Source organism: Calidris pugnax, unplaced genomic scaffold (genome assembly GCF_001431845.1).
Source record: "Calidris pugnax isolate Ruff unplaced genomic scaffold, ASM143184v1 scaffold8, whole genome shotgun sequence".
NCBI classification, from domain to species: Eukaryota; Metazoa; Chordata; class Aves; order Charadriiformes; family Scolopacidae; genus Calidris; species Calidris pugnax.
In genome coordinates this window covers 9,914,047-10,058,225 of record NW_015090830.1, presented here as the reverse complement: position 1 = coordinate 10,058,225, position 144,179 = coordinate 9,914,047, and the positions used below count along the sequence as shown (strand labels likewise).

Below are 144,179 nucleotides of genomic sequence, written 5' to 3'. Positions count from 1 at the left end.
GAATCCAAATTTTCATGAGTGGCTTCTCTCTCGTGTGTTCATGTATACTCCCAGTTTTGTATTGAGAGAAAGTATACCACAGCAACAGCGGGTGCTGTTTAGCAGTTAGCCAAGAGGAAATAACAGTTGCATTGTATACTTTCCTAAAATATTCACACATACTGAGCTGCAGAACATGGAAAGATGTAATGGAGATACCTACGTTCCAAATGCCTCTAAGATTTGGCATGTGGAAATGAATGACGTGTATGTCTTCAGTAACAGCTTTGGCTGCCTATAATAAAGACCCTTGCTTAAATCTGAGCAGAACTGTTATTCAGTGAGGTGACAAAAGGACATTTAACCCTACTTGTTTAGTAAAAACTAGTCAAAGTCTTGGGCTCCTGTTTCACTGCAAACGTCATTTTTATTGGTATTTTTCTCATTTGTGGTGAATGAAAGGCTTGTAGAGCTCTCACTGATGACATGAGCATTTTTTTCTGTTCTAAAGCAAAATGTCTATTTCATTAAACTCTAGGTAAAGGGTTGTAGATCTTCATTTGCTAATACGCCAGAAATGTTTCAGAGGCCTCCATAAGCGTTACAAAAAAAAGTCACCAGGTGCAAAACATGGCAGATAGAAGATTACAAGCTTAATAGACTCACATTGTTTGAACCAAATGTTGTTCCGGTGAATAATTTAGTCATCTCTATTCTTTGAAGACTGAACATCTCAGCCATTACAGACTTAATTTATTTGAAAAAAACCCAACAACTCCCCCCCAAACCCCCCCCCAAAACCCCCATCTTATTGAAGAAGTATTGAATGTAGAAATTTTATGTCATTTTTGTATGATATTTTTCTTGAGACCTTAAAGTAGACACAGTATTCACATGGGATCTCAAAAGTGCCAAGCAGAGGACAATAATTCCTCCCTTTGATGTCCTGTCTGTGCTACTGTGAATATCTCTCAGGGTGCTTGCTGTTTCTGCAATACCTGCTGGCTGTTTCAGGACACACTGCTGGCTTATGATGAGTTTATTTCTGCCAAGGCTCCCAGGTCCCTTCCTGCAGAGCTGGTCCCATCCAGGCAGTCCCCAGCCTGTGCCCATACACCAGTGCTTCCTGCCCAGAGGCAGCATTTGACTGCAATTTATATTTTAACTACAATATAATAATATGTATGCTAATAATAAATTATCATATACTATATATTAGATATATAATTATAATAAATAGTTTACAAAGATAAAATTAAATAAGAATTTTTCTTTTCATAGAAATTCAACTTGGATATTTCCTCAATGGAATATACGCGGTTCCTCTTGGGCTCTTCCTCCAGCCTGTCTAGGTCCCTTTGGATGGCAGCACTGCCTTTGTGTGTCTCCTCTCCACTTGAGTGTCATCTCCAAACTTCATTAGGGTGCTCTCCCTCACCTTCTTCTCTGGACTATTGCTAAAGATGCTAAACCGAACAGGTCCCAGACAGAGTCTTGCAATAGAGGCTCGCCACAGACCTCCAGGCAGAGTAAGAACAGTTAACAACTACTCTCTCAGCCTGACCATCCAACCCATCATTTAGCTCTATAGTTGTCTACTCACCCAGAACACAAAATCCCAACTTGGATACAAGAATTTTGTGAAACAGGTTTCCTTTCAGCTATTCATGGGTGGAGACCATTTCATGCTATTTACCTTGACTTCAGTAAATCTTTCAGTGCTATTTCATGCTCTGGGCTTAGGGAATTTTGGAGTTAACCAACAAGAAATTCAGGTTTATTTAAACAGTACTCCTTAATCTCTTTGGAAACAAAACTTCAAAGCAAGCTTGCATTGTATCTGTTTCAGTGACACCTCAGCTTAGGAGTAAGATCTCATCAAAGAGTTTTCAAGATCCTTATTTAATATGTGACTGAGTAAGAGCATTGCTTGTATCAGTTACTAACTTTTCTAGAATTTATTGGTTTTAAACACTCGAAGTTTAATGAATTTAAATGACAAACCCTTATTCCCTCTCTTTTTGTCCATGTATTATGATGCCATATTTATGAGAGGATCACGGACTATTTTTTTCTATAGGCAGCTTCTTTACCTCATTCAAAAGGCTTGTTCACAAGCTATTTGATACTGCTTCACATAGATCATTATGTGGCCCTAGTTCTGTTTGCTAATCAAACCATGCTGGAAGAAATCTCCACGTCTTTCTGATGTTCATCACAAGAGTTAAATAAGAGCTTTCCAAGCACAAATAAATTTATTTTCTTGTGACTCCAGCCAGATTACTCATTTTGCAAACAGAAAACTGAAAGATAAAGGCCAAATGCAGTTTTTCATTAAAAGCACCCAATCTGAGACGGTTACATCAAGCTTCTCAGGGCAGGTAGAACAATACAATATTTTATATGTTATTACTGACTTTAGCTGCTGTTAGAAGAGTTCTGCTTTTTTGCATACCAGACTAGAAGGTCTTAAGGATGACATCTAGAGAAAAAGGGTGCCTTGCAACTTCTCAAAACAGTTTGATTTAAATCACTGGTGCGGCCTAACATATAATCAAAACTGCACAGATTAAAACAGAGGGGGTTTTAATGGTGATTTACATTTACCTGTTCTTTGAGAAAGTGGTTTTTTAACCTCATTCAACATGCATCTTACATATTAAAAACATGCAAATATGTGAACACACGAAAAAGGCAAATTTGTGTAGTAGTATCAGATATGAACCATTTGGACTCTGTTTTTAATCTACTCTACTCAGCAGTATCATTTCTCTCCTCCTGCTACAGTGGCTCATCATATTCGTCTCACAAACTCCTCTTCCTTTTTTTTTTGCTTCCACTGGCTCATTCTGTTTTTTCCCTGGCAGCTTGTGGTATTCCCCACTCAGCTTGTATTGGGTCCCTACTTTATTTTCTTCATTCCTTTTTTCAGTCACAGTCCTGCTCTGCTTTAAAACCTTCATGGACAGTTACAGTGCTTCCTTCCCTTTCTGATGAACCTCCAGTCAATATAATTTATTTTTATCTCCTCAGGCTTTTTCCTGAAATGTAGCTCAATTTTCTCTGCACTTTTCTAAGACTGGTCTTTTTCCTTCATTTGCTTTAGTGGTGGTGCATTTAACCATAGGAAATACAGTTTTCCTGTCATCACTGAGAGCCTACATCTCATCAGACAAAAAAACCTGAGGCATAGGTGCTAAGGAGAACAAGCATGCCTATTGAAAGGATGGTTGAGCTTCTACTTAAGATATATCTTTTCCACCTCCTAAAGAGAATATTATGGCCCTGAAGGAAGAAGTTGATCCAAGAAACCAATGGACAGTTGGCAATCAGAAGACCATGTTATTTGTCAAATGATTAAGACAGGATAGGTAAATCACGCTTTAGAAATGCTTTCATATCTGTACTAGTTTTACAGGAGCATCTAAGTGACTACACTGACAACATTTACCTGAGAGATGAATCTTCCCTGTAAGGTCATTCTTAGCTCTGGAGAAATGTCTGTATGACTATATTAGTATGAGGCTATGTTACTTTTAACCCTGGGAAGACATGGCATAATCAAACCTTCCTTTGTGTCTTATGCTTTGAGGAGATTTATTTAGAAGATGTGAGTCAGCTTAAGTATTTTCCATATTTAAGTTAACAACATATGCCACTGTGACCTCAACGCTTGTTTATTACATTTTCTTTTCCATTGAAGTATTAAAGAGACTCATCTACTTCTTGAAGCTTGTTCAGGATATAGCATCTTGATTGTCTATGAGCTTGCAACACTGTGATAATATTGTCAACCTTGAAACAAGTAATTTTATGAACATTGGAACTAATGTATAAAATTTATGTTTTGAAGTTAATGGACTTTGGTGTCTGAGTTGCAAGGCTTGGTTGAAGCTTTTCCTACTGCTGAAGTGAGCAGAAATATTCACTGTAATAGATATTAAAAATATGTATAGAACATGTGAAAAATTGGAAAATCATGTTTTAAAATTCCCTTTTTGAATCTCTAGCTATGTCAGCTGCATTGTCTTTCTATTTAATTTCCTCAAGGATTCACATAAGTTATTTTTTCCTTCAAAGGTCTGATGGGATGCTGCACTTGTTTTGAAAGTAACACTGTGACACTGATTTATGAAGTTTTTTTAAGGCTTCCCAAATACTTATGCTTATAATTTATTTCTGCTTCACTTGAATTAATGATATTAAGAATACCACTATTTTAAAAGCAAAAGAAAGCAAACAAAAGAAAGCAAAGTTACCTTTTAACAATTAATTTAATTAATTTAATTATTTATTTGTTTGTTTGCTGGTTTTTATGTGGGCTCCGAATCTGGTTGTGATGGAAGCAACTTTCTTCATAGCAGACTGTACGGTCCTGTGTTTTAGATCTATGAGTAAAATAGTGTTGATAGAACACCTATGTTTTAGCTGTCGCTGAACAGTCTTTGCACAGCATCAAAGCCGCCTCTGTTTCCTGCTCTGCCCCCACACTAAGTAGACTGGGGTTTGGTAAGAGTTTAGGAGGGGACACAGATGGGATCTAAACTGACCAAAGGTATATATCATATACCATATAACATTATGCTCACTAATAAAACTTGTGGAGGGGTTTTTCCAAGGTAGCCACTGCTCAGAGACTTGGGTGAAATGTGGTGTGTAATTACCTTTGCATCACTTCTTGGGTTTCTGTGTTGGTTTTTTTTCATTCACTTATTAAACTGTTTTTATCTCAGCCTGTGAGTTTTTCTTGTATTTGCCCTTCTGATGCTCTCCCCTGTCCTGCTGGCAGTAGGGAATGAGCAAGTGGCTGGTGGGTTCTCAGTTGCCAGCAGGGCTAAATCATCTATGTTGGGACTGAACAACTTCTGATTCTGTAAGATGAGATGCATACACAAACCAGAAGATATTGTCATTCCACACACAAATATTTTTATAATACAGATAGCTTGGCTTGTTCTGGATAATTTTTAAAATTGTTTCATTTTTCAGATATAGTCTCTTCTTTTTTTTCCATAGTCAAAGAGAATATCTTTTTTGTTTGTTTCCTAAGGTATCTATGTATTAGTTTCAGCCACATATGTAGTCAGAAAAAGTGTACTCCTGACGTCACAAGAACCACAGTGATTCCTGCAAATAGGAGTTACAATTCAATATCTTGTAGGTGTTTTAAAAACTACTCCAACTATATAGACAATGAATCAATATATCCAAGTCTTGATTATGAACTTCTTCCAACTTCTGGAGAATGGAATTAATGTTTAAAGATAAGACTAGACTTGAAGCCAGAGATGTTTTATTGTTTAATGGTCATTTAAATTGAAAAAGAGACATATTTCTTTTCTAGTTTGGAAAGGGTATCTCATGAGAACATGTGCATTTATAAATGTTCTTAACTTTAGAGGTTTGAAAAGTCATAAAATAATGGCTCCCACAAGTTTTCCACCAGTGGAGAAAATAAGTCTTATGATATCTATTGACATGGGATCTAGCTGTCAGGCAAAGTCTGATAAGAACAATTCTCCACATATAAGTCTTAATCTTGCTTTTCATTTAGGTTCAAATTTTCTCTGAAGTTTCACATCCCTGACCACAGTGACATGACTGAAATTTAATCATAGGTTAAATTATAGAGCTTTCAAAATGAGATTTGAAAAATCTCGTAGAACAGTCAAAACATTTTTTGAATGTTTTCCAAGGCTATTGATTACACAAAAGGTGATGGATCCCTCTAATATATTTTCAGATCAACCACATTTTGTAAAACAGCTTGACCTTTTCTTCAGCAATACAGAAGTACAGTACAGAAGCTATATGGTAATCTTGTTCATCTTTCTTACCAATCAGATGCCCATTTAATCTAGCAAAATGCGGGCTAATTTATTCCTCTGTAAACTCAATATGCAAAAAATTACATATATATATCTATGTCTTCAGACTAGGTTCTTGCCTGGTTAAATTTTGTTCTACTTGAATGCTCATTGAGATAATTTGCACAAATTTTGAAATTTCAGTGAATCACCCTGTCTACTTAACACCATCCGCCAGAGATGTTCCATGGGAAGAAGAATTTTCTTCAAAATCATACTTTAACATTTAACAACTTCAGATATGAATCAGTAAATTGCATTGTTTATTATGAAAATATGTAGCTTTATGAATTAAACAATAACTACCACAAAGCCAAATCAATAGAAGAATTTAAATAACACAGGCTAAAAAAAAAAAGCAAAATTCATCATCCATCTTTTCATGCATATGGCCAAAATTCCAACCTTATTGAAAGCCAAAATTGATCTGTCCTTCAACTGACTCAAGTATGATGCAGAAATATACATTTACAGGAAAAACAAGAAAACAAAGAAATAAATAAATCGGTCATTATTGCATTTTATCATAACAATGTGTCTACAGGCTTATGGAATTTTTATATGTATGTGTGAGGTTTACATGCACATCTGTACAACTGCAGTGAAATCATCGACACTGAATGCCCTAGAGCTAGAAACACAAAGGAGAGGAAAGACACAGTATTTTAGCTAGAATCAAAATCAGTTGGTGCATCTAAGGATGGCAATTGTGGCTTGGAATTCATTGTTAACTTTAGTGAGGTTCACAAAAACAAAGCTAGCTTCTGGAAGAATGGCTGGAATTCCTCCCAATTCCTCCCTGTTTTTCTATATTCAGAGATTTTGCTGATAGCACCTGACAAAGAAATAATGTTTCTAAGTGAGAAGTATTACGTTTAAAAGACCATAAATATCAGCAACAGACTTTCAGGGTGATATTGGGAAGTCTTCTTTTCTGAAAGAGGATATTTTCGTAATAACAAAAACAGTTTAAAGGAAGGAGATGTCATGGGCTGAAAGTACTGTATTAGAAGGCTTCACTTCCCTGCTAGCACACCTTATTGTGGGTTTCAGAGAGGGCTGCTACTTCTGAAGATACCCAGGTAAGTTCCTGAAAATAATCCTCAGTGACATTTAGAACTCAAAAGATAAAACTGTAAAGCAGTAATAAGCTGGAGTGTGGGGAAAGCTCCTATTGATAAAAAGAAATAAATACTGCAGCAGAGTTATATAATAGATAGATCATCCAGAATAGATAGATAGTCCAGAAGTTGTGAGAGAGCAGAGTCCAGAAGGTAGTTCACAGGAGGCCTTATTAACAAAGACACAAATAGTACCCTACCAAAGAAAATCACAGCTGTCATGTTTTTACAGAAAAACATTGTACTGAGCTTCCTGAAAATAGTCTAGAAGAATAAAGAAATAATAAAAAAAAAAGAGGCAAATGGCATGTAAGAACATTTTTGGTTTTGTGTCAAGACAATAGACTGATGTAAAGATTGCATCACAAATGAGAGTCAAATAAAGCCTAAAGTTTTGGAACCTTTCACCTTCTCCATGCAGAAGGGACTATTTTTTGCCCTCTCCTCAGTTGAAGAAAAGATACTGGATTAGATGAACTTTTGGTCTGACCTGTTATGGCTGTTCTTAGGTTCTTGTTCTAGGAACTAAAATCCCTGGTGTTTTGACTTTCTAACAGGTTGGCTACCATAAAGGTCCATGAAGGCTATCAGTGAGTACACTATTTCTTTTTGCAGAAAAAATATCTTTGATTTCTGTTCACTGTTTATAATTGCTTAAGCTACTTTAAAGTCACAATTCTGAACCAGCATCAAGGGAGGCACTGCTGCACTGGTATAAAATAATTAAAAACTTGTGTACCACACAACTTACACTCCAGTTATAAAAGAAGAAGAATTAGATGAATAAGGCAAAATCAGGGATATGTGTTGCCCTGGCAAGCAGTGATTTTGAAACATTAACAGCCTAAATACTGTCAAATTTCCAGTAGAAATGTTTGACAAATGAAAGAAAAAGAGAGTTTTGACAAGTAACTCGGACTCCTACATCTCTTAAGTTAGAGAACTATCTTTATAAAGAATTATGAAACTGTTTATTTGAATGTTTAGCAAAATAACAATCTAATCAGGGGTTCCAAGTAACTTTTTGGTAGAGAATAAAGAATGATAAGCAGAGTGAAAAATTATGATTGCCTTAAAACTGCCTTGAAAGCAACTCCTTTTTAGAAAAGATATAGAAAGATAAGCCAGAGAAAGGAGAAAAAAAGATGGAAACATTTATGGACTTAATAAAAGAGAAAATAAATAAGCTTTAAAGCAGGATTTTACGAACCCCAGAAAAAAACGGGTTTGTTTATTTATATATGTATTTATCAAGGGTAGGTAGTATGATGTTGTAATTGCTGAGATGGGAGCTTAGTCTTGCGGGCAGCCATCAAAGGACTTGTCTTAAAGGAAATGTACAGAACAAATCAAAGTATTTAATACCTACTAAATTTCTGAATTAATGATGATACCCAGATGGAACTGAGTGCCAATCAGGATGATGATGTCATCAGCAAAATATAAGAATACTGTTGGTAGATAAGAAGAGTTCAGGGAAACATGCTGGGTAAAGAAGAATGTGAGAAGATAAGCTCTGTAAAATACTGTGTATCCACTGACTTTAATAGCGGAAGAGCAAACAGAGATGAGGTGGTTATTGTAAAAGCAAAATGGTCACTGGAAGAGTTTTTGAGAGGGAAGAATGCATGCTTTTATCACAAAGAAAAAGAGTCAGAAAAGATCTAATAATCAAGAAGATTTAGAGAGTAAAACAGAATCATTGTGAGAGAGATCAGAGAAGAAAGAGGATGAGGTAAGAGGAGAAAATGAAGGAATGAGAGGGAAGAACAATTGAGTAGAATATGGTTCGATGAAACAGGCTGGGCAAGCATTGCAGCAAGATATAAAGGTGGAAAAAAAAAAAAGGAAAAAAACATGAAATGTGTAAGAGGGTAACTCAATGGAAGAATTAGCATTCTTCAAGTGAAAATCTTTCCCAAAACACCCTCTAATTCATTCTATACAAATATGCAAGACAAAAACCCCTATTCAATTTTGAAATCTTTCGGAATTATCTAACTTGTGATCTTTGAAATCGTGTGTTGGGCAATGCTGCCCAATTAATCACTTCCCACAGTACCAAGACATTCCTTTGGCGACTCTGCATAGCTGACCAAACCCTTACTTTTAAGTTCATTTTAATAGAGTGGAATTGCTGCTGTAGAGAAGTAAAATGAAAATGCTGGAGGCCAAAGTCCAGGTACAATGAGACTTTAATTTATCAGGTTCATAGCCAAGGCTTACTTAGTTTTCACTGAAGCCAAGTGAACACCTGCTACTGATTATAGTGGAATTGGATCAAAGGTGCATGACAAGATGAAGATTCTGTGAGAATTCTTCGTCCTGCACTCTTTGTAATAGAGAGGTCAAAAATCATAATTTTTCTTTGAAGGATATATTAAGGTTTGGACTTATTTTCCTATATTTTGTAAAGAAAAAAATAAAAGTAAAATGCAAAATGGTTTGATTTTCTTTCCTTTGCTTTGTCAGTTATTTCGTTCTTGTTTTTCCACTAAATAATAAAAGGTAGAAGGAAAATAATTTAGAAAAATCTTCAGCAAAGTGATACTTAAATGCTCTTTTAAAAAAAAAAGTTTCTCTCTCCCATTTAACTGTCTCTCCCTCCAGCGAATATTTAACTGGTTTATTGCTTTCTGGGAGATTAGTTTAAACTGTTTTAGTACTTTCCCTGCATGTGAGGAACCAGGGATGTTGTGACCTTCCTGCCCTCCCTGTTGGGCTAAGGAAAAGGAGAAGTCCTCTGTTCTCTGCCTATTACTGTTTCCTGAAACACCCTGCTTCTCTAGGTAATTGGATATAAATGAGCAACCTTTTCAATAAACTACTGTTATTCAGAAAATTAACAGTCAGAACTGCTGGCTAGAAAATTTGCCATTTAGAGAGATACGCTGCTGGTTCTGCTATATTGATCTCACAAGCTCACAAACCAGTCATATATAGCTATGGACAGATTTAAATACAGCTAGAGAGAGATGAAATTTAAAGGCTGACACAATAATTTATATGTGTGAAGAAATCACAGCTATGCTACAATGCCTACACATATCTCTAAGGAAATAATTATCAAAAAAATATCCAATATTTATCAAATAAAACTTATCCTTTAGTAATACACAATTTACATTTTTGAACATTTGAATGAAATTAGACAGGAAAAATTTTTCCACTTCATAATAAATGAATGATGGTTCATATTTTAAAAAAAAAATCAGCTTAAGGTTTGAGAAGTATTTTAAAAATTTATTTTTTATACTGATAAACCTTTTATTTAATTTTTTTTCTTTAACTCACCACAAAAAAAAAAGGATTTTTTTTTTTTCACTTTACAAAATGTTTAGTTTGAGATCAACAATTTAATAATGATTTTTGTTTTAATGGAACTTCAAATTTCAGTCAAAAGGAAAAATATTATTCACTCATTAAAAATATTTTTAATCATTACAGTGGGATCATTTTGAGCAACTTGTAAAAATATCTTTGTTTCTTTAAAATGGGAAATTGATTTACACTATCCCTTTTACCTATAAATTTCAGTTTCTACAATAATCACTGTGTAAAAAAAATTAAAATAACAAAAAAATTGAACTCTAAAAATCGACTAATTTTATGAGTCATAAGTTTGTCAGATGATCAGTCATATCTGTATAGCTTTCTGTCACTTTGTTTTAACATTCCAAAATTTGTTTAACATATTCCTTGAATTTATTCCTGGAAACCTGATCTTTTACTTATCAAATTGAAGAGAATCTTCTGACAACATCTTTGCTGTCAACAAAGGATGAAGTAAGAATCACAGTCACCTGAAAGAGAAACACTTTTTAGGAATTACTATGCAAAATCATTAGTAATATGAGGCATATGTAAGCTCTAACACACAGGGAAGTGACCTTTAGAGAAATCCACGAGTGAGTGACAACTTTTTTTTAACAGTTTAATAAATAGTCATAAGCAGGCATAGAAAAAGTAAGCACTTGCAGTGCCTTTCAGCATTACCTTATAAAAAAAATTAAAAATAAAGTAACAAGAGAGTGAACAATAGTACCATATTTCCACCATTGACACATATGTAGAAAATGAGTATTCCAATAAGATACCAACCAGTGTGAAAGCATCCATCATTGGAGAAAAAAATCTAAGTAAGGAGGTGGAGAATTTCATCAAACTGGTTAATATTTTCAAATATACATGGTGGATTTTTTTCCAGATTTCACAATCTCAAAACCAAAACAAAACAAATAACAAAAACTCACTCTCACTCTGCAAAAAACACACTTCACCCAGCTGCACCATTGTAAATTGTTCATTTATTGTATAACCATGATATAAGGACTTAAAAATATATAGGCATGAAGCATTTAAGCAAGTTCAAAATAACACCTGCCAGTAAGACCAAGCAAAACAAGACCTTCCAGACGACTTCCTTGCCTAGTATCTGTCGTTATTAATTTCAAACTCTGGAACTAAGGAAACAGAGATGTAGTTAAGACAGTGGTGAGCAATATAAGAAGTTCATTGTAGAGTCTTACAGCACTATTGACAAACTGATCTGTCAGTCTCACACTATTTACCCTGGAGTTCTTGGGAAGTCCTTAGAATTCACCTGTTACTGAAAAAAGCTTCTTAGGTGGAAATTGAACTTTGCCCTTAAAACATAAAAAGCAATCATTGACGAAATATTAGCCTGAGAATCAAATTCAGAATGTTTCAATTCCACTGAAATTATGTATGTAAAATTTTTTGCAAGTTTTATTTATTTTTAAATGAAGAAAAGAGGCTTTCAAGAGTCTGAAGATGGTCTGAGTACTGGAAATGTTATCTTGGTTACTGAAAATGTTGTTTTTTTCTTCTTGGTTCAGGTTCTGCCTGACCAACTTAAAAAAAAAAATATCAAAAGGAAAAAAGAGCATCAAGTGTTTTCTTGGATTGTTCCTATCTCTTACTCCTTAACTGTCTAGGGACCTAATGCTTCATTCTCCTTGAAAGCCAAAGACACTAGAAGAAAACTCAGTTGGAAAACCATGCGGTCAATTTGTTGCAATCACTTCTTCTAGATCAAATAAAGCTCACAAAGCTATTAAATACACACTCAGGATCTGTAGGATGAACTGAGCATAATTACAGAAGCACAGGCATCTCAAAATGCTAAACCTAAAAAATCCTTCCTTACACTCCAGCAAGCTTGCTATTGGCTGTATCAGTCTTTCTAGAGCTCACGAGCAGCATTTTTTAGCAAAACCCCTGTTATTTCACTAAATTATTTTCAAATGAGGATAAAGTGTAATGTGAAGAATGATTGGACCTTACTGTATTTCTGCTTGCCTTCCAGCAAGCACTATGTGGTGGCTTCACTAAAGGGTTTAACTAATGTGAGGACAAGACAAGCTAACTTCTAATTCTCACATAAGTAAGCGTGTCAAAGTAAACTCATCTCCTTCAAGACTTTAACTTGCACTAGTAACTCAGATTAAAACAACAAACCACTTTGTTTTCACTTAAATTTTGTTGTAACTGGATTCCTTCAAACTAAAAAAGAAAGTCTTTTTATATCAGTTATATGAAGGTTAGATTAAGTCTGAATGGAGAGCTCCAACACTGTCTTAAAGAGAAGAAAGCGTTCCTGAGTCACTAGTTTCTTGACTTTTATTGTTCTTCCAGCCTATATTTATTTCCTCTCAAAAAAATTAGTGTCATTTACTGCCAGCCAAACAATAATAACCCTAGGTTAAGCACTACACCTTAGCTGAAGTTAAGCACTACATATTAGCTGAAATGAGAAGAAAATTCTACTATAAAGTACATTCACTTATAAATGGTGCTTTGCAGAGGGCGGCTTGTCCACTCTGTCCCTTAGCCACAATTGAATTTGAAGAGAACGCAAGCAGAAGAAATGAGAAGGACAAGAGAAAAGTAGGTTAAGATAGGAACATATAGAATGCAATACAGTATTATATTTAAGATTTCTTTTCTAATAGATATAAAATATTTTAGCATGGAGTAGGTTTTTTTAAGCCTTTTTTCAAGTGACAGTAAAGTCTTAAACCCCGGCAATACAGATAAAAATAATGTCCCATACTTATTTAAATAAATAGGATTCTTTCTGTAATCATCCTGACCCAAGACAACTAATAGCAGTAAATCCTTCTAATTACTTCCTAGAATAGGATTACTTTCACCTGGCTGAGTAAACTGACATTTTAAATTCCTTTTTATAATATAACAGCATGTGTTCTGTTCAATGCTGCATTTCTAATGTCCCAGTGTCTAGCAGAAGCATATTGTGAATTTCATTCAAAATACCAAGGCAGGTGTTCAAATAGATATCCCAAGCTCCACAGAAATCACAACAAAAGCCAGCATTTAACTGTCAATGATGAAGGGAACATGTCAATTTGTGCAATCCATAAGAAACAGGGTAACACAGAAGCTGTTCAGACTTGCATCAAATTCATCTACCTGGTATGGAAACCTTGTCCCAAAGTTATTTTGTTTCTTTAGAATCACATTTTGTATGAAAAATCACACACTGAGTGTAGGGATTGGCAGTTCTGAACGAACATGTTCCGATGCAAATCTTGATGTTACTGAAGTGGTAACAGTTAAAATCAAGAGAAAATAGAGGGACCAGACTTGGTGACATATGCAACAGTTGCTTATATCTGGATATGATGTAGGTGAGAAATACAGAAAACGTTTCACACATTATTCATCAATGCAACTCAATTACAGTAATTGAAAGTACCCTTGAAATTTAGAATTTGGTCTGGTTACTGGAATATGTAAAAATAATTACTTTATCTATTAAATTCTTAGTGAAGAATGAATGGAACCTACTGAAGAATGTGGAATATAAATTAGAGAAAAAGACTTCGAGGATATCAATTTGGCAAGGACACATGTGACTAACTTTATACATCTGAGTCATCTCACAAAGTCAAAGGAACAACTTAACTTAGCAGTCTAACATTTGAGATTAAAAAAGTTAGTCATATGTAATTTAGCCAACTTCCCTCCTATGCTTTCTCATCCATTATTTCAAAATATTTTCTGAAAGACCTTTTATAGAAACTCTTCTTCCACTGTAACCAATTGGCTACGTAAGATCAACTCCAGAGAAAAAAAACAGAAGGAAAGAAAAAATTATGTGAAAAAAAAATTAAAATTCTCTTCAGATGGGAATAGGCTATGCTAAATATATTCCCAAACCCAGAGAACATGTCCTGTGGTGACACATGATACAAATGTTTAAAGTGTTAAAATTAGTCTAAAGAAGTGATCAGTAATCTGGGATCTAAGTGAAAAAAACCCACCAAAACTTCCTTAAAAACTGGTGGCTAATACAGCACAAAGAAATGCAACAAGCTTGGTTTTGTAGTAGTCATTATATGATTTGTCATGAGCTCCAAAGGACGCAGGATTTCAGTGAGAACATTGAATGAACTTCAGAAGACTTTCTCAATTAAATGTTATCTTAAAAAAAAATGAAACACATTATTACATAAAAATGTATAATCAAGGCCACTAAACAACTTTTTTTTTTTTCCAAAATTCTACAACAGGAAACATAATTAGGAGTAACGAATAAGTTTGTTGGGGTATTTTCATGAGACATTCACTACAATTTTTGCCCTCTAGCATCATTGCAAAAGTGAGTTTTGATAGTTTTATAGTCTTGATTTGTATATTTTAATACCAGTTTTTATTTCTTTTAAAGTAAATCTTAGCAATACATTTTCTGAATGTGTAGTGTTTGATTTTGTGATAATTATATCAATATAATAATTTATGCTCTGGTAGTATTAATATGTACTTGTAATTTTTCCTACCTTTCTTTGAGAACCTCCCATGAAAATGTTTTAATGATAGACAGAAACAAATCAAAGACATTCTGGAAGAAAATGTTATAAAATGTTTATGACAATTTAAGGATTTGTATTATAAAACTTGAAGGTAAATTGAATATCAAAAAGACTTTCTAGCCTTTGGCTTTTAATTACCTGTATTATTTGGATCTTTTGTTTAACTCAGAATAATGGACAACAATGAGAATATGCTGTATTAAAATACATTTACAGTGGATTTAGATTTTCAAGTGTATCTGCCAGTTCAAGGCTACAAGTTCAATCTGTATTCCTTCAAGCAATTAAGATTGCATTATATGGCTTTTATAAGGTGACTTACATTACAACCATGGGTAGCAGGGAACACCTCCCTTTGTTTATCTAAAATCTGGGATATTACATATAATTTAGACAAAGAGATGGTCTCATCTGCATAACATTAAGTCCTGTGAGTTCATCAATGCCGTCCCAGTTAAGAGCAATTTTTTCGTGAAGTAGATGAGGTTTTCCATAGAGACAATATCAGCTGGTTTCCAAATTGATTACAGGGAGGCTGGGCTAATGAAATGGTAGCTAAAGACAGTGTCACAGATGCCGGGAAAGGAGTAGAAGAGAAAAAAATGGTTTGCTAGTGAGATGGGAACATACATGCCTCTTGTATCACAGATAATTGGATTAATCAGCATTCTATTGCCAGCAGAGCTCCATATCCCTATCTGTTGATTCAACTGTCAAAGACACTGGTAATCAGTGGCCCATGGGGATGTCACACCAGAGGGAAGGGCAGCATCAGTGTAAAGGCATTGTGGCATTTGATAGCATGTTAGGGAATCAGACTTCTGTGTAAACAAGATATTTATATCTTTCTGAAAAGGTTAACTGTTGAATTGTCAGATAACTGTCCTGGTTTCAGCTGGAACAAAGATAATTTTCTTTCTAGTGTCTGCTGTGTTTCAGATTTGGTACAAAAAGAATGGCAGTAATGTATATAGTTTTAGTTGCTGCTGGGTGATGTTTATATTAGTCAAGCTCTTTTTTTCAGCTTCCCATAGAAGCTGAGAGGGAGCATAGACAGAACAAGCTGGCCAGCGAAATATTCCACACCATAGACGTCTCACTCAGTATATAAATGGGGCTTGGCCAGGGGGCAGGAATCCTTGATCACCACCTGGGACAGGCTGGGCAATCAATTCACAGGGTGGAGAGACTGAATTGTGTTGTATTACTTCATCTTGTATATTCTTTTACCATTATTATTATTGTTATTTTCCTTTGCCATTATTGTTCTATTAAACTGTCCTCATCTCAACTCATGAGTTTTTTTTTCCTTTCCTCTCCTTTTCTCCCTCTTCTCCCTACCCTTCTAAGTTGTGGGGGGGGAAGGGAGGGGAAGAAAGGGAAGAGGGAGAATTGAGTGATGAGGTGAATGGGCCTAGCTGGGGTTATACTATGATGTTCTAACACTCAGTTTAGATTCTGGGATGTCATCTTGCTATAGACAATTGAAACTTTTCTATTAGTTTTGCCTGGCATACAAAATTTGTTTTGAATCACAAGTAGTTTCCATGGACAGTTTATGCCTTCTGGATTCTTAGTTTAGTTTTAGTGTAAAGAAATTAAAAACCTAGGAAATAAAAAGGACCTTCAGAAAAAAAGAAACAAACAAACAAAAAAAACCCCACAGGATTGTTTTTTTTAATTTGTTTTCAAATTTTAGTATGAAGGAAAAAGTTCTTGTTGGGTTTGTCACTTAAATCTTCCATCAAAACATAAGTAATTTTCAGACTACTTTTTCATGGTGCTATTTTTCACTCAAAAAGACTTATTAAGCTACCTTTTTGTAAAAAGGAGTAATACAAGTTCTCCTACCTAAATGAATAAGATTCCAATATTTTCATTTATGATTAAGGAACTGTGTTGTCTAATGCATATGCTGCACAACCAGCTCACACACATACAGCATAACCTGTGCAAGTGATACACACAATCTGTATTGAGACATGCAATTCACCATACATCAGCGGTTCAAATTCATCTGGAAAGCCTTAGAACCAGTATGCACACATACTGTACTTTCGATCTACTTGTGAAGAATAAGACTGAAACATCCAACCAAGCTATAGCAGGCATGTTAACGCCAACCAGCTTCAGGATGTCAAGAAACCATGGACAAGTGACTAAACCTCTCAAATTTTGTGTGTTTTTAATAGCCTAAAACACAGACAAACCCTGCTATACTACACTCCTGCATGAAATTTTCCTACTGTATCCATTAAATAAGAGAAAACTTGCATCACTTTATTCAGAAACAGAATTGTAAGATGTGAAATCCAATCACTTACAATGGATCATATGCATATATTTTGTTCTGAAGCAGTTAAGGTTGTTATATGCATAGTTTAATTCAGAAAGCAAGAGTTAAAGGGAAAAAAAGTTAAATAAAAGAAATATAGATATCTGTCTCTCTTCCACAAAGAGGCATCCAATTTTCCATTATCACAAATATCATGCACTCTAGACCAGTCATTGACATTTCAACAGCTATCAGTATGGTTTACTAGGCTTTACATTCCTAACATTAGGAATATTATAGATTAATTGCTCCAGTGCTTGGTAAAAAGAATGAGTGATTTGAACAAGGATTCTGTACAGGAACGTGATTACAGATGGAAAGAGCAGGCTGCAACACTGGTATTTCAAGGAATCTGGAACTGTTCTGCACGTTGCAGAGTATATATCAAAGTGTTAGAGAAAATTTTCAGCTGTTGAATGCACTTCTTGTATCACCCGATGATCCCATACAATGTTACCAGGTGCTAATGTGCTTAGACAGGAAAGCATTAACCAGTGAGCATTTAAGAAAGAATTGGGTGTCAAGTCGCCTCCTTAAATTATAGCAAATAAGTATTAGGTTTTCACTAATTCATAAATAAATTCATGGTTTTTGAAGAGCATTGGCTGCTTTCTTTGCTCATTGCAAAAGATGGCTTCTTCTGACACCTCACTGCTCTTTGTTTGCTGTACCTGCATTGTGACCTTGCTGAGCTGCTTGGATTCCTTCTGTTTTTAATAAAGATTTGCCATCCTTGAGGGGTGTTCTCACCATGAGCATCCTGAAAACCAAATCATGAGCACAATACATCACAAGATGGTATCTCCAGACCCCTTCCCAGTTGAAATGTGTCACCTGATTTGCTGAAGTACTAGGTGACTGAAGAAAATACATAACACAAAAAAGCAAATCCCCCTACATTGCAAAACTTCTGAATTTTCTCACTGAGAGATATGAAAGTATGATGTGCTTGTTCACCACACGATACACTGCTCAGTCCATATTCACTATCACGTGTGTAAAAAGGCAAGGATTCATAATATATTTGTATGTGAGAACATGGTTTTATTATTATCTTAAACAAGTATTTAAATAGAGAGCAATGATAATATTAAGCTGATAACACTAGTAGGTATGGAAAGGAGAGTGAGCTAATCTTTTAGTAACAAAGAAAAATCTGTTATTGTATTGCTGAATCCAATTGTATTAAATAACATCACCATCATGACATGAAATATATGTTCAATTCTAAACATTTACTTTACTCAAAATAACATATTAATTTAGTATGAATATACTTACTCTTTTTTCCATGCTACTTTGAAAAATATTCTATAATATTCTGCCATACATCAGTTTCAAAGAGTCGGAAGGATATCTTAATTTATAGCCTGAAGCTATACAAATCTGATCTTATCAGTACAGCTATCAAGAAACAACTTTCCTTTCCTTTGAGAATTTTTGATATACCAAAAATTTTCCCATCTAAAATGAGGGCAGAAAAGTCAATATCTCCAAAATAAAACCAATCCTTCAGTACATACCCAGTTCAGCTTCATATGTTGTGTTTTGCTTAGGGAACAAGGACAAAAAATCCCCACTGGTTGCTTTAAAACACATTGTATTACTTCGCTAATTTTCTTTTAAGTTATTCATTGGCTTTTAATTATGTTTTTTTTTTTGATTAAAAAAAATATATATATTAGGGTCAGCTCTATTAGAGTCATCTTTATTTACAAGATCCCCAAATCTACACAGAGGACAGCCATGGCAAACTGATTTCTCCTCAGTAAGATGAGAAGCCTACATCTCTGTATGTGCTTAAAGGCAATTATTGAACTTAAGAAACATCACACACAAACTAAAGATACAAGTCTTCCCCAGGAAACCAAGGAAAAAAAAGAAAATTAGAAAGTTAGTAAATTCTTATCTAATTATTTAAAATCTACTTTGACTCTATACTTTTTTGAAACTCAACTCATATTTGTATACTTGGGTGTGTAATTCTAAAAAATGCATTCATTCTGAGAAAGGTGGGAGAAACAACATTCAGTACATGGCAAACGTTAATCATGGTAATAATAATAAACACTAAACAAACAGTTCCTTAAGTGTATCTTAGACAAACAAAATTATGTTATTTTTTAAAAAATGTGGACATCTGTTGATAGTTATTTGTGTATTTACCCCATGTTTATTATTTACATTTTGTACATTAAAAATCTAATTGTTTATTAAAAATGAATTAATGAAAGCAAACCTTATGGCAATAGAGGAACACACCAGAATGAGACAGAAACCGTCAGAATAAAGCAAATTTGCCCAGAAGCCCTATTAATCTGAGGCTTTATGATTGCCTGCTGTTTGTGCTAAAATGTCAACAACTGAAGTGTTGTAGGGCTGGGATATTTTTGATCTCTAAATGCAACAACCATGAGTCAGAGAAGAAACTACATTTGAGTAAATGAGTATGACTCTCCTTTGGGGTAAAGGGAAATGTGTCAGAATTATCACAGCAAGGCTGGCATAGCGTCTGGGCTGAATTAATCTATCAAGGAGGTCTTTAATGTCTCCAGAACAGTAGCGCACACAGAAAGCATTCTTCTAATGACATATCAAGTGATTTCCCAGGAGACCTCCCTTTGGTCTACAGTACCACAAACAGTTTTAGGCAACTTGACACAGACTGAGTTTCAGCAGTGGTCTAATTTTTCTGGGATTTACATTCCTCTTAGTGCAAACAACAGTATTTGTCCTTAGGGAAAGATGCATATAGGCGGATTTTATATTTTTTTCCCTTTTTTCCTTAGGATTATGAATGACACTGTGGTTAAAAAAGGTGGTAATAAATTGTTTAAAGCTAATCAGTGACAAGTAGAATATCATCAAATTCTTTTCTCACTCTCATTACATCACTAACTTGAAAGGGGAGCAGATTCAGTTTAATCTTTTAAGAAGCTTGGCAGAAGGTACATAAACTGAAAGGTAACAAAACAAATAATTTAGAACTTAGAGTCTTGAAAAAAATCCCAGAGAGTAGTTTTAAAAGAATGTAACTTACACTTGAAGAAATCCAGCAGCCACTAGTAAGCTACTCCCTGTACTGATTCTGACCACGGGTCTGAGGAATAAAAGATCATTGCATCTTCCCTGACATGAAGGACCCTTTGGCTGCACTGGGTTTGTAGCTTAGCAGGAGAGAATTAATTTTACAATACAAGCTCTTCAGAGCCATACTGCAGAGGAAATTCTTTTAATTCAGAGCCCCCTTTTTAACAGACCTCCAACAGTTTGTTTTTGTGTGCTAAAAACTATCCAGTTTTAAGCTAAAGGGAAGCAAAGTGGTGCTTAGGGCTCAGACACTGGGAAGGAGCGTGAAAGTCCTGTCATTATTTCTTAGATGAAGGAGGAAAAGAGCACAGCAGTAACAGGAAAGGAAGTGTTGAGGCGGAATCATACCAGGGCTCCAGTTTGAAAGGGCCAACAAAAGGGTGGTTACTCCTTTTCAGTCTTCCCAGCAAGCCCCTGAAAAGAAGAATTGTGATTGACAATATGAACAGATCAGGTCAGTGACTGAATCTGCATATTTTATACCAAGAAAATTGTTAATCACAGAATCATGGAATTGTTGGAGTTGGAGATCATCTAGTCCAACTCCCCTGCTAAAGCAAGATGGCCTATACCACATTACTCAGGACTGCATCCAGGTGGGGCTTGAAGATCTCCAGAGAAGGAAACTGCACAACCCCCCTGGGCAGCCTGTTCCAGTGCTCTGTCACCCTGACCATAAAGAAGTTCTTCCTTATATTTGAGCAGAACTTCCTATGTTCCAGCTTGTGCCCCTTGCCCCTCGTCCTGTCACTGGGAACCCCTGAAGAATCCGACTCCAACCTCCCTCATACCGCCCTTTAGATACTTATAAGCATTAATAAGGTCTCCTCTCAGCCTTCTCTTCTCCAGGCTAAAGAGTCCCAGCTCTCTCAGCCTTTCCTCATAAGGGAGATGCTCCAATCCCTTAATCATCTTTGTTGCCCTATGCTGGACTCTTTCCAGTAGTTCCTTGTCTCTCTTGAACTGGGGAGGCCAGAACTGGACGCAGTATTTCAGTTGTGGTGTCACCAGTGCAGAGTAGGGGGGAAGAATGACCTCCTTTGATCACACTCTTCCCTATGCATCCCAGGATTCCATTGACCCTCTTGGCGACAAGGGCACATTGCTGGCTCGTGGATAGTTTACTATCCACCAGGGCCCCCAGATTCTTTTCCTCAGAAGTGCTTTCCAGCAGGTCCATCCCTAACCTATATTGGTATCTGGCATTCTTCCTCCCCAGGTGCAGGACCCTACACTTGCCTTTATTGAACCTCATTAGGTTCTTCTCTGCCCAGTAATGGTACGCTGTAGCTGAAGCTGAATGCACTGAGATTAAACCATAGGCATTTCTACTGTTCTCCTGAGTTCTTACTCTCAAACCAAGTATCACTCAGAGTCACTTTTCTAAACAACTGGGTAAGCTTGCAAAATTACATTTGCAGTATAAAAGTCAGCAAACCCTATGTTAAAAAAGTAAAACAACACCATTATAGTAAAGACATTTATTCTTTGCTATCTATTCGATCAGCTATGAGGGCCTCTAACCTGAAGATTTCCTTACTACTTTCCTTCCTTAGAGTGGCCTTAGCTCTCTACTTGACATCACTTGAGAGAATAGAATTCACTGTTAACAACACATACACTAAGTTCAAGTGTCGCTGTGTGCCCACTTGCAGAATACGGTTATGGGTTTTCCATTAACCTCCTGCTAATATCCAGGAATCAGTATCATCTAAGCAGTATTACTTCTGATATTTATAATGAATGGTTGATCTTACACATAGTCCCTCATACGGTGCTCTCCTTTGAAATTATCCTGCTGTGGTTAGGTTAACATATACCAAAAATGCATGCTGTTTAGAGAAAACTGATTACATGGCACTTCAGAACTTCCATCATAGACATTTCAGAACTCCAGGAACTGGAATTTGAGGACAGGATTAATCTCACCTATGATCAGCAGCTGAAAGTTAGGCAGTAGTTGAGCTTCTCATCAGGGTTCCCTCCACAGTCAGCTGGGAGAAAAAAAAAAATTCAGGTGAGGTTGCTTAGCAACTCCGATTTTCTTCAAATATCTTAGACAACAGTCTTAAAATGGGATGAATCTTCCTTTGGAGACATCTTTCTCCTTCCAATGATTATAGATGAAATAACTTAAAGTGGCTGCCTAACTTTTGGACCAGTAAAATAGGTGAAATTAATTCCATCTCAATTGTAGCATAATTACAGACTTTGGTTGTTCTCCAAAGACTACAGTGGAAGGGAACTGGAGTATTACCACACAGAAGGTGAAGAAGTTCATCTAAATAACCTGATGTAAACAGAGTAGGCATTTGCCAACCTGATGGAGGCCAGCAATGGCATGTGTTGTGAAAATTATGCATTTATGCATTGTTTTACATCCATAAGCAAAGAGCAACATTGGAGAAGTCTGGAAATAGTCTACATGGATAGAATAAGATCCCTGTTAATGGTCTTATTTATTCATGTATATTTATCCCGATGTAGAAAGAGTGAAAGTAAATTTATTCAGTTTTGGGATCGCTCTTTACCTTTGTCATATCAAGGAACAAAACATCATCTGACAGACCTTTGTTTCTTTTTTTAAAAAGCTAGTTCTGTTATTTTCTTTATTCTAAATTAGCTGCTTCTTCAATGTTAGAGGAAACCAACTCTCCTCCCATGATTTTCTTTCCTGTAACTCTTCATAACTGCCATATATCACACACCGTAAGTAAACAATTTAGGCATCAAACTTATGAAGCAATGGCAACTGAAGGGTTAAATTTTTCAATGCACATACAAAGCTTGCATGAACTCCAGTTATGGAATTAAGGATGAAAATTTTCCTTGAAGCTAAAGTACATTTTAGATGTTCCTTAGCAAGGTGGAAATATCACATTATTTATTTTGATTTCCAGAAAATAAAGTGTGTTTTTTTTAAAAAAAATAACTGAATTTACTGATATTATAAAATTCCATTCAAGTTAATTATTTTACTTTTTTTTTAATATTATCATTTCTATGGGTCATACTTTGAAATAAATTTTAATAATTTCATATATACCTCTACAAAAAAGTACCAGTCCAAATACCATAGATACACACATCTGCACTGCCTAAGGTTCATTGTTTCTCTAGCGAGCAGGTGACATTCAGACTACTTGTTTGTGTCTCGTCTGAACAAACAGTGCCATTGTTGCCCTGAAAAAGTTAGGTAGGTAGTTAATCAGTCAGTTTCTCTGTGTGTGTGTACACATGAATGAGGGTGGGAGCAGTGTCAGATCAATGGGTCTGATCAAAGATGAGGGCTTTGCTGTGGCTCACCAGAGTGATGTTTCTATAACACGAAAATGAGGTTGGATTGTGTCTGCCCATGGGAGTGGAACAGTTTTTAAAAAGAATGACTTTTTTTTTATATATATATAGTTATTTTCTCTAGAAGGTACTTAAATACCATTGTAGATATGGTCTATTGTTCTGTAAGTAGTGTATGTGGAGGTCCACCCTGTGCTGGAGTGTATGCTCTGTTGAGCTGGTCAGGAGTCTTGCATATGTTTATTAATATTTAAGAAGCCCTATTTTCTTAATGTTTGGAGGTAAGGATGATGCTGTTTTGAGTAGAAGGTGGATTCAGGATAACCAAATCAAATTATTGCCTTAACTTTATTTCTTGTACCAAAAAATATTTAATTTGATTATTTCACTTCTTCAGCTGAAGATAATTTTTTCAAAAGTACACTCATAGAAGTGCATTACTATTACAATTAATCGGATAATCACTGAAAGGAGGTCAAAAAATTTCTCACTCAATGTGATTTGTCAAATTTCTGAGAAATAAGAAGTCTTATCTCCAAGTAAAGCAGCTTCAAAATATTTTGCAGGCCAAGATGCAAAAAAACCAAAAAACCAAACCGAAAAAACATAAAACCAAAAAACCTCCAGAAAATCTACTTGGACTAGGTCAATCAAAACAATGCATTTAGATATTTCTGAAAGGTTTTGTTTCATGCATGAATCATATGCACACAATTTTCTTTCCAAATAATTGATAAAGGAAATAAACAAAAAACAACTTGTCAATAGTTTCAATAAACCAATATTTCCAAGACAAATACCCATGTTAAAGATTGTGACCAGGTCTAATTATCCATGTAAAAATTGTTTATGTAAGACTGAAAAATAAAGTGTTAGACAAGTCAGCTTATAAAAGAGTTATGACTTGAAATTAAGCTTGGCACTCATGCTTTCATGTACATGGACAAGGAAAGTAACAACAAAAGCCAGCAGATCAATACCTGGCTCCAAGCCTGGTGTCAGAGGCACAACTTTGGGTTTTTCGAGCACAGGAAGGTTTATGTGACATCATACTGGAGACAGACGGGATACACCCATCTCAGAAGGGGAAGAGGCTCTTTGTGTGGGAGTTGGCAGGGCTCATCAAATGGTCTTTAAATTAAGTTTGCAGGGGGAAGGGAAGGAATACATGAGCAGAGATGTAAGGGTCATCGATGGGTTAGAAACTATGGCTATGCCTGAGAATGGTCAGGTAGAAGTTAGGCCTTCCTACACCAAAATGGTGGTGGGACTGGTAGCCCAGCTGAAGTGCTTTTATACTAGTTGGCAGGGCTCATCAAATGGTCTTTAAATTAAGTTTGCAGGGGGAAGGGAAGGAATACATGAGCAGAGATGTAAGGGTCATCGATGGGTTAGAAACTATGGCTATGCCTGAGAATGGTCAGGTAGAAGTTAGGCCTTCCTACACCAAAATGGTGGTGGGACTGGTAGCCCAGCTGAAGTGCTTTTATACTAATGCATGCAGCATGGGCAGCAAACAGGAGGAGCTGGAAGCCATTGTGCAGCAGGAAAGCTGTGATGTAGTCACCATTATGGAAATGTGGTGGGATGACTCACATGACTGGAGCACTGCATTACATGGCTACAAACTCTTCAGAAGGTACAGGCAAGGAAGGAGAGAAGGTGGGGTGGCCCTGTAAGTTAGGGAGGGTTATGAATGTCAAGAGCTAATTGAGTGCAACAGTAGGGTTGAGTGCTAATGGGTTAGAATCAGGAGGAGGCCCAACAAGGCTGATATCGTCATGAGAGTCTGCTACAGACCGCCCAACTAGAATTTAGAGATAGATGAAATGTTCTATAAGCAGCTGGGAGAGGAGAAGGTGTGCATGCATGTAAACATGCATACGCATGTGTGTGTTTGGGTGTATGCAAATAACTCCAACCATTTTCTGCTAACTACCTAAGACAAAATAGTCACTGGGTTTTTACCAAGCTGTAAACAAAGTATACAGATTAAGCTATGAAACTGATTATTGCATATATTTTTAACTAAAGCTTTTAAAACTGTATTTCTCAAAAGAGAAACACAAATGAGTCTGGAGACATGTTAGCCTAATCCAACGATCTGTGTGGCACAGGATTTTCTTATTATATATGTGTTTTAAATTTGCTTGATTTTTTAACAGCTCAAAGTTCAGCAATGTCTTATTGTTCTTACCATGTTTTGGTCTTGCTACATGTTCTTCTCCCCTCCCATGTACACATCTTCCTTCCTCTCATGTCTTTTTTGGGAACTTCGAGCTATATACAGAAATGTAATTCTCCTTCAGACAAGACAAAGTAGCTCTTCCTTGCATAATCGTACCAAAGGAAGAGGTTCAAAATTGGGAAAGGAGTAGCAGATTTCTTATTCTCTCTCTTATGCCCTATCCTATGTATATCAAAGGGTGGAAGCCAAAATCAAGTGCTTGTCAGGTCTGATTTAGTAATGTTCTGACAACCTTTCAAAGTCATACACTTCATCATATTCTTTAACAAACGAATCATTTAAAGTCTTTTACAGAAGGAGAGAAGAAAACTTGGAGAAAATCTGGAATAGAAGCTAATAGCATTCTTTTGAAATGATTGAATAAGTGAGAATACAGATGTGTTTAGAACTAGTTTTTCAACTAGTGATAATTATTTGATCCAATTTCTTTATATTTTAGAATCTTAAAGGGGCCAGTGAAATTGAACAGAGCTCAAGTTGCACAACTGTTAGCTTTGTTCTTGTGAATCTCAGGGAGTTTTTCTTATTTATGTGCTTCTTGATTGTTCCATTCTGTTCAGCTCTGTTCTTTTTTGGTATCACATAGAGTCTCTTATTTGAAAAAAGATTAAATACATATTTAAGATTTCTGACAATAGAAAAGGCTTGTGTAAGCGGCATATTGAAAGAAAGTTCTTACTACCAAACCCCTGATCAATTTTTCCTTACAGATCCTAGGACATCTGTGGGAACACAGATTTGTGAGAACTCCAGCCTGCTTTGGCTTATCAGAACTATGGGAAGAGATTGCATGAAATATCAAAATCCCACTGGTATATTTCTAGGCATTGTATGTTGACTGGATATAGGTGGAAAAACCTAGGGATAAAAATAGATTTTTCCTTTCCTCTTCTGAAGTTTTATTTCCATTGAGTTTTGCCTAAACAAGTTAAGTGTAAACATGTCAGGAAAAGAAAAAATGATGAGAAACAGTGATTGAACTCAGAATGATTTAACATGGCAACCAGCCATGCACTGCGAAGTGATCTTAGCCTCTTTGAAATAAGGAAATGTTCAGAACTTCAATGAAGATTAGGTATGTAATCACTGCCTCCCATGGACGCAAGCAGACACATCTCTAGGAAGGTAAAGGAAGGAAGATGAATAGGGGTCAAAAAAGAAAAGACCCAATTTCAAAAATTACTTCATAAAATGTAAAACTGAAGTACAGCCTGTCTTGCAATAAAAACAGTCCCGCCTTACTCTTTTGGTGCACTTTCTACTTTTCCATATATCTTTCCACTTCCCACTCTTTTTCAGAAGGAGCATTTTTTTTTTCCTCCACTATATGGAGTAGCTTTCTGTGTGTTAGAGCACAGCCTCAGATATCCACCCATCTCTCCCTATTTGCTGTCACACCTATGCTTTTTCCTTTTTGGCCTACTTTTGATGAATATTTCATTTGCAGTGTATATTGCAAAACTTTTTGCCCCATCATGCAACAATGTTTGCATTGGAAAAGCCTCTTGTTTGTGAATGTATAATGTGTAAGTTCATTTTTTTTCCCCCTGTAGTAGTTACTGTGCCGTATTTACCACACCATGAAGAATACATGTGCATTATTCAAGCATTATGCTGTCTAATATAAATAATATGGCTTGTTTTACTACAGACTTATAGATGGCATCAACAGAAGCAGGTCTGTTCCCGTTTATCTGAGTGTCTTCTGCCTGGTGTTGAACAGATCTATGCCTGCCTTTAAAGCAGAGGCCAGTCCTCCAGCTGCCACTAAATAATGATTTCTAAAGCTCGAGGAAGTATTGTGCAAAGACACTTTGTACATCTCTCCAGTTTCAGGGATTGCTCTGTACCTGGATGGTCTCCCAATATTGATTAGAATAGCCATAATGTTCCCAAAAAGCAGCCAAAAGAGTGAAAAAAAGTAGAGCCATTTCTCATGCTTATTTATCATCCAGACATCTTCCTATTAAGAAAATATCTTTTAGAATCCCCAAGATACAAAGCTGCACTGGGACCATAAGACATCAGAGACAAACACTTGTCTGTAGCTTTTCTTTTTAATCTCCGAGGTAATTACTGAGACAAAAATGATACTAAATATTTGTTTCCAGTAGTTCCATGCTAAAGTGGAGGGACTGTGGGATGAAAATACTGATTAAAATGTGGCTTTCTACGTTTTGGCTGAGGTACAGTAAATGATTTTGTTCTGGGTTTGGATTTTGCTTTTCGATTTTCAAAATATTAGACCAAATTCTGCACTCTGTTACACATATGCAAATATTGTTTTAAGGGATGTGTGGCATTCTTAGAGAAGACTTAGTTCATTCAGGGCCCAATATAACTGCTACTGAAATCAATGGAAAGGCTCTGACTGATGTCTATACGAATTGCATCAATTCCTTAATCATTTTAAATGGGATCTAATGGTGAAATGGTTCTCATTAGAAACACTGTACTGTGAATATGAGCCTGCTGAGCTCATCAATGGTAGTATTAAAGCAATAAGAGCATAAAGAAAAAGGATTAATTTACTCGTTTTCTCAAATGGTTATTTGATGTAATGTGCTTGTTCACCACACGATACACTGCTCAGTCCATATTCACTATCACGTGTGTAAAAAGGCAAGGATTCATAATATATTTGTATGTGAGAACATGGTTTTATTATTATCTTAAACAAGTATTTAAATAGAGAGCAATGATAATATTAAGCTGATAACACTAGTAGGTATGGAAAGGAGAGTGAGCTAATCTTTTAGTAACAAAGAAAAATCTGTTATTGTATTGCTGAATCCAATTGTATTAAATAACATCACCATCATGACATGAAATATATGTTCAATTCTAAACATTTACTTTACTCAAAATAACATATTAATTTAGTATGAATATACTTACTCTTTTTTCCATGCTACTTTGAAAAATATTCTATAATATTCTGCCATACATCAGTTTCAAAGAGTCGGAAGGATATCTTAATTTATAGCCTGAAGCTATACAAATCTGATCTTATCAGTACAGCTATCAAGAAACAACTTTCCTTTCCTTTGAGAATTTTTGATATACCAAAAATTTTCCCATCTAAAATGAGGGCAGAAAAGTCAATATCTCCAAAATAAAACCAATCCTTCAGTACATACCCAGTTCAGCTTCATATGTTGTGTTTTGCTTAGGGAACAAGGACAAAAAATCCCCACTGGTTGCTTTAAAACACATTGTATTACTTCGCTAATTTTCTTTTAAGTTATTCATTGGCTTTTAATTATGTTTTTTTTTTTGATTAAAAAAAATATATATATTAGGGTCAGCTCTATTAGAGTCATCTTTATTTACAAGATCCCCAAATCTACACAGAGGACAGCCATGGCAAACTGATTTCTCCTCAGTAAGATGAGAAGCCTACATCTCTGTATGTGCTTAAAGGCAATTATTGAACTTAAGAAACATCACACACAAACTAAAGATACAAGTCTTCCCCAGGAAACCAAGGAAAAAAAAGAAAATTAGAAAGTTAGTAAATTCTTATCTAATTATTTAAAATCTACTTTGACTCTATACTTTTTTGAAACTCAACTCATATTTGTATACTTGGGTGTGTAATTCTAAAAAATGCATTCATTCTGAGAAAGGTGGGAGAAACAACATTCAGTACATGGCAAACGTTAATCATGGTAATAATAATAAACACTAAACAAACAGTTCCTTAAGTGTATCTTAGACAAACAAAATTATGTTATTTTTTAAAAAATGTGGACATCTGTTGATAGTTATTTGTGTATTTACCCCATGTTTATTATTTACATTTTGTACATTAAAAATCTAATTGTTTATTAAAAATGAATTAATGAAAGCAAACCTTATGGCAATAGAGGAACACACCAGAATGAGACAGAAACCGTCAGAATAAAGCAAATTTGCCCAGAAGCCCTATTAATCTGAGGCTTTATGATTGCCTGCTGTTTGTGCTAAAATGTCAACAACTGAAGTGTTGTAGGGCTGGGATATTTTTGATCTCTAAATGCAACAACCATGAGTCAGAGAAGAAACTACATTTGAGTAAATGAGTATGACTCTCCTTTGGGGTAAAGGGAAATGTGTCAGAATTATCACAGCAAGGCTGGCATAGCGTCTGGGCTGAATTAATCTATCAAGGAGGTCTTTAATGTCTCCAGAACAGTAGCGCACACAGAAAGCATTCTTCTAATGACATATCAAGTGATTTCCCAGGAGACCTCCCTTTGGTCTACAGTACCACAAACAGTTTTAGGCAACTTGACACAGACTGAGTTTCAGCAGTGGTCTAATTTTTCTGGGATTTACATTCCTCTTAGTGCAAACAACAGTATTTGTCCTTAGGGAAAGATGCATATAGGCGGATTTTATATTTTTTTCCCTTTTTTCCTTAGGATTATGAATGACACTGTGGTTAAAAAAGGTGGTAATAAATTGTTTAAAGCTAATCAGTGACAAGTAGAATATCATCAAATTCTTTTCTCACTCTCATTACATCACTAACTTGAAAGGGGAGCAGATTCAGTTTAATCTTTTAAGAAGCTTGGCAGAAGGTACATAAACTGAAAGGTAACAAAACAAATAATTTAGAACTTAGAGTCTTGAAAAAAATCCCAGAGAGTAGTTTTAAAAGAATGTAACTTACACTTGAAGAAATCCAGCAGCCACTAGTAAGCTACTGCCTGTACTGATTCTGACCACGGGTCTGAGGAATAAAAGATCATTGCATCTTCCCTGACATGAAGGACCCTTTGGCTGCACTGGGTTTGTAGCTTAGCAGGAGAGAATTAATTTTACAATACAAGCTCTTCAGAGCCATACTGCAGAGGAAATTCTTTTAATTCAGAGCCCCCTTTTTAACAGACCTCCAACAGTTTGTTTTTGTGTGCTAAAAACTATCCAGTTTTAAGCTAAAGGGAAGCAAAGTGGTGCTTAGGGCTCAGACACTGGGAAGGAGCGTGAAAGTCCTGTCATTATTTCTTAGATGAAGGAGGAAAAGAGCACAGCAGTAACAGGAAAGGAAGTGTTGAGGCGGAATCATACCAGGGCTCCAGTTTGAAAGGGCCAACAAAAGGGTGGTTACTCCTTTTCAGTCTTCCCAGCAAGCCCCTGAAAAGAAGAATTGTGATTGACAATATGAACAGATCAGGTCAGTGACTGAATCTGCATATTTTATACCAAGAAAATTGTTAATCACAGAATCATGGAATTGTTGGAGTTGGAGATCATCTAGTCCAACTCCCCTGCTAAAGCAAGATGGCCTATACCACATTACTCAGGACTGCATCCAGGTGGGGCTTGAAGATCTCCAGAGAAGGAAACTCCACAACCCCCCTGGGCAGCCTGTTCCAGTGCTCTGTCACCCTGACCATAAAGAAGTTCTTCCTTATATTTGAGCAGAACTTCCTATGTTCCAGCTTGTGCCCCTTGCCCCTCGTCCTGTCACTGGGAACCCCTGAAGAATCCGACTCCAACCTCCCTCATACCGCCCTTTAGATACTTATAAGCATTAATAAGGTCTCCTCTCAGCCTTCTCTTCTCCAGGCTAAAGAGTCCCAGCTCTCTCAGCCTTTCCTCATAAGGGAGATGCTCCAATCCCTTAATCATCTTTGTTGCCCTATGCTGGACTCTTTCCAGTAGTTCCTTGTCTCTCTTGAACTGGGGAGGCCAGAACTGGACGCAGTATTTCAGTTGTGGTGTCACCAGTGCAGAGTAGGGGGGAAGAATGACCTCCTTTGATCACACTCTTCCCTATGCATCCCAGGATTCCATTGACCCTCTTGGCGACAAGGGCACATTGCTGGCTCGTGGATAGTTTACTATCCACCAGGGCCCCCAGATTCTTTTCCTCAGAAGTGCTTTCCAGCAGGTCCATCCCTAACCTATATTGGTATCTGGCATTCTTCCTCCCCAGGTGCAGGACCCTACACTTGCCTTTATTGAACCTCATTAGGTTCTTCTCTGCCCAGTAATGGTACGCTGTAGCTGAAGCTGAATGCACTGAGATTAAACCATAGGCATTTCTACTGTTCTCCTGAGTTCTTACTCTCAAACCAAGTATCACTCAGAGTCACTTTTCTAAACAACTGGGTAAGCTTGCAAAATTACATTTGCAGTATAAAAGTCAGCAAACCCTATGTTAAAAAAGTAAAACAACACCATTATAGTAAAGACATTTATTCTTTGCTATCTATTCGATCAGCTATGAGGGCCTCTAACCTGAAGATTTCCTTACTACTTTCCTTCCTTAGAGTGGCCTTAGCTCTCTACTTGACATCACTTGAGAGAATAGAATTCACTGTTAACAACACATACACTAAGTTCAAGTGTCGCTGTGTGCCCACTTGCAGAATACGGTTATGGGTTTTCCATTAACCTCCTGCTAATATCCAGGAATCAGTATCATCTAAGCAGTATTACTTCTGATATTTATAATGAATGGTTGATCTTACACATAGTCCCTCATACGGTGCTCTCCTTTGAAATTATCCTGCTGTGGTTAGGTTAACATATACCAAAAATGCATGCTGTTTAGAGAAAACTGATTACATGGCACTTCAGAACTTCCATCATAGACATTTCAGAACTCCAGGAACTGGAATTTGAGGACAGGATTAATCTCACCTATGATCAGCAGCTGAAAGTTAGGCAGTAGTTGAGCTTCTCATCAGGGTTCCCTCCACAGTCAGCTGGGAGAAAAAAAAAAATTCAGGTGAGGTTGCTTAGCAACTCCGATTTTCTTCAAATATCTTAGACAACAGTCTTAAAATGGGATGAATCTTCCTTTGGAGACATCTTTCTCCTTCCAATGATTATAGATGAAATAACTTAAAGTGGCTGCCTAACTTTTGGACCAGTAAAATAGGTGAAATTAATTCCATCTCAATTGTAGCATAATTACAGACTTTGGTTGTTCTCCAAAGACTACAGTGGAAGGGAACTGGAGTATTACCACACAGAAGGTGAAGAAGTTCATCTAAATAACCTGATGTAAACAGAGTAGGCATTTGCCAACCTGATGGAGGCCAGCAATGGCATGTGTTGTGAAAATTATGCATTTATGCATTGTTTTACATCCATAAGCAAAGAGCAACATTGGAGAAGTCTGGAAATAGTCTACATGGATAGAATAAGATCCCTGTTAATGGTCTTATTTATTCATGTATATTTATCCCGATGTAGAAAGAGTGAAAGTAAATTTATTCAGTTTTGGGATCGCTCTTTACCTTTGTCATATCAAGGAACAAAACATCATCTGACAGACCTTTGTTTCTTTTTTTAAAAAGCTAGTTCTGTTATTTTCTTTATTCTAAATTAGCTGCTTCTTCAATGTTAGAGGAAACCAACTCTCCTCCCATGATTTTCTTTCCTGTAACTCTTCATAACTGCCATATATCACACACCGTAAGTAAACAATTTAGGCATCAAGCTTATGAAGCAATGGTAACTGAAGGGTTAAATTTTTCAATGCACATACAAAGCTTGCATGAACTCCAGTTATGGAATTAAGGATGAAAATTTTCCTTGAAGCTAAAGTACATTTTAGATGTTCCTTAGCAAGGTGGAAATATCACATTATTTATTTTGATTTCCAGAAAATAAAGTGTGTTTTTTTTAAAAAAAATAACTGAATTTACTGATATTATAAAATTCCATTCAAGTTAATTATTTTACTTTTTTTTTAATATTATCATTTCTATGGGTCATACTTTGAAATAAATTTTAATAATTTCATATATACCTCTACAAAAAAGTACCAGTCCAAATACCATAGATACACACATCTGCACTGCCTAAGGTTCATTGTTTCTCTAGCGAGCAGGTGACATTCAGACTACTTGTTTGTGTCTCGTCTGAACAAACAGTGCCATTGTTGCCCTGAAAAAGTTAGGTAGGTAGTTAATCAGTCAGTTTCTCTGTGTGTGTGTACACATGAATGAGGGTGGGAGCAGTGTCAGATCAATGGGTCTGATCAAAGATGAGGGCTTTGCTGTGGCTCACCAGAGTGATGTTTCTATAACACGAAAATGAGGTTGGATTGTGTCTGCCCATGGGAGTGGAACAGTTTTTAAAAAGAATGACTTTTTTTTTATATATATATAGTTATTTTCTCTAGAAGGTACTTAAATACCATTGTAGATATGGTCTATTGTTCTGTAAGTAGTGTATGTGGAGGTCCACCCTGTGCTGGAGTGTATGCTCTGTTGAGCTGGTCAGGAGTCTTGCATATGTTTATTAATATTTAAGAAGCCCTATTTTCTTAATGTTTGGAGGTAAGGATGATGCTGTTTTGAGTAGAAGGTGGATTCAGGATAACCAAATCAAATTATTGCCTTAACTTTATTTCTTGTACCAAAAAATATTTAATTTGATTATTTCACTTCTTCAGCTGAAGATAATTTTTTCAAAAGTACACTCATAGAAGTGCATTACTATTACAATTAATCGGATAATCACTGAAAGGAGGTCAAAAAATTTCCCACTCAATGTGATTTGTCAAATTTCTGAGAAATAAGAAGTCTTATCTCCAAGTAAAGCAGCTTCAAAATATTTTGCAGGCCAAGATGCAAAAAAAACAAAAAACCAAACCGAAAAAACATAAAACCAAAAAACCTCCAGAAAATCTACTTGGACTAGGTCAATCAAAACAATGCATTTAGATATTTCTGAAAGGTTTTGTTTCATGCATGAATCATATGCACACAATTTTCTTTCCAAATAATTGATAAAGGAAATAAACAAAAAACAACTTGTCAATAGTTTCAATAAACCAATATTTCCAAGACAAATACCCATGTTAAAGATTGTGACCAGGTCTAATTATCCATGTAAAAATTGTTTATGTAAGACTGAAAAATAAAGTGTTAGACAAGTCAGCTTATAAAAGAGTTATGACTTGAAATTAAGCTTGGCACTCATGCTTTCATGTACATGGACAAGGAAAGTAACAACAAAAGCCAGCAGATCAATACCTGGCTCCAAGCCTGGTGTCAGAGGCACAACTTTGGGTTTTTCGAGCACAGGAAGGTTTATGTGACATCATACTGGAGACAGACGGGATACACCCATCTCAGAAGGGGAAGAGGCTCTTTGTGTGGGAGTTGGCAGGGCTCATCAAATGGTCTTTAAATTAAGTTTGCAGGGGGAAGGGAAGGAATACATGAGCAGAGATGTAAGGGTCATCCATGGGTTAGAAACTATGGCTATGCCTGAGAATGGTCAGGTAGAAGTTAGGCCTTCCTACACCAAAATGGTGGTGGGACTGGTAGCCCAGCTGAAGTGCTTTTATACTAATGCATGCAGCATGGGCAGCAAACAGGAGGAGCTGGAAGCCATTGTGCAGCAGGAAAGCTGTGATGTAGTCACCATTATGGAAATGTGGTGGGATGACTCACATGACTGGAGCACTGCATTACATGGCTACAAACTCTTCAGAAGGTACAGGCAAGGAAGGAGAGAAGGTGGGGTGGCCCTGTAAGTTAGGGAGGGTTATGAATGTCAAGAGCTAATTGAGTGCAACAGTAGGGTTGAGTGCTAATGGGTTAGAATCAGGAGGAGGCCCAACAAGGCTGATATCGTCATGAGAGTCTGCTACAGACCGCCCAACTAGAATTTAGAGATAGATGAAATGTTCTATAAGCAGCTGGGAGAGGAGAAGGTGTGCATGCATGTAAACATGCATACGCATGTGTGTGTTTGGGTGTATGCAAATAACTCCAACCATTTTCTGCTAACTACCTAAGACAAAATAGTCACTGGGTTTTTACCAAGCTGTAAACAAAGTATACAGATTAAGCTATGAAACTGATTATTGCATATATTTTTAACTAAAGCTTTTAAAACTGTATTTCTCAAAAGAGAAACACAAATGAGTCTGGAGACATGTTAGCCTAATCCAACGATCTGTGTGGCACAGGATTTTCTTATTATATATGTGTTTTAAATTTGCTTGATTTTTTAACAGCTCAAAGTTCAGCAATGTCTTATTGTTCTTACCATGTTTTGGTCTTGCTACATGTTCTTCTCCCCTCCCATGTACACATCTTCCTTCCTCTCATGTCTTTTTTGGGAACTTCGAGCTATATACAGAAATGTAATTCTCCTTCAGACAAGACAAAGTAGCTCTTCCTTGCATAATCGTACCAAAGGAAGAGGTTCAAAATTGGGAAAGGAGTAGCAGATTTCTTATTCTCTCTCTTATGCCCTATCCTATGTATATCAAAGGGTGGAAGCCAAAATCAAGTGCTTGTCAGGTCTGATTTAGTAATGTTCTGACAACCTTTCAAAGTCATACACTTCATCATATTCTTTAACAAACGAATCATTTAAAGTCTTTTACAGAAGGAGAGAAGAAAACTTGGAGAAAATCTGGAATAGAAGCTAATAGCATTCTTTTGAAATGATTGAATAAGTGAGAATACAGATGTGTTTAGAACTAGTTTTTCAACTAGTGATAATTATTTGATCCAATTTCTTTATATTTTAGAATCTTAAAGGGGCCAGTGAAATTGAACAGAGCTCAAGTTGCACAACTGTTAGCTTTGTTCTTGTGAATCTCAGGGAGTTTTTCTTATTTATGTGCTTCTTGATTGTTCCATTCTGTTCAGCTCTGTTCTTTTTTGGTATCACATAGAGTCTCTTATTTGAAAAAAGATTAAATACATATTTAAGATTTCTGACAATAGAAAAGGCTTGTGTAAGCGGCATATTGAAAGAAAGTTCTTACTACCAAACCCCTGATCAATTTTTCCTTACAGATCCTAGGACATCTGTGGGAACACAGATTTGTGAGAACTCCAGCCTGCTTTGGCTTATCAGAACTATGGGAAGAGATTGCATGAAATATCAAAATCCCACTGGTATATTTCTAGGCATTGTATGTTGACTGGATATAGGTGGAAAAACCTAGGGATAAAAATAGATTTTTCCTTTCCTCTTCTGAAGTTTTATTTCCATTGAGTTTTGCCTAAACAAGTTAAGTGTAAACATGTCAGGAAAAGAAAAAATTATGAGAAACAGTGATTGAACTCAGAATGATTTAACATGGCAACCAGCCATGCACTGCGAAGTGATCTTAGCCTCTTTGAAATAAGGAAATGTTCAGAACTTCAATGAAGATTAGGTATGTAATCACTGCCTCCCATGGACGCAAGCAGACACATCTCTAGGAAGGTAAAGGAAGGAAGATGAATAGGGGTCAAAAAAGAAAAGACCCAATTTCAAAAATTACTTCATAAAATGTAAAACTGAAGTACAGCCTGTCTTGCAATAAAAACAGTCCCGCCTTACTCTTTTGGTGCACTTTCTACTTTTCCATATATCTTTCCACTTCCCACTCTTTTTCAGAAGGAGCATTTTTTTTTTCCTCCACTATATGGAGTAGCTTTCTGTGTGTTAGAGCACAGCCTCAGATATCCACCCATCTCTCCCTATTTGCTGTCACACCTATGCTTTTTCCTTTTTGGCCTACTTTTGATGAATATTTCATTTGCAGTGTATATTGCAAAACTTTTTGCCCCATCATGCAACAATGTTTGCATTGGAAAAGCCTCTTGTTTGTGAATGTATAATGTGTAAGTTCATTTTTTTTCCCCCTGTAGTAGTTACTGTGCCGTATTTACCACACCATGAAGAATACATGTGCATTATTCAAGCATTATGCTGTCTAATATAAATAATATGGCTTGTTTTACTACAGACTTATAGATGGCATCAACAGAAGCAGGTCTGTTCCCGTTTATCTGAGTGTCTTCTGCCTGGTGTTGAACAGATCTATGCCTGCCTTTAAAGCAGAGGCCAGTCCTCCAGCTGCCACTAAATAATGATTTCTAAAGCTCGAGGAAGTATTGTGCAAAGACACTTTGTACATCTCTCCAGTTTCAGGGATTGCTCTGTACCTGGATGGTCTCCCAATATTGATTAGAATAACCATAATGTTCCCAAAAAGCAGCCAAAAGAGTGAAAAAAAGTAGAGCCATTTCTCATGCTTATTTATCATCCAGACATCTTCCTATTAAGAAAATATCTTTTAGAATCCCCAAGATACAAAGCTGCACTGGGACCATAAGACATCAGAGACAAACACTTGTCTGTAGCTTTTCTTTTTAATCTCCGAGGTAATTACTGAGACAAAAATGATACTAAATATTTGTTTCCAGTAGTTCCATGCTAAAGTGGAGGGACTGTGGGATGAAAATACTGATTAAAATGTGGCTTTCTACGTTTTGGCTGAGGTACAGTAAATGATTTTGTTCTGGGTTTGGATTTTGCTTTTCGATTTTCAAAATATTAGACCAAATTCTGCACTCTGTTACACATATGCAAATATTGTTTTAAGGGATGTGTGGCATTCTTAGAGAAGACTTAGTTCATTCAGGGCCCAATATAACTGCTACTGAAATCAATGGAAAGGCTCTGACTGATGTCTATACGAATTGCATCAATTCCTTAATCATTTTAAATGGGATCTAATGGTGAAATGGTTCTCATTAGAAACACTGTACTGTGAATATGAGCCTGCTGAGCTCATCAATGGTAGTATTAAAGCAATAAGAGCATAAAGAAAAAGGATTAATTTACTCGTTTTCTCAAATGGTTATTTGATGTAAACATTCTTTTTGTTACAGCAAAATTTCTCCACCAGAATAAACAGATTTCTCCTTTCACCCTAATTACTGAACCCATAGCCCTAATGATATTTTATAATTAGAAACTAGCCTCACTATCCATCTTTCTAAGGGGAAATTTTTGTACTAAATTAATTATGCTACAAGTCCAGAGAACTACCCTTTGCAGCATTTCATGTTACTGTATTGGTGCCCACAACAGACATCTGATGAGATCTGTCTTCAGTGTTTGTTGACACAGAAAGTGATCGCAAAGTACCAGTTCTGAGAAGTCCAGTTGCAATTGTTTATCTTACATCCGTGGCTGAAACAGTCATTAGTATCCAGAAACCCACAAAAATGCACAAAAAGCAGATCCAAAACCAGAACTTGTGATACTCCAGTTCTCCCATTTTAATAGGCAACATCTTATGCTTCAGTTGAAGACAGTATTTCAAGCAGACCACAATAGTCTATAATACTGAACATTTAGTGACATATTAGGGAGCAGTGGTTACTTGTACCCAAACAGGCTGCACCAAGAAACAGGAAATTCATTACTGGAAAAACCATACATTTCTGTGAATTAATTGAACATTATTATCCACAACTCTTGAAACTTTGCAACTTTGTATTATGGCCAGGTTCAGGTACAGTGATGAGCCTATCATTATCAACAGCTGCGAGCAACATTAGTGCTGTAAACCTCTTGTGTACAGGGGGAAATCTCCCACACCTTGCCTCCTTTCAACTTAAAATCATTTGTCACTGTAGTGTTACAGAGTAATTTTGCATTCTTCAATGAGTGTGTGCACAGAAATGACACTGTATTGCTAGTGCAGATAATTAGAGTAGATTTTTTTCCACATAATTCACAGGTTACGGGCATGCCTTCCCCCTTCTTATGAAAACTGAAAACAGATTAAACTGAACTCACAGCATGAGTCTCTGTATTTAAGCCTCAGTTAACAAGAGGGTCCTTAACAAAGCCCTCCTCTCTGAACCCTCCCACTGCATTCACTTGCAAATCACCGTATGGCTGGCGAAGCTGTCGTTCCATCCCCGCACCAGCCCCAAACCTTCTCATGTTGAGCACTGCGGCTCTATCAGCAGCAACATCTCTCTCTGTGAGGGACATTTCTTATTAATCAGGGGCACTGAATGGAAACCAATCAGACAGAGAGTCCCTTTGGCTTCAGCTCCCTGCCTGCCTGACTTAAAAGTGATGCTGGGAGAGGGGGAGCCCTAGTTAGATGCAAGTACACACAGCGCTGGAGATACAGTTACAGGCGGAGGGGAGGAAGCAGGTAGAGGAGCAGCACTGGACGGACAGAGCTAGGCTCACACTGATAGGCACGGTGAGTAGATTCGCTTTCTTTAGCACTGAATTTGCTGTTAGCAGAAGAGCAGACGCTTTCTTAAGAAGTGCCTAAAACATTAAAGATGCCTTACAGATACTTGTTAGGGAAGGGGGTTAGGGGCAGGGTCAGAAGAGAACTTTGGGGAGATTTCTTTTATGCAGTTCAGAAAGAAAATAATTGTACTAAATTGCTGATATTTAAACTTTGGTTGCTGTATATGTGACAACTGCTTATGCATATTAGAAAGCTAGCAATGTGTATGCTATTTGGCAATACTATTAGACATTATTCAGTTTTTACTGCAATATAGCAGAAACAATATAGCCTAACTTGTGTGCAGGATGCTTTTTCACCTGTCCACATAGAAACTGTCTTCCTTTTCTTTCTTTCACGTTTGTTTTTATTGGAAACATCTAATCCAAACAAACCCAGTAAAGAAGGATGAAAAAGGAGGAGGTGTTTACTACTAATAAGAATGAAGTACCGATGATTTGTTTTGTTTTTCTTCAGTGGAAGTAGAAAAATTAGTATTTTTTAATATGTGTTACAAGGGAAAGTGGCAGCTCAGGTTTCAGAAAGACTGAGAGCTGAGGGAAATGTCCCTTTGGATATTCACAGCAGTAAGTCAAAGTCAACAGGCTGAAAGTGCAAGGCTGTTTTCCAGAGGTGCTACCAAACTACCTTTTCAGCCTAATATGTATAATCAGTGACTAGCATAGAAAGCAGGTCAGAAAGCATAAAATGTTGAACTGACCACTTGATATTGAAGTAACCAGCAGAAATCAATTGCCCAATGAATGACATTTTGCTTTTTCTTTTCACATGCAAGAAACATGTAGTCACATCCACTCAATTTCACTGTATGAGCTTCAAACAAAGAAAGATGCATATGAAATACAAAGAAATCGATATCCCTTGCAGTTGTATGACAATATGCATACAGTAACCACTCATCTTCTCACAGATTTAAGTAGCAGGTCAGAAAATAGAGTGGTATTTTCTTCGCATAATTTCCATTTTCAGTACATAAATTTTCAAGCAAGGTATCAGTCCTGCTCTGATTAAAGTCAGTGACAAAACTTATATTTTACTTAAATCAGAGCAGTATTATATTTCGTTGATGAGTGTGACACTAGTTTCTCATGCTAAGGACAAATATAGATAAAAAGACGTGTAATAGTTGCAATAGTTTCTCAAATGGAATCAAAAGCTTGTTTATTAGTAATATTGGTGGTAACGATAGGAATTCCTGATGTCAGATCTTCAAAAATATTTTTTTCTGAGTCATTTCCCACATTTAAAATGTTGATTTCTATTCCAAAAGTTGAGAATGTTATATTTTTTTATGATTATTAAGAACTCCATAGAACTATGTCAGTTTTAAAAAAGGCGTATTGTTATCTATACGTCAATTTTACAGGTAAAATACATTTTCTTTTCATTTGTCCTTTGCTATATAATAATATAAATTCAATATAGAATTAAATATGTTTACAGCTAATGTGATCTTTTATTAGCAAAAATATAGAACTTTTACAAGTTTATGTTGTACAACCAAATTCCTATGAAAGAAATAATTCTTGTTGTTTGTTTGGTTGGTTTTTTAATTTAGATAAACAAGATTAATTTTAAATGAGGAAATATAACTGTATCAGCACTGCATACTAAACTTGTACCTAAAATAGTTGTCAAGTCTTTTTAAACTTGATAAGGTGATTTCCACAATACAAAAAAAATCATATATTAAATAATGTTAAACAAATATGTGAACAAAGTAGAGTATTTCACTTCAGAGGCTGTTTTGCAGCCATTATTGTGAAAAATTATGTTGTATAAGTAACCAGTAGAACTCACCTAAACACAAAAAAGCAGTTTGGAGACAAAATGTGGAAAGAAACAGTTCTGCCATATGCTTTGTACAGCTCCATCATGAAAGTGCTTTGGACTTTCAGCATTTTCACACTTGTCTGAAGAAGTCACCACCCTAAAAAGGTTGTTCTCCCCTCCGGACAGCAGCCAATTCACACGGATCTGTGCTCTCCCCTCACCTGACTGCTGCTCTACAAGGATGTTGACCTCAGTGGCAGTTCCATGGTGTTGGCATCATTGGATCAGCCAATGAGCATGATTTCATTCCCCGACTTATCTGCCAAACAAAATGCAATAACCTAAATCCAGTAGTTTAAATGTTATCACCCACAATGATGCAGAAAGAACTGTACAACTTAATTCTGACATTCATTTGTGCTCTGGTATCAGAACATGGTTTCTGAAGATGCACAACAAGGATTGCAGGGAATCCACTGACAGAAGCATTGAGAAGTAGAGCTAGAAGGTAACAAGACTGACAATTTCCTCTGAGGATGAGTTTGTTCCAGAGATAAAACAAGGTAGACTGATGTCTCCTGCTGTCTGGCCGAAGCCTGACGATAACAGGACACACGAGGGAACAATTATTGCTTCAGAATTTTTGTTTATTTTAGTCTAATACACAAATGCATAACCTTGCACTTATTTTTGGAGATATACAGAAACACAGAACTGTTCTCATTTTCTTCCTCCTCTCCTTCTTTTCTCAATTTTGCAAACTGTTCTGGACATACAGTAAGATATTACTGAAAACCAAAACTCCTGCACATATCTTGTGTTGATAAGAAAACTGGGCTTTATAGACCTGGATAGAAGACAATATAAATATATAATTTTATATGTTTTTTCCTTGTAGTCTGTGTTATTTAACTGCAGAATGCAACTGGAGAAAAAGCCTAGACAAAAATGCATCTCCCACTCATATCAGAATCCCTTCTGAATTTCTAAGGCTTGCAGCAGGTGTTACATGCAAATGCTATTCGCAGAAGCACAAATATTTGAACATGAATAGGGATTTCTGAGTGAAAGCTAACTGCATTCTGCATGTGAGTGAGAGAGTTTATGAAAAGTCATTTGTAGGAATAAATATAAAATTTTGCTAAAAGGGGATAGGAGGAGAAGGAAAATAAACAAAGGGAAATGAACAAAAAGAATCTTTGTAAAAGCAGTGAAGCATTATTTTAATAACTTTCTCCTTTTGCCTTTCAAACAAATAGGAAATTGCTGAATGGCAAAAGAAAACTTACCATCCTGATTTTCAGCGGCTACACATGATAAAAAAAACCAAAAAACAACAGTGGCATTGAGGCCTACCTGCCAAGCATGACTGAACAGGAGAGACATATCTTGATCAGATCATACTATGTTCTTGCAATGCTAAATGCTAGCGAAACTGGGCTTTGGTTAGTTCAAGGAAAATGTTGTTACTAACTTCAGGGAAAAAGGAAAAATTCTGGATGTATACTACAGCTTATGAGAAAGCTCCAAAAATGTGATATTTTAGAAATAATTTTTTAATGCGTAGAATGTAATACAATTAAAGAAAAGATAGGAAATTAAGTGTATTATAGTCTTCATTCCACAATCTCAGAAAGACTACAAAAGGAGATGGGTGGTATTGTCTTGATCCCATACACAGACATTATTGCACAGTTGAATTGACTTGGTCTCAGTTACTAAGTTGCTCAATATCAGAGGCAGGGATAGAACAAAGTTTCCACTTTCCCAGACCTCCAATTTCTTTGTACGAATGCACCAATGTTCATAAAAATAGATGTGCCTTGAATACTTAAATAACACCATAATCAGCCATGAAAGTTTCTCTGGAAATATATTTCTGCAGAATAGAATGCCTCAGGTGATGGCAGGTGCATTTCTTTGCCAGTTAAATGCAGATTTCTATATTTAAATTTCACACCTTTTAGTAGTAAGAGTAATAGCAACATCAAGACAACATCATATTAGATTCAGTTTTCTCTGTCTCATACAAATGTATTAGAATCTCCTGATATGAAAAGGCAAATGTCAGATAAGTTTATGTAAGTACATATTTTCTGGGTGCTAAATGGTGTTCAGGTTGCTTTTCCCTCACAACCCTATTCAAGGGAAATAACCACCAGCTTCATGGAAATTCTGTCTGGAAGAATATTAGAGTGTTGGGCCATGCATATCATTGCTTAGACTTTCCAATTTTTAAAAAAAAATACTGAAAGCATTTTAAGTATGTAAGCATTATAAGTACATTGAGAAAGAGCTCCCAAATTACTTGTCCAAATTCAAAACATGCATTTTATAAATGATACCCAACAAAAGATGCTGTGAAATAGAGAAAATTGTGGATAATGCTTTTATATTTCATGATGGAAACAGAAAGCCTTTCCACCATTTCAGATAAGCTACACAACAACTCTCATAAGGAGATTATTTCAATTCGCGTATTTTTAATAATTCCATTTAAGGCAATTAATAATGTATACAAGCCTATCCAGCAATATATACAGACCTTATTAGATTTAGCCATTAATTTAAGAAAATTCTGATCAACTACGTGCATAATCAGTGGTGTAGAACTTGACATTTATGCTTTGTCACCTCTTAAAAAAATTCAATAAAACATCAGGTTGTGTAAGAGTGTTCAATAAAGGAAATTTTAAAAGCATAACAATCTAACATCCTCATCACTAACCAAAATGATTGTTCTTATTTCCTCTATATTCCATTATTCAATATTTGCTCCTGAGTAGATGACGAAGATGTAAAGTGAAAAAGGTTTGAGTTGGGGATAAGAGTGAAGTTAATCCCATTACTTACGTTTTGAAAGAAAAAGTAGGCATAATACAAACGAAAATTAACATTTTGAAATCCAGCAGTTATTGGTTATATAAGATTAGAAGGTACCTGAATTTAATAAATCAAATAACCCAAGTTCATCAACAGAAATCATATATATACAAATACATTCATACATATCTATGTATACAGATATAAAGCCTAGAATAATTCTTGCAAATTATAAGAAAAATGATAAAATATTTTCAAAGGAACAGAATGATATGGATTTGCTTAAGTTTGCAGTGGTACTTTCTGCCTGAATTTGTTTACCTGCTTGCTTTGTCGTTTATCACAATACTTTTGTGTGGTTTGCATTATTCTTTACCATAGTACTTTATAATAATGGACTCAAATATCAGGTTTTGTAGTGGAAACTACTGTAAACAAGTCTTCTGATTTTGAAGGCATAGGTGCTGCTTGCGGGAAATCTTATGGAAATGATTCTGCCTCTCTAGTAACAGAAAAAAAATAATCAGGAAAACCTAGTTATTTCAAAAGGAAATTTTTGCAGTTGTTTAAATTATTTGTCAGGAGAGCTCTTTGTGCTTGTGTCACATTCTCAAACCCTTATTTAGAATGAATTACATTTTGCAATAAGACTAGTCCCACTGAAGCCAGTGAAATTGCTTTTGTGCATTTCCCTTACTCAGAGTAAAAGTGAGTGCTGAATCTGTGGTTTTATAATGATTTTATATGATAAAAATATTTTTTTTCCTCAGAATAAAAATATAAGCATTATATTATAGAAAAAAATTTCTCATTTCCTCCAAGATTTGCAAGAAACCTTACATTTGTTTCCCAAATGTAAATGGAAATTTCACCTCTAATGAGAATTCGAACTTCTTGAAAAATGGAAATATATTTTAAAATTATTGTGGACTCTTCATTCCTTGCTGTTATCAGCTTCCCATAGACTACCAGCAATTGAGCTAGATCTTGCTCCTACTATTTTAAAATTTATGCCTTCTTTCCTGATCAAGATACATTTTTGGATTGCACTTACATCTTTTCTAGGGGTAAAATACTAAGTAAACCCCCTTATATTCTGAAGAAAATTAATTAATCTCTTAATTTTCCATCATGGAGCTAAAAATTCTTTACCTAGACACTGAAGATGTGGTTCTCTGCTTAGTAGTAGGAGTAGTAGGAGGAGGAGGAGGAGTAGCAAGGCTGAGAACTCACATATAACTTCAAGTAAGGGTTTTGTAATGTTTTAATAGCATTTGTCACATTTTATGAAAATCCAGGCTTCTGGTGCTGCCTGGTCTCCCATTCAGTCCTACTGAAAAATCCTTACTGCCCATGATGGCAAACTGTCCCTGAAGCATACAACAGGACTTTCAAAATACAAAAGTGTGTCATGTATTTAATGTACTTCTAACTACTTTTTAAGACAATCAAAGAGAAGAAACTCTCCAAAAAGTTGTTACAGCTGCTCTGCTGCTCTCAGCTACAAGTGGCCAAACAAACTACTAGTTGAGAAACTTTCCCTGAAGCTTTCATTCAGGAAAGAGGAAAAAAGCACTAGGGAAGTAAAAAAAGGGAGTAAATTACGAAGTGGCTAGACTGCGCCATAGATTGATATCAGTTTTTGGCAAACAGAAGAAACAAAAAATAAAATGAAAGATAACGTTTTCATACTGTCTAACATAGATCTGAAAAGGTTGAATCTAATACATAATGGGTTAGGAACGTACCTAGCGTTGCACAGAGTAGGTGGAATAGATACATTTTTTAAACTACTGTATTCTAAGTATTATATTTAGCAAACATTTGTTTGTTTAAATAGTGAACTGCACTGCTACACACAGAAACAGGACCCTAGTTACTTTTGATTACTCAAGACATCTATTTAGTAATGGCAAATTCAAAGAAAACATACATCTGAAAATTTCCTAACAATTGTGTATGAGACCAGATAGTTCCTGTGTAGTTTGCGTACAGATCTGTGTGTATAACACACTAGAACTTGCATAAACTCACAGTGCTGAACACGACTAAAATGGGTTTCAAGAATTAATCAGCATAGAATTAAAGTTTATGGTCTCATGACATAAAGAGGATCTCAACTTCTATTCAAAAAAGAACTTCACTACTTGTTAACTGACAGAAAAAAAAAAATGGAAGGAAGGAAGGAAGGAAGGAAGGAAGGAAGGAAGGAAGGAAGGAAGGAAGGCAGGCAGGCAGGCTTCCTCTCCAAAGCTTCAAGAGTGGATGCACAAAGCTGAAACAGCATAAAGATTTCTATAAACCAGCATGCAATTCCAGATTACTTGATTTGAGCTCTTTTTAAGTACAGTATTGTGGGCAGCTATAATACAAATGGAACTAAAATGAATATTGTAGTTTTCTTATATCCTTCCTATGCAAATAGCATCAGAATAATTAATTTTTCCAGAACAAAAGCTGAAATCTAACAAAAAACCCCATGCTTTAAAGGAACATATATAGGCGGACTGCTGTAGAATGGAAAATAAATTAGTCACACTAATTTTCTGCTTCCTTCACCTCAAGTTGATTAGCACTAATTAAATTTTATGCTAGTCAGCCTGTGAGTTCAGTAGGTAATAAAAAAATCCCAAAATTTCATTGCTTGTGGTGAATACATACACATGCATATGTGCATACATGTCTATATCTGTATTTGTATTGACACATATAATTTTAGATACAGAGATGAGATAAAGACACCTAGAGAACTTGAAATATCTATGTAAATATATCTCTATCTCTACATTTATAATGGTATCAATATAGGTATACGAATATATATATTTTTATGTGCACAGCATCAGTGTTATGAAAACCATGCGTGTACTTACATTGTAAGGTGTATGTGGTAGCCAGTATCAGGTAAAATAAGGTGCTTATGTGGTCAGAGTTGAGGAGAACTGTGCAGGGCATTTCCAGTTTCTATTCTTTAACAGCAAACCCAGACCGGTAAATATTAGAGGAAAATACAACAAAAGAGCTGCTGTGCTTACCCCGTCAGCCCAGAATCACAGAATCAGAAAATGGTTTGGATCAGAAGGGACCATTAAAGATCATCTAGTTGAACCCCTCAGTAGGGGCGGGGACATCTTCCACTAGATCAGTTTGCTCAAAGCCTCGTCCAACCTGACCTTAAACACTTCCAATGACAGAGCATTTACAACTTCTCTCGGCAACCTGTTCCAGTGTCTCACCATGTTCACTGTAAAATATTTCTTCCTGACCTTAAACACTTCCAACGACAGAGCATTTACAACTTCTCTGGGCAACCTGTTATTTCTACTTTACTTAATTGCCCCTGAAGTTTAGCTTTATCCTGATAATCGACAGGTCAAGTGATGTAAGCATGCTCTTTTTAAACAGAAATTTCCATCCCAGTGGCCACTATCAGTTATCTGAAAGACAGGAAGGACAAGAAAGATATAGACATGTTCTCTTTCCTTTCCAGGTAGTCTGTAGTGCTCAATTCTAAGACACACTGTATGAAGTACAATATTTTCAGAATTGTAGATCTAAATAAAAAGGTAGTCATAGGACAAAATTACCACCTCTATTTACAAGCAGTTTTTTTTTTTCCCAAGTGTGGGAGACAACAGCACCTATCCCATTCAAAAGACGAAGAACTGTTATTTACCCTGAAATATAATGGTGTTCATCTTTGGAGGCAGCATGTATTGTAATATGGGTGGTTTTTTTCCTCAAGAAATTGAATGTTACCATATGGTGTGCTAAACTGTTGTGTCTGAGAATTAATATATCTTAGTACTTTGCCAGCCATATTCATTAGTGCTACAAATAGGTGTTAAAACTTGCTATTTATCTCACTGAGAATTTAATAAGAATTATTAACAACATAGACATTATCATTATCATAGACATTGACATTGTCAACAACATAGACAGAGGGATCGAGAGCACCACCAGCAAGTTTGCAGATAACAACAAGCTGTGTGGTGTTGTTGATACACCAGAGGGATGGGATGTCATTCAGAAGGACCTGGACAGGCTGGAGAGGTGGGCCCAGGTGAACCTCATGAGGTTCAACAAAAACAAGTGCAGGGTTCTGTACCTGGGCCGGAAAAATCCTGAGTATCAATACAGACTAGGGGATGAGGTATTAGAAAGCAGCCCTGAGGAAAAGGACTTGGGGGTGCTGATGAATGAGAAGCTGGACATGAGCAGGCAGTGTGCAGCTGCAGCCCAGAAGGCCAATCGCATCCTGGGATGCATCAAAAGAAATGTTACTATCAGATCCAGAGAGGTGGTTCTGCCACTTTGCTCTGGTGAGACCTCACCTGGAGTATTGTGTGCAGGTCTAGAGCCCTCAATATAGGAAGGACATGGACCTCCAGAGGAGGGCCACTAAAATGATCAGGGGATTGGACCACCTATGCTACGAGGACAGGCTGAGAGAGCTGGGGTTGTTCAGCCTGGAGAAGAGGAGGCTCTGGGGAGACCTAATAGTGGCCTTCCAGTACCTGACGGGGGCCTACAGGAAGGATGAGGAGATTCTGTTTACAAAGGCCTGTAGTGACAGGAGAAGGGGCAATGGCTTTAAGCTGGAAAGAGCAGATTTAGATTGGATATTAGAAACAAGTTCTTTACTATGAGGGTGGTAGGACACTGGAACAGGTTGCCCAGGGAGGTGGTTGAGGCCCCTTCCCTGGAGATATTCAAGGTGAGGCTCGACGAGGCCCTGGGCAACCTGGTCTAGTTGGGGGTGTCCCTGCTGACTGCAGGAGGCTGGACTAGGTGACCTTTGGAGGTCCCTTCCGGCCCGAACCGTTCTATGAATCTATGATTCTATGATTTGTCAGTCTTCTTCTGGTTTATTGTCGAAAGTTCTATGAAATACATGTGAAAAATATAAACATAATCAGTGTAAAAAACCCCAATATTTAAATGCAAGCATATAAATATATATATGTATTTATGGACATAAATAAGTGTAACTAAAAAGTTGGAGTTGATTTACTAGTGAGAGTCAGGTGCATTATAATTTCATAGAGTGCATCTGCTAGTGGGCAGGAATACCTCAAGATCTCAGCAGAATCCTAACTTACATGATGCCAATTACCAAGAATTATTATCTGCCAGAATGACAGCAGTATCATAACATTTCCAACATTTATCTCTTCTCATACTCTTCACCCCATCTTAGGGCTTGGCTTCACTGCCTTCTGGAGCAACTGGCCTTGCTGTGTGCTGGCTGTGATTTGAGCTGGAGGACTATTGAGTTTCACGGGGTTGGAGATACTTGCCGGTTTGAAGAGGGGACAGTGAAGGGGACAGAGGTTTCTGGGTGGTCGTCATTCTGAGGGAATCAAGGAAAAAGAGGGTGGCACCCTCCACCATAGGATTGTGTGTCAGTGAAAAAGTCCTTTCCTTTTGCTCTGAAGATCAAACTGGTTTAACAAGTGGAGGAAACGATCTTTCCCTTCACTCAAAATTAGTAATCACAAATGTCTGTATTCCATCATCAAGAGACCTCCATGAAAAGCCAGGGACTGGGCTAAAGCATAGGATCCAGCCTGGCCTAAGTACATGTTCCCACATCACTGGACATCTGTAGCTTGTTACCCTACTAAGGCAGTCATTGATCAGGCCACCTGCAACTTGTATATTCTATCATATTTATGTCCACTGATAGTGACTGCCTAGCAAAAATTGTAATAATTAACTAATAGAAATACTAATAATATTTCTGCATTCCCCCAACATAGAAAAAATTGTCTATTACTTAAGTGAAAGTCAATTTATTATTTGTAAGTTAAAGACCCTGAACCCAGGTCCCATAGAACACAATGCTACCTACCTCACTTGGAATACACTGTAGTAAGTGAATGTTTTTTACCCTGTGAGCTGTGTGTCTTCAGACTTTTAGGCAGCCTATTTCTAAGAGAACCATATAAAAATATATATGCCAATTACTGGCAGATTTAAATTTTTTGTACAGAATCCCACTTTCCTAATGGAAAATATTTATAGTTTCTGTAAACCATGGTAATGAAAAAGGAAATAACTTAGAACAATATTTGTCTACTGCATTTTCAACAGATCCAAGGTTTATAAAAAAAAGATACGTGGCCTAACGAACCTTGCGTTCATATACTGAAAATACTGGAGGCACAAAGAGGTTGTGAAAGGATTTGAGAGTGGAGAATTTTTTATTCATATTTTGTTGTGATTTTGATATCACTAATAAATCTGAAAGACAGGAAAAGAGACAGGAAGACACTGACAGTGAGGTTTTAAAAATGAGAAGTCTTAACCATTCTAGTTTTAATATGAATCTATCAGCAAATTCAGAAACTTGCATGGATATGTCTGCATTGCTTAAGTTCAAGTTTTGTCTTTGACTTCAGCTGAGATAAGAATAACTGAATAAATTTACTACTGAATTTGAAGTCCTGTTAAATTAGTGGTACAACAGGAGAGTCCAGAGTCACTGCTTACTGTTCAGTAAAAGAAAAAAAAAAGCACAAACTTGAATAGCAGGTTTTCCCATTAAGCACATAATAAAATACTGACATTAGATCTTGAAGAATAAATATTAGAACCTGACAAAATTATACAAATAGTATTAGTGCATCATATGTAATGTGTAACAATGTGTTTCTATCTCACTCTCACTGAACTGAAAGATCAGCATTGTATTAGAGACAAACTAAATTGGTATTCATGTGGTGCTCCTCAGAAATTACCAATTACCAGTCAGTAATTACAACAAAGTACTTCAAAGTGTTCTATGAAAGCAGTTAAGTATAAGCTCCAGGTAAACAATAGAAGTGCACACGGTCCTGATGGAAAACTCAACATGGTCTAGCCGAATATTCCCATGGACATCAGTAACATTTAGATTCAGTCTTTTTAAAGGGAGAAAACACTGTCACAGTCATTAATAAGCAGAGCAGAGGACCTCAGAGCTGCAAAGGGACAGAAAGGGCAGAATTCACTATGCAACTGGGCACGAACTTCTTCAGGAATGCCTGAAGTGCCTGCCCCACAACAGACCCTGAAGGCTTGACAATAGTAACCAAACTAGGGGGGAAACAGTCAATTGTTGTGCAATCAGAACTAATGTTAAATGATAGGAATTCTTTTTTTTTTCCAGTCTCTTCACACTCTTCCTCCTCCACAGGGTTTGCTAGGTGTGCAGAATCCAGATTCATTTGTATAATGTGCACATTTGTATAATGTGAGTAGATAAATATTACATGACAAAGCAATTTACATACAATATGTGAAAATAAGAATTGGATAACAATGTTTTTAAAATGCATTATCTTCTGCACATAAGTCATCAGTATTCAAACAATTAAGTGGTCTAACTCCATGTACCTTGCCCGGTAAATGTCAGAGACAACAAATACTGATTTCTGATACATCAGAGGACAAAGTTAGAAGAAAATCCAGATAGTGTAAAGAGGCTTGTTTCTGCACATGCTGGGAGAGAAAGGGAAATTATACCTTGGTCAACTATCAAAATGAGATTGAAATATAATTTCAGTATAACTTAAAATAGGATAAATAGAATGCTGTGAACATACTGCTTACAAAAGTAATAAATTTATATTTATTTTATCTTATAAAAGAATAGAGTACTGTCTAATAGGAATAATATATAAACATGCAGTACAGTTTTAAAAATTTTACATAGGGCTAGAAAATCTGGTTTAAAAGATCAAAATGATGTATACAGTAGTAACATGTTTTGAAGAAGTCAGTGCTTTAGAAGGTCTTAAAAAGTATATATCATTAAACAAAATTTCATTAAAAGACAGACACACTAAGTGACTAACGCCAGAAAAAGCAGAAAAACTACAGAAGTGCGACAAACCCCTAATTTTAGGCCACTGAAGCTCACAGATTCTTTTTAATGACTTACACGACTTGGAAGAAAGTTCTAAAATTTCCTGCAGGACTAGAACAGCAAAAATTACCAACGATATTATGCACGCCTGAGCAGAGCAAATACAGCTTATGAAGGAAAGAGAAAAAAACCCAATCACCCCTACAAAGATTAATTGCTTATTGAAATAATGTCCTGTGTAAATGATGGTGGAAAGGAGAATGAAAATAAAGAGGGCCTTACCACACTTAAGCTTTGAATGCATGCCAAAATAGAGGTTATAATGAATTAAACACATCAGAAAAATCCAGAATACATTGGCTTTCAGAGAGAAACAAACAAAATTATAGTTGTAAGTGTAATAGAGAAATCATTAGAAATGGAGAATTCCACCTTTTTCAGTGCACGTGCAGATATAACCTCTATTAAAAACAAGCAGTAAATGAGTATTAATCATAATTCAATGTATGACAGAGGACTTGTATGATTAAAACGAAACAATAAATTGGAAGTATGAATGTTTTGTACTTCATAATGGACTATTCAAAGTTAGACTTATGGCATATAAAAGAACTTCAGTGAACGTTAATTGGAGAAAACATGAACATATTTTTAAAATCCAACAGGGTAGACAGAAAGTAAAAATATGGCTGGAGTAAGTGCTTTTATTTTTAATTACGTTCACAAGATTCACATCCAAATAGGAAAAAAATCTGTAGACATAGAATCATAGAATTTTCTAGGTTGGAAAAGACCTTTAAGATCATAGAGTCCAACTATTAACCAAACACTGCCAAAACCACCACTAAACCATGTCCCTAAGCACCACATCTACCTGTCTTATAAGTACCTCCAGGGAAGATGATTCCACCACCTCCCTGGGCCTGTTGCAATGTTTGATAACTCTTTTGGTGAAAAAAAAAATTCCTAATATCTAATGTAGACCTCCCTGGCATAACTTCAGGTCATTTCCTCTTGTCCTATTGCTTGTAACTTGGGAGAAGAGATCCCTGCCTCTCTACAATTCTACTTGTCTATTTTACAGTAGAGTCACTCTTAAAATTTATCATAACCTCAGTAACATAGATGTTTTCCTAAAACTTGTCTTTATATTATATTGCAGTAGAAACTGTTAGGTGACTTCAGATATATACTATGAATCGAATGCTCACATTTAACTTTATACACTTATCTGAAGAACACTTATCCTCTTTTGCTGCAGCTTTTTTGTTCTAAAGTGTTTGTGTCCTCTCTCTTCTCTTTCTTTCCTCCTTGGTAGACTTGCTCTTTCCCTTCCCTACACTTACCTTCCTCTTTTCTTATTTACTCAGCACTCATTTCACTAAAAAAAAAAAGTATTGGTTTAGATGATATAGCGAATGAGTGGTTGTAGGCTATCACCTTTAATTTTACTTAGGAATAAGAAAGAAAAATACTAGAAGCAAATTTAAAAAGTCACATTCTATACAAGACTTAACATACATTTTCACGTAAATTTCATTTATAATTTCATATATATTTGAGCATATGTGTTTTCAACCACAGAATTTGTATTCAGACTTGCATCTCTAGGGTTTTAACACGGTCTGTTAAAACATTTACCAAATAGGTCTATAATATCAACATTAATATTACTTTCTGCCAATTACATAACTACCAAAAAATGAGCTACGGTCAAAGCCAAACCAGCAAAAGAGGTTTTTTGTAAAGCCTGAAAATCAAACCTATACTTCAGTTCAAAAATATTAGAAATGGATTAAACAAACTATCAATGCTTCTCTGATGGCAAAAATACCGAAAGTCCTCCTTGAACAGGTTTAACGGTGTGTGCTGGAGTCCCCATGTGGTACACAGAATTACCAGGAAGAGGCAAAGAGAATGCTCTAAAGACATTATGAAAGTAAAGCAATTGTTATTGATCACTCTGTATTTTTCTGCTCTATTCCTGCAGATACTTCCCAGTCCACTGACCTTTCAGGTACGAAGGCAATCCAGTCCATGCTTTCCAAAATATGGACAATGCCTTTATGAGTACTGTGTTCCTCCTAGCAAAGGTTTCATAGAACTGGACATCTCATCAGTTATTAGGAGTGATATTTTATGTCATTCTCATTTTTTACAGAGAAATAATCAAAGTATGTTTAGGAAATACCTTACATATTTCCATTTCGTAAGGTGGGAAATGAGTACAGAGAGATTTTTTGCTCAAAATTGGTAACAAGGCATATGGTGGAATCAAGAGCAAGAGAAATTAATCTGACCTATTTTTTATAATAGGATGTTTTTCTCTTGTTTAAGCATATCTGACTTTGGTACATTGGAGCATTTCACTCAGCTCCAATAAGATTGTTATCATATATTATCTAGTTCTGAATTATATTGCTTATTCATATAAAATCAAAGAGCTCAGAGCAAACATTATCTTTAAGTACTATTAAGAAAAAGGAATAAAAGAATGTACGCAGTTTCACTGTCTCGTAAAGTGGAAAGATATAGTATAATGTTATGGCTCCCTCTTTTGGATAGCACACATCTAGTATACAATAATAAGAAAACTCATGATGTCCTTAACACAAACACAAAAAAACCCCCACCAGTGTCTCTGGTTTTCCCCTAGACCCTGCTAAACAGTGAAAAATGCAGCCAATAAAAGCAAACGTTTTCTAGAGTTTCTTGCAAAATGCAATTATAATACAGATCCATAGAAAGAGACATGTCTTTCCCAGCTAGGGCTGTAGCTAGAATATTTTTGAAATATGTTAAGCATTAGTCTATCAAGTACCTATAAAAACTAGAACACAAAATTCTCTCATGGATTGCTCCTTAGTTCAACAGTGCTGTTAATGCAAAATGTAGGAGAACAATAAACAGAAGATTGATGGAAAGCACTTAAGCTAATTTACTCTCTGTACAAGTGACCAGAAAGGAATAAATTTTGTTCCTACACTATTATTACTTCATTAGGAACTGTGAATGAAAAATAAAACAAACGGTCATTTGGGCTGCTTTAGCATAATTTTGATCTAGTTGAAAGTCCACTGACTTATATGCATTGGCATCAGAAAATTTTTGAACATACCCTTGAAGAACTAAAAGACATATAACATTTTTAGAGAAAAAAATAATTTCTGTAGAATAAAAGTTGTTTTATTAGATGGGAAAGGTGAGGAAAGAGTAAAAAAGTTGAGATATCAATCAAAATAGTGAATCCTGACAGAGCTCAAACTTCTATTGTTCAATATTTTTCCTAATGTAAAACTAGTAAGCAAACAATGTTGGCTTTATAGATATAGTTATATTTAATTCTGAATTTGGATTTTGCTTTCCTGAGTATTGGATTCTTACCACCATTCTTCTACAATGATATCTAGGTATAATTGCACATTACACATTTCTCCATATATCCACTCCATTAATGCTGCTCAAACAACTAGAAATAAAATTTTTGGCAAAAAATGTTCATTAAAAATTCACTAGCACTTCACCGACTTCAGCTGTGTCAGCTAGAACAGACACTATTTCACTCAAAAATCCTTCCTATTACTTTATCATTACCTTTATATAAAATATCGATATTAGGCAGGTATATATAAAGGAATTGCTCTATAAGCTTTTTCTATTACTAAAAATAGTAATTCTTCAACATTCATTAAGATGTTAGGCTATTCAATTACAAAATTAGTTGGATTTATATCAACTAACTTAAAATTGTTATGTCATGGTACCCATCTTATCATATCATTGCAGCATGTTTTCCCTTCACAGCATCCAAAATAGCAATAGAACAATTACATTTGACTATGCTGAATCACTATTATTTACTCTATTAGTAACTATTATTATAAAGCGTTTATTTTCAATTCAACACTGAAGTAATGAGGTTTAGATGAAGGTACATTCTTTACCATGAAGGACTGCCTGTGCTTTGTTCATGTCATGACGATTCTTCAGAGTTAGCTAAAAAAGGGCATTTTAGCATGCCCTAAACAGGCATGCTAAACATGCCTAACAGTATCACACTAACTGATACTGTGTGTACAGTTACTGTGTGTAACTGATACTGTGTGCTAAAAAGTGAATTAATATTTGGCTGTAATAATGATTGCAGAATCACAGATTAAAGGAAGGAGGAAATTCACTTGTAGGAAGTATAACTTTGTTTCATGTAAAGTGACTCTTCCTACCTAAACCAAGAAAAGATCGAAAAGAAAGTGACTGACATACACATCCGTATGTGCAGATTAACTATGCACTTTCTTTTTTCTTGCTATGCGATTCAGTTAATTTGTTTCCTAGGAAGTCAGATATTTTATAACTTGTCTTAGCAGTAAGGAGCCCAAACACAGCTATGGTCCCTCATATACCTTTTTCCATCTTCTTTTAGGAATGAGAGAAGGACAGGAGACAGTCATGGGCTTTTGAGTTCATGTGAGAAAGTTATAAAGCTTAACTGTGCCCTGTCACTTCAGGCAAAGCTAGACAAAAGATACTAGAGCAGACAATGTAAAGCAAATGCTTTGTTATATCAGCTTTTTCAGGCATATTTCTACTCTTTTTTTACTCTGAAACTGGAACCATAAGCATGGTTTCATACATTTATAGCTTTTGCTTCTTACTGAGTTTTAATGAAAAGGGCAGGAAAATATAAGGGGTAATTCTGGAATGTTATCTGAAAGTTACTATGTGCCTTTTGAATTAATCCAAATGAATCACATAAAAATCTTTGTGTTTTGGGAATTCATACTGAGATATAGACTATTACACTCTAATGTCTGGTTCAGATTTCACTGAAGGAAACATATCACATGTCATTTGAAAGCTAACTGGTATCCTAAGAGAAATAGATCAGTTATTTTTGTCTCTGGTTCCTAGAAATAAAGGAATCAAATAATAAAACAGTTGGTATCAAACAATAACAACTGCAGTCTCAACAGAGTATAATTAAATGATTAAATGCACATGCAGATGACATATTTCCCCATCTTTAGACTCAGTTCCAGATGAGTCTGAAGTCTCCTGAAGTTGCCTATCATGGTAGTAATAATAAACCACATATAAAGTCTGCACTAATGGTAGAAATTTAAGCAGGGAAAATCCAGGAAATATTATAGGAAATCCTGAAGCCTCAAAAAAGGAAAAAAAAAAAAAAAAGATTAGTTTTAGAGGATTTATTCCCCAGAGGGTTTTAAAATTTGACATAATCAAAATTTCAAAATGAAACTGAGCATTGAAGCCAAACTCTGAGCTACTGATCTGACTTCTTCATGGGTTTCTCTGCAGGATTGTCAAGCACCAAAGGGAGCTTGATTGGGCTACTGTCTCTTGGGAGAGAGTATAAACCCTTAGGAAACAAATAGCAGAAAGGGGTTTCACTAGAACAGCATATACACCCAACATTCAGTGCCATGTATCTGTGTGACACCCTGTCATTTAATCAGAGGCTGGGGAAACATTTTGATTTTAACAAACTGATATAATTAAAAACTGAAAATTTGTCTGTGAAGTTCCATGAAAAAATTTACCATTGGTGCGATGCTTGTGGCTACTCAGTTCTGTGGTTCATTTGACACAGTTTTCAGGAGAAAACAGAAAGGGTTATAAACCCTTAAGTATTAAATGGCAGGTTGTTCTTTTTTTTATTGGTTTGTTTGTTTTTGTTTTGGTGGTTTTTTTGGTTTGTTTTTTTTTTTTTACTGATTTAGCTGGGGACTCATCAGATCTGATTTCAGTACAGTGGGATTTCAAGTCATAGTAAATGACAGTGACTTCACACATACTATCAGGAATCTTAAAAATCTCAGTGAAGAAACTGCTGAAATATTCATTATTTTCTTTAACCTTTCACTTCAACTTCCTTGATACTTGAGGGTTTCAAGGTATCAAATGCGAAGACAACTTATAAAAAACAGTTTCAGTTCTACAGGTCACAGGGACAAAGTCTGAGTCCCAAACTCTTAGCAACTCTTATAAAGAATACACTTGTTGGAAACACGGTGTACGGGGGAAAAGTCATTGTCATTTTTGGAAAAGGAAGTCCTGCCTCACGGATCTATCTGGGTCCTCTGAAGGTATTATCTAGCATATGGATAGCTTTGACCTCTTTGGTATGATCTAGTCGTGCTTCTAGAAGGCTTTTGACAGGGTCACCCACCAAAATCTCTTAAGTATCCATGAGCTAGAAGTGAAGATCCCTGCATATATCAGTAATTGCTTACATGAGAGGAACCAGCAAGAAGTAAATAATGAGTTTTCACATTGAAATAAGGTCTGGTGTAGTGTTCTACAGGGATCTGTACTAGGGCCAGCACTGTTCAACAGACTCATAAAAACAGATTTGAATATCAAGGTAAAAAACTTCACAAGTGACATCCAGCATAATAAAGCCAATGGGCCTTTGTAAAAGCTTGCAAAAGGATCTTATGACTATGGTTGTACTAATATACTTCACCTGGCAAGGAAACTGGCTTTTGCAATGTAATTTCCCATACCATTTCACTGTTATTACAGTCCCTAACATCAGTTAGCCTGTACCAACTGGCACTCTCCCAGAGAATTCCTGTCAGTGTTTGAGGAACAAGCCTAAGGTGATTTCTTATAAATGGTATGGACGTGGTAACCCTGCTTTGGAGGGAGGCAGAGTAGAGTCGAGAGTTTAGACATATGGCTTTGAGCCTTGCCATACCAACCAGTCTCTTCCTTACAACGATTTAGTAACTATAATAGTTTGCTATATAGGCATTTGTAGCCTATGCAATATAGTGGGTGGATGACAAAATGATGGATGGTGAAATTGTTATGAAATTATGTAAAGCCACAGAAATGGTAAAATCCAGATTTTATCTTTAAAATAATGAAGTCTGACTATTGCTGTTGGGGAATAACACCACAATGTGACAACAGATAATAACAGAAAAACATTAGCCCAGACCTCTGCAGCAGTCAAAAAAAGCAAACAATGTCATGCATCACGATAAAATTAAGTAGAGAATGTGATTAAGCTTCTGTCTACCTATGCATGAAACTCCTGCAGCTTGAATATTGCAACAAATTATGATCACCAATCTCAAAAGATACACCGAAAAAATAGAAGATATTCAGAGGAGCGTTACAGGTGCAATCAAAAGTATGGCATAGCTATCAGACAAGGAATGATTAAGGAGGCAGTCTCAGAACTTTTCATCTTGGAAAAGAGACAACTGAAAGAGATCTAAGTCTACACTTTCATCAGTGGCAGAGAGACTGAAGAGGGAATGACTATTTATTGTGGCTTCCAATGACCGCACTGGTTGTCTAATAACTGAAGCTGTCAGTTACAATGTTCAAAAACAAACAGAAAGAGTTTGTTCTTTTCATGAGACTGTTAACCTGTGTCTTTGCAGAATGTTGTGGCTTCCAGAAGATTGCATGGTTTCAAAGCAAAAGTGGAGAAAGCCATGACAAAGAGAATCTATTAGGGACTAGTAAATACCTAATATTTGGAGACTGAGAAAACATACAGGAGAAAAATCATTATATGCTTCTCCATGCTTATACACTATCATGGATGTCTGCTTGTTGAAGACGTCCTCATCTTGGACTATCAGGATACAAACAGAATAAGCCATACTTCATTACATTTATTTCAAATTTGTTCATGTTTTGCATTTGTCTTGCATTAATAAGGTCAATTGAGATGAAAGTGAAGGGCTTTTCTGGTTGTTTGGGGGCCAGTGCTGGTGTTTTTTGGTTTTTAAGAAGAGATTCAGACCTAGAAATAAGAAAAAAAAAAGTCATCATACTCTATATTTCAGAGATCTATACTACTCCTGTAAGTGGTAGAATTACCAGTTGTAGGTATTTTAAGGTGTTTATTATGGAAATAAAGGCTGAAGCCTCAGCTGCATCAGGTTCCTTTAAGATGAACTGAGACAACAAATCACAAAACAATATGTTAAACCTATGCAGTATTTCTGTGTAAAAAGTCCTATGCTTGTAAAAGGCTAGCTCAGCTGTGAGGACGAGACTTTTCTTGGTTTTGTGATCCCCTTGGGGACAGCAGAAGGGCATAAAGGGGGTTTAGCTCTGGTAAATGACAGCATTCAGCAGCTGCTCGTTCCCTCCAGGAAGGAAGTAGCAAACATGGACTGCAATTACCAGTCCGAATCTGCTAACTACCTTTAATTGGTCAGCAGCTTAGTTTTTCCAGTCCAGAGAAGTGAATGTATATTCTCTTGCCGGTAGTAATTAAGGCTGATTTTCATGATCTAGGAACAAGTTTTCTAATCACTCAGACATACATGAGACAAATAAAGGAGGATGGGAGAGATTAATGGTTTTTTAAAATCTGGGAAATACTAGTTTGAAGATGCCATCATTCAAAGAAATGTGAATTCAAACTTGTAACAACCTCTTTGGCCATTATACAAGCTGCAGACTCAAAAAGTCTAGTAAGCTCTCATCCTGGTAAATGCTATGCTCCAGAGATGTGCAGAAGTAGGGGGCATCTGACACGGAATCTCAGACTGCTTTGTTAGGACCTAGCTGTGTGACCAGAGTGGACTGCTGCATAATGAAGCAGCAAAAAAAGTGGCATTTGTTGAAAACACATAGTCCCAGAGAACTGGTAATTATTTCCTGTCATTAAGTGCTGCCATAGATTAATCTAATCTGCTTCTTGCAGAGACACGGATGAGAAATGGTGTTTCTGAAAAATAGGGGCCTACACTTCCAGGTACTGCTTTGTTTTGTATTGGGCAGATAGAGAGCCATGCTGTTTATGAACATCCCCCACTCCCCCCACCCCCGATCACAAAGCCCCAACAATACCACCAAAAAAATCACCAACAAATTACCCCAAACAAAAAATGCCTTAAATATTGCAGGGTATCAATATCAAAGTACAGCCAACCGGTTTATGAATGACAGAACTTGAGACAATCTTAAAAGGGAAACAAAGAAGAATTTTGCTTTGATGACAGCATTTATTCTTTTTTCCTGTCTCTGAAGGCTATTCTTTAAAAAACATGGATATGATGAATGTGTTGCATTTGTAAATAAGGTGTGGTATAAAAACTTGTAATGCCGCTTCATTATGTGATAAGAGTGAAATGTGTTCCCTGTGGAGAAAAATCGATACTAAAGATCAAAGGAATATCTTCAAAAGGCCTTGCGTTAAGGGTTTACAAGTGTTATATTTCCTAGTTCCCCTCATGCTGGTGAAAAGCAGATCCTGTAAAAAGGTTCATTATTGGAGAAAAGGGGTCTTCTATTTTTTTTAATGTGAAAATACACATTTTGCTTTTGTAATCCAGTGACCTGCTGCTTCAGGAGGAGATATTTTAAAAGTCTCTTTTTACCTTCATTGAATACCATTTCTAACAAGTGAGAGACCCTTATACAGGATGGGTTGTAAGTGCTGCAGGCTTCATTCACTAGCCTGCAGAAGGATGGTTGGGGGAAAAATAGTCCAGAAACAGCTTCATCTGCATCATGGAAGAGACTTGCTCCAGAAAAGGGCAGATGGTATTTTCATTGCACAGGGACTGTTGCTTTAAATCACAGCTGTGTCTCTGTACAAGTCTTTGCCAGTGGGGATTGTCCAAACATGAATCAACATATTCTCTTGCCAGATCTACCCACCTGAGGAACTGGTGTTACTCACTGTGATTGCTATAGAGAGGGTGACTCAAGCCACGTTGAGTTGAATTTGGACTAGTGTCTCCAATGTACATGCCCAGGAGTTTGGCAAAACTCTAAATAAATGCTAACTGTCTCTTTTCACAGCAAGATAAATGTTTCTTGTAATGCATCTACAAGCCATAGATTCATTTGCCTAAAGACATTAATTCAACAGACATTCCAATACAAATTGTTATTAGTTCACATTCTCCAAATCTTTATTTATATTCATGTGACTCCTTGACTCCTGTAGCTAAGGAAACCTGCACTGGTGTCCCAGGCATAAAGAACTGCCTTCAGCTATTTCCTGGCAAAATTTTCAGCTAGCTTATCTCCACTTTATATACTACTGCACAGATCAGCAGCCCCCAAAAAGTGATTCTGAAAAACTATTCAAGAATGCTTGCAGCATGAGCTGCTGCATGGGGAAGTGTTTCTTTTCTAGTGTGGCTCATATTTCTGTGCCTGAATGGGATATAAGTACTTGTGCTCAAAGAATGGATGTTCATTAGTCAAAAATCTGTCCCTTAAGTTTTGGGGATCCCTCAAAAGCTAGTTCAGCTTTCAGAGAAATAAATGAAAACACCTTTTATTGATTCCCCCAGGTTCAGCATGGGAGGTCAGTCAAAATGCACACTGGCTGTTTTCATCCTTTCAATGTTACCTCCAACCCCATTTTTACCTAAGAAGAGAGGGGAGGGAAGGAAAAAATTCAGATGATGAAAACAAAAGGAGCCTGCTTTTTGAAAGTCAGCCATCAATGATACATCTACAGTCTTTTTTCATGTTTATAGGAGTCAGAGTGCTGCAGTCAGAGGGAAGCATGTATATGCATACCTGGGCTATCTTTAATTAGTTAGGGCAGTAATAAAAGTCTGCCTACAGGGCCACAGACCTAGTCTACGCCTAAGTCTTGGTATCATCAGTGGCAATGCACAGTTTGTAGCACAGCCTGTTGTTGCTACAGTTTCCCTGTTCTTCGTACTCAGGCTAGGTAGACTAATGCTACATTCAGATATTTTGTTTTCAAAAGAAATACAGTCAAAGTCCACGAGACTGCTTCCATGCATGCAGGCTACATGAGATTTATACTTGCTATATGCTGTTAAAATGCATATTTTAGTTTTACAGATTGTTTGGATCATCCTGAAAATCAGTTGCATCCTTCCTATTTAAAAACTGGTGAGCACAATATAAAGCACTGCTGCTGCAGTAAAGTTTGCTATTTTTAGCTATACATGAGCACTACAGCATTTTTCTTTTAGAACAGAATTTTACTTCACTATTAACAAATGAAACAAACTAATGTGCGATACATTATCAAGTTGCCGAAGGTTAGCCTTTCTTCATGTCATCCTTGTAAGTGACTGTGATACACTAATTACAAACATTGCCATGGCAATTGCTATAGAAACATTTAAATTGGCATCATTGCTAACAAATCCCTGTTATTGATCCCAGCAGGGCTTATTTCACACTTCACCTGAAGAATCTAAATAGAATATTTTACATTCAAAAGGACTTTAAAAGATACATTTTCCTGGTTGCTAATGTGCTCAGGAGAACAGTGTCTTTCATACAGAGATAATTCATTTACCTGGAACTGTTGTAGGATTCTGATATCAGAGTCCTTACTGCAAGGAGATAATCTAATGTTTCTAGGCTACCACCACAGATCTCTCAAACCGTAAAAATAAAAGTCATCTATTGCCTCCACTCAGCTCCTCTGATTTGCAAAGCGGGCAGGGCAAAGAGTGCACATTCTCCACAATTTGGGCATTAAAATGTTTAGTATATGAATACCTCATCTAAAAAGTAGTTTCCAATGCAACTAGAAAAGCAAGCTTTTTCCATTGTTTGACAAGAACAGTGAGTCAACCGTTGTACTGAGTAAATGGTGGGAGAAGTAAAGTGAGAGAGATTGCATGTATAATTTTGATCAGTTACTTGGAACAAAACCCACTACAATTCTTCTCTCTGGTTTCAGGGCTTGAGATCTTTGCCCCTCTTAGAAGAAATCAAATTAGATCTATACCATAATGTTCAGTAGATCTGTACTGATTCATGTTAATAACTCTTTACAACTAATATGTCCAACTATTGTAAAACTCAAAATCGGGAAATAAAGTCCTTTTTCTTTTTTTTTTTTTTTTTTTTTTTTCTGGTCATTCCAAAAATATTCTTGACATGAAGAATACTGCTTTTCCTCTCCAGCAGTAAAGCCTTTCTGTTAATTAGCAAGGAAATCAGTAGAGGGCAGCACTACACAGAAAACCACATACTTTGAACAATCTCGGATTATGTTCTGTGCTGGCTGGGACAAAATATGGGAACCTAGAGTCATCTGAGAAAAAAATTGTTAAAAATTGGTGTTTGTGCAGACATCATTTCTTACAGCAGGCTCAGAGCATCTGTGTACAGTGCATTGTGGTCCCTTGAAAGCTACACCAGAATCTTTTGTTTCAGTATTAAAAGACATTTTCTGAGTCTATCAAATGCAACTCCTGACCCACTTGAACAGCTGGCTACGAGACAAGATGCATAAGCCAAAGGCCATCTTGAAGTATTTCTTTGAGTGCAAAAAAAAAAGACTAGTATAAACTTCTTACACATTTGAATGAGTATGATAAATTGTATTTGAAGAGCAAGGAATGAGGGCAATTTCGGGAAATTACAAATGTGTAGTTTTGAAAAAGCAAAATTATGGCATTTGAAATATGAAATTTGAAATTTTATTTCCATCTGAAACTGAACATGTAATCACACATCTCCAAGTGGTCACATGAAAATATATTGATGTCCCCTATCCTTCCCCCTGTTTAAAAAAAGAAAAAAAAATAAAAATAAAAGCAGAGTAAATCATCTGAGCATTAAATTTGTGTAAGTTTTGAAATAATAGTATTTTGAAGAGAAAATTTACACTGTTTAGTGTTTGTGGATAACATTTTTCACAGCAGTTTCTAATCCTTAGAGGTTTCGTATAACATATTTTTAGGATCTTTAGTAGCTTCATAGATTCACTATGTGTTACAATTTTGCAAAATATGTGTGTAGTTTTCAGGGCTTTTTGCCTGTTTGTTTTCTGGTTTGTTTTGTTTTAATGCAAATGAGCTGGTATGTTCCAAGAAATTAGAGAAATAAACCGATTATGACATTAAATATATAAAACCAATAAAATTTATTGGAATAGTTAAGTAGCAACACATCACTCATCTAGAAAGGAAAAGCAATCAAATCCAAAATTTGATATATATGAATATTTGAATGTTATCATTCAGAATGCGTATAAGATGAATTCTTCAACTACAGTCCAACAAAAAGTGCTGTAATAGAACATTATTTGAGGACACATCAAGCAAGTGTACCTCAAGAAGACATAAGAGACTTGAGAACCATTGGACAAGCTTGATAATCTGCCTTTTGAGTACAGAATTTACAAAAGTAGTTCATGCTGCTGATTACTTTCATTTTATAATACTTTAACCAGAAACTAATTTATAAAGTCTGAAAAGGCCTTGCAGTCTGCCTCAGATGATGTAGTGGTCTTGATTTAAGGATCTAGATGATAATTTCTTAAACTCTATATTGATAAATAGTTTTATTCCGTGATAAAAAATACTTTGGTCTATATTATACAGGGAATTAGAATAATCAGATCTAGACATGGATAAAACACTGGCTGAGATGTGGTGGCTTTTTTCTTTTGATCTGTATCAAGTTTCAGTCACAAGGCAAGATCATCATGCGTCCAATGTGTTTTCTAGTTATTGTCAACATTGAATTGTGTTAAATTAAACACAGGAGAGTTCCCCTCTGCCCCTCTGCATGCAACAGGACAGTACTGAACATTATGAGGGATAAAATAAGATTTTCAGTATATCTACAGAAAGAAAATACATCCACTAATGTATGCCAAGTTCTATGTATATTCATGACTTTATGCAAATAGAGTTAATTTGCTTTGTGCTTTGATTCTTCAATTAAATAAAAAGTAAAAGAAAATAAGAGTTTTCCTGCATTCTATTCATGATCTTCTGCATAAATCTGACACCTATTATTTTTTTTTAAACACGATGTAAAAAAAATGATAAATATTCCAAGCTTTCATTTCCTGATCAGTTAAAACTCTGTTTGAAGTTACTAAAATGCTAAGACTTTGATCCTCCTTCAGGATTTCTAGGCAAGATCCTGACTCCATACAGAATTTCATCATTCTAAGGAAAACTTCTTATTTATGGTTTAATCATTAAGGTCTTTAGAATACAATTCACTGAATGTTTTCCATTAAACAACTTTTGTTCTCAACTGATTAATAATTTTCACAAAAAATGTCTTATTTTCAAAAATGTCTATCTTTTTATGCAGAAGAAGACTCTCTTGCCCTTCCCTGAAAGAAAAAAAGAAAAGACAAAAGAAAAGTAGCTGCTAGTAATGTTGGGTTGTGGGAGAAAGGAGGATAGGTATGTATGGTTTTAAAATTCAAAATTTCAGTACTCTAAAATTTCTGAGTGTTGTGTCTTTATGCTACTATCACCACTCATGGACTAGGATTCATTCCCAAAGCAAATGACACTTTTGCTGCTGAATTTTTTTTATGTAATAGACATAAAAAATATATATTTTTTTATGTCTATTACATATACATATGTATATGTAATAGACATATTTATTACATATAGTGTATATTACAGCTTTCTGTAATATACAGTGGCAACCCAGCTAATGATATCCTACAGCAAAAGCAAGCTTGACAGGAAACCCAGGTTATGGAAAAGTCTGGGACATCAGGCACCTTAGTTGTACTGCCAAATAAACAGTATGAGTTTAAAAAAAAATAAATTCTTTGATTTTGATTAAATGTTGATTACAAACTTCTGCACAAAATATCAGTTCCAGTTTCAGAAAAATAATATTAACAATAAGATTCTATGTCATGAAATTTCTCATTCATTCGGGGCTGGGCGGGGAGGGAAATATCATACATTCCGAATGCAGAATTTTGTTAACCCCAGCAGGATTCCTATGAACTGAAATTTATGTGACAAGTACTTATTCTTTCTTGAATAAGGAATCTGTTGAAGGCATCAAGAATACTTTAAACTTCATGTTAAGTTATGAGTTCCCTTATGCAGAAACAGAGCAGATCCTCTGAACAATTGGGGGTTAGCAAAGGGGAAGATGGGCTTGTAGTAATCATGAAGTAACAGAAAATCGAGATTTGCAGACAATGCTGAACTGATAGTAAGAGAGGATAGCATCAGGCTGAGCTGAAAGATTAAGTTGGAAGATTTCTTACTATTTGGACTGTTTTGTTGTACCACTGTACTTAAAATTTGCAGGCAAAGAAGTATTTTACTTAAATTGTGTTTGAAATGAATGTCTGTATACACTGTGACAGAGTGAAATAGAAGATGAAGGAGACATTAAAGAACTTGAACTAAAACTTTCTGAGTAATTTGTACATGCAATTGTCTTAAGCAAATGTCCAAACATGCAATTGGTCTTTATTTTTATGGTTATATGTAATTTCCATGGGTTATTGTTGTGATAACCAGGCTATTGGTATTCCTGTTTTCCTATGACCATGTCTTTAGGGAAATAAAATTATTGGAACTCACTCTAACACTTTTCTCCATCCCCTAGGTCCTACTTACAAGAGGAATATAACATTTGAAAAATTTGTTGTTGTGAATTATTAGAGGAGTGGAGACTAACAGCATCTCTGTTAATGATGAGGACTTACTCCTTGACAGTTTTGCTTTGGAGCTGTATGTTTCATGCGATTCACATGATGTCACCCGAAAAAAGGACTAACAAGCACTCACACAGTGAAAGCATAACAGGATTGTCAGAGAATGATGGAAAAACACTGCACCGCACCAAGCGTGGTTGGATGTGGAATCAATTTTTCTTGCTGGAGGAATATACAGGTCCAGATACTCAATATGTGGGCAAGGTAAGCCTTATATTTAAAGGATTCTTTACAGGTGATACCTCTGACAATGTTGATATTTTCCCTCCTTCACCACAGCTGTTTTGCTTTTTATACAGTAATTTCTCATATAAATCAAAGTACACCATGGACCACCTGATTCTTCTGTGATTGTTTAAAGTTGTGGGAGAAATGAAGCAGTTTAGTGAAAAAAAATAAGAAACTGTTCAGACAAAAATGTTCCAATTTCTTATTACATATGCCCATGCAAGATTTATCACTGAATCATTTCCAGTTTTCAACTGTTAAACATAAATATTAGATGAGGGAATAGAGAAGTTATGCCTTCATTCATCTACCTTGTGGCAGTATACTGGGATGTGTGCTTCCACAGATGAATACAGAATCCTATTTATTAATAATAAAATTGCTCTCTATGCATAATTCCAAGTATGGATAAAGTGTTTAAGAAGAAAAAAAATCTGGTTTTCAGCATTTCTGCAATAAACTGAGATCTTTACTTAACAGCTTAAAAGACTTTCCATTCTTTGAGACCTATCTACATGAGTTATTGCTGATAACAACACCTCTGAATTCCAGCTGTTTGCAGTCCTGCCTTTTCTAATAAAAGAGAACTCAAAGTTTTCCAGATTTTTCACCTTCTGTACTGTCTCACCATCCACAAATCTGCCTTGTGGCCTGGTAGAAACATAGAATACACACAGCTACCACCCAGAATGACTCACAAATTAAGGAAATATCTACCTCAATATCTTAAATTAAATAAATGTCCATTCCAGCGTCTGCCATTCATCCACAATGCCATCATTAGCTCAGATTGTCAGGTATACGTCTTTCTTTGTGATGCCTAACTACCAAATGGATTTAGACATTTTTAAATAATAGACCCCAAAATGTTTTTGAGTATTTGCTAATATCTCTGGTCATGGGAGTCATGATCATCTGGAAAATATGGAAATAATTTCTTTTTGTTAGGAAACAAATGTCAAAGAAGACAACCATGGTGACTATGAACTTGATTCTGACCTCATTTATACCAACACCACTTGCATACAATTCTATTTTCAGTGAAACTAATTCTGACTTGCAACAGTAGAAATAAGATGAGAGCCAATACTCCTATTGCTAGATCTGTTTATCAATGTGTAAATCGGAAGGTTTGTTGTAGGCAAAAGGATCTTCAGTAAAGAGTACACAAAGAGATTTCTAAACAGAATTTGGTTGGAAGAATGTGTTAGTATTGATTTAATTTGCAAAGAGAACATACCTTAAGGTACACAATAATATAGAACTCCATAGCTGTAAGTTCCACCTAGACTCACAGAAATATATCATGGACCACCTGAGTCGTCTGTGATTGTTCAAAATTTTTTTTCTACAAGTAGCAAACTGTCATAGAGGAGCAATAAGTATCAAACATAAGAGTTGATTCCAGTTTCAGTCTCACTACTATAGGTGAATGGACTCAAACCATCTGTGCCATGCAAACCCTCAAATAAATTAAGCTTACATCAAGACTCTCTGTCCCAATGTACTGTCTCTGTCTCACACAAAGAATGCCAACGTGGTATATTACAACAGATGCAAACTTATTCTACACTTATTCCAAACTAACTAAAAGCCATTGGACCTTATTATTATTGAGCTAAGTCCAGGAAGGAAAACAAATGTACAGGAGTGAAGATAATTAATTTCTTACAAGTTAGACAACATGTTCAGATATTTCACATTTCCCTGCCAAATATTGTACAGAGTCCCTGAGTGAGGGGTTAGCATTACTAATTTTCTGAAAAGATGGAAATCACCCCAAATATTACCCCATGCTCCAAAGAGATTGAGTTGGTTTGAAGTGATAAACTCCATATGGTTGCATTAACTTTAGAAGAGTTTATGACATGACAAAATGATAATATTTCTGTCCTCAGTGGTATTCAGTGGTATAAACCACAGTAAATCCATTTGAGTTAGTTCAAGTTATCCTTGGTATACATAACATACAGCAAAAAGAAGGAGCTGATACAACAAGAAGTCAAATAAGGAATTTCTTTTTTTTTTTAAAAAAAAAAAACATTATTCAGAGAAAGGTTTGAATGTCAGGTTTAGTATTCTTGTGCTCAAAGTGATGGTAATTAGCAAACTGGTATGTGTGAAGAGAAAGCACTTTTATTCCAACCCGTGGGGACTAGTTCATAGCAAGTATTCTTATCCAGTCAGTCTTTAATATGGATATGCACAGGCAGATGGATTACTGGGGTAGAATAATAAATGTTTTACTAAATATTAAATAAACTGAAGTAGGAAACTTTATCAGGAAATAAACTTCTAAGGGATCATAGCCATAATACTAAAAAATTAGTTTTCCCTCCCAAGTTCAATTTTCAAACAATTTTTATCCGTTAGGTCATTGTGTTTTCTTAGTGCTGTTACTTTGTTGATGCTTTATTTTTTTATGAATGTGTTCTGTTAACTGTAGTGGGGTAGGATCACTAGGTATAACATAAAATGGATAAAATTTATTTACTCAGAAGGTTGGGTACATGGGATGGACAGTTATTATGTGACATTCACACACCTCTCACTCCCACCACTCAGCCCCCCAGCCCAATTTAGACCAGCAGTATGGACACAGGGGAACTGGACACTTGCTTTGATCCCTGGACTGTCCCAAGTTCTGACTGGTACTCTGGCCTCCATGAAGGCACTTCTGCCTTGTGAGCAGGCCTTGGTCAGTGTCACAGGTCTCTGGAGGGTGGAGTTTCTTCCCCACATCTGAGGTGTTTTCATCATAAGTAGCAATTTCAAAATTAGATTGTCAGCAGCCAATGGCCTCACTAGCCAAGTAGGTGCAGGATCTCTTTTGCCTTAACTAAATCCAAATAGTTGTTACTGGGATTACTCAGAGGGGTCTCCTTCCCAAACATCTTCCAAGAATGGAAAGTCATTAGTAGCTCCATCATCCCTGATTTTTTCTTGCTTTCCTGCACATACCAGACTAACCTAAGCAGTTATTGCTGGCAGATGCAGTCACAGTCTCATTTATCTAAGTGGTGCTTCACTCACAGGCTTCACTCACTGACAAGAAATAACTAAAAAAAGAAGTCTGGTGTACTTGTAAGGTAGAAGAAAAACCCAGCTCCACACAAATCTGGTGCATGGGTCCCAGACTGCTAACAGATATAACATGGTGTTAACAACCATGTTCCCAATTATAGTTAGCTTTTAGACAAAGACAGTGGCAGTGATGATAGCTGGCATAAAATAGAGACCAGTAAGTGCATCTAATACGCTTAGCAGAAATACAAAATATTGTTTGATGAGCAAAGGAAGCTAGCATTCAAGAGCTGCCTAACAGCTTGATGGCTAGAAAAACTGTAGTAAGGAAATTACTCAAAGAACAGACCTAAATCACCAACTACCCATCAGAAACAGGGCATAAATGCAGAACAATTCACCTGTGAATGTGATGGGAGTCAAGGTAAATCCAGACAACCTATGCTATATCCATCACACATCTTGCTTATCTATCTCATATGCTAGTCCATGCATAAAAAATAACTGCATAGGAAGTCTCTAAATTTGTTAGGTCCTATTGCTTGTACCTGCAACAATGCAAGAACTGGTTATGACATCCTTCAGTTTCTTAGCCTTTTAAATTATGTTCAGAAAATGTTTAGAGAAACCAGTAGCTCCATCATGTTAAGTATTGTATAAAAATGTGTAGACAGATAAACTGTACTTTGGAGAGTTTTCACCTGAAAGATTCAGTTAGACACAGGTAGGGTAAACAGTATCACAAAGTCCTGTTTAAGAAATTGGCCAAGAAAAGAAAATAAATTTCTAAGACACAAAGATAATCAAATTCTTTCAAGATGCCTGTTGCCTAGTGTGAATGTTGAATATCTTAATGGGATCATCATCATGAGAAATTTTCAGAGGATGTAGAGAGGGGAACTGTATAACTCATTCTGCCTACTAAGAATCTATGAAAAATGAAAAGAAAATGTGGATTGCAATATATCATTCAGAGCTAAATGTATCAGAGAAGTTTCTTTTTAAAGGAAAAGAAACAAATGGCAATTTTTTGTGAAATTTGAAGGGTTTGAGAAAATAAAACACCTGACTATGTATAACATACTGTGGCATTTCTTTGTTTCTGGAATCTCCTTTTATTTCACTAGGGAGGGGCCATAGATCCAACTTCTCAGTTGCTCCTTTTAGCTCCATGTAGAACCTAAGAAACGAAATCTAAAACACTGCCTTTCTATGAGAAAAGTCTACTCAATTTACTTACTTCATAAAAAAACAATCCAAAGAGATAATAATATAAATAAATAATTAATTCAATTAAACACATACCCCACCCCTCCAATATAATTTAGAAAGTATTAAAGTATTGATGGGGATGATATTCATTAATTAAAGAAAAAGCTAATAAAACACACAGAATGCTCTAACCAAGCAGCCCTTTGGGAATAATTAATTTTATTGTCCAAAGCTAATATTGATTTTCCATGCTACTGAATTGACATCAGTCATCCAAAATGCCAAATACCCCACCTCTTTAACTGCAGTCCTTGTGTGCAGTCATTATTCCTCAGGCGGGAATAAATAGTTCTAATCGAAATCATCAGCCATTTTGGAAAATGCAGTCCTTTATGCTTTGCTACAATACACTTAAGTGATTTCAAGAGATGAGATTTTCCCTCCTTTTAAGTCACTCAATTACATTGTTCACATGAAAAGCTGATCTCTCCCTGTATCATACAGGTGCTTTGCTAACCAAAGTCTACTAATCTTGATGGACACATAATGTGTGAAGCTCCATGCAATGTAGGTTAGACCAAATCATAAACTATACAATAAGACAGCTGTCATATCCCAGAATTTAGAACCAATAAACAAACAACAACAAAAGCATTTTTATACACCACCTGCAACCTTTCTTTTTCATATTGAGGTGGGAAATATAAAATCAAATGAAAGAGAACTGACACTGCTCAAAATTAGCTGCTCCATAAATAACCTCCTGTTTAATATAGAAGGAAATTAACTAGGCTTTGTGTGTCAAAGCATCATTTAAATTGGATGCAAAGTGAAAAAAAATCTCTGTTCTGCCTCCAGTTAAGCAGTGAGTTTGATTCATGACATTTGCCTGTGCGTTTTATTAAAAAGCATAAAGTGAAAAGAAAAATATTCAGAGTGGGGTTTTTTTTTGGTTTTCGTGGAAGGTGGGGTACAACATATATACAAATGGAACTGTATTTCTTGTAGTCTGCACTTACAAATATTCAGTCATTTACAAGTGACGTTGCCTACTATAGCAGCGTGCCTTATAAGAGAGAGACAAGACCAAAGGAACTTCGTGTAGCAATTCAAGAAGTCTCACTGATTTACCAACCTCACCTGACTTTTTATGATTTAATACAAAACTTCACTCAGTTGCCCCATTATACTGTATGGATTTTTTTCCTTATTTAATGGAACTGGATAGTATTTCTTTGTAAATATAGACTGAAATTGTACTGATACCTGGAAATATTATTTCACATTACTTTGTTTGCTGCCTTTGGTACATCACAGAAGTCTGGAATAGGCTCTCTCTTAATATGTGAAGCAGCAGAGAAGTCAGAAAATGGGATCAGTGAAGCTCTTATTCCAGTAGTCTTATCCCAGTTCATCCATGTCCTCTCCACATGTTGCTGGGGCCTTGGCCACTCTAAGCCACTGCTCTGAGCAGTTTGGGAAGAAGAAGCTTATGGCTCTAATAGGTGACTCACTGAGCTGGCTCTTGAAAATGCTGCAGTACCAAACTGGAGTAATCTTAGTTTCTCCATCCTGACACATAAGGTTTTCATCTGCCACAAAATTTTTTTTTTATTAATTACCTAATTTTGTTTAGGTTATATATTGAATTTGATCTTAATCCTGCCTTTGGAGTATGTGAGAGAACTTACTTTTTCACTTGTGCCTTCAACCAATTTATGCAATTAATCCATAAGGATTTCTCTACAGTATTTGTTATTTTCCCTCTGCAGAGTTGGTTTAAGAACCACCTGTTCTTAGGATGAGCGAACATACAGGTGCACTTTCAGTGTTTCAAGTGTGCCCTCCACTTTGCTATAGTTGTATGTCACTTGTCTCATTTGAAAAACTGTTGCATTCAGTACAGCACCTAAATGTTGCTAAAACCATCGTTTCTTTGGCGTCCTTTGATTTAGCGGTATGATAAGATTAAAAAAAAAAACAACACAAGAAGCATAAACAATCATATCTTGCTGACATAACAATTTAGAAATGTAATTCAACTGGGGGAAGATTTCAGCACATTCTTAACATGTTGTATCTAGCATGTGCTATAACTCAAACTCAAAAGCTTGACAGCTTTTGAAGAAGATTTAATAATATATTTTCATTAGAATCTCTGCTCTTAAAGTAAAATCAGTATTTTAAAGTTAAACAAAAGAAGAAAAATTAGTCGGGTCTCCTCCTTTTGACTTACTTTCCCTTCTCAGACCCCTTGTTTTTCCTTATATTTGACTTAATACTGCTGAAATAATATGTATCAAAACAAAAAAGAAAAAATGTCATAAGGACAGAAAAGATCAAAAAAATAAGAAAAAGACTCTGGCCACTGTTTTTGAAAATAAGAAATAGAAAACCTATTTGATTCCATATTAATAAATTAATCAAATTTCATTGCGTTCTTCAGTTAGCACATTTTTTCAATAAACATTTGATCTAGTTTCAAGCAGCCATATCTCTAGGCAGATGCATCCCCAAAATAAAACTAAAATAGAAACAGGCAAACCAAGAAAAAAAAAGGTTAAAAAAAAGAGTGCCACTAGTCCCTGTCTTCAGATACGTGCATAACTTAACTGTAAATACCAATAAAGAGACATAGGTTTACTTGTTTAAAAATAACTTTTTCTGAATGCTTCCAAGGGAGACCTTATTGAAAAAATGCTGGAAATTATATTTATTTATGTCAAAAAATAGTAAAAAGAAAATAGTTTTTAATAAAATTTGAATGCTGAAAATCTAAATTCACTTCATGCATAAACCAAGTATAAACAGTTTAAGTACAAAATACCTTGAATATTACAATGTACTGATAGGCCTAAGATAGAATTTTGGGATCATATTTGGACATCATATTTCACAAAATAAAGATTCATTTCTGAAAACAACTGAAATGATCAGAGACTTCAAATATATGAATACCCAGAGTGCGCTGGTATTGTTTAGTACAAAGCGAGCAGATGTCATGAGATCTGACAGCTTCTTTTTCTTCAACTACATAAAAGACTGCTAAAAAAAATAATCTCAAATTCTTGTCATGCTCAGGGCAAGAAGTTTGGTTCATATTGTCATAAGGTTAATTTACATTTGACACCAGGAAAAGCTTTCTGATGGTAAATACAGTCAATACAGTGAAGTACTAGGTAAAGATCATTTGGAGTGAGTATTATCTTAATACTGGAGGTTTTGATGACAAACTAAAAGAACACATGCCAGAAAGTCCACACTGATCCCACCTGGAGGCTGAAGGATGGCACAGATTGTCTCTTTAGATCCCTGACTGTTCTGTTTTCAAGGATTCTGTGTATAATTTTCAAGTTCAAATGGTAAATCAGCTAAACTGCTTGTGAAAAAAACCCTAAGACTATATCAAGAAATAACCCAAACACATAAGAAATAAGGAAATCCTCAAACTGTTTATTCCAAACTCTTCCCTTTCCTTTTTCCTTCCCTTTGCCCTTCCCTTTTCGCTTCCCTTCCCCTCCCCTCTCCCAAGACAGAACAGCCACTATGCAACGATTTTCAAGTTTAAAAAAAACAACAACCAAACAGAAAGCTGACAACTATGTGCCTTTATAGACCCTTTGTTCTTAATGGAAAAAGGAGACTTAGTAAGATAATTTTTGAGAATTTGACAATGTTAAGTGAACCCTTTGTTCTTAATGGAAAAAGGAGACTTAGTAAGATAATTTTTGAGAATTTGACAATGTTAAGTGACAACCTCATCCATAGCACAAAGACAGGCATCTAAAAAATTACCCAGCTACTTTTAAAGCCACAGCCAATATGAAACAATTCAATAAAGGCAAAACAATAAGAATTCCAGAATTATTTTCCACTTTCCCTCTCTCCCTCCATGCTTCTCCTCTCAGGTGTGGAAAAATTACACTCACCTGATACCCAACATATCAGCGAAAGCTACTATGTGGAGTCTAGTTTATTGTTCACTACAATGCTTGCTCTTTGCTTAATCACAGCTACCCTTTCCTGAGGATCTGTGCTCAGAGCACCCATGGGGTGGGCCAGGACAACAGTAACGAGGGTCTGGAGCCCACAAAGTGGAGAACCCTCTCTATGGAATTTCCTGGGATTGAAGGTGTTGACAAACTAACAAAAACCGAAGTGTGAAGTCAAAACACCTGACATAAAGATGAAGTGGGCATGGGGAATGGAATTCTCTTCAGTCTCCAGCTGTAACTTCCATTTGCCACTTAAAATACCATTTCCATTTTAATAAAAACTGGCTTTTCTGAGCTTAAAATCCCCTTGATCTTGGCAAGCCTCTTATGCAAAAAGGCCTAAGCAGGTCTGCCTCAAAGATCTGTCTGGCTCAGGAATCTTCCACAATAGGTAACTGTTGTTTGTAGCATAGTCCTATCTTATTACCACTCATCAGCTGGTATTTCTCAGCCTTGCAGCTTTAAACTTGTGAGAACAGATGATTAGACCAGTGGCAATCTGTAGACTTACTATCTGTTATCAGGCAATCATTTATTGTGCATGAAAAGGTGAGGAAAATGTATTTCACAAGATACTTAGCATGATGTTGTGTATTTATTGCATTGATTACATTATGGAACTGATTCTGAAAAGGGGAAGTGTTTTCACTATATTGTAGTTTACTGATACCTGCCAGCCTGGTGATAAAAAGAATGCAAAACCCGTGAGAGCAAATCAATATCTGACTACTTAGAAAGGGCAATTTGACTGCGTCAGAGGGTGGTTGTGCAACATGTTGTCTGTTAGAAAGGTTTATGAATAGTCACCTTGAAGACAAACAGAGGAGCTGTCAACAAGCAACTGTCAAGAACAGCAAGTCTTTTCTTCCTGTATGTGTCTAATACATCAAATCCTCTGCATTGCAGGAATCATCACAGGTTTCAGTCTGAAAAATATGTTTGTCTAGCTATTTGTCAATTTAACACTATGCCGGGTATCAATCAAAAGAGAAATTTGTGATCTCTTATTAGTTATAGGAATATATAACTATGCTCAAATCCTTGCTGTATGTACTGCTGTAGCAACACAAACATACTGGGCTGACTTCTGCTCTCTCTTATATCAATATATGATCAAGAAACTCTGCTGAACTTCTGTTTTTACACAGCAGTGGGCAACAAAAAGGCTAAGAAAACATTCTAGCCTCCACAAACATTTCAGAAGTTATCAATTCCTCCCTACCTTGCTTCACATTTCAGAGACAAGTATGCCTGTTTCAGATGGAAGCCATCATACCATTTTTGTCAAATTAGGAGTATGAAGAAATTAAAATCAAGCTGATAGTACTATATTTAACCTTAACTGAAGATAAATTGGTTTTATGTGTTCTCCATTTCCATAGAGTGAACTTAAGGAGAAATGACATCAGTTCCCCTCGAAGTCATGGAACTCTTAAAAGAATCTCAAAAGATGTCTCTGGAATGGTTGATTTAGGTATAAGAATAAAGTTTTAGACCCAACCTTGCCATAAAAATAATCAGTGATGCTGGAAATAATTATTAATAAAATTTCATTAAATGTTTGTTTTATGTAGATTTTGCTTTATTTTTTCCATCTGTAAAATGTAATTGCCAACACTCATATAATGAAGTTTTTCCTCAGAACATGTTTATTATGAGGTGTTCCCACACAATATTACAGAAAATCTCTGGAATATCATGAAAACAGCCATGAATCAGCCATTTCCTTGAAAGCTTGGAAGTACTGGGTCAAATAAGATAACAGAGCACACTATGAAAAGAAGGGAAAAACAGAACTAAGTATTTAATAGCCACTTACCTGATGAACAGTGCTTGAATGCTTGAATTTGTGACACAAATTATTGCTTTAACTTTTCCTAACACATAACAATGACAACCACAGAAGTATTAAGTGGGATATTGTTATTCTTCTAGTTAGGCATTCATAAAATGCATTTACCTAACTTAAAATTTATTATTATTGTCACCACCTGTAGCCATTTTTCTCTTTCAACTTTTAGCTATTGCTATACATTTCTGATTAAGACTTGAAATAGATTTAGTTTGTAAATATTGAGAAAAAAAATGGTTTTTACAAAAATTACTATGCAGTTTAAGTGGAATTAACACTACTATATCACATTGTTAGAAAAAGTTGCAACTACTGACACAAACTTTAAAAGTGGTGCTTTTCTGACAGTTCAGTCTTACAGGGACTGTGGAAGTGAGCGTATTTTCATTTGTAATAAGCATTTGTGATGAATAAACACTGTCAAACACCAGAAGACAACAGAGCATTAAATGTTCAAATACAACTGGGTCAGGCAGATGACTGATAGGACTGAATTAACAAATGAAAAATAAAGTACAGAAAGTACTTGCTTACCTTGTCTCTCTACCACTGCAGCATTCGTATTTAAAATACTGAGACTAAAGGGGGACTGTTTAATCAGACAGGTACAATCAGCCTGTGGTTTATGCAGAATTTCAAGCCCATCTCAGGTCCCCTCCAAATGGCATTACACTTACCAGGTTCTGTTGTGCCAGGAAAACGATCAAGTTGTTTTGATAACTATTCCAACAACAGCCTAGTGTTTGCTACCATTACAGTGACGACCTTCCAAAGATGTCATTTTGAAACAAGATTTAAAAGAACCATACAATTAGGTAATGCAGATTTCAATGAATGCAAAATCAGTGACAAACAATAAAAAGAAAAAAAAAAATACCCACAATATTTCTCTCCTAACTACTGGTTTTCAGCATACTCTTCTTGAAACAATAGCTTCAGTTGGGAAGGTACATTATCACAACAGAGTCAAGGCTCGGTGCTTTTTATGCCCCATCCTGATTTCAAACCTTATGCTTCGATGTACGTACCTTTGAGAATTTAGTTTTCAGATTTTACCAAGAGTTGGGCATGCACTTACATGTCTTGGAGTGGTCATGGGGCAGAGGAAGTGCACTCTGACTGAGGAAAGCACAAAAGCACAAAAAAACTCCACAGTATACTTTCACTGAATCTCCTTTGGTTGGTATGACAGGTTACATTTCCAGTACAGTCTGTAGAATAGAGAAAGAGTATAATACTGTAAATTAATTTCAATCTATGTTTTTCTTTTTTGTTTAGTTAGCTTTGCCAATAAATAAGCAGTAGCAAAGTGCCTTAGTGATGCTTTAAGTAAAGCAATGACCTTACCTACACTCCACTACTGTTCATTTGAACATTTAGTTTGATATAAACATTTAAGGTATATAAAGAGTCACCATTTAACAAACACATTGTGAAATGAGTATTGAGGAATGAACAGACTACTTCTTGTGAAGTGTTCACAGTGTTCACAAAATATTTATCAGTTTGCAAAGTAGGATCTCAGAAAAATACATCTTTTAAAATTGTGATTTGAAGCTTGGTGGTAGACATTGTGAATCAGGCATAGAACTCAAAATCATCACTTTTTAGGTTTGAAATGCATTCCTGTAACAGTAAATGTTTTAAGGATAGTAAATAACTTCTGGAAAATTTCTGGAAACACCATAGAGTTGTACAGCTTAATAAAAATGCACATTTTGGGATCCTCTTCCTTTGAGTCAGCAGGTCTACAGTCTACAGTCAGTCTGGATTTGTTTGTTTGGTGCTGCAGACCTGGAAGCCTGTTTACATATTCCAGGCCAGAAAAGACTCTTTGATCATACTGCCTCACATCTCAATATCTTACTCTATTACTCTACATTATGCTGTATGTCTTTTTGAAAAATGTCAATCTTGATCTGTAGACATCTTTCTATATTTATACATATATATATATATATACACACACACACATAAAATTGTGACTAAGAGTAGTAAAATACCCTTGTTATTGGTGTATTCTTCAGATTATTGTGGATGATCCACAACCGGAAACAGTGTAACACTGGTCAGTTCAGTACAACATTAATCAATGCAGTGCTTGTTCAGTCAGGGCAATGTCTAACCGGGTAAGTTCAAGGACATCAGATTAATTAAAAAAAAAAAAATCAAAACAAAGCAAAAAGACTCTCCCCAAAGGTCCCTCTAACATCCCTATTCTAATTTGACACTTGTAGATGCTGGGGTCGATGGGGCAGGAAGAGTAAAAGCAGAAAAAATTACGGTGGCCAGACTTGCAGGCTCTCTCAAACTAGCATCTCCTATTGCCTCTGAGATAAACTACTTGGTTAGAAAAACCATTGGTCTCCCCTAGTAGAGTATTTCTCATATGCTTATTAGTGTAGAGCTGAGCCAAGAATAATTAGTCCTGTCGAGGCTAAGGGATAATCAATCCATATGATGAACTCACGTTGCTTCCAGAGTTTTTATTCCTGCCTATCTCTGTACACATTTTTTGGAACTACAGTAAATTTTGAACACAGATACAGATTTCACTCAGAAGTTTCTGGTGAGAGAAAAATCTATGAGAAAAATATCCTTTCTTATTGTGAAGCCTTTAAAATAATGATGGATTTACCACCTGTTCAGGGATTGATTAAAGTGAATGTGCTTGATGTTGTGATGTGAAAATTTCTTACCTGTGGACATACCCGTGGACATTGATGATCATAGTCACTTTCTGTAAACCTATATCTCATGTTATGGAACACTCAAATGACACAGTATGGCAAACCATAAAAAAACAGATTGGCTCTTTTCATCAGGCTGAAAACCTGCAACCCAGCTGTTGATTTGGAAATAGAGAGAGAACAAGCAAACAAATTCCATGTGCTTTGAAATCCAGTTCTTTGTGCAGAAGTAAGAAAGCAACCACTTTACCAGGTTTGACTGCAACCTAGCATATAGGGCACAGGAGATGTAGAAGATATGCAGGAGAAAAAGGAACTTAAGAAAACAGCTCTTGTTTCCAGGACTCCCCACCAGGTATGGGGAGATGTACGTGGAGGGAAAGAATTTCCCCATATTGTGTTTGTATCAGCAGAACCAAAAGACTACTAAGAATTCTGCTGAACCCTTCCTGAATGAAAGCCAGATTTACCCTTACCTCCAAGTCAAAATCAGCACCCGCAGCTGGTGTCAGCAGTGTTTTTCACAATATAATTCTCCAGAGAATTTGTAACAATAGACAGCTGAACACAAGAACCAGATGCTGGAAAACAGAAGATAAGAAAAGTAAATGTCATTTGCCTTGTTTAATATACAGTCACTTAGGTTACCATCACACACAGAGTTTGGTTGTTTAATTGAGAAGTTTGTGCTGATGTCACAAATTCAAGTTGGGTAAATATATAGCCATGTAGCATATATATAAAACTTTCCATTAAACACACATAAATTAAAGCAATGCAGATACTGCTGGTGCAATCCACACTGAAAAACTACTGTAGTTATTAAGATATCTTTAGAGTTTTAATTAGTTGAAATGCTAATGAAGGCGAATATTGGCTGACCTGCTGCTGGTGCTAGCTGCTGTAAATTTCGCAAAAGGCTGAAACCATAAAGTGGGGGTACTGGTTAGTGTTCTACCTGTCACTATCACTCAACATATTTTCTGTGAAATTTTAGGTTTGGCTGGGATGTTACAAGCTCTTATTTCAAGTATACTTCTTGCATTTTTGGCATGAATTAATTTAATTTGTTTTAGGCAATACTTATCCATTCTCCTTCGCAAATACTGTCTTTCCCACCTCTATATGCATAACATTTTTCACTTGGAGTAAGCTTAGAGTGATAATTACAGTCAAGTTTCCTGGGGTCAAATCAATTTGTGTTTTAATACATATTGGGCAGACTTGAAGACTCGATATTTTTCTGTGCCACAACTTCAGAATAAGTACCATAGTACAATCACCATATATGAATAGAAATTTGATGTAAATAGGTACACGACTTTGTAAAAGTAACATACACATGAGCTTGTATTTTCTGGTATTTGGGATGTTTCTTCCCTCAGCTCAGGGACGAAGAAGTTTCTAGGTCTTTAGCTAGAAACTGTGGTTAAAATATGTTTGAGGAATCTCCTAAAAGTACCAAAATTTTCTTTTTTTCCTCTTATTTCTGAAAGAGTCACTTAGGGCACACCTGAATAGCTTATGCTTCCCTGTTCCTTCCCATTGATTGTTATTTATGCTTATTGCTTTACCATTTAAGAAAACAGAAGCATATTTGAAGGAATCATACTAAAACTTACAGTTTGGACACTTTACCAAATTGATTTTTTATGCCATGTACAGTACATTATGGTTTCCCTATATATTTTCCAGAGTCAGTAGGTCTGGATATATTACAGACAAAATTCAACATTTTTAAGCTGTCCAACTAATAATATAATGCTCCATTATGTAAATTTTATGGAAATTTTTTTCAATCTAAAGTTAAACATGGCTTGAGTCTTTTGCCTTAAACCATAAAGAAAGAAATGTTATGAAAGATAAACTCAAGGAAAAAATTTTGTAGAAAAAAATTCTATAGAAAAAAATTTTGTGGTTGTCACTGGCATGTGGAAAACACCTTAACTGTACCAAGAACTAAGAAGTTGAATAAACAGCATTTTGGTCAAGAGGGGGAATGTTTTCCATCTGAAGCATAAATTGCACATGAAATATAAAAAGAACAGAGACATACTCAGACAGCTGTGTTATGGTTTAGCAAAACCTTAAACACAAATACATTTGATATAAAAAGACAATACCAATGTAATTCTTGGTTCAGCTTTCATTTTCACAAAGGGAAAAAAAATCTTCATCTTTTATAGCTTCTAAGTTTCCCCTGCTGTCATGCAATAGCCTCAAACCAAAATAACTAGCACCATTTACACTTTATGTTTTATTTTTCTGCATCCAGCAACTGGAAGAAAACAAACAAAAAAAAACAACAACCAACAACAACAACAAAAAACCCAACAAAACAGCAAGCAAACCCTAATGTCCTCCTTTAAGAAAGACCTTTGAATTACACACACTGAAAAAAAAACACTATTCCAACCAAAATTAACAGGTAGTGTGAAATAGGCTAATGCTCCAAACATCTAAAATACATATACAGGCATACAAAAACTTACCATTAAGATTTTAATGGCCTAGAATTGGGCATGCCCATGAATTCACTTTTCCTTTGGGTCAGATATCAATCACCCACCAATCTACATGGTAAGTTCATAACACATCTGAAAAAAAAGACTTCTAACTTTCTAACTTTAACAGTCTGTATTTGCACCCTTTGTTCCTCCCATGTACATCTGCATTCTAGCTGTGATTGCAGCTCCATGCAATGCTGTGTTTTCAACATACCTTTGAGGAGGTTTGCTTGTGTTCTGGTAGTAGTTTCACCACAACAATGTGGAAAACAGCGTGGTCTTCATCTCCCACTAAAATATGCAGGTGTACCAATTCAGTGACACTAAAAAGAGTCATTTGACCACAATAATCACGCAGCATATCTTCCCTTGAAAAGTAAGGAAAGAATCATAAAACAGTTTTGGTTGGAAGGGACCTTTAAAGGTCATCTAGTCCAACACCCCCTGCAATGAGCAGAGACATCTTCAACTCGATCAGGTTGCTCAGAGCCCTGTCCAACCTCACCTTTGCCCTTTGTCCTGTCATAACAGGCCCTGCTAGAAAGTTTCTCACCATCTTTCTTACAAGCCCTCTTGAAGTCATGAAAGGTTGAAACAACATTCTAGAAAGCATTTACAGGCAAATAGGGTCTGAGGCAGAAGACCAAGGGATATCAGGATTCCTCTGCTGGGGACAACTCTGTGGGTGGAGCCAGTGGAGGTAAGAAGTCTGTAGTAAAAGCCCTTTTTCTATGCCATGATACAAAGGCGCTCCGTAAACCATCAAAGTTGTGGTACAATATGTACCACAATGTAGACATGGACATATCCTCTCCTTGATGTGTTTTCATCCTTCCTTTCCCCTCATCCGTCCCCACAAGAAAGATCATACCTTTCTGAATTTAGACAACCAAATCAATGTTTTCACTGTTTATTCGTAATGATCTTTCTAGTCATGAGTAGGTCATCGTGCTCTTTTTTCCCCTTTTAATCTGCAACAATAGTTGTACAGAAATAAATTGCAAATAAAATGAAATCTAAATGAAGTCTGGCAATTTCTTGCTTCTAAATGGGGAAAATTCATTCATATCACCATATAATTTATTAATTTTTTCCATTAATTCTCCCCTCTTCCATTGCCTAACTTGAAACTAGTTGCTCTCTATTACAAAGAACGGAAAACCAGATCAGCTGCACAGTTACAGGAAATTTAGTAAACAGAATTAACAAGAAACAGTCAAGTAATTTTAAACATGGGCCTTCAAGGAACTCTTTTCTAAAGCAACATTTATTTATTTTTTCTCTGTGTTTCTTTTTCCCATTTCAAACCAATCCCTGAACTTGGTAATTTTTGATATCTTTTCACTCGAAATAGTGCTGCTGTCTCCTCTACTGTGTATAATACTGCAGTTTTGAGAGAAGTTATGGATTAGCCTTGGACATACTAAGAGTACATAGTCAAATAAAATACTTCCTAAAACCACCTTTTGCTAATAAATATTGAGTGCTACATGAGGCTGAAGTGTAAGACAAAAGAGCAAGGTACTTTATTTAGGGGAAATAGAAGTATGCTACAGAACTCTGAGATAATCTGTTGTTTGCCTACTCATTTACTTATTAGAAATTACAGTAACAGGGACCCATGTAAATTTATGTCAAGTTTTCTTTTGAAAACATCAAGACCTCAATTATCACATCACATATAAATTCACTTTCACAGAACTGGATAGACAGGCTAATTTGAGATGCACACTTTTTCTATGTAAATAAAGAAAAAAAGATGGAGAGAAAATTTATGAATGTGCTGATATTTGTAAGATGCACATTGTTACAGAAATAGCTAATTGTCACTCCCATAACCATTGCCAATGTTTTTGTCTCTGATGGTCCCCAGGAAATATGTTGAGAACACATTAGCCTGCCACACAGAAGACTATAGAAAAAGAAATGTGTGCAAAAAAAACCTAAGAAATCAAGACACTCAGCAGTGCATCTTTTAAGTTATGTCTTGTTTCCAGTGTGTTTCAGATGAATTGATGCTGTATATCGAATGGGACGTGGATTGCATTTGTTATTGGTGTGGTTACTATATACTGAGTAATCTATTATCCGGTTTGAGGGTTTTCTTTGTTTATTTGTTTGCTCTCCCTTATCAAAGTATTTCATGGTTCTCTCCTCTGACCTGCCAGCTCTTCACAGAAATTGCAGAATGAACAAATTATGATATGAGAAAGGATACATTTGACAAGTTCATTTTCGACCCATATAGAGGTTTTGCTTGCTAACTTACTCCACTGCAAATAGAGAAAAAGGATCATATAGAGTAAAACAAAACAAAATATTTGAACAGGAATTACTTTCTGCTGATAGTAAATGTTGGACCTCCCCAGACCTGCTGGATCTGTAAAATATAGAGAGAAATCACAGCAGTCAAAGAATACTTCAGATCAAGTGTATGTATACTATTTTTCCAGTTTGAACATCTGAATCTCCTTCACACACATGAACAGTTTACGAACTGAAAAAAAGAAATCCACAAAATGTTTTGTATGTAAAAGTATTTACTATAACTGGAAATAAGATTTGGAAAATTTTTCTGTTCTTGTTCCTTGGTTTTAGTGAATAAAGGGCATGGTAGTTTGTAAACTTGCTATAACACACCACAGTTTTGCATGTAATTTTCTGTGGGGTCTCTGTAGAACAAGTGAAATTTGAAAAGCTAAAATCATATTTTATACTATAAACTCAAAATATTTAAGCAGTTTATAGAAGATTACCTGTCATAACAGAACACAGTATAGATTGGTCAAACTTAAATTGCAACATCTTTTTACAAATGTGTATGTCCCTATACTTATTTTGCATTAATGTCTGCAGTCTTTTGTGGAGTTACTCTCTCTCCTAAATTAAAAGCATGGTTTGTAATTATAGAACTCTAATACACTGAGAGAATGGTTTCATTGTTTTGTTTTATAGAACCAGTATTTTTTTCCATAAGATGCTGCATAATGTTTTGCTTTACTTATTTATTCTTAAATATGAAAATAATCCCATTTTTTACACAAACCATGTTGTTTTAAAATTACTTCGCAGATTAATGAAGATTTCTCAAATGTGAATTGCAAAACGAAAAATACATAGGAATTAGAAATTGTTACATGTAGAATAAGTGGTAGTTTACAACCGTACTTCAAGTGATCTTGCTAATAGTAAACTGATAATAGGAGTTGGAACTCTTCGTTAATAGGAAATCCCATTTTGGTCCCAACTGTATAATGTCTTAAAATTCTATGTATCATTTAGTGGAAACATGAGAAAAGTAGGAAGCTTAAAACACCCATCACAGTTTGAGCTATCTGACATGTTTGTAGATGGTTTGAACAGACAGATAAAATAAATTAACCTGTTCTCTGAGGATCTATCTATTTTTGAGGAACAGAGTAAGGGAATGACAGTGGATTGATGTGACTTTTTTCCAGAACCACTTGTTAGCACAGAAAAGATCACTGCTCCCACTGCTTTTTCATTGTCACCCCATTTTAAGAGGTTGTCTACCTTGGATTACCAGCACAGTAGCTCATATGAGCAATCAAAATGAGGTTGTCAAGTTAATCACATTCATTGCCTGGATCTCTGCTACTCATCTGCATTTGTGTTCTTCTAGTATATAGGACTCTTTTTAGCAGATGACCAGCTCTCCAAGACCAGAAATATTTTGTAGGAATAAAAAATATCAAATAGCAAAATTTGCAATCTTAGTAAGGTGCTAACTTTAAGTCAGTTTACAGTCTCTGAAAGATTCTTTAGGTAGCAGAACTGCCTGGTAGAAGTATTTAGGAGGTTTTAAAATATGAACTACATTATTACTACACTTTCAAATAAAATTCAATTAAAATAATATTCCAAATATAATTTTCAATAAAATGCATATTATGTACCTATTATTTCTGATACAGTTCCACTTACATAATATATTCTTATTTAAACTAAGAATTTTGTCTTCTGTTCTAAATCAAGACAAACAATATAAAAATCTCATTCTATCCTTATCCCCTTCTTTCTTTTATGTTCCAGTTCAGAACTGTGTGATATTTTGTTTCAGTAATGGCTTCTTTTTTTTAAAGTCCGAAACTTCCAGTGTCTCTGTACATACTCCATTCTTCCTGTACATAGCAGTCCTGACGATTAAAGACTAGGGTTCCTGTAAGTTAAGTCTCTTTCTTAGTAATATGCCAGGCAGAGTGCTATGGAAAGAATACCTTTGGGCCAGAGTCTAGTTTAATTCATGTAGCAATAAGAAAGTTAAATAAATTCTTATCAATAGCAATGTGTGTTGGAGTATATATACACACAAGATAAAAACAAACGCTGCAGGGAAACTGTTGGAAATTATTTAAAAAATGCAAAAAGTAACTTTGTAAATAGAGGACAGAATGTGCAGCTACTCAACTTTTGAGAACCTACATGTCTAATGTAAGCACCTACATGACTAACGTTAGTACTATAAACAGTTTAACAAATTACTGATTAGTCAGTGATGACTTACTGTGTGAGAATCAAGAAACGCTTCCTCATATTCAGTGTTGAGAAAGAATGTCAGTTTCACAGAAACTCCAATGTCCCTCATGCCTTATGTTAAGTGATTTCCCTTCTCCTGACCCATGGGACTGCTCTCTCACCGAGTTTCCAGACACAGCTCTTCCCATGGCTGCTCCCTGGCTAGCTGGCTGAGGATGTTATGAAGACCTGTAACAACATAGTACATCATAACAGGTATTATTTGGATGTTTTTTAAAGACTCAAAAAGAAGCAGACCTGTCTTCATGAGAAAACTAGTTTCAGGTTCTAGTCATCACCGTTAAATCCGATTCTTATTTGGCATATTTTAAAAAGCTTCTACCTTAATACAAAAGGAGAAAGCTATATTTATGCTGCAAGGTGAGGAATATCTCAACAAGAATGAATGTGCACTGTTTCTTAGGGACAATAAATTGTTCCATGTGGTGCAAGACAGAATAATCTGACCAAAAGAAATACACTATATTTTATACTTGACATACAAATAAGTCTACTGGTTTTTTTCCTGAAAATAATAATCACATATGAAAATAAGTTCAAACACGAAAATACAAATAAAATATTTTTATGAATTTTGTATATTTATTACATAATGTTCCACATTCTGTGTCAAGATATCCATAAAATATTTAAGTTTACTTTCTCTGTATTACCTGTAGAGGTGGCAAGGTGACAGGGGCTTTTTTTTTGGAGTTCTATATGCATGCTGTATATCATTCTTTCAAGCCACTTTAAGTAATCTTTAAGATTTTTCATAGATATTTATTATAGATATATACTGAATATATTAAGTGTTAAATTTTTTTTTATATTCGTCTCATCCAGTCTTGCCTCTAGAAGACCATAACAATAATCAGGTCAGTAGTGTTATAAACTAGAGGAACAAGTCCAAGTGAAGAAATTCAAGAAGATCCACTACAATCACTCTTCATACAGTGGAGTAATAAAAAGATGCAATGGCTCAGCTATGAAATGCAGAGATAAATAGTGGCAGGAATACAGAAACAAGGAAATAAGGAAAAAGTGGCATAAAATAACTTACTTGGCTCTAATGACTATCTAGAGTAACACCTTCACTGATACTGAAAAATATTTTTTTAGGCAGGTAATGTATTAGATTTATCTACTCAGATTAAAAAAAAAAAAAAAAAAAGTGGGGTAAGATTCTTTGTGTCCACACTAGAAAAACATTCAGGTGACTGATCTGTGGCCAGATGTGGCTGTAAGCATATATCTGAGAAAAATATATTGCAGATGCTCATGAAAAGGAACTGTATGTCCCTGTAAATTAAATTAGAGAAATAGGTTTCCAAAAGAGTATTATGTGAGAGTTTATAGTGCCTGGGTCATCTTCAATAGTTTGCTTCAGCTTTGGGTTTAGGGCCTTTTTCATAATGGTGCTATATGGCAAACTAATCAGTGCCTGTAAGTTCACAGGGTACAGATTTGAACTCTTATGAAGAGGCATAGTAGGAAAAGGACTGTTAAATCCCACTTGATGCTTTGAAAATTTACCTCCTAGTGTTCTTGAAAATTAATTCTCCTGTGTGAAGAGGGCTAGCAGGAAGGAAGTAATTAAGAGAGGTGAGGTTTTCCTAAAGGAAAAAAAAAAAAAAACAAACCAAAACCCCACCAGAAACACAAGATGCTTAAACGAGAGTATTAGAGTATTTAGAGGTGATTTTGGGAAGTTCAGAAGCTATAATCCTTAAAACCTGTTTCTTCTATGTTGTCACAAGGTAAATGGCTGCCTTATTAGCAACCAATAAATGGGAAGACAAGTTTGCAACAAGACAATTTTGCAAATAGAAACTTGAGAGTTTTACACAAACTGTCATCTTTAGAAAGGAGACTTCTGGTAGTTTCTGGACAGATTATTTAAGGAAGTATAATTTTTTGTTTCAAGTTGGTCATTGTAAATGTTACTCCAATATCTTCTACATGTGTCCTTATAAGTTTGTTTAGAGCTATTTTTTGTGTATGACTGAGTCTCAAATTTGCAATTTTTCCAGCAGTGAAACACAAGATAATCACTACTGACCCCAATTATAGTCAAGATTGTACAGATTTATTCATATATGCTGAATGATTTGGTCTGTAATAACAATACATATATTTATAGAATTCTTCTTTTCTACCTCCCTGAAGCTACACACTGACCAAGATAAAGGAGATGGAAATTTAAAATACATATTAACAGGAGATGGGGCTGGCAGTCTGTTCATTATAGATGAAAATACAGGAGATATTCATGCTGCAAAGAAATTGGACAGAGAAGAAAAGTCCCTGTATGTACTACGTGCCAAAGCTATAGACAGAAAAACTGGAAGACAAGTGGAGCCAGAGTCTGAATTTATCATTAAAATCCACGATATCAATGACAATGAACCAAAATTCACCAAGGACATGTACACCGCAAGTATTCCGGAGATGACTGGAGTTGGTAGGTAAAAACTTATCCTTATGTAAAATGCAAATGAGTTTGAGTAGATTGGAAATTTATAATTTATTAATTGAGGCATTTAAGAATAGCTTCTGTGAATAACCATGGAACAATTTTTGTTGCCAGTAATGTATCATAAATTACTTTTTTCTGCTTTTATTTATTTATTTAATCTTCATCCACTTGTTAATCCTTTTTCCACACTTTAAACTACTCTTTAGTCTTTTAAGCCATCAAGGAATGCAGCATATATTGTTGTCTTATCAGTTACTACTGAGACTATCACTTGCATAAAACGTATCCTCTTTGTATTTGTAAAGTCTGATTCACCAAACCTTTCTGTACCTTTAGACACAAAAAATGTTAAGCATGTAAGTATGTAAATCAATTAATGTATCAAAATAATGCAATATATGTTCCTACAAATACCTAACAATTTGTTACGAGTTGGGGTGGTTTTTTTTTTGGGGGGGGGAGGGTTGTATTTTTGTATTTTTTTTTCTCTTTGGTATCAATATTAGTAGTTGTTCTTGGTGGTGTTTTTTTTTTTAATATGGATTTCTCTATTTGGGTTTTTTTTAAGATACATATAACATATGAAGATACATAACATATGAAGCTCTTCCCCAAAGAAATAACTCTTTGTTTAAAAAAAAAAATAATTCTTAATGGATAAAAATTCTCAACCATTCACAAATGCTGCACTGCAAGGTAAAAATGCAGAGTGACAGTAGAATACAGGTGAGAAACATGGCATCAAAGGAAAACAATTATCTAAGTCTTTTTCAAATAATATAAAGTGATAGATAATATTCACCAGTGCACGTTCATTAGAAGTCATCATGATTACCTTAGTGGTCCACTCGTTTTCAGCAGAGACAATCTCTCTCATAAGATAAGTGGTACTCTTGTAAACCTCATAAAGCACACAGAAGAACCTATAAAATATGGAATGAAGGCAGTGTAGCTCTTGAAATATCTAAACAAAAGAAAGCTCTATGAGTGTAAGACAGCAAATATACACGAGGTAAGGCATGTGACAAAATTCAGGGCAAAAGAAGGAAAAAAGAGGGTGCCAAAAATCAAACTCAAAACAGATATAGTGTGGCAATGGGCTGTGGGAGTAGCTCCTGCTTCATACTTTCCACAGTGGATAGGGTATCCATTAAAAAAATCTCCAATGCCTTATGCAAACGGCTTTTAAGAAATTGAAATTATTCTTCATTCAATGGTATGATTTAATGAACAACTACTGGCATTTCCTTTGTCTAGATATGCAGTCCAAGCAACTTTTTCATGAACACAGTCTTTATTGCAGAACATTACAAATTTACAGAATTTCAAATTGTGCAAGTAGGTTCATTACATCTCAACATTTAATCTCTTCAGTGGTCTTGGTATATATTGCTGTTCACAAAGTAGATACATGTCAAATTGAAGTCCAAAAGATAAATTTAGTAAGGAAGTAGCGCCAAAACTTTTAGTTGGTTTTGGACTTTAGAATATAAAATGACATTTGAGGTTGGAGGTTTGTGTAAAATAAGTCATGAAGAAAGAACACACTGAGAAACTATTGAGTGATCAATGCATATTTAGGGTTATTGCTGCTGTGAACGGAACAGGCTGCCCAGAGAGGTGGTGGAGTCTCTGTCTCTGGAGACATTCAAAACCTTCCTGGGCATGTTCCTGTGCAAACTGCTCTAGGTGAACCTGCTCTGGCATGGGGGTTGGACTGGATGACCTACAGAGGTCCCTTCCAACCCCATATTATTCTGTGTTTCTGTGGCTAAAAATATACTGAAAATGAAAAGAAAGAAAGAAAAAAGACTGAGATCACAAAAGTGCATTCCAGAAAACCAGAAAACATCAGCATAAAAATTTAAGTGTCCTTAATTCTATATGTTCCTCTGTAGTAGTGGAAGAATATAAGAATGATAAAATAAAAGCAAGAATCCATGAAATAGGGTACGCCAAGTACACAGATTAAAAAGCCAAGGTAGTCCTACATTACCTGCATAAATACTTAAGATTATGAAGGTAATTTGTTATAATTGTATAAACACAGATTCTTGCATACTTAACCAAACAACTTATCTGGAAACAACTATACAATTACACTATACACATTTTAAGTAAAGGATATACTCATGATGAGCAGGCCAAAAACTTGTGGGAAATTCTCAGTTTCTTCCCATCCTTCACTTTCTCTCAATTTTATGTCTTAAAAATAATTTTTTTTCTGAACTATTATATTTATTATTTTGTCAAGATCAACAAATATGACAGCAGATATTTATGAAATATCAGGAAAATGAGAAATTGAAGAGGAATCATCACTAACAATGTTTCCAGCCACATGTGTATCTGTTATTCAAATGACATATCATATACTACATATTTCTCACTGTGTCATTGACTGTTTCTTGGAATAACTAGATCTAAAGTACACAAAGGAAAATGATAAGTCAACATCTCTGACGGAATGTGCAACTTTCAGTACCAACAGGCAAAGCTCACTCATATTTAACTAGTAAGAACAGTGAAAGCATAAGGTGGATTTTCAGCACAACCATTCCAAGTCTGGGGGGAAATATGAATTCTTATTCATGCACTAGTTTGTGCTAATCCTATCTTTCAATATCCGCAGCCATCAAGCTATACATAAATTAGCCTTGCTATGCCTAAATGGGACGCAGTTGCATCTCCAACAGCATTATGGGTATACCAAAAATGCTGTGTAGCAAAGTTAGTACTGGAAGCAATCAAAATCATTGAAGTGAAGTGACTGCAATGTCATTTCAGATAGGTTTTATGGAAATGATCATGCTAAATGCTCACAGTGATATTAACTTAAAAAATTAAATGAGAAAGTTAGTTTAAGGGATTCTAAAACTCAATAACATGGAATTTCTCATTAAAATCAGCCACTATACTGAAGAACTGGAGGATAATAATGGCTGTAGCTATATTTTTGAAAAGTGCTAAAGCTGACTTGAAGAATCCTGAGGTTTATGTCATACTAGGTAAATTGATTCAATAAAAAATCACTCCAAAAAAATGAGAAAAAGATGCTAGACAGACTCATAAAGCTTAGTCAAAACATAATCTAGAACGTAAAGGAACAAAAGATGTTCAATGTTTTAAATTGATGGAGTGCCAAGGCTGTAAGATACGTTCTTGAGGACAATGAAGAACAGGTGGATTTGAAGCATGACCTAGTCTGACTTGGCTATAGAAATAGTACTATTAGCATAAGAGGAAACTTCAGAGAAGCTAAATACTTGCTATGCATCTTGAGAATAATCTTTTCATTTCCTCCTCATGTAGCAGGAAAAGTACAGCCCTGATCAAACTTAAAATCTACTCATTTAATCTTAAAGGTTTACGCCAGTATAAGCTGTGAACCAAGTATCTTTCCAAATGAAAGATGATTGCTAAAAAAACCAAAATATAAACGAATTGAAACTACACCTTACACCTCTTTGTGAAAAACACACCTATTCCTCAGGATATAAATAAATTTATTAATTTTTTTTGGAAAAAGGAAAGTTAGCAATGAGATGTCCTGTGGAGTTCAATGCCTTTTGACACCTGTGTCAATATTATTCCATCCTCCTGTACCTGCCTTGCTAATTTCAATGAGTAAGGGTTACTATTTTTTCTCACTAAACATTGTTAGCATGCAGTTGATGAGAATTTCACAAAATATTTTTCATCTTTGAACAGATCCTATTAAGAAAAGAGACAACACCTAATTTAACTTAGCACTCATTTCTACATCCTTAATTGTTACTTTGTAGATTTTATGGACCTAACCAAAGGCACCTCCTGGTTCAGAATTTCTACATGACATGATTTGTATTATACATAAGAATAGAGGGCCATATTTTCAATGGCTAAGTTTAAAATTCATAATTTTTCCATTAAATTAGTTTCATTGCAAATACGGTCAAAGAGTTTTTCTTTAGCTGAACAGTGAAGTTTGATAGAAGAACACTATATATGAAATATAGATATGGCTATTTTCAACTTGGGCATACAGGATTACAGCATGCCTAAACATGCCTTATATTTAACAGCTACTCTAAATAAAAGATATGTATATAACACACACAGAAAGAAAAAAAGATACACAGAAAGAAAAAAATTGCAGTAAACCATACAGGGTAATATGTAGTAATACTGCCATTTTTATTACTGTGCTATTTTCTGTGAGTATAGTACCATATACTGCAACACCAATTACACAAGGATTGTGTTAGAAGTCTCATTATCATTGTTCACTATTTCTATAGTATATCTTGGGTATATATAAGCATCACAACTAATACGAGATTTACGTAAAACTGCATTCTCGTATTTAGTCTTAGTTACATTATGTTTTGAGCATCACATAATCATAAACATGTATGTCTTAAGAACAGTTAATTTATATAGGAAACTCTTACAAGAACAAGTAGACCGTACAGTAAAAAAAAAGAAAAGAAACTGAACCAAATACAGTAACCATCATATTTTCTATTTTTGAATTTGCTTATGTCAGTAAGCATTAATCTACAGATGTGTGTAAACGACTAAATGGAGGCAGCTCTCATATTTCATATTTCAGCAGGAAATAATTATATTTTCTCCTCTGCATATTTTCCCTGGTTTCAGATGTTTATTTAAAAAAAAAGAAAGCTATGAATGACTGTCTTGACTTTGCCAAAATCTTATGAAATACTTTGCTGACTTGAAAAATTTCAGAATGTTAACTTTTAGCATATACTCTATTTTAAAATGAATTATTGAATTTGCTTTAAGAGAAAGATATATTTCAGATAAATATTTTATCTATACATTCATATTTTGCCTTCTACTGTTAAAATATAGTATTAGAATTCCTTTTAGTCAAACGAAGCGCTATGGCAGAAATCGTGTGGGTAGACTACTTCCTATATTTCTGTTTGCATTTGCCACCATAACTAAAGAATTTCAAAACCTCTATAAATGTCAGAGACTGCATAGGGTTCTCTTTTTTAAATGCAGTATTTTTAAACATTTTTTAAATTTTTATACAGGACTTTAAATGAAAAAAATCCCTTTTGATGAAATAAAGATGAAAATAGAAGAGTTCAATGCCTTTTCAATGCCAATACTTTCTTAAAATAAACGATCAAAGTGAAAAAGGCAAAATTCTCTTTTTGGTAAACAGTAAATAATATAATGTAAATAATGTTATATAAATAGCAGTAAATAAGATAATTAAATATAAATTTATTTTTCCAAGAAATTTGGGTTATTTTGGAGTTTTGTCAGTTTTGGACATGCATTCTGTCATGCATAGCATTTTGTTTGTAATATGCTTGCACTACATTTTTATTAGATTTGGCATGAGGCAGAACTTTTTAAGAAGGGTATGAGGGGGGGTGTTTCCAGTTAAAAAAAGAAAACCATTGGAATGTGAAAAGAATCTTATTTAGATCATGATATTTTTTTTCCTTAAATTGTTCTATCTTTTTTATAGTTATGTATATAATATGGACAGCATTTTCCTAGCAAAAAGGAGGTCTACTCCACAATGAACTTAATTACTAGAGCTCTGATATCATAAACAGGTTTTTTTGAATTTTTACTACTCCACTGACTTCAATCTGGATGCTTTGTCAGTGTTAGGATCTCCCTGCCTGGATTTTATTTCATGATTACTGTATATAATATAAATATAAATTTAAATGTCCATTTAGAACTACTATTTTTTTCCTGAGATTTCTCCTACATTTATTTAGATGAACAAAATCATATGTAATGTAGACATTCCTGCTCTTCAAGGAACAGAAGGAAACCATTCTCAGAGGAAAATCTGTGAGTTTATATTACTCCCACGTATTTATGTGATCTCAAGAAGCAAACAATCATACACTCAGATCCAAATGAAAACCAATAATTTCCTTTTAGGAGCCAAACAAACAATGTAACTAATTTTTAACAATAACATTTTGGGATGATTATTGTTATACAGCTCTATTCACAATGAAACCTATGAAGCTAAAAGTAAACATAGAATTTATACATTACTTTTTCTCCTTCGAAGTTTTTTTAATTTTATCTTTACATAAATAATTTTATCCATTAGTAATACTGTATTATTCTTTGTTACTGTCTGAAGAAAATATAAACACTTTAAAAACTAATATAAGCAATCACATAAAATCTAATATGTATATATTATGCGTACATGCATATGAAGGTAAAGAAGAAACTTAAGTAAATAAATAAAATAAAATTTGGGAAAATCTTCAAAAGTCATCAGAAATACCATAGTTTCTTTAAAGTTTGTGCAGAATGTATCAATGTCACAGTTGAAAAAAACTGAGAGACACTGCACATTCAAAAAAAATAAGAGGGACAAAAATCAGACTTAAGATTCAAACTGGTACTTCCAAAGAATTTGAATCATTCACAAATCTAAGATTTACAGAACATTTTAACATTACAGCTAAACAGATCTCAAGCTACAGCCAAAGGAATGGCACTCTTTTCCTTCTTTTGGTCTATCTGCTCCTAGTTCTGCTGTCTTATGCCTTACTCACTGTTCCCAAAAGAAGAAAGTTTAAGAGCTGAATCATCAGAAAAATCGATTGTTCAAGGTCAGCGTTCATTTCTGCTACTTTTTTTCCATGGGTCAGCCCAAATGAGCTCAGATGCCAGGGCTGGTGCTAGGGATGTGACAGGAGGAAGAAAAGTATAGCAGGTAAAACTATCCAGCTTTCATCCAGCAACATTTAACTTTGTCTAAAAAATCACTTGACATACTTGTTTTTCTTCAGCTCCAAAATCCTTATATCTTCTAAACAGGACTCCTCACTCTCTCATCTTATCTTGGGGGGAGAAGTTTGGTTTCTTATTAAGACACCACAAATCTAAGGCGGCACAATGGGAAAATCAGAACCATCTATTAACCTCCTGTGAGTAACCACTCATTGTTTGTGCTAGAAGAAATCAGAGTTTAGTAGAAGTACTGTCAGCAAGTAAAAGTAGCTAAAGCTTGCTGTAAACACAGGAAGGTATAAATAATTTCCCTATTTCTGTCCCATGGGAACTGAGACGCTGTCAACTCAGTGTTAGAAGTTTGTGACCTCCTCTGAGCTCCCATAAACCTCCACCTGCTGACCCTTCATGACATGCTGGTCTAAACTATTTCTCGTAGGAGGAAATAAGATGACAGGAGTTCAAATGCAGCAATTAGTAAACAGGATGGGTGACTTTTAAAGCACTATATAGGATTTTAGGCCTTGTAAACTGTGGACTAAACTTTGGAGATGTAGTTTTAAAGTCATTACAAACATTTAATTTCTGTATGTCTCAATTTCCCACTAATTAGTGGAAGACTATAACAGCATAGATACATCAAAATGTGTTCAGCTACTGCAGGAATAGACATCACAGTGCCCTTGCAGTGAGAGTCATTCTGCCAAGTGGAATTTTCAGGCCTGGGCTATGTTAAATGTGGCTCTCCTTTTTATCTCTCTGAAATGATTCAATGCAATACTGTTTGCCTGGCTGCTTTATTGCAACAGATTTATTATTTCCCATTATCCCCGTAGATTGAAAAACAAAACAAAACAAAACAACCTGGAGGCCTGGACCTCTCTAAATTAGAGCTTGAAATTAACATTAAAAGTTCTTGTATCATACTTCCACTAAAGATTTTTTGATATATCAATTTTCCTTCCTTTTATTTCAGTAGATTTTCAGCTATAACACTATAATCTCTGAACAAAAGCATAATGAATTCTTTACATCAGCACTTTTGCTCACACTGCAGTGCAGTACAATGAGATACGTTCTGCATTGGTAGAGATGCTGTCCTTCTGATAGGTTGTTAAACCAAGGTGATTTAATCTTTCATGGCTTCACATCTAAAAAGTAAAAATATCTTCGACATACTGAAAATATTAAGGATCAGCCATGTTGCTTCAGCTAGTATATATATAGCTCTTGATATGAACATAAATTCTTTATATGCCCTTTGATATAAACCTGTGTTACAATTCACAGCCATGTGCAACCTGTTTTCATAGCCACAGTAAATATATGTCGCCAGCTTACAGGCACCTAATTTATTCCCTTATGAGCTCTTCCAGCTACCAAACACCAAATAGTTTTGCTTCTTTTAAGACAGGGCACAATATAGCAGATGTGGTGAGCCCCTTTCTCACATTTATGTGACCTTATTGGAGCCTGCGGCAATTGAACTTAGTACCATCTAAGGACTGGAATAGCTGGGACTAATTAACATTACCAATACTAGGAACACCTGTGTCTTTATGAGGAGGAACATGTCAAATAGAGGTATACATGTGTTATATCCTTTATTAAAACTAAACCATGGCAGACATGTTAGTAGCGGGGAGGAAGCAATTGTTTTCTAAGGGCAGATCTTGGTTTTAAAGTGTTAACATTAATGTCTCTATTTATATCATGCTAATGCACAGAGTTCTTTCCTGACACTACGTAGTCAAGTTACTTGTGTAGTTTTGGGTGTCTAAAATAAATCCATTTTTTCACTTAAATGATTTTTGGAGAATGGGATTTCTCAAATGTCACATCTGTAGTAGCCTTGGAAGACTGAATACACATATCTAAGTCAGGAATTGAAATTAACTCGATATAAATTAAATCTGTTTGATAATTGGTTATATGTAGCCATAAAAGAAATTTACAAATTATATTAAGAAGCATTATTTCTTTTTTTTTTATTCTGTTAAACCACAGAATATCTGGGATTCTTACTCAGTCTAATCTTCTGAACACAGAAGTTTTTCAGTTTTTTTTAAAAGAAAAGGTAGCTTTCTGAATGCCTGAATATATATTTTAGTTGCTAATATTATGCATTGAAGTGTAAAAAGTCAGGTTTATTTTTTAAAATCATGTTAACACACGCATGCATCTATTTTGAAAGTACAACACAAAGGCTGGGTGGTTTGATTGTTTTGTTAGGAGTTTTTTGGTTGTCATTTGTTGTTTTTTTACACCAGATTTCTCTATAGCTTCTAAGTATTTCCAAAATACGTAAACAAGATGCAATGGGTCATATTTGGGTGTAAGCTAAAACACATTTTTTTCTAATATAATATAGTTTAAAGTAACTGTCACACAGAGTAGAATGTACATAAAGATGTTTTGATATAACTTTTGGTCTTCCAAGGAGGTAACAGTCTCATTAGAAAGATCTATCAAAAAAAAAAAAAAAAGTCCAGACTCCTACATCTTTGTTTATCCTGTGTACCTCATTTCATGAGCTCTTCCCCTCCACCCTTAACCCACAATTTTAGTAGAGCTACTGAGAAATGATAGATTTATCTCATGTGAGTCTGAATGATTAAGAACACTTCTATTACAAATGATTTAGCTGGAGCATACCACCAGCCTAAGAGTAGCAAGGTCAGGAAAGGAACATTACTATCCCAATGAAGTCCACTATTATCCCTAAAAGACACTATCAAATGGGTGTCCACTGAGGTAGAAGGACTATGAATGTCTGCCCATAATGGATATGGTATTGTTAAATAAGTAAACTTCTGACTCAAAATGTGCTTGTACATATGTATATATAATAGATATGTACATTTATATATATTACACAAATAAAATATGACATTTATTTCAATCAGGTCATGAAAATAGGTATGAGAATTGATAATAAATTTCTAGCAACATAGAATCTGAATTATAAGAATGTCAGTTATTGCATGTGTGTTTGTCTTCAATTAACAATTCATCTTGAATTCTATTATACATCACCATTTCCTTTTGCAAAACATATAGATATTTTGGAAATTTTTTGTGTCATACACAGCATTCACGGAGAAAATGAAGGTAAGAAAAGGTTTCTCCTGGACTATCTTGTCTAACTCCTGCTTATTTGAAAACTACACTGATACTCGTCTTTTAGAAAGTATATGGAACAAGATAGTTTACAACATTTCACATGGCAATCACTGTACTGTTCTTAATATCTAGCAAAATGTACATCTGCATGTTTTTTTATCAATTTTATTCCTCGTGAAAATTGTTCATATATTTGTATTTAAAACACATATTTCTCACACCATATTAGTAATTTTTTAAAAAAACAAAAAACCAATAATCTAACTTTTTGTCCACTGAAGTATGTACACAGGTGTGAATATTCTGTATTTAACAGAGTTGCTGCCAATAAACTGCAAATTCTCATCAAAGCTTCCTGTCAGAAAGCCAACTCAATAGCAGTTACTTCACTCTGCTTCAAGGCAAATGATAAATAGTCTGTGATAAATAAGGCAATGTACACAGTATGCTGGAGACATAAACAAAAAATCGAAAGGTTTATTTCCTCATAAAGTCAAAATATGTGACAGTTGTGAGAAAGACACCTAAGTAATAGCCACCTTTTTAGCACACTGAGGTGGTTAAGAGAGAGGACAGGAAAAAAAAGTCTTATATTTCATGGTCTGGAAGACTAATACTTACTGACTTAATGAATAAGATTTTAAAAGATACATTGGTTATCAGGAATATCCATCTACCTGAGGAATATAAAGAAATCACTTATGACCATATGCCCAATTTATCTTCACTGAGACCGAGACACCCCAGTGTCCAAAGCTTTGGAAATTAGCTCAGGTGTTTCTACGAGTATTTCCCAAACAAGCAAATTGGAATCAATACCTTTAATCTTTTTCAATCAGAAGTTTTCAAATCTATGAGATTTATCCAAATGAGATTGAACTCATAATGTGTGTCATTTCCTATGACCGTAATCTTGCAATCAATAGACAATGCACTTGTGATCAATTTGCAAACTTACTGAAAACTCAAGTCTTTAGCAGAACACTTCCGCATGTGAATCATTTGACAGATTATACTCAAGACATTTGAACACTTTTAAAGACAAATGAAATGTCTAGAAATAATAAAGATAAGCCCCTAGAGTGACTCTGCTTGATATTCTGGGTGGTTTGTCTACATATACATATACACACACAAGCGCACATATATACTTACATCTATATGTACTTATATATATCCATGCAAGCTCTAGAAGTGTTTACCTTTTGTCTAAAAATAGTACTCTAACTAAAGTAATTTTAAAGAAGCCTATGACTAAGATAACCCTGGAATCTGTTTCATTTTCTCTGCTTTAGACTCCATTTCTCTTCCAAATTACAGGTCTTTGTCATTTCCAGAGACAAGATCCACAGTATCCAAACACCACAGAAGCACGAGACTTTCACAAATCACATATTATAAACTAATGTAAATCTGAGTTTACCAATTATATCTTCATTTACTGCATTTTCATATAAAATTACTATTTTCCACCATTGTATTAATGTTTAAAGACACAGACTTTATCACTACCCAAATGGGTGTTCCCACAGATGATGAAAATACCCACTAATAAAATAAATATGAGCCCAGCCTGTTGTCTTAACAATAATTTATTACATTCCTATGGTCACAATACAGATTCCCATATGGTTTCAAATTACACCTGTTTTCAGAGCTGGCAAAAGTTAGAAACCCTGTAAAGATTTTAATCTACTTGTATTACAGAAGAATTTTGAAGATGCAAATGAGAGTGGGGTTCTAGTTCCCTGTCATAGACAGAAATCCATAATAAAGATACTCTTCAAACCTAATAGAGATGCAAAACCAAGCTCAAAAAAAAAAAAAAAAATAGCAAATGAAAAATAGGTACAGAAAGCTAACTTGTTCCTTCCAAAAAAATTCATAAACCTGTGTTGCATTGTAAAATCCAGAACTGTAAATAGGTATGTAGGCATGTATATAAGAAAATCAAAGTTTAATCTTAAAGAGTGGAAATTATTGAAAACTCTTTATTTTAAGCATGCTTTTTTGCTCTTAAGTGGAAGTTTTAGAGAACTACAGGTAAATTCCCATAATAAAACAAAGGGCAGAACAGAAAGTTTCTTAAAGCTGTGCTACAGGAACAAAGAGCCCTGAGAGTAGTGAAGAAATAACATCCCTATGATTACTTCATTATCTTATAAATTAAAAATTATAAGGAGAACTAAAAATTTGGTTGGAACAGTTGGCTAGGAATTGTGCTTTTCAATCAATAGATAGCCACATTGCAGCCTTTGCAAACTACTATTATTTCTTCTAGAAGGATCAATGGGGACAAGCTCTTCCTAAGCTTTTCATAAAAACAGCTGAAAGATCTTTCTCTCTTTTGGAGTATTCCAGAAGTTAAGATGGGGCAAAGGGCCAAGATCGCAAGCTTTCTTCTTTGAAAAGGAAACAAGCGGTAGAGTTCCTGTGACTGACCTGCCATGGATGGCAGCTGTCAGTCCATAAAGCTTGCCTATTTCACATACTCTCTAAAAGCACTGTGGTCAGAGAATAAGTAACCAAGGTAATTAACTGCCATATTATGGCATTACTTGTTGTTCCTTCAACATATTTGTTTCTAGTTGGAACAACCTTACCATATGCATAGCAGCTCCAGACCCAGAAACATGCTACTGGTGAGTTTCATCATTATTTTGAATAGAAATTTTGAGGATGATTTTTTGATTCATTTTTTCAGTTTTGGTTTTAATTTCTTTTTGAACATAGACTGCAGATACTTGCTCTGCCTAAAATAAGCATGTTTTCTAATTGTAAGTATGTACAGCATGTTGAACAAAATGAAAAAGATATCTAAGCTGCAGTTCATTTGTTATGGGTGGCAGATCATTTTATACCATACCTCTTTAGTCACTAGGAAATGCTAGTCAACATTAACACTTGAAAGATTCTGACTGCTCTTTTCTCTATTACTCACTGTCATTTGATGGCACCACTATTGCTCTTTCAGAAGTGAGTTTCTTTATGGTGAGAAGAGGCAAATAAGCTTCCCAGAAGAATAAACATACACGGAGTTGTTCACCCACCAATACTTCAAAATACTTCTCATTCTTTTTGCTGTTCCTCACTTGTTATTGCATCCATAAGGCTTTTCAAATTTTCATGCAGGGCATCTGATGCACTTCACAGTTACAATTACTGCTAAAGAAAAACTAAAGTTACTGTATCAAGGTATTGAACAGTGGGAGGGCGAGGGCTAGAGGCTGTGTTAGCTTTAGCCATTCTTTTCCAGCTGAATTTCAGACATTATGTTATAATGGTGCATGTATTGTATTCACTGGCAAAAGCCTCTACCCCATGCAGCTTTTCAGGCAGATTAAAGACAGAGTAGTTCGGTCACATTGCATCTTTCTATGTGGTGGGGCAGTCATTAGCACATACTTCCTTCTTTAATGCAAGTTCTGACAACACAATCAAAATTGTGACTTCATTTTGTCATAGAAAAAGAAGCACTGAACAAAACTCCAAAACATCAAAACACAACACACACAAGAAATGATGAAAATGTTTTCCCCATTGTGTTTATAAAATACAAGGGAATGTTTCTGGAGTAAAGCTACATAAAAATAGCACCTCATATTTCCAGAATGGGTTGTAAAGTCCATCTGTTTTTACTGGTATGAAGTGAAATAGAGAGGGAAAGCAGTTCTGAGGGAAGAAGTAAGGCTATACTGTGCAGCATAGCTTAGTTTTATTGCATGTGAAATTACTTTTAGTTACATTAACAGGGATTACAGTGACTATTTGTGCACACCATGGTGGTGTAAAGTTTGTGGTTCCTGGAGGGGAGATCAGTGGGCAGCTAAAACAAAGATGAAGTATCCATCTACTGGACCTAACACATCAACTAACTTCTTGATCAGCCATTATATGAGATTGTATAAATAAAAATAAGAGACAGCATGTTTTCAAGTGAAACTAAGTTTCACCTCATACCTATAGGGTTGACTATTAAAAAACCTCAATTTGGTTAAAGGTAATTTATGAAATATTGCATCTCCTGTTTTATGTCACCTTTTTACCTCCTCTCTTTTGTCTTTTTTATACATAACTGCTCAGACATAGATATGTTTAAACTACATTTTAAGTTCCTTCTTAATTTTTCAGTGTCACATTATTGCTCCTTTGAGTCTGGTTCCTCAGGTTCCTTATTTGTTCTAAGTTGGCTTTTTTGTTTTTCTCCATCATGCCCATTTATTCCTCTTCTAGCTTGGATCATTTGTCAATTTCTTTTTGCCATTTGCTCTTTTTCTGCCTTTACTCTTCCTTTACTCTTGCAGATCTTTTGTGCTACCAACCTTCTGGCCTTTTCTGCATCAAAGAAAAAGCAGTCTAGTGAGATCTCCACTAAATTGTGGTCATGTAAAAGAGAACAAAGTTCAATTTGCAGTTCCCTATTCCTTCAGCTTTCTAAAGTTGTCTTCTGGTCAAAACTTAAGAGTCATATCTCAACCTAATTCAGCCCTGCACCTTGTACAGAAAGAAGTGATGTAGTCCAGCTGGTGAGGTAATGAGATCATTGGTGGTGAATTCTACACGTTCATAAACTTTTTAGGCTTGGGTAGTGCCATATGACTGCTCCTAGTTCATAATTCTTCCAGTTCATTTCCTAAGCACAGACTCCTATCTAGAGAGAACAGCCTTCTCTCTAAAACAAAAGTGGTTAAGTACCTCTCAAGATTTCTGTAGCTCACTTAAAATTTCACTCGTGTCTTCAGCAGGGGCATCTCCATAGTATGTCCATATTAAAATAATCCTTGGAGCCATGCTCTCTGAGCAAGCTATCTGTCTAATATCTCCTCTAGGCTTCTAGCCAAACAAAATTCCTAATTTTTCCTCCAGAGATTTTCCAGACTGCTCTCAAATTTTTTTAGTTTTTTAAAAGTAACCCACTTCTAAAATCTTCCTTCCATGAATAAACTTGATGAAGAGCAGATTGTCATTGTGCTTGAAAACAGAAAGCAAGCACAAGAAGCACAAGAGCTTCTCCTTTAGGGTGATGAAGTCCTTCCTGCCTCTCCACTTACCCCAGCTGGTCTTCTATTTCTGAAAACGCCTTTCTGCTTTGCACAGAGTTATCTCTTAAACAGAGCTAGATATACACACACACACAAGTTCTCTGTAAAAACCAGAACTTTCCAATAATTGTCAATTTAACAGAAGTTGACTTGAGAAAATATAAAAATGTCTAATAATGTAAAAAACACCCTGCTTCAGCCTTTTCAGAATTTTTAAATTTCTAAATTATATTTTAAAACTTTATATTAGAAGTCTAAACACTATTTTTTCTTAAATTAAAAGTTTTAATTTATCTGAAATCTCATTTTCACAAAAAATGTCAGAATTGAATTCAAAATGCATTTTGACGTTACAGAATTCCCTTCGGAAAAATAATGTCATGGTTCTGAATGATATTTAAATCGCTACCTGTCATTTTTTGATCTAGTGTGGAATCTTGAAACATACTGTGCTAACAACATAATCTGCTCATTTTCTTTACCCAAGCTGTAGATTACTATTCAGAATGAAAGTTACAGAAAAAGTTATCAGTAAAAATAACATTTTCAAATAGACACAGATATATTCTTCTGACTGGCAGAAACTGTTTAATTCATGTCAACCAAAGGAGCCAAGTAAGAACAAGAGTTGCATGCTGAAGAGTATGACTTTACATGAAAGACACATGTTTTGCTACCTATCTCATCTAGTGAAAGACCTCTTTTGCACTACAGCAATCCTCTCCAAGCTATTTACTTCAGCTTTGCAATGGGACTCTTCAGCTTTGCAGAGGGACTCTTTCAAAGACTGAATAACACAAAAAAACAGAAAACATTTTAAACATAATTCAGAAAAGCATTCTTCTTTCAAATCCTTTTTTAAATTTATGTCTCATTCCTCATGACTTCTGGAAATCTGTGCTAGTGGGAATTAGTTCTGACACAGAATTATACTGTCCTAGATATGGAGTGATGCTCTCTCTAATTAAGTTTTCCTTTTTGGACTCTATATTCTCCCTTACACATACATGTATACATAAGCATACATAAACACACACACACAAAGGCACTGTTTACACAGATTTAGTCGAGATTTTTTCTTCTCAGGCTATCTTCACAGTTAGCCTTCTGTGTTTTTCTACCCTTAAGACTCCATCCAGCATAGATGTGTTGCCAAAGAGCTTAAGCTTACTGACTCAAATGTACATTTTAGCAAAGAAGAAAAGGATAAAAAAAAAAAATAATGCTGATGCTATAGCACTCATAAAGCTTGACAAATTCAACAGATTCAGCAAATTGCTATTCCTTGGTCATTGTATGCAGATACAGAGAGAATCTTTGAGAGACAAAGCCAACCAATCTTCAAGTTGTGTGAAAAAATATTTAAGTCATCAAAATAAATAAGAAATATAAAGATAAAGGAAAATAAAATAAGACACACTTCTTGAGAATTCTGAGATTTAGATCAGATTTAGAAAGGCTTGCTTGGTAGGATTGGTTTGAAATTCACTGTGTTTTGCAGAAAAGTGATGTTATTACTCCTTAGACTGCTATTGTAGTCATTCTCACATTTTCTCTGTCATCTTTCACACCAGTTGGCTCATGGGGTGTGTTGGATCTTGGCTGACTACCAGAGGCCCACCCAGCTGTTCTCTCCTTCCTTCTTCACAACAGGACAGGGGGAGAAAGTAATATGGAAAAGTTCATGGGTTGAAATAAAGACTGGGAGGTCAATTACTAATTACCATCAGGGGCAGAACAGACTCAACTTGGAAAAAATGATTTAATTTATTGGCCACTAATAATAGAGTTGGATAGTGAGAAACAAAGACAAAAACTAAAACACCTTACCCTTACCCCCAGTTCTTCATCGACTCCACTCCTTCATTCCCGCTCATGTTAGCAGCTGAGGAAGTACTTCTAATTTCTAACTTAGCAGCCTGATCTTTATTTTAAATCATGCTGACTTCTGCTGACAAATGTGGTGAAAGAGCTGCTTGTGATGTAACCTGGACTATAAATAAATAAATGAATAAATACATCCAGATTCTGTGGGACCCATTCAGGTAGGAGTGAGGATAGGGCACAGCTGTCTTAATTAAAATGATCCAAACTGGCTTTGCCTCACGACCAATTAGTTTGTAAATAGTGCTGAGTTCCTTTATTTCACTGTCTTTCCTGGTTTCATTTTGGACCTCAAACGCTAAAAGAAGTTTCTTTCCACATTACAAAAAGCTGCATAAACATTGCTTATTATCCATGAGGATCCTCCTCTATTACACAGCAGACTGTTGGCAGAGAAGAGAGCGAGCTGCATGCTGACAATAAATTTTCTGAGGATACACTTTTGCTACTTATTTTCCACAATTGTACTATTATTTTACTAAGAGGCAGCAGGTCAGGTGTTATAACACTGTTTTTTCACCACTTTACAAAATTCATTAAATAAATGACAACATCGATATTTTGCAAACTATAATGAGATCTAATTCTATATAAGATCCACTTGAATTATCTGGTCGTGACCTTTGAAGTTTCTGTAGGGTTACAGCTTTCTCAGCAACCATAATTATATGGTGCTTGAGCCTCAGTAAACAAAGATATAAATTCTCAGTGAACTTCAATCTAGAGAGGCTGAGTGTGAAGAAAAAAATGAATATAGGAAATTATATCACTTAAGTGAGCAGTGCTCATTAGACCTTTTTTCTTTTAAGAAAAGTGAGATACATAAAAAATACCCAGCCAAAAATAGGGTAAAGAGCTTCTTCTCAGTCATCCTTGGTAAGGAGTTAAGGAGTTTTGCACATCTAGCCATTGGACTCCCTGCATTTATCCAGACGTTTGTCTGCTCTAGATTGTGTTACCAAAATGTATCCTGACATCTTGAAAATTTCTTAGAAATAAAAGGTTGTGAAGAACAGTTTTGTCCTTTTATATATCTTATAAGAAATGCTCTACAGGAGCTTTGTTTGCTTCTGGTCCATAAACTACACAAAATATATTGGCTCTTAATGCTCTTAATTCCATATAGCCTATATTCTCCTCATTGTGATCACAGGACATCAGTAAGTCATTTTCATGCAAAAGAAGTCAATGCTGAAAAAATGTAGTTATTGTTTAATAGAAACTATTTCTTATAGGTGGATAACTTCAATCAAGACAGTAAAAGACCCACAGAATCTCTTACTGCAATACCAAGCCAATTTTTTAAAAGCATCTTAAAAATTAGTTAGGATTACACAAAATTTTTTATTCAGTCTGACTTCAGATACTTGGAGGTTGTAATCTAAGCAGAAAATGTGTATAAGGAAATTTGCTTTAGGGTAATTTACTGGTTAAGCCAAACTTAAGAATCATAACAGTACTTTTCACACAGCAGTTACCTACTTTTCAAGTGAACAGTTTCAACTGAGGTCATGTTATTGCCAGAGAACAAACTTCAAACCTGTTTGATCACCAGAAAACCTTATTGATGTGTTGGGTTTCAAAGATGTGTATCAATCCCTATGCATTTACTGATGCTTAACTGAAGCATGAAACTTAAGTGATAATGATTTTAGTTTTAGTCACAAGGAAGATGAATCTTTATTTTACTGTTTGTTTGGGTAGGATAACAATGAATTTGTCAACCAGCTGTTGTTTGCTTTTTTTACCAAATTCAATACTGAAACCACCGTATGTGGTTTACGAGAAGTAGGTTCCTGATTCCTTGTTTGGTACCCATTTAGGTACATCTGTTATTCAAGTGACAGCCACAGATGCTGATGATGCCAACTATGGAAACAGTGCCAAAGTGGTGTACAGCATCCTCCAGGGACAGCCATATTTCTCAGTGGACCCAGAAACAGGTTAGCAATTCATTCAGTCTTACATTTTGTGATGACAGACACAGAATGCAGGGATCAAGACATTTTTCACTTTTATTTAAACATTTAAAGATCACTGTTAACTGTAGAGGTCAACAGTTAAGAAAGGGTGTAGAATTTTGTAGAGTCATGGAAGTATTAAAGCTTATTTTACACTAATTTCTAGGAAATTAATCTGTTTGTCTTTAAGAAAAGAAAAAAGGAGCTGGACAATTTCAGACTATAAGGTAAGAAAAACCACATTAAAATAAGCCTCAAAGGTGAGTTAATTATTTCTAAAAGTTCATGATAAATTCTTGGTCATTGACAATTTTTCACTCAAGAAGTTTTTTGAAACTACTCTGATTCCAACAGCTATTAGAATTAAAGCAAGAAGTATTAATGCTTTTAAGTTCTAAAGAGTGAATGGAGCCCTTTTCACTGTTATGCAGGAAATCAGACAAGAGACAGACACAAAGAAGTAAAACTTGTGTGAACTTTGGATATCTATAATGCAAAACTGGTGTTCAAAAAAGAAACAATATCTGCATCTGTCCCTGCCCTGCCCCTTCCTTCAGATACCTAATCCTAATGCACATAAGATTTACCAGGCCTTGCATTAGCTTGTTCCTGCATGTTATCAAAATCGTACTGGTTTGAGAATCCAAAATTTAAGTGCAATTGTGCTCAGAATCCCCAAAGTTTCTACTCTATTGAGCATGCTCAAATGATGGCTAATTTCCTTTTGAAACAATTTTTTTTAAATAGAGCAAGGGCATTATATCAAAAGGAAAGGAAGAGTCACATGGCTATATTTTTAAAAGGGAACATAATAATTATGCCTAGGATTAAAGTGTTAGGGTTTTTTCCCACCTTTTCCTGTCTCTCTCCTTTTTCTCTTTTCTCCAATCCCCTACTCAAAACATCTTTACCAGGATCAGTACCACATGGCCATTTACTAATGGCAGCAGGTGGTTAGGTGGGCAGATGGTTTGGAGCAGACCTGGGCTCTAATCTTTAGTTCTGGGATTATCTTTCATTTTTATCCAATTTGCTTTTTAATGTTACATACATTAACAGGCCTAGCTACGGTAATCAGAACCTGGTAGTCCAGGACTGGATTTAAATGCCATAACCACTAGTCTACAGAGGGTTTTTTGTTTGTTTCACTCTCTTTCTAGGAGCAGGAGTTTTCCAGGGTTGCTTTCTTTTTCACATAATAGGATAGCTCAGCTTGTAATGAGAGCTTTCTTCTGAGCTAAGAAAGGCAGGGGTGTGAATCCTCCCAGCAAAAAAGGATGCTGTATTTAAATTCTCCAAATCCACAAACACTCATCACTTTAACCTTGCAGAGCCACCACCCTTGTAAATACAAAAAAAACCCCAAAACCACCAAACCAAATAACAAACAACCAAAATCAACAGCTCTGTTTCTGTGTGTCCACTATAATGAGAAGGTCTTTTGGGCTCTGGATGACAGGAAGACTGAGGCCACTTCTCTAATCAAGCTATGGAATTTTTTGTTTTCTCCCTGAGGTCCCTCTTTTTGTGTGGTGTATAGGAGTCTGAGATATTTGTATTACGTTTAGGAAAATCTTGAAATTAGACATCTAAAAAAGATTTTCCAAGATGAATTTTACAGTTTTTTCCAATTATTTTATTAGCTATAGCCCAGCTGGGCACTAAATTCTGTGACCTCTACAGTCCAAAAGAATTAATTGAAGGCATGTTAGAGTACAGCCTTGTACTATAATATCAAAACCTCACCAGGGCTGGACACTACATAATGCATTAAAACTATAACTGGAGATAGTAACCAAAAAAATTCATTAATTCAACAAATATATTTGTATTTTTTGTCATTGAAAGAATAATTAAACTGATTTATTCATCATAAGCAATGAATAATGTCTCTGTTATATTTATTTCTCTTTTTTCTTAAAATCACATTAAATCAGCCATAAATTGAAAGGTTTATTGCAGTATACCTAGCTTTGATAGTTATGGATTTACATCTGCACAGTATATTTTACATTAATCCATTTAAAAACTGTAAGATTAAAGTAGGTGGTGCTTCTTCCACTTCACCTTTTTGTCTTTCTTTTTCCCTCTCTTCTTCAAGGCATAATCAAGACTGCTTTACCAGACATGAGTAGAGAAAACAGGGAACAGTATCAAGTGGTCATCCAAGCCAAAGACATGGGCGGACAGATGGGAGGACTATCAGGGACCACCACCGTGAACATCACACTGACTGATGTCAATGACAATCCGCCTCGTTTCCCTCAGAGTATGGAGCATCTAATGGTTCTGTTGTTTTCCAAAGAATAGAATTATTCTAAAATCAGCTGTTCCGCTCTTACCAACTGGGATCTTTTCTTTTCCCTCCCTTTTTTCTTAGTATAAATACTGGCCCACTGCTGCATCTGTTTATGTAGCAATATTATTAAGGCAAAAAGGAATCTCTGCCTCTATTTTTTGATAGAAAAATGTTTCTTGGAGTGATAAACTTCCCATCCTTACTTTGCTTACAGGAATGTGAGCTGTAACAATAACTTCGGTTAACTGCAGGGACTTGAAAGCCTTTAGAGGAATTTGATTACAAAATCTAGGGTTCTGTTTTTGGAAACACTTTTAGTTCCACATGTTTAGGCATGCAAATATGTCTGCAAATTTTCTAGTGTACCATCTTGCACAGGCAGAGTTGGTCAGGTGGTATGCTCTGCTGGAAGTCTAAGCATTTGGTTTAGGTACTTGTAATCTGTGTTCTTAATGTTGAATGATTTTGATAACCTAGACCAGTTTGACACAATTAAGTTTTTAAAAATATCTCTGTAGAATAAAAAATGGAAAACAATAGAAAGCTGCACAATCCAGAAAGCTTCACAGTAGCATTCTGTGGTAGAAAGGATTATTGAAACTTCATATGACTTTTTAAATCTCTTTTCATGATAACAGATTGCTTCCTAAAAAGAGAGGGGAGGGAAAAAACTGCAGGCCTCACAAATAAAATACAATTTGAATTCACATTCAGAATTTACTTACTGAGAATCACCTTCACGTGGCAAACTTGAACAGCATTTTTTAACCAACCTTCTTATTTGACTTCAGGAGGGGATACTGCTTAAACATGTATAGCATGATATAGTCCATAATATTTTGGCAAATAGGAATTCTTAAACCTAAATTAGAATGCAGTGTAGCACATCACATTGTAAGCTTTGTTGCTGAATTAACTTAAAAAAATAAAGCTTGAAGAATGCATAGGACTGCAAAATAACTTAGGGTTTTCAGTCTCTGTAGCCTCTTCTTTCAGGATTAGCTGAAGCCTGAAGCCTATGGAAGTTCTTCTGAGTATTTGAATAAACTTCATGTTTGGTACTTAATTATAGAGAAATTTACACAATTTGATGCCTCATACAATATTCTCTCTAGCATTCTACTTTGAACTTAACTGAAATGCATTGGATGGGATATAGAAGATCTGCTATGGGATCTATTCAACAGTGCAATTTTCATTTTGCTGATGACCCTTCCCTCTCATTTTCTTTCTCCTCAGTAAGGTGGTTTTCAACACTTCCTAGAAAATCCAACATATAGACATCTGTAGGTTTTGATTTCTTTTTAGGTAGTTATGAAGAGGGGAATACCTTCAAAGAACTATCTGGTTCTGGAAGTCTGCTTCTTCCAAAAACAATTATCTTCCATTTTCTCTTGTGTGAGGCAACAATAAGTGAAAATGTGACCCAAAGCAGAAGGTGAATTACAAATGCAAGCAATGGGAGTTAATGTCAAGGTATTGAAGAACTAAAGATTGATTTCTCAGAGGGACAGAAGAAAGCAAAATGGCAGAGTGCACTATGTAGTACTGGTTGTTCAAACTGCATTAAGAAGGAACAGATTTTCTCTTTTGTTTCCTGAAAGGAATCCTGGACAGTTAAAAGACATAGGCCGAAGCTGAATTTAAGTGGCACCACAATGAAAATATTACACATTTTGAATTCAATTTTACTTTAAACCAAATTAGCTGTCTTGCATGGCAAAAATGTTTAGCATTCACACAGCACAACAAAAATAAGGAATGCTTTCAGATGCAAAAGCACTCAAGGGAGTTATTTATTCTGGAAGAAATCCTAAGTAGCATGATTAAATCTGTTCTTACAGTATTTCTGGCTCACCTGCCAAACCCTTGAATTTGAGCAAGCCTTCAAACTTATGGTTTAGCTGCCAGGAATCCTAACTTTCATCCCGTTTTCAGCCTTGTTTAAGGGAATAATATGCATTTTAGTATGTGTGGATTGCAGCCAAACAGTCTACTGCTGATTTTTCACTTAAAACGTTGAATTTGTAACAGCAAATACAATTTAGTATCAAGCATTAGCTTCCATTTTGTTACACATCTATATAAATACAAGGTATTTACAGTGACACACTTTTGTGCTTAGGGGATAGAAACTCATTCAGCACCCAGATGTTTGACATATTCTTTGTACTTAAGAGGAACCTTCAGGACGCTTTAAGTGTCTTAAAAGAAAGCAGAAGATGTGCATATAGGAAATAGGCTAGATGCAAGAAAGATAATTGGCTGTACTTCACTACAAGTCAATACATTTATGCAGGTTCTTGTAATCCTTCAAAAAAGGATTGTGCATTATATCAGTTGCTAATTTTGTCAGATTCTTAAGGTATTTTTCTAATGCTTCTAATCCACTCAGTAAATTAATATTAATTTACATGAGAAAACAGATCAAAAGAAACATCAGATTCTGGAATGACACATGTTAAATACTGAATTTATCAAATTTTTTTTACATTTTCTTGATAGTAAATAACTGAAAATACTGATTTAGAAAGATCTGGGTCTTGCTAGTGATGAAAGATCTTCATTGGTTAGTTTTGACTGGTCAAAACCCCATCTGATTAATACTTTTTGTGCAACCGCTTGCCTTTATAATTAGATTTCTATTTCAAATGTTGTCCAAAAGTACATATAAATTCACTTTTCATACACATAGGCAAGAATAAAATTTTTGTAATCAGACTTTTTTCTAGAAAACCCTGATTATAAAAACATTAAATGAAACCAACCATTGAAAGAGCACAAAAAATATGTGCAGAGTAAATTAAAGAAAAATCAGAATGTATCTGCATTTCAATTAAACATAGCAATTAACATGAGCATGTACCCAACTGCTTTTTACCACGACTCTTTACTATGTATTACCAATAAAGGATGAATGAATTACTTTCACAAAAGAACACCTACAAATCTGGAATTTTTCAACGGAATAAAAGAAATAAAAAAAGTCTATTCTAATTTAATCTTTTTGTAAAATCCACACTGGTTTCTACAAGTCTTGAGCCTTCAGAAAACAAAACAAAACCCCCTACTACTTCTAAATATATCTGGGAACATTTATAGAAAACTGAGAAAAAAATTTATGCTGTTAAATAATCAAGGTTAGAACTGTCGCCTTATTGTTAAACTTCTCTATTCCTTATAGCTGAAGAACAAAAAACAAAAAAAAAAGAAAAAAAGCATTAAAAGCACAGTACTAAATGGCTTTTAAGAATCACTTGAAGTTTTTGTGACAGTTTGTCAATCAAGTCCAAACTCTTTTTTAAAGCTTAGTGTGAAGACTAACAGCATTTCTTGTAAAGTGTTTCAAACTTCAAGTTACTTAAAAATCCATGTGAAATTGAAGATGTTTATTATTCAGAAGAACAAAGCACCTCAAAATAATAAATGCTTGATTTCACCCTTCCAGGCACTTACCAGTTCAGCTCTCCTGAGTCTGCACCACCTGGGACTCCTCTCGGCAGAATTAAAGCCAATGACCCTGACGTGGGTGAAAATGCAGAGATTGAGTATAGCATCTCCAATGGGGATGGATCAGACATGTTTGATATCGTCACTGATAAGGACACACAGGAAGGGATTATAACTGTCAAAAAGGTTTATTTTTTCTCCTTCTCTTTTATATGTACTTAGCTCTCCAGGTGTTATGGTTATTTTTCTTTTTTCCAGGGGAAGGGAGGGTAGATCTCACAAGGGGTCAGGCTGCCAAGGAGTTGTTGTATTAGTTTTGCTCTCTTTCTTCAGCAGATATCTGTTATTTTCAAGTCTCAAGGGAAATTTACTGGCATGTCACTTCACATAAAGCAATATTTCAGTGGCTGCTGTCTGTTCAATATATATACTCTCACACACAGTACTTTTGAATTAGGGCTGTGAAAACCTGGAGGGGTTCAGTTCACAGGGGGGGTTGTCAGCTGGATGCTGCAGTAAGTCTCACAATGGCTGGAGGCTCACCTGAAGTTTGACGAACTTACACCTCCAAGGCTAAACTGTCTCTTTCTAATCTGCCCAACAGTCAGGTTTCTCCAGTACCTAAAATCTGTCTTGGTTTAAGTCCAATCTTGGTGAAACTTAAGTTGTCACATACTATATCAATGGAAGTCCAAAGAGCAAAGACATGGTCAGAAATTTAATACAAAATACCATCTTTGACAGATTTATTGGTTGCTTTTTAGTGTTCAGAGTGTTGAACTCTGAATACAGTTTTTGGTTCTATTATTACCGAATAGAATCAGTAACAATTAATTGATATCTACACATATATATATAATATAGACCTATACACATATATTTGGAAACATGTGTATTTATGTATGTGCATGCATGTATATGTGTGCACATAGGTATGTACGTATACAGATGCATATATAGATATGCATAGTATAAATGTCACATAGATTGGAAATCAGGGAGGCCAGGGACAGGTCTGGGTTGCTCCTGATAGAAAATAAGCAAAGGTAGATGGTAATGGAAGAGGAGTAAAGAAAAAGGAAATAGGACAGAGAACATTTAAGAGCTGGGATAATTGTTCTTGCTCCTACAAATGAGATGAGTAAAGTAAGACCTTTAGCAACTCCTTCTTGTGGATTAAGTCCAACTTCCCTGTTTCTTTCTCTATTCGTGTTTTTCTATACATTGACAGTTGGACTAGATGATCTGAAAGGTCCCTTCCAACTTATATAATTCTATGATTCTATGACCTCTCCTGGGTTTCCAAGAATCAGAGCAAGTAGTAGGCAGAGTGATCATAATTGCCTTGCTAACCTATAATACTCCTTATTTTTCTTATACCTAGAACAAGCCCTAATATACCTTATATTTTCCAAGATACATTAAATAATTTTAGAGATTTTGCTCTTAAAAATGCCTATATTTCTAATTTAGCATTATAAAACTCACTCACACTTCTAGTAAAGTGACACAATTTTCTTTATTGCTATTGTTATTATTTGCTCCACAGCATCTGGATTTTGAAAGCAAGATGTTATACACCTTAAGAGTTGAAGCAATCAACACTCATCCTGATCCTCGTTTTCTTCAGCTGGGGCCATTCAAAGACACAGCTTTGGTCAAAATTTCTGTGGAAGACATAGACGAGCCTCCAGTGTTCAGCAGACCCTGGTATTTAATAGAGGTAGATGAAGATGCCAAGGAAGGAAGCATTATTGGACAGGTTGAAGCCCAAGATCCAGATGTAACAAAGAAGGCAATAAAGTAAGCTACTACACAACATAAAATGCTTTAGATGTGGGTTAAGTCTCATGCACAAAGTGTGATGAGAGTGCAATGTAATAGGGTGCCACTTGAGTAATTAAGCCCATAGGAGCTACTGAAAAGTGTCAAGCAGAGAAATATCCATGGGAGCTTGTGAAGGCAAACACAGTTAATAGTGTAGGCTATACTTCTGAACAAGGCTCTGGGGACACATAACAGCAGCTTTCCAGTATCTGAAGAGTGCCTACAAGAAAACAGGAGAAGGACATTTTAAAAGGGTGTGGAGCAATAGGACAAGGGGTAATGTCTTCAAACTGGAAGAGGATAGATTTAGATTGGATATCAGAAAGAAATTTTTCACTATGAGGGTGGTGAGGCCCTGGAATAAGTTGCCCAGAGAAGCTGTGGAGGGCCCATCCCTGGAAGTGTTCAAGGCCAGGCTGGATGGGGCTTTGAGCAACCTGGTCTACTGGAAGGTGTCCATGCTCATGGCAGGAGCGTGGAAACTAGATAATATTTAAGGTCCATCACAACCTATACCATTCTATTATTCTATCTCCAAAATATCTTGTTGTAAATTATACTTAATTATATCTGCAATGCCTGTCCTTTGATGACTGAGTTTTCCAAGAAACAATTAATTTGCAAATTATTATCTAAGAATGTCCACTTTTAGTTGTTATTCAAGCATTCACTTTATAAGCGAAAATATAATTTCAAACCTCAATCAAACAAACTGCCTATATAAATAGTTTGCTCTTCATCCCACTCACTAGTCTTAAAAAAATGTTTCTCAGTATTTGTAACATGCTGCACTCCTCAGGCAGCTACATGAACACTTAGGTTAATTGTAAAGAAAACATTCTTGATTAACCACAGTTAAAATTAGAAAACTTTTAGAAGTGGCTGTGAGCTAAACTAGAGACTGTAGCAGGGGACAGTTATGCTCAGTTATACTGTATCTTGACAGATATTCTGTGGATCGACACACTGACCTTGACAGAATATTCAACATCTATTCAGGAAATGGATCCTTGTTCATCTCAAAGCCACTTGACCGGGAAGAAACTCCCTGGCACAACATCACTGTCATAGCAACTGAAATCAGTAAGTTGGAGATCATTTATCTCGGAAGAACAATAGAACTGATAAAAGACTGAAATTCTACAGTGTCTATAATTCATCTTGTTTCATTAGTTTTGCCCTTATTCAGATCAATAGACAGATTATCTTTAAATGGACACCTAAAAGTTCAATTTACTGCTTTAGGATTATTTTAGCCTGTTTATGGAAAAATAATTTGGAATTATCAGGCTTAAAAAAAGCCTGTGCGGTATACATTAGACAAGTTTACTGGCACCCTCAGAATTCCCAGCAAATAATTTGGTGCAGATGTGATGCACTGGTTTTATCCTAAGCTAAGTCTCTGGGAAAATCCTTGGGAAATAAGATGTCCATGATAGACAGACAATACATTGTCAGAATGACCACTATAAATGGGGGAATAAATTATGCTTTACCTCAACTGCTTTAACTATCTCAGGAAATGGCGTCATTTGAAGCCAAGACTAGAGGAAATTCTTTCCCCTCCATGTCTCAAACAAACCCTGGCCCTAAGTCTTTCACCTGGATTCTTTACTATTCTGTTGGAACTTTTAGATCTGGGTCTCTTGCCTGACTTGTCTTTCCAGCTGACAGTCACTGGAAGGGAAACAGAGACACTGATTTTAGGGAACAAATTTTCTCCCTTCCTTCATTCTCCTTATAGATTCCCCAGGAGTTTATGTGCTTAATAGTCCATAAGTCAGATATTATGGATAGATTAATTATTTATGTGTTTTCAGAAAGATTGATACTTTTTCCTCATAAATGCTTTTTCACCGTTTGGTCAAATATGGTTTCCATCTCATTCAATAGGTGTCCTGCAAGACTCATCTGCAGTGATAGCTTAACATTGGAGGTCAAGTTTGTTGAGACCAATTTATGATAACATCTACATATCCCCCTTTTTTTTTTGTTTTGGTTTTTACATGTTGGGGAGAAAGGACAAGTTTGGGTTGGTTTTTGTGTGTTATTGTTGACTTACAATGTTTAAATGCTTTACTGATTTGAATGAGTAAATGTTCTTGACAGCTCAACCTCAGGAAATGGTTTTTGCAATGAATCATTTACTGCACTGATGTATGAAATACAAGTCAATAATAACTCAGTGACTTGTTTTTAATGCAAATCAATTTAAGTTGTATTATTTCAATATATACTATAATACAATGATTTGTTTCAACTATAAATAGGGCTTTTATGCATATGGAATGTATGTCAGTAGAAAATGAAATACAATTGCTTTAATATAATGAAGATAAATTAACATTTTTAATGTCTATTGGAAAAAATATATTAGATAATTCCAGACCTTTTCATAAACATAGACTGTAAAACTTTGTATTGCAATATAAATAATTTTCTTGTTTCAGATAATCCAAAACAAACAAGCCAGATACCTGTCTTCATCAAGATTTTAGACATAAATGATCATGCACCAGAATTTGCGAAATACTATGAAACATTTGTTTGTGAAAATGCAAAAGCAGGACAGGTAAACAAATACCTATGTTACTGAAGAACTTGTAATGAAACTGACCTGGAAAACCATCATGAAGACTTCACGGTACCTTTATTTGAACAACTGCAAACCGACCCAGCTTTTAATCCTTACCTTCTACAGAAGCTACTAGTTGATTCAAAAAGGGTTTGAGGAGATAGGAGATGTGGGATTTTACCATAGTATGATAACATAGCATATAATACAAAATCATACTTCAAGGTAGTTTTTCATTGCTAATATCAGAAAATATTTTTCAGAAGTAGTTATGCATAGCACTACAAAACCCTCATGCTGTTTGATAATTCCATTTCTTTTGGATTTTTTCAAAGCCTTCAAGTACACAAAACTGCAAAATCTTTTATTATGCTTCATTAAAAGAGACGTGAAAAATGAACTTTAAAAAAAATAAAAGATAATACAACTGTCTCCTGTGTAAGTTAAACTTCAGTTTGGAATTGAATTGAATTTGGTCAAAGCTCATATATATCCCTTTTTAAATTATCCATCATCTCAGCAATTCTGTAATAATCTAAAAAGACAACAAAAAGATTTGTAGAGAAAACTAAGTGATAACTGGGAACTGCGAAAGAAGGCAGATAGAACTCAGAGGCAGGACTTTATAGAAATCTTTTAATATTACTGCTGCTACAACTGACATGTATTTACAGTAATGCCATTCAGCCTTTCAGTTTTAAATCCTGTGAAGAGAGATGTATGTTTTGATGATTTTTATTCTTAAAATATTTATCATAGAATTTGATTTTATAGCAGATTGGGTACCTCTAGATTGTCTTTTGAGCATGGGCCTAAAATCCTTGCATGAGCCTCTTCTCTAGACTGATGTATTTTTGAGGGGGAAAAAAAGCTTGTAAAAAGTAGCAGTACCTGAGATGAGTCTAAAATTTCAGGTCCTACAGAACTCTAGACACATGAAGAACATGCAATTTACCCGTTGAAATTCAAATGATGTTTTATGAACGGTTTAACAGATGAGGAAAAAACAAACAAACAAACAAACAAATAAAAAAAATACACAACTAAAAAGCCCCCAAACCCCAGCACTAAAAAAGAGAGAAAAAGATAATACAAGGATACAGCTGATTGCTGGAGTATGCCTTCAGTTCTACTTATTTTTCATTCGTTATACCTAATACTAGAATTTAAGTAAGTAGGTTAGAAAGACAGAGGATACTTTGAGTGAAATCACTTGGCTTTGAAGAAGTACTTGACCGTTATTTTAATTTTTTTTCAAGAAAGTCTTACTATTTTTGATGCAAATGACATAAATAGAGGAATAAGCATATCAAAGACATTGAAGGAATTATAATATCAGAAAAATTAACAAGGAGCACCTTTCCAAACAACTGAGGTTTATGATCAGAAAAATGTGCCTTAACCAGTCACATACATTGTCACATACATACAGTTCAAGCCTTACAGAATGAGCAAAAAAATCCCTAAACTTCTGGTTATTGTGCCATCATAGTTTTATTCTGTGATTTATAAACTGTTTTTCCAGGTGGAATATGTTCATATAATTCTAGCCATTAATTTCAAACAGCTGGCATATGACCTAAATTCTGTCTGTGCAACAAAATCTCTTTGCACAAGATGAAACTGACACAAATTAACCTTAAAATCTCAGTATAACGACTGATAGCAAAATGAGTGATGTATTTTAATTGCATAATATAAAGAAAGGTTCCAAAGCTTACAAATTAAGATTTCATTGAAATTAATTATATGCAAATTTATCAACCAGCAAACACAAGTTTTGTCATATATTTGAACCAAGTTCAATCCAAGAATACCTCTTGTCAGTTTCCTTAACCTAATTGCCATCTAGTCTAGCATACTTGATAAAATATCCATTAACGTATAAGATTTCATTTATGTTTCTGGTAAATTCTCTGCTTTTCTAACAACTGAGATGATGAAGACAGGTACATTGTTATTCAGACCTCCCTTATATCTAGTGTACCAATGTAATTCCAGGAATTATTTTCCCTAATTAGAAAAATCAACAAAAATACTAGAAAAACAGCGTGCACCAAGTGTAGCTGGAGAAAAATGAGAGAACCAGACTGTTATTCTATTTATTGACAATGGAGTTCCTCAAGACAGGCATCTTGGGTTCATATCTGGACATTTACACATAGTTTACTCAGGATTTCAGAAAAAAGATTACCTTCAGTGCATGGGAATGCTTTTATTTTGGTGCCTAAAAATAGTAATGAATATAGAAATGCAAACGTGAATATTTTAGTCACGGATGCTAAGTTCCAGATATTACTCATATTTCCAGAATTGATAGTGTTTAGCAGGTCTACTGTGATACAATAAAGACACAGAATCATGTTGTGTTCATTTAGTACTACTCTTCCTTCTTTTAGAGACTACCTAAACAGCTGTCTTACTAAAATCATTATTTCTTCTTGACATATCACAGTAGTGTTTCTACATCTGGTGCCCATAGCAGGACAGCGGGACTGAGAAGATAACTACATTTAGTTAATTCTTAAATGTTTTTTTTTTAAATCAGGCCCAGCTATTTATCACATCCCTCACTAAGGAGTCAGAATGATCAAATATTGCTGTCTGCCACCTGGTGGCGTTACTCATTCTCAATATCAGCAAGTATGAGAGGCTGCATTCGTTGTGGTTTTCAGAGGGCCTTAGGAACATCAGAGGAAAGAAAATCCTACAGAGTGTCTCCTCCTCCCCTGCCACTCTTTGGTCCTCAAATAGCAATGGTATAACTGGGGTATAACTGGGGAGAAACGTTATCACTAGAGGTGCATAAACAACGACATTCATTAGGCTGGAACAGATTTGTCACCATGCAAGTTCTGTTCCACTGGCTAACACACAGGCTAAAGAAAATTATGACACAGCCTTCCTCTCACACAATTTAGAAATCCCTAATCCTTTGATGGTGTGCTAGAGCCCCAGGGACTGTTGTGGGGAAGGCTCTGGTACAAGTTCTCTCACGCCCTTGTCACAGGAATTAATTGGGTCTTTTTAGCTGGATTAGAGGTTGAGTCCTCTCCATGGAAACCAGGAAGATTTACTTGAAAAGGAGACTGATTCAAATGAACAATTTACTAGTAAGAATTTAGCTAATTTCAACACCTATGAACAATAATATTTAAGAAAATAACTTGGGTCACTTTTTTTGCACTGATGCTATATTCTTTCTTGCCGTTCAGGGGATCTCAGACATCAGAACAGAGAAAGAATTTGTTTCTTCTTCCAGAAAGCTGACAGATTTTTCTTTTCATTATTCTCCATGCCCCACTCCCTTTTTCAGATGAAGCAGACCAAGATCACATGTTCAGTGTGGCCACCGCTAATTATCACTCACGAGTTGCTTATATATTGTAGCTGCCTTCTCTAGGTAGACACCTATTGGCTTGGTTTAGTGAGAGACAGTCTGTCTCTCTTTTGAAGTAAGAGTTGGAGTTCAAGGGAGAATTTTCCAACTTCTGATAAGCATTCAGTCCTGCTTTAAACCTGCCAACACATTTGTGGAAAAGAGCCAAGACTTGAAAACCAAACTGTTTTGCATTATCAAGCACGAAGCTTTGTTAAGTGGCAGGCATTTTAGAACATTTCTTAAGACATAAAACATCAAGATCAAAGGTCTATTCACACACGTGATGGAGGCTGCTTTCTGCATCTAGCAGCGTACAGATGTATAGGCTAGAATTGTGCCTGAACATGTGCGATCACTCAAGCCACAAAATGACGAGATGGGCATCCACTGACAGCTAGATTGATTTGGAAACACCTCTACGTGGGAACACTTGAACTGTATTATTACTTCAGTCCTGGAGGAATGTAGCCACTTCAGAATCTTCTACAAGATCTTCATCCCACCCACTTACTATGCTATTAATACATTCAAGATTAGTTAATGATTGAGCCTACCAGATCAAAAGTGTTTTTCTTTCACAGTTTATTGCAGTCAAAGTGGTCAAATCATTCCAGATTCCTTGAGAAATATTTGCAGCACAGAGCAAATTTAATGAATTTCAAGACTGACAAAACTAGTGGTCCAAGATCCAGGATTTGTTCTGTTCTCTTTTATACCACTTCTGAAAAAAGTGTCAGACAAAACCAAACAGTATAATGTCCCAAATACTCCTTTCTGAAGTGCGTAGTGATATTTTTTAAGTCTTATCGCAGAAGCAGCTGAAAATAGACAAACGACGTTTGAGAAATTTCTGTTGTACAATATCCAGGTTTAACTAAGAGCATAATACAGCAAGAATTAAATCCCATATGATTCAAGTGGATTGAAGGTCTACTCCTCTGCAAATCTATAACCTCATGCAAGAGAAAAACAAAATTCAGCAGCTGTTACTGTATGTCTAGCTTAACAATATCTGTCTCCAGTGGTCTTACTTCTCTGAGACTAGAAGTACAGTTTTTATACTGTATGACAATCACATTCTTATAAAACTTTAGAAAGGCATTGTCTACAAGAGCAGGCCATCTTTAAATACCTGTGAAAGAGACATTATTTTTCACTGTCATATTTATAGTTAATTTTAAAAGAAGCTTTTTTGAAAAAAAAAGTTTTAAAAAGAAGATAGCAATCACCAATATGCTGCTTTTTATTTTGTAAAGAAGCAGCAGTAGATTACATTGTGGACATCCTACTTGTCCCAAATTTTGTTTTATTAGTACAAATTTTTAACCTGAAAATACATTGCATCTGTCCGCTCATAGACCTCATCTTGTTCAGTTTTCTTCAATGAACCTTTCAAGAATCTGTCTGAAGCATGTTGCTGCATTTTTAAAAGGTATATCCAAGGTGGAGCCAATGTGTAACTGTGGTTTATTTGCATAACATGCCAAGCCAAAAGCACATTTAATAAGTGGCTAGTGCTGACTTCTATACTGTTAAAGATGCATTGTTAGTCTAATTCTTACTTTAATGGTTCCTATATTCCTATTAGAGGCAGCTCCAAGACTGAGCCCGCAACCCAAGTCCCCTACTTGTGCAGCTCTCCATGTCCACAAATGCAGAGCACAGTGACCTTTGTTATTTCAGAATGCCCCCACCTAGCTTTTACTCACTTTCTGTCTTTAAAACAGCTTGAAGAAAATTGGAGATCAGTGTGCATCTAGGGATGTACCAGCTAGGCAGTCTATTCAACCCCAACCACTTTTACAGACATAAGTATGAATAGATATAAAATAGCTTGAACATAAACTACAATAAAAATTTTGACCTTGGTATAAGTCCTGGCCTTAAAAACACAACATCGAGGACAAAAAAAAACCAACAATAAAACAGTATTACAATCAAACCATTTCCCAATTTGAAAAAATTATGTCAATGGGAAATGGATCCAAACACTTTAACAGAATCTCTGTCTTCATCGTGAAATAAATTCTTCACGAAATGTTTCCAGTGGCAATAATTCCTCATTCACAACTCATCTTACATTGTCAAGCTGCTAAAGCCACTTTGTCCTAGTGTAAAGAGAAAAACTTATGCCAATGCCTAAACTTAAATTTTCAGTACAGAACAGAAATACTTAAACAGAACTTGAAATAGGATCCACGCAAGTGTGAGACTCTTTCTTTAAATGCACAAAAGTGCCCATGTACGTGCACACACAATCCTCAAATTAATGACAATAATGCTGTATTTTCCCAGTTGTGCTCATTGACATGGGAAACATAAGAAAAAAATGGGAGTGTTTTTTATTTTCTCTAAGCCTGATAAGCTTGAAACATATTCGAGTAAAAGTCAAATTCTTGAGATAACTCTTCCTTCATAAATCTTACAGTGTCAGAGATATTTCTCTGAACTCCTGGTGACGAGTGATCACAACTCAATGTCCATAACTGCTTCAAACCAGAAGAGTACATTTCCAACATGGAATGTACATGAAACAGCACTAATTTCTTTTGTATAACCATGATACTTAAAATAAAAATAGCCACATCTCTTTCATTGCTGCCATGATAATCATTAACATTATTCTCTCTTATTTACAGCTGTATAAATAAAAAAAAAAAAAACACCTTAATTAGATAACATTTCTAACTTCCTTTCCACTGTTCATCATTTGGAAAAATTCACCTGCAATCATCCTTCCTCGTTGCTCTTTTATTTTCCCATCTTTCCTGGTGGAAGAACAGCTGGTTCTCAATTTATGCAGCCAATAGTTAGAGTAGGTAATAAGTTGGTTTTCTTTTTTTTTATTCTTCAGCCTTACCCTCAACAATAAGTTTTCAATGTAATTAGGTTCCTCTATGCCTGGCACAATTGTCCTCCTCCATGTGATTTGCACATGAAGGGAATCAAATCCAGATCCTACAAATATCCCACTGATTACATCTCATAAAGCCCCAAGATACTCAACTGCAATTTCTGGTAGCTATTATATCAGGATATTTTCTCCTTGAGTTTTTCAGCAAGTAAAAGCACAAATATTAACACTTATTCTAATTTTCTCTCTTCTCTCTGGTACTTCTACACTTTTTCTGTCTTTTCAAACTTGTAAAAATGTGAAAGGAATTTTTTCTCATTTCAACTTGGTATTTTAGTCCTATCAGATGAATTATTTTTGGTAGCAATATTAATTTTTTGCATTAAACAATACAAAACTAAAATTAGGGAATATCCTGGTCTTGCTCTCTGTATTGTCACTCTCAGAGGTATATTATGGCAAAGAGAAAAGCAATGGAATATTGGGAAAATGTTGGCATAATCAGAGACTCAGCAACATACTGAAAGGGCTGCTTTGCCATAAACAGGGTTTAGGATAATCTTGGGAAACATCTAAAACTCAAAACAAATTTTAAAAATCTAAAGAGCCATGATCATCAAATGCTTTAAAAGTGAAGAGATCTTAATATGTAACTGTTATTCTAAACACTCTTAGAAAAACCGTATAACCCTGCCTTCACCATAGTCACATCCTCTTGTGCAAGGCTGATGCTCACACATTACCTTCCAAATTCCTCAATACACCTCAAAAATAAAAAGAAAATGATAAAAAAAAAAAGTCTTGTGGTTGTTTTAGGAGGAGCTGCTAGGAAGTGAATGAGCCAAACTCAGACCTTCTCTACTGTTTTAGGTTTGGGTTTTTTTAAATAACAACTCAATACTATCAGCTGCAATAAAAGTATCCCCAAATTGACTAGAAAAAATGGGCCAAATACACATTGCTCAATAAAGTACTAGCAGCAGCAGGTTTCTGAATTATACAGTAAGGAAAGCAGTTTAGTATTTTTGGTCTATATATTATAATTATTTTTGTCTAATACAGTGTTGCATCCTGAGGGATGCTAAATACCCTCCAAAATTTAATTGTATCCTCAAGTCCCACTCAAGCTGATGTTCAGAGAAAGTACACAAGAAAAAGCTGTTCCTTACTTCATTGCTGCAAAGCTTAAAAATCGTATCAGTGTTACTTGTCAATTACTGTATTTCTTGAAGAAGTCATGCTGTACTTTCGCTGGAAATATCAGAAAAACAAGCTGTGAAGTAAGTCTTTGATAACAAGCGGCTTTGATGTCTGTGGGATTTCAGGACACCCTACACACTTGAAAACCTTGAGACAGGCATTGGCTCCCTCATGACTTTGAGAGAAACAAGTCTGACTGCTGAGCTCTTTCTGCCTTTAAGTTTAGGTGCCATAGGAACTTGCCTGTGCTGAGTTGCAGAATCCTTAGTTGAAGCTTACTCCCATTCTCGTGCCACCAAGCTTTGTTGTCTTCTTATTGAACTCAAACTTGTCCTTGCAAGCCAAGGTGGAGTATGGGTGACTCTCCAGTGTGATACTCACTAGGGAGTGCAAAAGACATAGCAGTCAGTCATACGCCTCACTGGAGTTACTATGACTCATACAAGCTGGCATGGTGTTAACGTGGCAATTCATTTCACAAAACACAGCTATTTCCAGGTAGCTTTTCCTTACTCAGTTCTCCAGCTATTATCCGTACTATCTATCAGTCCAACAGCAGGTAGACAGAAAAATACTCTAATTGCTAGTGTATGCATGCACCCACGTATACATGAGTACACATTTTGATGCAACAGGAAAGCCTGTGCGATCCAGAGGTACTGCTGAAACCTCCCTTTCCAGTCTGTTCTACTCTGACCCTATGCTGGCACTATTATCACTCATTCCCAGCTGGGCTTGAGTGGCCTTGTTAGGGCAGCTATAAAGCTCCACAGCCAGGGGTTTTGATTTAGGAGGGAGTAAAGCATCTCTTTTTATTACCTCAGGAGAACCGAGAATCGTGCCAGTGCAGTACTCCAATTTATTGCCAGGAGCAGATGAGGTGAACTGGGAATTAGACCCACTTAACAACTGGTTTACACACTACTCTGTGTCATTGCTACATGAGGCCACAGGAGGTTTATGGCTTATTCAGAAGGGCAATTGTTTCTGTATCACTGAAAGATACTGAGTACAAATCAAAGCACACGGCTGTCTTGCAGGGAGGACTGGCCCCTTTTTTATCCTCTATTATGTGTTTAAAAAATAAAAAACAAAAACAATTTGCTTACTGTAACCTCTCCTGTGTTTATGGGGGGAACACTTGGCTTCGGACATCAGTTTTTGTCTTCAGATAAAGATTCATTGGATTTTTACTGGATGTGAAAAGCAGAGACCTTGTTTCAAACACAAGATTTATAAAATAGCATGAAATATTTTTTTTTCTTTATAGCTGATACAGACTGTGAGTGCAGTAGACAAAGATGAGCCTCCTCGAGGACACAAATTTTTCTTTGAGTTGGTGCCAGAATTTGCTCTTCATCCAAACTTCTCCATTGTTGACAATAAAGGTAACTGCTGACCAGTACCACCTCCCCGGCCCCAATACCACATAAAGCTTCATCCAGAAACATTTGCTTTTTCTGCTTTTCCATTCTAGATAACACAGCAGGAATTATGACTAGAAGAAATGGATACAGCCGTAGTAAGATGAGTACCTACCTCCTGCCAATCATAATATTTGACAATGACTACCCGATCCAGAGCAGCACTGGCACCCTGACCATCCGCGTGTGTGCCTGCGACAGCCGAGGGAACATGCAGTCCTGCAGCGCCGAGGCCTTGCTCCTCCCTGCTGGCCTCAGCACAGGGGCACTGGTTGCCATTCTCCTCTGCATCATTATCCTGCTCGGTAAGTAACTGTGATGAGATGTTCAATTTCCTAAGCAAAGGTTTGATCTCTTCCAGATCCCTAATATTCTTCAACCCCTTATTCACATGACCCTGCAGAACAATATTTCATACCTGACCTGGTCTTTTTTTAATTTCTTTTTTTTTTACCAACTGTTTTCTAAGATGGAAAAGGAGCTGGGAGAGTGAGGGAGGGAGCTGCTTTGGGCTTAGCCCTCAAATGGGCTGTTTGTCATCATTACTATTCAGAAGAATGTGCGAAAAGAATTAGACTATAAATGTTATTTAGATGAAATACATTTGAAAATGTAGGTTGTTTTTGATACCATGCTCATTTGAGTAATATTTTACATTATAAACAGTTCCTCATTTAGATCCAGGACTTTAAAATCATACTCCTGAAGCTCAGTGATAAGTTTCTCAGTGATTAAAAAATTATCAATTATACTAGCTATTTAATCATGAATGATCTTTAATTTTTATACTCAGGAAATATTTAGCTCAAAAGCATAGAAGAGAAATGTTCAATTGCTTGCCAGCAGTAACGAGAGCAGCTGATTAAATAAAGTGTGAGCACAGAAGTTAAATGAGTGGTTAGAAAGCAGAAGCATGAGAAAGATGAGGTGATATAAGAAGAAACTGGAATAAATGCTAGCTCACAACCTGGTGTTAGAAACATAAAAACTGCAACTTGCATGTTTTGCTTACCAGAGAAGTGCCTCCTTAAAAGTGCCATCATCTCTACTTTCCAGTCATAGTCTTTGGAAAACCTCTTTCCCTTTCTACCCATCCTAGAAAACTCAGCTTGCCAAGGGGGCAGTGACAAGCTTACAGGTGACAGTTTATATAATTCTAAGGAGATCACTTTTTTCAGTTTTTAGACTGGATTCAAGCTACCTCCAGTAAACAGTCAGAGGGCTGCAGAAGTTCTTGGGAGAGGGGCAATATGTATAAACATATCTGTACTGCTGAGCATAGGAAATGTACGGTACTTCAGCTCTGACAAACTGAATGTCCATACTGCTTAGGTTCAAGCATCATTTCTGGCCTAGTTTCAGAATTCCCCAGGACGTTGCCAGGCATAGTCTGAGAAGCAGAACCTGCAGGGCACTGCTTTCTGCAGATAATTATGGTTCAAGTTCTGCTGGATCTGGCTATCCAAGTTGCATAGCTCTTAACACCATGTCAACAGTCTCTGGTCTTCAAAGACACCCTTCCTGCCCCAATATAGAGCATGAAATGTATACCATGAAACACATACTCTTACTCTCTCACTATGAAAACGTCACTCCAATTGGCTGAAATGCTTTAGTACAGAATCATTGGACTTAAAACAAAAATCAAAGTGTGCCTTAAGACCACAGTGACAGCACATGAGACTCAGAACATGCTCAGGGACCAGTGCCACACAAAACAAAATTGTGACCATTTTGTGTCTCTTGGCCCCAGGGGCAGAGACCCTGCTCTGCTTAGCGCTACAGACATAGCTGATGCCAGAGTAGCATAAGGCTGAAGAGCATCTAAACAGAATTGTTAGTCTACAGCTGGTGCAGTTCTTGGCACCTAATTTAATTGTTCAACAAGATGTAGTGTGTTAGGATAGCAGGCTGGTGTCACCATGCCCAAAATAGGGAGGAAAATATTAAGTACCCAGATGTGAAAGACACTTCATAATAAACTTCTAGTGATCTGCCCTACTCTTGCATATGAAGTTCTTAAATTTATTTAAGTGGGCTATTACTTGTCTAGCGTTAGGAAAACTTGAAAAGAATGGCTCCTGTACAGATACAAACCCCACAAATTAAATAGAACAGACTGGACATTCACTGCATGATACCATGCCATGTAGAAGATCGCAGTTCCTTCTCCCTACCCACAGTATGTCCTGTCTTCCCTTTTATTCACCAGTACTCGAGTCATTCAGAGTAAAAACTTCACTCCTAAGACTCAACAAACATGCATTGCTGTAATGTGTGGTTTGGTAAACGCTGTTGTACCTCATTGACGCATGATCTCACTGGCCTCCCCTATTAACTCCAGTTACTTAAGCTGGGGTCACATTTTTAAATGCATTTAAGCATTGAATTCCTACTGAAATCAATAGCATTTAGGCACCAGAATGCAGCTACAAATCTTAACTTCAGTTTTTAATTTCCCTCTGTAGAGGTTCATTTTTGTGTCAATCCTTACCTCTTCAAAAGGAAGTTATTCAACTAACATTTCTTAAACTATTGGGATCGGGTTTTTTAAAAGAAACATTTAATAGCAAAGATTGGGTTTCGATTCTTGCAGTCATTGAAGCCAAAAATAGTTTTGTCAATAATATTGATAGCTGAAGGTCTTCAGGCTCTTATTTTCAGAAAGACCTGTAGATCCCACTTTCAAAAGTGAATTAGGCACTTAGGAATACCTAAATCACTGGCTTTCAAGAGTGTGAATTACTTTTGCCAAGGAGATTGAACTACATTTGATGAAATGACCCTTAGTGACTGCCAGGAAGGCAATACTTCACAGAACTAAAATCAAAGTCAAATCCTAGTAGGATGATGTATTTTAAGACATTGTCTACTTTCCAACTTCTGCTTAACTGTATATTTATTTCAAATATACAATATTTTAATCTTTGCTCCCATAGTTTTTAAAAAGCATAGGTTTTTGACTGCTATAAAAACTTTAATATTTTGCCTTATTAACTTCAACTGGCACATAGCTTTTATCACCATTTTTTGACTAAAAATCCCATCCCAGCCTTAAAACTTTCACAGATCAACAGATAATGTGAAATATTTGGTAATTTATTTAATTTCTAACTAACCATCTTCCTTTCTTCATCCATCGTTTGTTTCCTTTCAGTATTAGTTGTCTTGTTTACGGCTCTTAAGAGACAGAGGAAGAAAGAACCCTTGATCATATCAAAGGATGATGTTCGGGACAACATCGTGACCTACAACGATGAAGGAGGTGGGGAAGAAGACACTCAGGCTTTTGACATTGGCGCACTGAGAAATCCAGAAGCGAGGGAGGAAAGTAAGATGAGAAGAGATGTTATCCCAGAAACCATATTTCAGATAAGACGGACTGCACCTGTTTGGGAAAACATTGATGTCCAAGATTTTATCCATAGAAGGTTAAAGGAAAATGATTTAGATCCAGCTGCCCCTCCTTATGATTCATTAGCAACATACGCCTACGAAGGAAATGATTCCATAGCAAATTCACTCAGCTCCCTGGAATCGCTTACCACAGAGTGCAACCAAGACTATGATTACCTCAGTGACTGGGGACCTCGTTTTAAAAAACTGGCAGATATGTATGGTGGAGAGGACAGTGATCGAGACTGAGAAAGTAATCTGTGACCTGGTCAGTGTTAGTGGAATTCATGTCTATGTTACTAGATAAAGTGGCCTACTCTCTCTTGGGAATAAAAAAATTACAAAAAATAGGTGTTGTCTTAGTAAGGGTTTGCTTAATCAATATGTCAACGTGAATGAATATGAATGATTTAGATTTTTAAAAATCTATAATTCACCCTCTCTGCCTAGAAACCTCTGATGAAAGGTTTTAATTGACAATGAAAAGACAATAAAAGGCTTTTTGTGCCTTTACTAATGAGATGGAAACCTAATTTTTTTAATTGCTTTGCATCACCTTTCCTACTAGCTGGGACAGTGTGCACCTACATTGTAACATAATCTCAAAAATATACTTTAAAAAAGATTAATATTACTGCCATATTTATTGAGTTAAATAATGTCTGTGTGTTGATTCATCATGATATTTTTATATATGTATATTTATATTTTTGTATTTTTATTAAATAAATTAGTATTTATAAAAATACTGCTTACTCACGTACTTTGTTTATCATAAGAAACTGTCCAATCTTTCTGAACAAAGAAACTGTGCATTGTGCAATACCTAATTTTTGAATGCATCTTCTTAAACTGGATTAGTGGTTGAAATGTACTGTACAAGAACAAAGAGAGAGCGCTCTGTAATGCGAATGCAGTGTAGAAAAAAGAAAAACTATTTTGAAGTGATTATAAATAAATGCAGTCTGACTTGCAACGTGTATTACTATACAGCATAATAATATAGTTTCATTGTGAAACTTGCCCCCACATACCTTCTTACACGAACAAGTGAGCAGTGAGAGGATTTAACAGATATATGCCCAGGGATTTAAGGAACCATGAAGGTTTATCCTGGTAGATACAAGAACAATTTTTTAATATGCCTGTTTAAAAAATTGAATAACTAAGCAAACATTATTAATGAAAGGAAGGCTTTTGTATTTTAATCTTATTTTTGGATTTTGAGAAATTAGGCAAATCGGACATGTTACTAATAGCTTCTGTTTAAATCAAAGTGATCTAAGCAATAAAAACAAAGTCCAACTAATATTTATTAAAGATTTAAGTGTTCTCTTCCTTCAAAGAAGTGTAAAAATTTGCATATTTTCTAAAGTGTTAATGCCACTCTTCAAGTATATATTTGTGTTTAAAATCTATTTGTTGGATTAGCTTTTATGTAATGAATGCAATGCACTTTTTTCTTTCTCTCTAAAGAGGACAGTAGAAATTTACCTGGGTCACATGGGGTCTAACTAAGAGTTGCAAGGTTTATCCACATAGTTTAAAAAAAAAAAATTAAAAACCTCAAATGTATTAAAAAGAATCAAAGATGTCAACAATATAGGAGGACACAATCCATAGCATTTCTGTTTTTAACATCAACTATAGGGAAAACCATGTGCATATAGATGTCTGAAATAATAATGTTTTAAGCTTTTCTCTAGATTACTTAGTTATTTTTCAGATCTTTTCAGACAGAAACTTAAGATACACATTAGTAATATAATGTGGACTACTGAGGCACTCATTTAATGAGTTAATAAAGCTAATAAAGAGGTCATTTCACACAAGGTCATTTCACCTAGACATAAGAACACACTCAGCTTAATATTTTCCTCTCTATTATGTTGACTTTCAGATTATTTCTCAAAAATATCTATTTACTATTATTTATTTTATCCCTTTGTCAAATTCTTCTGCCATCCCCAAGGATGCATCTTAAGTTTTCTGACAGTGAACTCCTTGTTTTTGGGAGAGGAGTGTGTGTGTCAGGGGCTTGAGGTTCAAACCAAGTGCATAAACAGCTCAATGTGAGGTGGATGTCAGGTCTGCAACGTAACATTGCAAGCAAAAAATTTTAGCAACACATAAAACATACAGCCATGTGGCAGCCATGTACATGGATGTGATGTAGTAATAAGACATCCATGCATAGCTTGAAGGCATAAAATGTGCATTTTTTTAATGTGTCTTTTGGAGGTGAAAGCAAGACTTATGGAATATATGTTGCTGGCACAGTGAAAGTACACAAGAATGCAGCAATCTTACAATGCAATTTTTATCATTTTAAGGCACTGCCTTAAGGTGGGATAGCAGGAAAAAAAAATGGGCCTTATTTTCTCTAGGATAAAAAAATCCCAGTTCCCTCAGCCACTCCTCGTAAGACTTGTTCTCACCTCACCAGCTTCACTGCCCTTCTTTGGGCAAACTCCAGCATCTCAATGTCTTTTCTGTGGCAAGGGGCTCAAAATTGAACACAGTACTCAAGGTGGGGCCTCATCAGTGCCGAGTACAGGGGGACAATCACTTCCCCAGTCCTTCTCACCACACTGTTCCTGATACAGGTGAGGATGCTGGTTACGTACATCTTCATCCTCTGTAAAATTAATGGTGCTTAGAAAAGCTCCAGATCCATGGGATTGCCTTAGACCTCAGAAACATCTCACTGAGAAGTTCAAGGCCTTGAAACCTTAGAAGAGGCTCAAGAGGAAGGAGAAAGATCATTTTTTATTATGCTAATCTCACCAAGGGTCAACTTTTCTGTGACTCAGATCTGCCATGGTCCACTCCAAAGGAGAAGTAGCTGGAAACACTTAGGATGTACAAGACTAATTTGTGATCTCTCGCAGAAAAACCACTTGTGAATACTAAGGGACAAGAGAAAATTTCTAACTTCTGAGGAAATACTGTGGGAGATCAATCTGATTTAGTCATCATTCTGAACAGAGTCTTAAATCGATTTCGAATGGGCTCTCCCAAGGATTAAGAGAAAATAGCTGAGAAAAAGGAGTGAAAAGGAAGAAAAATGAAGATGGAAATATTCCAAGTGAATGTTCCAAGAAAAAAAGAAAAAGTAAATCCATTCCATCTTGAATGCAGAAAAACCCAACCAAAACAATCAAACCCAGGAACATATGACAAAGGTCTTGTTTTGTAATATTTATGTATTTTCTATTTTTTTCACTTTAACAGAATTTTGTAAGATCCTCATAGAGTTACAAGCTGACCCTGGTAAACAGTCTTATCAGTAAAAAAAATCAGTTTGTTTATGTTGTTCTGGCATCCTGCTGTTAGAGGGTATATTTTAAACTTTGGTTCAGTTTTGGTTCATGAATCATAATTCAAACTAGGGGGGATCTGGCCTGAACTCTACTTAAAAATCACTTCCAAACTTGGGATTTTGCATCTTTTTTTAAATTTCACAGAAGAGGAAATGCAGAAAAGAGGGTTGTGAGTACCACTGTTCTTGTGTTCCAAAGAAATCATGTTGATGTTATTTCTGCAGGGGAGTTGAGTGCCTCTGTGTGGAATCAGCCCACTGGCTGTCACAGGGCACCATGCAACAGAGGAAAATCCAGGAACACTTACTTCTTTCATTTTACTCTCCATCCCTCACCATCCTCATTCAAAGCAAAGCACTCTGCAACACCCTTCACCCGCTCCAGCAAAATTCATTAGAACACTTTTTAGCAAATTGCAGATCACCAGTAAAAGCCAAAGAAGTGACAGTGTCTTGTCACAACTTCAATATCTTTTTTCCTCTTGCTGGTGTGCACTATTTTAGCAGGAAATACATTTTCATAGCAGTCCTATGATTTAAAATACGAGCATATTCCTGATTTTGTTCATTTTACCATGGAATTTGAAACAGCTCCTGTCATAACACATATTAATATACCTTCATCAGGCTTGGAATGAGTTCCATAATTTTAAAAAGCATTTGCTTTTAGAGTCAATGTGCCAAGCATTTCTCCCATCACTTCTCACAGGGGAATGACAGGCTGTACAAAGTAAGCCTGCACAAACACAGATTTTGATTTTTGGTGGGAGTAAAATGATAATAATATTCACTGCTTATAGTTCTGTCCTTCAATTTACCTTTTGAGTTACTGGCAGACATTTAGACCCCATTAGAAACAGTTTATGATCTGTTAGACTAGTGCAAGCACATCTTCAGAGCAGCACAGGATCCAAAAACCGCCTTTTTTTTTTTAGAACACAGTCCAGAATCCTTACAGTTCTTCCTTTCCCTCCAGCAGCAGGAGGCAGAATGACCCTCCCAGACACTGCATCACATATCTGGTACTTACTACAGGAAGAAGAGGTGAAAGCTAGAGTTTTATGAGTAAAAATGGTGAGAAGGAAATTAAGGCTGGAATTTTTGTTACTTGAGAATTGCTCTTGCAGCTGTCAGGAAGCAGGCTGCTAGTTGCTAGGAGCAACGATAATAATACTTACTTCTTATATAATGCTTTTCATGTCTGGTTTTTAAAGCTTTCTACAAAGAAGGTCAGTATCATTATCGCCATTTTACAGGTAGGAAAAGCACTTATTTGTGCACCAGTTTCCCCAAGGACATCCAAAAGGACAGTAGTGGAGACAGGAGCCTGCTCTTCTCTTCACAGGCCACTCTGCCTTGAGGACAGCTAACCATTTAACCTGCATTAATTTACGTACCTTCACTGCTTAAACTTGTCAGAAAAATTTCTTTTCATTAGCTTTTACTGCACCACAATTTTCACACATCTTAAAGGAAGATGTCCTTCCATGGGACACCATGAGTCAAAGATACCTTCCAAATTAAGGTCATAAGTAGGTCCCTCTGAGACAAGTTAGTTGCAAGTAGAGAAGTTTGGGTGCTTTCCCAGGTTTGCTTCCTGGAGGAAAGAGAAAAAAAGAGGCTTTTAATTCCAGGTACAAAGTGAAAAGGAGAGACAAAGAAATGTTCAGTAAGCCCTAAAAACTGCAGGAAAACACTCAGATTTGGCAAAGAAGTAGCTTTAACCTAAAAGTTAATCTTTCATTTAAAGACGATGACAGTAGGACAGAAGGAGAAGATAGTAGAATATCAAGTTGTAGTACCCAACACCAGCTGGTCTTCAGTCCTTCAGAATAAATTATTTTTTACCTCTAAGGATTTCTTCCATGCCTTTTCATTTGATTTCTTGATGAGACATTATATTTTGATTGCTGAAAAAAAAAAAATTGTTTTTTTTCCCCAGCAGTTTCAGATTGGTAATTTAATGACAAATCTTGAGGAATAAGCCTGACCAGCACTCAGCAGAGATGCAGTGAGAAAACAAGACATAAAGAGGCTCTTCAACCCCATCCCCTGTGTAAGTGAAGGGCTTTGTTTCAACTAATGCTCAAATTAGGATACAGAATAGACACCAAGCAGCATGGCACCGTTCAACAGGATCCAGAGTGAGAGCCAACGGGAGTAAACAGCTTCCTGCTAACACATATGCTGCCATCTGCAGCTTACTGACCAAGGGGGAAGTTTGATCCTTTCCAAAGCAATGTCAGTGTGCTTTTCTCTGTGCCGTGGCTGAGTGCCTTCAGCTATCCTGTGCAATAGAGCCAGAATATTTGTTGTCACTGATGTTCGGCCAACCCTGCACTGTTTTACAGCCAGCTATTGTACAGAGCTCCCAGTAAGGGCCAGATTTCACCCACCGCATTTTTCTTCCAAAGTCAGTGACGTGCTGCTGTACTTCACAACACCAAACTCATTGCAGAGTACTGTGAGAAATCACACACTATAATTTTTTAGAGGGAACAAAACCCTCATGTTAATGTCTTTCTCTTGATTTTATGAAAAGCACTTAAATGTTTTGCATTTCATCTTTAATACAAACATATGTCTGTACAAGTGACGTAAACTGACATAATTTAAACCTGTATTTGAGTGATATAAAGAATATCTCTTTCAATGTTTTAAACCAGATAGTTGTACGTAAATTATAACCTTGATCCTAACAATCCTATAAATCAGGTTTAAATAAACGTTAAAGGGTTAGATAGCATTGTATATACAATTTGCAAAAAGATTCTTTGTACGTATTTTTAAATAATCTTACAAAAACTATGAATCTATAGTGTTTTACATCAAGTAGAGAGAAAAGAAAAAGAAAGGTGATACATTGCCCAGGGAAGTCGTGGATGCCTCATCCCTGGAAGTGTTCAAAGCCAGGCTGGATGGAGCTTTGAGCAACCTGCTCTAGTGGGAGGTGTCCCTGCCCATGGCAGGGGGGCTGGAACTAGATGATCTTTAAGGTCCCTTCCAACCCAAACCATTCTATGATTTCTAGCTAGCAAATAGGGACTTTCCTATAAAAAAAGATGTATTTACTTGTAACAGAAGGAAAGTCTGAGGACAGAAGTAGTATCTTTTATCCAACTATATTAGCTGCTTTAATAAAACCAGACAAGTTTTGAGGCATATTAATCCCTTCTCATCAGGAGTGACAAAGACCAAAAAAATCTCCAATGCCACTACGCAGTATAGGCTTTTTTGAAGTCCAATGCCAAATTATTTTTTAAATTTTTATTAGCAGAAGTTCTCATTTATTAAATGCAGATTTTGAGTATTTTGGTAAGGAAATATTTGTAAGGTAGATGTGCTGACATGCCCTATAGCTACATTTAGGAACATTTGCCAATTAATATATTTTTCAATTCAATTCTGACATATGTGCATAAATATGGCAAATCAATTTATGAGAAAACATTCTTCTAATCTCACTTTTCAGCTAGTAAGGCAACATACTGCCTGAATTTTGTTGGATGGGACTGTCAGCATACTCAGAGAGGTAGAAGAGCATAATTTCAAAACAGCTAGTTCAAAATAAAAGTTCAAAACCACTTTACAACAAAGTAGTACACAATTCATATGCATAGTAAAATTTGTTTAGAATATGTATTATGTAATTAAACAACAATTTATCCTTTAGCTCTTGTAATATATGCAGTTCTTTAAAGTACTCCACAAAAATTGTGTTAAGCCAGTGGATTACAGGAGCCAGATGATGGATTCTAAGAAAATTCCTGCCATGTCACCTTTATCCTGCCAAAGATGGGAACTCTGAACTGTGAGGTTACAGCCCTGGATGGCAAAAGTCAAGAGCAAGAACATAACATTTGACTCTGAACCTTCATCGTTCCAAAGTCAGTTACCTTTCTGATTCAATAAAGATGTCATCAAAATCCAAGTCTTGCTTCCCAGCAATGCTTGGATGTAGCGTACTGTTACAGGCAACTCACTCAAGTTGCAACAACATCGTGGAATAAGGCCTGAATGATTTTGTATATTTGTGCAGTTTCATTTAGATTCAATATTGGTCTAAATATCCTAGTGAACCAGGACACTGCAGAAATGGGTGAATACACCTATGAAAAAGAAAGTTCATTGATAGAGTGGTTTCCAGCTTTGATGGTAAAGTGATTATCACATTATACTTAGCAGTTCCAGATTTAATTTTCTGTTTCTTCCAGAGCAAATTATTTTGGATTTGGATGATTTAGCCATCTGCTCTATACCATCATATCCTTTCCTTATGGAGTGTGATGTTAAGTGAATGATGTCACGACGAATGTGGACAAAGTTCCTTTAATAGAAAATATACATTGCTTAAAAATGTAAATCAAGGCAGTATAAATGTTCATAATACATAAATCATTGAATTTATGTAGTGCCTATCAGCAGGTCTGAACAACAATTTCATGTTCTACCACATTCAAGAACAAATCCATTTTTCCCTGAGTTTCTTTTTCTCTGTTGTCCTCTCCCCATCTTTTGCAATTAACCTTAGGACTTTCACCTGCAGTCTCTGAGCATACAGGAAATGATTCATTGTTATATAATACTTTTGCATCCACATACATTAGTGTACCGCTGCCTTCTAATTTCGTGGTATTAATTTTGTCACTGAGTAAAACAGCAAAAGCAATTGTGGATGTGGTTCTGCTCTCCAGAATATTGTTGATGATGATATTTTGCTACTAATTTTCTGTTCACACAAGCAGCCAAACCCGCAGACTGTAAGAAGAACAGACTGAGAAAACTGAAGGAAATTGTTGTTCTTTCCCTCTTCCTCCTGACACGCAAAGAGATTCCTCAAGCAGTTCAACTCTTTCAGGATGGTTAACTACTGGGGCACTATTGGTTTTTTTTCCTAAGAGATGTATTATAGGACAATAATTAGCTTATCTTAAATGTTTCAAATTCTCTACATTCATGTATTCAGGAATATAAAAGACCTATTTTAGTGTTTAATGTTGTTTGCTTGTTTTTTTTAATTAAAGGACACACATTCTTTCCTCTGTGTAACAGTAACACCAGTAAGCTCTAACAAGTGGCCTCTTTAAATAAAAGAGATCTTGGTTCAGTACTCATCCTGCCCTATTCTGGACTACTGTTTTAGTAGCCACTAATAAATCTATCTTCCATGAAGCTTTTAAGCTGTCTTTTGATTCCATTTATACTTTAACTAGCTTCTATATAATGATGATCTGAGCTTGCACTTGCTTTAAGCCCGCAACTTTATTTTCTCAAAAAACTACAAGATCAAGTTTTACTGTATTTTAAATTCATTTTTTAAAGTTATTTGCCTATCTTCTCATGCATAAATGAGTTTTCAGCAGTTACTTTGGAAAAAAACAACAACTAACCTTCAGGTTAAACGGCACTGGCAACTTACTGAAGTTCAGAAGGGTATAATTTCAAATGCAGAAGATTAATGTAATGTTTCAGTTTCCTGAAAAACTAAGTATGCTCATTAGAGGTTATAAAGCATCCTTGTGGCAACTAATTGCTTAAGGATGTAAAATCAATAGAAAATTGATTATTTTTTTTTACTTTCATACAATAAACAGACCTTTGGAGAAAGAGCAGGACAAAAGAAGAATATTTATACACAAATTCTTCACTAATTACTGTGGATCATAGATCTCAGATTACAGTTTGGGAAACATCAAAATATATCATAAAAGAAGGATACACAGATATCAGAATGATAACATGAAAAAGGATAGATGTGTGGGAGGATGAAAGAGAATGGAAATTTGGAAGCAAAAAGTCAAAATATAACATTTTGACCACATCTTAAAGAAGACAAGGGTCACAGAATGCAGCCAGAGTGATCAAGTGGACTGTCAGAGACATGGCCAGCAATATAGAACAGAAATTGGTGGATAAGAAGCCTGGCCACGTGCCTGCATTATGCTATTGGTTTTAGTAGTGGGGAGAATCAAGAAACTAGAAAAGGTTAAATTTATAAACTGGTTCATTGATCACTGGAGCAACAGTGATCACTTTCAAACCTTTTACAGCCACCAATCCTAAAAATATTTTATTATTTATTGTCATGGTTTGGGCTGAACTGGCCACTGAATGACAGATGCTCTCCTGAATAATTCCCCAAACTTACTTTTATTTTTTAAACTAGCTTGTTCTCATTTTAAGAACTTAGTGTAGTATCTTCAAAATAATTTGAGGTACAATTTCTCCTTCTAAGATCTCCTTCTAGATGCCTTCTAATATATACTACCTATATATTGTGATTGCTAACAGACAGTATAGTCCCAGGCAAGTAAATGGCTCAGTAACACGGGGATTCCAAATTTATTAACTGCCAGTGACTTCATGATCATATTTACTCATTCTTCTAGTAGAAATATTGTTTTCATACTTAGCCATGCCTCAAGCGCAGCATGGAAGTGGGAAGTCAAGCTGTGTCTCTTTTCTGCTCATGCATCACCTACAGTTCTGCAGTTACAACTTATGGAGTGAAAAGGGAAACAGAAGGAAGGAGAAGATTTTTGGTATAAAATAATAGTCAAAAGGTAAAGTTTCTTCTGATATTGCATAGGGTAAGAAATAATCCAGCCAATGGCCTGTTTGTGAAGTACAGAATGTTTAAAAAAAAATAAAATGAATAAAGCCAAGAAGCATCCTTTAAAACCAAGCAGCTTTCCACAGTAGAAATGCACTATTCAAATTTGAGAAGATCAATGGAAAAAAGTCTAGATACCAAGCGTGAGACAAGATCAAGACATTTCCCTTCAAAAACATAAGGTATTCCCTTTAAAATTAGGAATAGAGAGTTATAGAGTGACTATGAGTAAATTTGATATCTGAACACTGGTATTTGTTAAACCACAGAATTATCTCCCCAGGAAAAATGTAGAAGCTCGTTTACTTGTTACAATATAAATTAACCAAGGGAAGAACAAACAAAAATATAGTAGAGAACCATTTGGCTAAGACATAAGGGTTTGAAACAGAATGAACAGGTAATTACTAAGTCAATATTACATTTTTTACAGCAGTAGCACCTCCAATATTAAATAATTTTACATAGACTCCTTCTTTTATTCCATAGTATTGAGATGCAGAACCTGGTTCTGCAGAGCTTCTCCACCAGCAAACCTTTGTATACCTGCAAAATAACCTAATCAAATTGTCTTAATAGAGCAAAATTCTATTGTTTTGGAAGAAGGGTCTCATTTCCTAGCACTGCTACATAAGCATAAGCCCTCTGGGGCACGGTAGTGTTAAATTTACAACCCTACTGTGGTTTTTATATGCATGTTTTCAAAAAGAAATGTTTATGCTAATACAACAAAAATGTTAGAAACAGCCCAGCGTGTGTCACTTATATGTTCTCTTGCATTCCTAAGGAATATGAAAAAATATGATGTTTCATTGGCCTTAATTTCAACATTATACAGAAGAAAGCACAAGAAAATATTAAATATTTTGATTATATTTGAAAATCATTAAACATGACATTCAATGTATCAGCTGTTAACAGCGTATATTTCTCATACTGCTTCTCTGGATGCAATCAAAGAAAAAAAAATTACCAATATGTCAGATATGGAAATTTAAATCTCAGTAGCACACATTTGTACATTAGATTAATATACAAATATTATCATTCCCATGTGGATGTTTTTCTTTATTCTTTCCCATTTTTTGTACAATACAGTGCAGAAGTATATTTGATGTACTGTCATTATCATACTGGGATATATACAGAATAGAAGAATATATATTAAAAAAAGACGAGTAGTACTTCATTCTTTTCTGTAGGAAATTGCTAGCAGGTGTAGTGTTCTCTGGTTAGCTTCTACTGTTTCTGTCCCACTTCTTCTGCCACCCAGTAGTCTACCAAAAATATCACCCCCAGGCAAAACTTCTAATCCTCACAACAAGCAAGGATGAGCTTCCACACATGAAGAATGAGAGTCATGGCCCTCTAGATGCCCTGGATCACAGCCAGGCCCCACTTCCACTGGGGAGGAGGGTGAAAATAAAGTAGAATCTAAAAAGTGTACTCAGGAACATGGATTAATTCCTCACTATGGAGCTTCCCACATTGAAAGCTAGGGGAAAAGATGCTCATATCATCATCTCAGCGCACAGCCACAAAAAGTCTATGAAGCTGTTCTCATTCACAATTTTGTTGCTTGTCCAACACATCCCTAACCTGTGACCCAGGAAGGCAGCAGACTTCTCTGTGAAGTGGGTCAGGACGGCATATTGGTCCTTCTACCCCCCTCAGTAGAGAATCACCCACAACAATGACCCGTCTGCTTTTCCTTTTGGAGCCAGTTGCGACACCAGGTCTATGGTTACTTGGTCTTTCTGACTTCTCTAGCCTGGGTGTACCATCCTCCTCTCCAACAGCCAGTTCCTCCTGCAGGATTCCATACCTGTTCTGCAGGGGTAACTGGGGAGCTGGGAGGGGCCGGGAGGGGACTCGCCTGCTCCCCTGAGCAGGGACCTGCTTCCATTCCCCTCCTTCTCTGAGATCTCCTCCTACTGCTTGGGGACAAGAGGGGAGGGGGTCCTGTGATTTACATGGGGCCTCAACCTGTTCCCTTACTCTCAGGGACTGGGTCAGTCAATCTCTTCCTCGCACTCCCTGATACCCCTCAGCCTCTCCACTTCATCCTTCAGCTGGGCCACCAGGCTGAGCAGATCATTCACCTGCTCACAATGGACACAGGTGTTGTCTCCACTGCCCTCCACTGCCAGTGCCAGGGCACTCCCTGCAGCCAGACACCCTGGACACCCACAGCTTTGCGTGGGGTCTCTCTCTGGGTGCCCACAGCTCTTCTAACAACAGCCTTCCACCGGGGAGCAACCATGGCTGGATCTCTGCATGCAACTGACACCTTGTGACTCGCGGGTCAGTTGGGATGAGCCCCCTAGTCCTCTGGCCACTTAGAGGGACTGAACTCACCTCGTAGGCTGGCAGAGGCTCAGCGCCCGGCCGTACAGACTGCAGCCTCCTGAGGCACCCACCGGGACACACACACACTAGCACCGGGTGCCCCATCTGTGGCCAAGGACATGTCCCTGCCCTCCCTGAGGCTTCTTATCACCTGGAGTTGATCACCCGGGGGTGGTGGTGGCTCCACCCAGGCCCATTTAGCCGCACCGCCCAACAGCTGACAGCCCCAGTACAAGCAGAGGGCTTGTCCCGGCTTTAAAAAGCCCCAAAAAGAGCTTTTCGTCTGCCCTTTTTTCCTGCAGATCCCTTCCCCAGCACAGTCTTACCCACCCTGAAGCTGGTCTCCGTGGCAATGGTTCCCTTAATACTATGCTTTGTTAATGCGGCCCTACTAAAAGCTTTTTAGAAAAGCACCAAAATTAGTTTAACAGCAATACAGATTTCTAAACTGAGGCTGCACTAGCGTAGGGTTTTTATTACTAGTTAGATGGTC

At 35.8% G+C, this 144,179-nt stretch overlaps 1 protein-coding gene across 3 annotated transcripts; it reads left to right on the top strand.

The window, feature by feature from the left end:
• Positions 1–39,514: 39,514 nt before the first annotated feature.
• On the top strand, positions 39,515–132,148 carry CDH9 (cadherin 9, type 2 (T1-cadherin)). Of its 3 annotated transcripts, XM_014941001.1 has the most exons (14): positions 39,515–39,771; positions 60,978–61,028; positions 66,341–66,435; positions 67,619–67,931; positions 89,941–90,235; positions 108,858–108,977; positions 111,097–111,264; positions 114,743–114,930; positions 116,294–116,547; positions 117,518–117,654; positions 119,022–119,143; positions 127,853–127,970; positions 128,060–128,311; positions 131,164–132,148. In XM_014941001.1, the coding sequence occupies exons 4-14, from the start codon at positions 67,704–67,706 to the stop codon at positions 131,649–131,651; spliced, it is 2,370 nt and encodes a 789-aa protein (XP_014796487.1). In that variant the 5' UTR covers positions 39,515–39,771; positions 60,978–61,028; positions 66,341–66,435; positions 67,619–67,703; the 3' UTR covers positions 131,652–132,148. The 3 variants fall into 3 exon arrangements, with proteins under 3 accessions (XP_014796487.1, XP_014796486.1, XP_014796488.1); XM_014941000.1 differs by lacking the exon at positions 60,978–61,028; XM_014941002.1 differs by lacking the exons at positions 60,978–61,028; positions 66,341–66,435.
• The last annotated feature ends 12,031 nt before the right edge of the window (positions 132,149–144,179 follow it).

Excerpts from the sequence above, each read along its gene's own strand:
- CDH9 (XM_014941002.1), top strand. The coding sequence starts at position 67,704 with ATGATGAGGACTTACTCCTTGACAGTTTTGCTTTGGAGCTGTATGTTT. Across the intron at positions 111,265-114,742 it reads TCCGCCTCGTTTCCCTCAGA|GCACTTACCAGTTCAGCTCT; the intron begins GTATGGAGCATC and ends TCACCCTTCCAG. Across the intron at positions 128,312-131,163 it reads CTGCATCATTATCCTGCTCG|TATTAGTTGTCTTGTTTACG; the intron begins GTAAGTAACTGT and ends GTTTCCTTTCAG.